The sequence below is a fragment of the Anticarsia gemmatalis genome, chromosome 19 (genome assembly GCF_050436995.1).
Source record: "Anticarsia gemmatalis isolate Benzon Research Colony breed Stoneville strain chromosome 19, ilAntGemm2 primary, whole genome shotgun sequence".
Lineage (NCBI taxonomy): Eukaryota > Metazoa > Arthropoda > Insecta > Lepidoptera > Erebidae > Anticarsia > Anticarsia gemmatalis.
The window spans coordinates 207193-338217 of NC_134763.1; the positions used below are offsets into that span (position 1 = coordinate 207193).

Sequence of the window (131025 nt, forward strand, 5' to 3'; positions counted from 1 at the left end):
ATTAAAGGCTTTTAAAATCGCCTACTGAAACCGCTGCCTCTTCTCACAGTGGTCACAGCCTCCAAATTCGAGATAGCATCAGAGTTCATCTCGTAACGCGCATTACTTGCTAATGTCACGAGTGAAGCGCACAGCACATATGTCACTTGTCAGAACTGTCAGTTACAAAACTGACATTTAGATCTGAACTGTTTTGCTAATTCTACTCCGGTTTCTGAGTACATTTAGCGGTAGTTTATCTATTCAATAGCGTTTTTATTATATTAGGTCGGAGAAAAAGTCTTTTCGTATTATAGTATGTATAAACTTGTAATAAAATATTTTCTCTACACAATAAAGCTCGATATTTGGGTACCTCACAAGCTCACTGAAAGAAATTTATTGAACCGTGTACTCATTTGTGATTCTTAAAGCCAAAGAGATTTTATTACAAGTTCATACATACTATAATGCGAAAAAACTTTTTCCCTAACTTAATATGAATCAGCCTACTCTACACACTGTTGAGTATAGGGCTTCTTAACAGATTTATAACCTAAACTTTCGCGTTGTATGTTTAACATAATAATAGGTAACAGGAAATAACGCGAACACGTATTTTACTTTGGAAGTACTTTTGATTAGAGTCAATTCTGCGACCACGGCGAGTGTAACTCGCACCGAAACGTTTTCTACAATATTAACAAAAACATAACTTGCTTCTAACTGTTATATAACACTCTGGCTAGTATTGTTAAATCAAAGAGTATGAAAAACCATTAAGTAATTTTTTTTTTTTGAGTTTAAAGCAAACATACAAATAGACGCAGATAAGGAACGTATGTTTCATCATTCCTTTCCTAAGATAGAAATTAGCAATAAACATAAATTAAGTCCTTAATTAAAAATGTATGTCATTGTATACTTCACATAAACGTCAAGAAAACACCATATTGGATTATCAGTTGCAAGTAACATTGCTGATTAACAAGTCCTTGGTTCCATCCCCAGGTTAAGCGTTACATAAAATTTGCATAACCATAAAGGGTCATTCAAATATTTTATGATATCATGTTTGATTAACCTTATGATATCCAAAAAAAAATGTCAATGCCGCATTATATAATTTCTCCACCCTATTGGTGTATCTTATAGCTGAATCAGGTCTCAAGTTTGATTACCAACAGTTAAATATGTGAGCGATATAATACGACTCTACCAAATTGGTTATAAAGCAAGCACGGTGGTACAAAAAAGCATTAACAAATTATCATTCAAACAAAATATTTTACATTCAAAATCACTCCAATATTGTACCGCTCGACAAAACTCTACGTCATCTGTCCCAAAACTCAAGTGTCTCTCACAGTGTGTTTGTTCTTGTGTCCCAATATTTGTAGAGTCCCACCATAAACACGCTGTAAACTCGGCTCTCTCGACTCTCCCGCCTCTACCTACCCTGCCTACACGTTATGTCAATAATTAATATTCAATTACTTGTGTTTGGCTCTACAGTTAAGTAGAGTTCTGTGTCATAGAGCAGTAGTAAATGTTGATCGTATTTTAAACCGGCCTTGTAGAGCAAGTTTGGAGCAATAAAATTGGGCTCTATTAAACAGTTTTAACGCAGACTAGTTACATAATTATGTGTTTATTTTGTAATACTGATTTCAATCAGTTGAGCTGTATATTTTATTATCTTAAACTAATGTAAAATAAGTAGAGTTTGTTGGTTTGTTCGTTGGGAAAATATTTTACTAATAGATTTAGTTTGGTGTTCAGTGCAACACTTGTAATTGAGTGTTGACTTAATATTATTATGAGATGGTGCTTAAACGCGATTGAAAATTAAAGTTTAGGATAAATTAATTAATTTGTTTCAAAATTACGTTGCGGATCACGTTATATAATAATATTATCTGTACAAACCGCAAGAGTTTAAATTGTGCTTGGACTGCCTGATTGCGGCCATCGATTAGCTAATTGTGTTGCACGAAGGTAAACCAATAAAATGATTGAATTGAAACTGGATCGTTTTTTATAGACATAGATATAATATGTCTAGTACTATCAAAACAGTTCAGTAAACTAGCATAAGACTTAAAGGGCATCATGTTCCTGATCACATAATAAGCAAAACTTTTACAGGGATACGATATTAGTCAAAATGAAGATTAATGAAGAATCTTCAGAGCAGGTGAAGTCGCTGAAAAGAGTTAGTGTTATAATAAAACCTTAATAGGAAAAATACATGTTGAAATAGTAAAGCTTTTAAATGTAGAGCAAAAGTCAGAGTGTTATTAAGTTAACCGAATATGGAGCCCAATATACCTTGACTTTTAAATTAACTCTATTAATTTGGTACATATTTGTCATTTACACCTTTTGTGAACTAGCGTCAAGGTCACAATACTAATTTAACAAGAGCCCATCGTCTTTCACTACTAAAAAAACTAAATATTCGATTTTGAGTATGCAAGAGTAAAGTTTCGAGTATCCTTTGAGCTCTCTACACATACAAAAAAGAACATAAATATTAACAGGATCCTTTTTTTTCCCAATCGCCTTCTAGTGTTGGCAGACTTCCAGAACTATTAAGAACATGCTTCCTTCACGAGGAAAGAGACTAAGAAATCTTAATTAAGTTACTATATTATGACGTCAATGCTTTACCAATTAGGTACATAGTAAAATTGTTAGTAAACTCAAACAGCTGCAATAATAAGTAACTAGTAACTTAACTTGAAAGTAAGATAGTAAGTTGAATTATAGTCAATAATATTGTGTGTAACAGTAAAGGATGGTTCAATTCTCGACATCGTTTAACATGTCAAAGCTTGTAAAACGATCAAGCTCACCGATCGAAGCAGGCGCAGACCACATAGGGTTGCTGAAATCATGGCCGAGATTATTCTCGTATAGATGTACATATATTATTTAACATATTACTGTCCCACTGGGTAAGGTTCACATCCCAGATTCAGGGAGGGATTAGGCCCTAATTCCACCACGCAGACCAAATATGAATTGGTAACTGATGAACCACTTAACAGAACTACTCGTATTTTGCTAAAAATATATTTGACAAACGTCTAAAATCTAAGGAAGACTTTGCTCGGGCGTGGGACACAGAAATACGCTAATGTAAGAAAATAAACATGTAGGTATAATTGTTTTGCCATTTGCATATTTTCAGAACTTTAAAAATAACTCTAAAATTGAATACGGAATGCCCCAAAGTCCAGGATTAACCCCCAAGTAAGCAAAAACACCAATAGTTAAATAGTATTCAACATTCAGCCGTTTACTCCAACATAAAGATAAACAAGCCGCCTACCACCCCTAACTCTGGCCTGTATAGAACGCCTCCATCAGTGTATCGAGTGATAAGTCTCTGGCGCCCCCCCTGGGGGAGGCTCCCTGCAGCTGCGCCGGCACAATGAGAGCCTCCATCCATCAGCGCCGGGCTGCCGACTGCATCGATACAGTTAAAGGTTAGGTTTGTGATTACTGCGATTAGTAATAGGACTTGTAGCTTGTATATGCTTTTGTTTCAAATGTGAAATGTAGCTATGAGTAGACTATGTAAACAAATAATAAATATAAACAGTATTTGGACCCCACGAGTGGTTTATATAGCCAAGTTGGCGTCACTAGCATTGTATCTAAAATTGCACGTTTGGCGCAGTGGTTAAAGTGGTCACCTCGCCGCAATAACCGTAGCGCCGCGTGTGGAGAGTTCGAATCCCACCCGGTATTTATGTCAGCTGTACAATCTTAAGGGTGAGGTTCTTAATTGTTAATCTTTAAAACCTCCGTCGCCCGCGAATCTTGTACACTAGGCTCTTTACTAAGTTGTTCGACTATAACTCTTTACAGAACTTAGACCAAAGTTGATTAGCAACAATTACACAGGATTGTAAACAAGTAGACAGGCAGTTTACTCAATAACATTGAAAGTAAAGCCAGCATCCTGATCAGCGCCGTGTGGCAACTCTAGTACAACAGTTGTGCAAGTGTCGTGGTCTTAGTAGCACGTTTGTTTGTAATCAAACGCGTTAACGTTTCCGCGCTTGTTCTGCGCTTTACACGCAGACACCAGTATCCGCACTTTGATGTAACGCGCTTACTGTGGATGTTACATGACAATTTCATTAGCTTTCACACTTTATTTCAAGTTTAGTTAACGATTCTATAAGCAATGTTTGTTAAAACTCTTACTCATAGAATTGGTTATGTTCATAACACTTCATCCCTGATTGTAACGCTGTAACAGAATCCTGTCTATAATTTCGCTCTGGATAATTATTTATTTAAAGATTTTCTAAAATTAACACTTTCTTGGTGACGCATATTTTAAGATTAATTAAACAAGGAAAAAACATGTAGAAGCAGAAATGGCTACGACAACGTAAAGTTATGTTAGCAATTGCTCTACATAAAACAACTAAAATTCAGCTTAAAATTAATGTCAAGATGTAAAAACATCTGACCGTTTACAAAAAACTGTACCCTTTCCGATCAATTTGTACAAGAGCTAATATTTACTTGGGAATATTAGTTGTATCTGCTTTGTTTGTCTTAGCCTCTTCAATATTCTCGATAGATACAGGTAGTCCTTGCATCACAAAAAATATTTTGAACACAAATTCTAATCGATTCTTATGCAACTCAAAAGCTTGAATGTGAAACTAATGGTTTGTCTTGTCTTTAAAGCTCATATGTCTTGAAAACAAAGGAGTCAAACCTCATTGTGAATATTACATAAATACATACATACAAACATGTGTACATAATATCACGCCTTTTTCCTATAGAAGTAGGTAAAGCCCAAAGAACGCCACATGGTACGAACCTTACAAACTTCCCTTGCCTCATTCTCATCCATACATCTTGTCACACAGAACCGTTAATTGCGAGTACTATGATTAAAGTTGTCAATGTTTTCATTAATATAATCCATTAAGCATACATTCGACTACAGGCTCAAGAAACAGTCTCTAATACTACAACCCACCGATTATATTTCAACAATTAATTCGAATTAATTACTTCAAAAATAGGAAGGAATCGCAAAACAATTTCGTGACTGTATCCATCCAATTAGGGGCAGTGAGTGCACAGCGCTAATAGGTGTCATTAGTTAGTGGTGCGCATGCGCGGCGCACTGCGACGCCATATTTCTTTCTTTAAAAGGACGCGCCGACGTCCGTTCGTGTATTAAACGATTAAGGCATTGTTCACCTTATTTGAGGGTATTTACATCATTATTATCTTGATCGGTTTTTATATGAAGACAGTTTTATGTGAAAGTTGGCAATTTATTTTTGTTTAACGGTTTAAGTGGTGTAAATTTTACTGTTAAAATACAATTTCACGTACCCATTGGGGTAACAATTATTAAATTGCAACATAACACCGTAAAGCTACAAATATTTTTATTGATTCTCATGACTCCTGAAAACCCTGATAACTACAAAACCTGTAGACCGCAATATTCTATCTATATCATTTTTACACATAAACTACATGACCTGCTTTTTTTCTTCCTAACATTAAAACTGGTAACAGCTATTTGCTATAGCTTCGTCTTATTTTCTAGCCACACAATCAGATACATCTGAACCGCCAAACACTTTCTCTTTAAAATAACGCCACAGCTTCTAATAGGACTACAATCACTATAAATTGTCAGACTTTCTAACATTAGCCGCAAACCTATCAGTACCGATATAAAACGTTAAACCTACACACATATCTCGATACAAAAGGCTATATACTATTTGTAAATAGCCCATAGAGCTTCCTAGCTGTCGTCAAGAGCAGCGTTGCTTAAGCTTTTTCATTCAGAGATTCCTAGAAAATCAAGCACATATTCTTTCCTTTTTTTGACTTATGAAAAAACAAAGATTAGTAGAAAATAAAGTTTAGACTTTTTTCTTTATAATAATGTACAATACATTATGCCTTATATACCCGTAGGTTTAGGCAGAGGTATATTAAAGTACACCCACATTTCCATATTAGACCCATGTAATGGGGGGGCGAGCCTATTGCCATTTACCGGGCACATTACCAAACTCCCGATAACTATTGAGAAATATTCTAATCTAAATTAGAAAAGATCAATAGTACTTTGCTTAACCCGGGACTCAAACTCTAGACCTCATATTCAGCAGTCAATTTCACTACTGACCGTGCCACGGAGAAAGAAAAACTATAATTTTCTTTACATATTTATCGCACCAAACGACTATACTTAAGACTATTCGCACCCCCTTTTACATAATTTTAGACCCCATAGATCCACAGACCCCAGATTAAGAAACACTGCTCTAAACATAACTTTAATTGTGAAGGACAATTTAAAAACATTAAATGTCGCTTAGAGAAAGAGTCACGGATACATTTAGTTTAATCTGTGGTAATGAGGCATTCCCATTCAAAACTATACGCCGGCTATCCTTTCTTTTAACTGTTAATTATATAATCTAAAGAAACTAACTGATATGGCGACTATGTAGTACTGTACAGACTGGAGACTGTAATGTAACATTCGGATGAATGCTCGGTGTTTTGTTCGTTGGTATGTTCATATATGAGATTGTAACAGCCAATGTGTGATTATATAGAATTATGTATTTGCTATGGGTTTTTAATCGAAGATCGCTTTAATAAAAAATCTTTTTTTTGTAGCAGAAGGTTATACAAACAAGAAAGAATTAAAGTATGACAAGATGATTAATGATTATTATGTTTTCGGATGTGAATGAAGCAAAGGAAGTTTGTGAGGATCGTACCAGTACCATCGTACCAGAAGTGGTGTTCTCTGGTCTCTGCTTACCCCTATGGAAAGAAGGGCATCATTTTATGTTTGTCTGTAAAATTACGAATTTCATAGATCTTGATCTTCTGTTTGTGGATAACAAATTACTTCGATCACCGATACAATTAGGTTTATACCATTCGTGTAATCAATATCGCTTTATTTTTATTGTTTTCCCCTATCAAAAGTAGGTATGTATGGAGCCAAAATAATCTTGTGAAACGGATTCAATTTTTGTTCATTCGCCAAAAGGTTTTTACGCGGAGTCATTTCTGAAAGAAGTGTCTGTTATAAGTGTGAGATCACCTTTACCTTATTTGTGAGGCTGTTATCATTCTTTATTCCCTCAATAACGGGAGTATAGCGAGTTAACTGAGTGTCGGTAACTGGCGGCTAAGTGACGGCTAAGTGGCGAAATAATCGTAAACATTCAGATAACAGCGCCGGCGCAATTAAACGGAAGTGTCCACCGGTCACAATGCGCATGCGCACGACGCAGAACCATCTTATTAAAAAGCCCCGATTTTTAATATAATTTGTAATGATCAGTCGTTAATAAAAAATGGGTAAAGCATGAATACTGCAAATTACTAATTAAGTGTGTTTGAATAAGTACTTCTGTGTCGTAAATTGAGTGTAAAATTTGTTTTAACGATGTAATGCGTTTATTGGATGATCACATTTTAATTATTGCGATGATTTTCATGTATTAATTACAGCAAACTTAATAATGTTACCTGTACGACGCTTAATTACCAGTACATATAAGTATCAGTAATACATTTATCCAAATCACAAAGTTTGTATGTTATGTGATATTTTTGTGTTATTCTGAATGTTTGTATCCCATTTAAGTAATATTACTGCAATTAATTTAAAGAAAATAAACCCACCCCACTTAGTTCCAGACAATATCAGAAATAAATCACACCCTTTTAATGAGTGTCATAAAAATGAGATTATTTATCAACCAAATAAATTACATCCATTATCCAAAACATTTTAATTAGCTGCTCTTAAGCGAGGTAGAGCGATATCGTTGCATTATCAGAGCATGCGCTGTGACGGGCCCGCTCGCCAATTCGCGCTATCGACCGCTCGTGACACACTCATTAAGATACAGCCTCCAATCTCCGGACGCAAGTAATGGACCAATCTCTACCGGCCACACAGCCCTTGGGTACGTCGTCAGCGGAGCACGAGCGGAGCGGGGAGCGATAAGCGATGTTTCAGTTCTTTTGTTCTCAAATGTTGTTTCTATAATTATTATTATGGTTCTTCTTTATACGGCTTTTTTTCATGGGTAGTTTATGTTACATGTTCAATTTGTTTTAATAGATGGATGTGGCAAAATCGCACATTTTCTATTTTCGTCTCGCTAATATCGGGCATGCCGTAGGGAGATTGACACAGGACTGGGCAGCGTGGCATGGACCAAGAGAGCCTTATACTTAGCCGTCAGTAAGGAGATAAATGGCGATGAGATAAATTACAAAATAGAATATTACATTGCGAAAGGAAAAAGAATAGTATTGAATATAACTTGTGTCCTTTCACGTTAATTAAGTCACACAATTAAAAATGTTTATGAAAATGCCTTAAATAATTTTCTTCGTTCCTCCGCCCGCTATCACTTACACTCTACAAAATAAATCGTATCTCAATAACAAAGAATCTTTTGTATATATTAAAGGTTGAAGTCGTAACATTAAGCGTAACGATTATGAGCACAATTTATTGTGTCCATTTACTTAATACACTGGATAATGGAATCTTTGTGTTGTTTTCCAACTAGATTGTGTTGACACACTACGCCTGTAGCGTCTTCTAATAACTGGATTGTTCAGTGTCATCCGAGTTTAAATAGTTTTTCTCTAGTTTTGTTTGAAAGAAAGTTTTATTTTATTAAGTGACAGTAATCTTTTTGTCAAATTATTTCTATTGAGGTAAACGAATGTGATGAAAATGTGAAAAAAGTTGACTGTTAAAACGCAAAAACTTGGTGTAGAATTCCGAATTCGTATCTTCATTTCATATCATTTTGGGTAGGTAGTGGGACTATAAATATACAGTGTGGAAAAAAATACATATGAACAACGGTGGAAAACTACTTTAAATATACATAGAAGATATATTATCTTAATTCACCGAAAAGAAACACAGACTTACAACACAACCCTGTATTTGAAGGTAAGTTAAAAACGCTGTTATGATGTCATCGTTAATAATACGTGAAGGAAATTATTTGATTTTCAAAACAGTACATATCTCGAATTCAGTACACGTATCTATGCAACCTAAATACAAAAACCATGTTTATATTAAACAGTGAGTTCTAAAACAAACAGTTATATACCTCTCTACTTCCCTAAGTAGAGATCAGATAACATTTCCGCCCACAACGACGAGAACTCTACAAAAATGACGAATTACCATAAAATATGATTAGTTCGTGTCGCGCGACGTCGTGCAACATCAAGCGACGTCGCGCAACGTTGCATACTAAGTGACTCTATCTAACTCTATCGTGCATTGCATCTCTCCAAACTTTAGACTTTTCTAAAGTAGGATTTATGTGAGGGAGCAGCCATATAGTACGTCACGATTTTCCTTGTTTCAATTTGACTCATTGTGTTTGGTCTGTTGATGTTTAGGGATTCAATGTGCTTTGTATTATGAGAATATCTAAAATAAAATGCCCAATATTTTTGATCAATTAAAGAGAAAACATTGTGACGCTCATGTTTACAATATCTAATAGTTGTTGTGGGCCATTTTAAGTACCTTAGAAATAACATTCTATAAAATATTATTGTCAAACCAAAATCTATTTTAACTCATAAGTATTTTCGCAATAAACTAGCAGAAAGTACCATCTATTTAACGATTCTTTGACACGTAAGATATGGCCGTGGCGTGTACACACGAGCGCATTACCGCGCGTTAGTATGCGCACTAGCGCCGGCGCATCTCGCGCCAGATCAGCGCATTTCGCTCACGTCCCTAATTGCGCTCTAACTGTTCTCTACATTTGAAATACTACCACTCTCTACCCAGACCCGCTTGACTTTTATTTATCACTGCCATTAGGATATTCAAGGGCTTAGTACTCTACTTTATTTATTAGATAAATAAAAATGTAGAGTTATGTGTGATGTTTCATTCATTGATCGTTCATATTTCTTGGTGGTAGAGCTATTAAGTGACTTTAATCACGTCCTGTTTTTATGCGACTCTTCTTCTGTATATTTGATGAGAACGCACATATTTGAGTTTATTTTCAGACAATCTCTACCTAGAGCTTGCACAATTAGAAAGATTTAAAATGAAAAACGTTTAACTGAAATTAACTTTGTGGTTATATATTTTTTAAAATATATTGAATAACTTTCGATTAAGTTACAGTAGTCATAGGTCCACTGTTTTTTATTCGGCAATGAATAAATAAATATTAAATATCTTAAAGTTCTAACCACAGACGACAGATTTTATGATATAACACGTAATTTGTTCATAAAAATACAGCCTCTACAAATATTGTGACTCTACCAAGTCATTTGCATGTTCAATCAATAAATAATTAAATATGCAATATTCATAGAGTCACAAATGCAAACACTATAACTTGTAATGTTTACGGTCCACGAGTAGTCTCTACCAGCTAGAGTGGTAGAGTCGTAGAGCCGGTATTAATCCGTTGATTGGTTCTCACGCCATTACACGCTCTAGCTTTTATTAAGTGAATAAAGTGCAGTTGCAATCTATTGCAGTAGCTCTAGCGCAATCGTTTCGTCAGAGTTATTGGAAGGAAAAATGTTTAAGTTAATTCTATGTTTAATATTACTAGATATATATGTATATTTATGGATAAGATTGATTAAAAATAAAATAAAAATTTCCATATTAACTTGAAAATTCATACAGAAAAATTTTATTCTTTATAATATTGGTTCCTAGATATTATGATAATAATTATTGATTTTCACTTAAAACGGATTGTTTTTCAGCAATAAACACTGAAGTATCACATAAAGGAATACTAGTCAGTGAGGTAAATTGACTTCAAAGTTAAACATCAAACAAAAGACATCAACGAGCTACAGCTTTAAAAGTTTTTATATGGGTTTCTTGAAAAACTATACTGTGTGATACAATAAACAGAGCTATCATAATAAGGTGTTCCCATGAGAATGAAACAAAGGACCTAAGTAAAGACAGTCATTGCCCAACTCCTCAGCAACAAAGAAGGATTTAGCCGGATCGCAAGTCAAGTAAATTGTAAGTCTCAAAGGTAACTTAAACGAATAGGTACATACAACAAAGAATGTAAAGCTCAGTCTCATTGTACAAGTGTTGTGTGTGTGCGTTAATTTGCAACACGTAGAGTCGATTAGCTCACAAAGTAAGAGTCGCTCGCTGCAGTTCACTCACGCCGAGCATTTCCTTCAGAAATAACAACACGCATTCATACGATACTTATAACAATAAAAACTCTACCACTCTACCGCTCAGCTATTTTAATCGAAGCCTACAAGAAGCCAGACGTAACATCCTCTCATCTTACGCAACAAAAACTGAACGAGTTTGTAGTTTTAATTCAGCGCTCGCGCATGTCGTGAACGGGAATAGAGCGGCCGACCCCGCGGTCACGTTTCAAACCATTGTTTACGTACACGACCATTGTTTAAGGGGCGAGCTGACCATCACAGCGCTAATAAACTGCGAGCACCTTTCTAACTGTAGCGGCCAATGAGAGCGCGGTGGAGCCACGCCCGCCGCCCCCCGCGCCCGCCCCTCACCGCCCCTCGCCGCTCTAGTGCTCCTAGACCTCCTCCGTGACCTCTGCGAGTGCCTCGTTCCTCACTTATCGCTGCTTTATTATACGATCGCAGGTCATAGATCCGGCTCTACGTACACTCTACCAAATTGGATGTTAACACCTTTTGTTGGCTTTCTAGGAATATATAACACTGAGGTTACGATAGAGCGCGTGTTAGACCTGATAATATCACAATGTAGAGATAATCGCGGTATTACTCTACACAAGATATAGGCTGTGAAAGCTCTTACATAGCGAAGGAACCGTTAGCAAGGCTCGGTAAGTGATTGCTTCCATACAGTCACGTATTTAGAAAATACTGAGCAGACTCTACTGTAAACAACTAGAAACTGTGTTAAAATTATCGTAATTTTGTTGAGGAACTCTAACTTAACATAATATTGTATCATTTCAAACTGTGAGAACAAACAAATGAAGGAAACAAGCAAGTAACACTTAAATTACAACCGAAGCAAGAGTCACACAAAGAACTCCGACTGCGCCTCAAACGTGAGACATTACGTACGAACAATGAACATTTACTCAAACTACACCACTTAGTAGATATAATAGACATTTGCAATGTTCACGATAATTTCCACGTATTTCTAGCCCAACCTCATTAGAATAAAACACGCATCCTTATTTAGAACTCTACATAAACACATCTCATTTAAAATACTAGTGAGGTGTTAACTCTACATTACACCAGAAAGTAATCTCATTTGTTTTAGACATGTTTATGTATACAACTCTACCTAGAGACGGATGGCTCGCTCGTCGTACAGTCACGAGCCTGTAATGAAGAGGCTCTGCTTTATAAACCTATAAGTAGTCGACTCTACCATGACTGTGAATCATGAAACGGTATTTCCGCTCTACGCGTTAAGTGAAACGAATTTAAAAGACGTTCAGCGCTGGTAGAGATTATTGTAGAGTTTCTACTTTTTCTTTTTATGTTTGTAAACTTCATTAACTGAGTTGTTTTATTGTTTAGCAAATTCTGTGTTTATATTACCAGAACCATTATTCAGCAACGCCGCCTCGTAGTCCGAATCATTCCGACATTTTTCGATATAAAGCTCTACGATAAAGTATCTAGCTACTGTACACAAAGGCTTGCTATATTTTCAAACGATAACCAACATTTTCTTCGATAAAGCTAAAAAATGGCGACAAATTAAGAGTAATTCCGTGCGATCGTGGCGTCGCATCGATTTGGTGCAGTTTGTACGTGGCGTGAGGTAGAGTCGTTTGTCCGAGCGACTTACAGCCGATACCAGCGCCCTGATTGTACACGAGACCTTCCGATCGACCGATAAAGCCTCACTTCACACGTCGGTAGAGTCGACTCTACCAGCTCTACCTGATGCCAGATAGCGCTACACGGACGGAGGCTGTATCTCGTTATTTCGGGCAGATACAATAGATTTATTGGTTTCGCGGTTCATAAATTACTGGCGTAATTGTTTTAAATAAGGTTTTTGTGCAACTGTCTGGTTTTTCTCACGGAAGTAGAGTTCGATGTGTTTGGCACGATTGTCTGCCTACACGATGTTGTGATCAGTAATGAGCGTAATGGTCATACATTATAGATTATAAAATGAGATCAATATAATGGATCAAACGCGTGAGCATGCAATTTGTTTAACAGCCGTCGAGTGCTTTAAACACAATAAAAACAGACTATCAGATAAACCTACTCTTTAAAATAATTACAATTTAATTCAGGCTACATGGTAAAGATTTGATCTTTACAGCCAGCGCTTATTTTCCTACAAAACAAATTCTCAGAAAATGAAGAAACACCTCAGTATAATAATAAATTGTCGAACAGAAACAATGTGAGCTCTACCTCCGCCCTACAAGTCTACAGTGAATCATTGCAATCTAAAATTAAACCCAATACCCACAATCCATCCATCGATTTATCTATATTAATCAGTTGTTGCATCCGGTACATCGGTACGACGCGGTACGACGTGGTACGGCGCGGGACGGTACGGAAGAGGTCGGCAGTGTGCGGTGGTGCACGGATCGTGCGCGCGCGCAGCCCCGCGTCACGCGCGCCGCTGATAATTTATGAACGACGCCAGTTTTTCATTTTGCCTCGCCAGTCGCTGCCAGTTGCCGGCCCGACCGTGAGTCGCCCGTCGTGTGTCTAGATTTGACGGAATACTGGGATAGTCTGGAGTCTTTACCATCTTTGATAATCGATCTTTTTGATTACAGCTTAATCAAGCGCAATTAGCATTCACCACTAAACAGCTTCTTGTCAAGAGTGCAAAACCTGATCAAGATTCAAGACATTATGAATATTTAAAAAAAATTGTTATCACTAGCTTCAGTGCTCAACGATTTGCATGTTCTTTATGCTTTTAAACACACTCGTTCGGTTTAAAAGAATGGAAAGCGTCCAACGTACATATATTGGAAACTTGATAAATGCAATGAGTAACCCTAACCTTATTCAACGATATGATCCAAGTAATGCAACAATAACAACAATGAACAATTGTTCAAAATGTCTCCCTATGTGCTAACAGATGGTGCTCTGCGGCGTATAGCGTGCAGGGCGCAGGCAGAGGTCGCTGCAATCTATCTGTCACGGTGGCGAGCCCGCGCGCCCGCCGCTGACGGACGACGGCCCCGCGCCTGCGCCTGCGCAAGTACTGCAACACAACACACTCACCGGGCCGAGATGCTATTGTGTTATTGTTGGGGAAATATTTTGATTGTTATGATAGTTATGGAAACAATTATAAATATTGTAAACTCTATTTATGTAGAACAAGATTAAATTAAAACCGTGAATCTTAACCTGATTTTAACATTTTCCTTATAAGGAACTCGTTTAAGTTGCGAGTTCATTTGTGTTCGTTAGAAATAAAACTGAAATAATTTTAAGTCAAATATTAAAATAAGGTATTTTCCAAATATTTGGGTAGATTATAAGTGTTATCGGTGTCAAAATAGTACACATTACAAACACATATTTAAATGATAAGTTTATAGAATTTTAGTTAATTTAAGATAGTATCATGACTACTTTATTTCGCATTAATCTACCATTAAATACGTGCCTGCAAACTACAGGTTAAAACTTAATCAAGCGTATAATGAAGTAAGGAACAAAACTAAAAAACTATGATTAATGATATTTTGTATAAAACCATCTAGTCCAGTGTTGCCAATCTGTTATAATGAACCTGCTATAATTATAATTTTTAACCTTTTTGAATTAAAATACTGTCTTGAACTTGTGCTTTAAATTACATGCATATTATAAAGTCTAAGATAAAAAAAAAGAAATTAGATTGCGCAGTGCACACGAGTACTATTTCAAAATAAAATGAGGTTTATAATAAAACTACATAGGTACCTATGTAGTTACCAGGTGCTTATACTAATAATTACGAGAGTACAAATTTTAATATGGCCAAAAGCTAAAATTCTAACACATTTTTTTTTGTTTTTTAATCTTTCCAGGTTTATGACGAGGTTCGATCTCCATTACCAGAAAATTAAGTGCTACTTGTAGCTAAAATGACCGGATACAACACTTCTTATAAGCATCGATTAGCTTAAGGAATGAAAAATATAGTCTTATTCACTTTATCTATCAGAAACTGGTCCTCATTCTATTTGACTTCTATTCACTGGTCAAAAACCGTGATAACTTAACTAACAAATAACTTTAAAACTCTTCATCCACCCACACACCCCTCTCAGATAACTCTATCACTATAACAAAACGAATTTGAAGTCTCTCATAACTTGTACAACGAACTATTGAACGTAAACCTATCATCTGCCCTACAAGTTATACTGTTATAGAGACGATTGAACAAGTGGTGTCAGCTTCCAACATAACAATAGACTAAGGGGTCTACTTTAATTTCACGAATAGTCGATCTTTTCGATCCGAAATTTATTTTCGTTCGAACTTTTGTCACATTTATAAACGCATGAAATCCACATTGCTACGTTATTTTTGCAGATACACAGTGATAATAAGATTTATTAATTGATACAAAAGCATGAATTTTGCATGCAATGACCAATTTTTTTAAATTAAGTTAAATTAGGATGCGAGGCGTATAAACAACAGTTTATAGTATGGTATACTGTATAAAAATCCTTGAATAAAATAGAGTAAGGTGATAAATTTGAAATGTTAATAAAGAAAACAGAAATGCACAATACTCCGAAGCTTTGGCAGATAAAAAGAGCATAAACATTTTCGAATTCTTTTTCGATATTTACTTTCGAGAAAAAATAGTAGACCTCTCGATGTTTTGTCAAAGTTGTTAGAATATAACTATTATAGTGAAGGCGCGGTGTCGACTTCCAAACCTACAGGGTGTGACAATGGGTGAGCCACATGCATAGCCGGCGAGGTGTGGGCGGCCAGCGGCTATCAACGACCCTCGCGGCTATTATATCTACGTTTATGATGTGAATCAGTTCGAGGATAACTATCCTGATGGGAAATAGGGTATTGGAGAAGTTTGTGAAAGTTGGTTGAAGTTTCATATATTTTAAAAGATATCCACTTTAGACAGTTCAATGTCTCTATAACGGATTATAACGGATATATTTTTTGTCTAGACAAGTCAAGTCTAGACTCCAAATCATAACTGCTAATTCTTTGATTCAAACATACCTGAGAAGAACCCGAACTAAATCAAAATCACTTATTTCTGTTAATGTGAAGAACATTTTAATCCTTCAAGGGTTCCCATCAGTACAGTGCGTCAAAGATAAAAGCAGCAGCATATCTTTCAGCATATTAACTGAATCTGAATTTTGTAGTTCATTTACAATACCACATTGATAAGTTATAAATTGATCATAAATTTATGAAAAACATCGACAGAAATAGGTGTAACAAATCTCAAAATCACATTCACACACCCCCGCAATCAAGAATCTATTCATTACACGTAACAGTTAAGTGCAATCATCATCATAATAACGCGACGTTTTATAAACGACGGAGACCTCCCACTTCAGCGTCACCACACTACACACCACGATGGACCACGAGCGACCACGGCGGACGAGAGACCATCAACATGCGCTCATTGCTCATTAATATGTTAATGAACGCGTCTCCCTCAGGCAGCGCGCTGTCGGCCAGCGCTTGTCGATGGTAATTCAATGACCCGACCACATTACCACCTCATACTGCCTCTTAATTTATCACTAACCAAGAATTAATATGTCCCTGATTCGATTCGGCTGTTTCATAAAACATTCATTACGTTCTAACATTCAGTCTCGTCCGCTGCACTGTCGCGAGTCCTCTCCGTTTAATTGATAATAAAACTGATACCTTCTGATATACACTTTTGATGGAGTTCAACTAAATGTATTTGAAATTATTTAGATTATCGGGACTTTGATATTGAAAGAATTACGGATTATCTGAGCTTTTGTTGTTATTTAATACGGCCACCTACGGGCCCGCTCGTGGAGGTTTATGAGCTATACAAGTAATAAGCTTTGCTGTACGATGTTCTAAACGTCGAAGTATTTGTAAGAACAGTATGTTTCGTTTTAGAAAGGTTTTAATGGGACAAGTCTGGACAAGAGAGTCAATAATGTTAATTGTTTAACATTTAAATAACAGGCTCGTTGTATTAACAGTCGCACAAGTGATCATAAATCCTCCACTAGGCTGTACTGCGGCAACACTGTGGAGAAATCTGAGGCACGCACGATTTTCTCCATGTTTTGACATCAAAGTGAATTATAAATACAATTAATTCGCAGATAATTTCAAGGAGTCAAAGATCAACGACGACTTGTTGCGCAGGATGAGAGCCTCTTTATGTGCAATTTAGTTTCACTTCAGCCTTAAGTACTCCACCTATTCAATTCAAGTAAACAACTTTTACATTATTATATACCTACAGAAGAAGAAAAACGTTATAAATTGACGTTGCCCAGTTGGTGGTTAGTAATGTACGCGACTTTATACTCTGCACGGTTCGATTTTTTATCGATTATTTAATCGGCCAAAAAAAAAACAGTAAGTCGACGATTGCCTTTAAAGACGAATATGAGTCAGATAATCGCAGAAAACCGATGTGTCACCCACTAATTAATGATATATTGTTGCTAAATACTCCTACTTACGGTTACAGACCAATGACTAAGTTAAAAGAGAAGTTTCAGCCATTAACCACAATAACCACATAAAAAGAAGGCAAAACAAACAAAGACTAACTATTTCTACATTAAAGTAAATAGCTTGTCGCCTATCAGTCTGTGTCGCGCGTCGTCGCCGCAACTCGCACGACACTGCACGACACTGCACGGTCCAGCGCTGCGCAGACGCACCCTCTAATTAGAGACAGTCGTGCGCCCGCGCCGCGTCGCACCTGCCATCTATTTACATGCACACACCCGGTTACCGCACTGATTATGCAGATAATTACAATATAGCCGTGCTGTGACAATATTGTAACGGGAGTTTGTACAAATAAGGGATTATTGGGATTTCGAAAATATAGTAGATTTAATGCTTTTGTCTGTCTTGAAAACTGAGATAACATAACGCCTATTACACCTGCAGGAGCTAGTAGAGGTGTATAAAATTACTAGTATTGTTGCTCCGTTGGTCACGCCAACTTAGAACCAACCATAGAAAACCTTGCCGTACCGGGGAATCGAAGCTGAGACCATGCGTTCAGCAATCGAAAACATTACTGATCGACTGATGATGAAAACTGCCCATTTAAAAATTCCAACCCGATTCTCTAGGTAATCATTAGGTGTAGGTAGGTAATGAATAGCAAGACTTCTGATCTGCAGGTAAATAACAGTAAACTATACGGGTCATTCTCAGTTAAGAGGTAATATGATGTTAGAAGAGGCGGCATGACAAAAATGATAAAAAATTTATGTAGGATCAGTATTTTCTTACCAAAACACTTATTATCTTCATATCCAGACAACAGCCAGACAAAATCTTAATTTTTTACCATTTTATAACTGACCAGGGGAGATACTGAGGACAGGGGAGGGACATTTATGTTGTGTTATGAAATAAATAACAGTGGTAGTTTGAGAATCAACTTCATTTTTATTTAATATTAGTCAGACTTAATTTCAACAGCCATCAGACTTCACTATAAAATAATCTTTCATTCCTACAAAGCAACAAAAACATGACATTATACGAAAATCAATTTGTTTGTTCTCTAGGTGTCATTTCATTCACAGTTTTAATTAGTCCTTCTTTTTTCTTATCATATTTCTTTTGCTCTTTAATCTTTTGCTGTTCATATTTCACAGGGTCATGTTTATTTTTTGGTATCTCAGCCTTTCCGCTACACGTTTTTTTTCAAAGCGTTCTTCACGCGTCATTTTTTTTCGTGCCGCCATAATCTGTAACCAAAATATGGTAACTTGGCATCGACGTTTTTCTATAAGGTAACCGGGTTAAAAAGGACTGCTCCTTTACTTATTACAAAAACAATAAGAGTTTCGAGGAACACTACCTGGTATGACATACCTGGGATGAAAGCGACAATAAACACTCGTACAATCGACATTTAAAATAACAAGATTTATGTTTAAACTAAAACCAGACTAGGTAAATACACTCGGATACTAAATAATGGATAACTGCATCATAAGCAGGAAGCAGTTATCTCCCCTGAGCAGTAAGTATCTCCCCTGGTACCTTAAGCGGCAGGGTAAAGAAGACAGGGGAGATACTATTTCGACAAAATATCTATTGTGTAATGTAACAAGTTATTAGACGGGAAGATTACGATTCTTTGCATACATTACAGTAATTCTAGGAAGAAAGTAAAATATTTATGCTTATAATAAAGAATAAAATCTTACCAGGGGAAAGAACACACTCACTGAACCACGACAGTTTTCACCAAGTGGCGTCTGTGTAATAGAGAACAATATGGCGGGCGCATTCGCGCCGACGGCTTGCTGTCATCTTCACGTTAGTAACTTTGTGCTCAAGGTCAGAATTTACGCGGCAAAATTAAATGTCGTGAGTTTTTAATGAAAACAAAACGCCAGGGGAAGAGATGCTATATACGAGGGACAAATTTCAATATTAAACATTTTATGAATATCTAAATGTTACCTTTTTTATTTTTTTCATTGCTTTAATTTACTTTGTCTAGTTTTTAAATAATACACAGTTTAATTTATTTAATAATTTAAAGATAATTAAAAATACTAATTTATTAACATGATCGGTTAAAGGACAGACCAGGGGAGATACATTTTTCATGTTTAAGGCGCTTTTGTGACTAAATTAAAAACATTTCAGCGGTGAATTTTAGTGACCTTACGGAAGATACTGACTTTGATAATCTCACAGCTTTATTTTAAATAAATTATCAATTAAAAATATAAAAAAATTCATTGACATTGAAATTACCTCATGACTTAGAACGACCCATACACAACACAACAATATAGAATCAGCCTGAAACATTTAACTATCAACTAATATTTGTATCTATTAGGTCTGGAACTACATAGTCATCAGAAAGCTACGTGTGTTACCGCTAGACCTCCGTGTTGTTATTTATCATTATTAAAACTGTAACGGTGCTACAAATTAGACGTGTTTGTAAAAAACATCGAGATCGATTACTGCGAGGTCTTTCAACTTAAAACAATTTATCTATTTATAGAGTGACTGTTTGTGTTGTGTTGATAGACTTTGATTGCGAAAACACAGCGCAAAGGATTTGACTGAACATGGTAACAGTAAGAACAATGATGGCCTGATGGACTATTTTTGCCATTTTTCGAGCAAACTAAGCAAATCTGAAGTCAAAATATACGGATATTTTTTTTTCTGAGTATTTTCGTACAGAAATGTTTTCCGCGAACTGCATTCTGCAAAATGCACTTCAGCAGTAGGCAAATCAAGTTAGTAGTTGCAGTAATATTTCAGGACAAATATCCTCTACAGACTCTGCTACAAGTTTTTATTCACGGACCGAAATAAAACATAACCAACACTTACAATATATTTTACCCATCCCATCTTCATCGCTCCATAAAAGTCCCGCTAATAAGCAATAAAAGCCATTAGCTATCGTGTACACCGACTGCACCGGCTACACAGGCTGTACTGACTACATAGTACCGAGGGTACACGAGACACTTAACCCTGCGACCGCTCGGCGCAGGCGCATGCGCACGCCGCAGTACTGCTCTAATTAGTACCAGACGGAACGTGTTAAGACGCGGAAGTGAGGACATACGCAAGGGTTAACTGTAGTTACTTACAAACTTAAACTTAGGGTTAAAAGGCCATTTGGATTAGTCTGATTACTAATGAACGTCACGAGCTTTTTTACTGGCCAAAAATTTGACCAGAGATAAAGCATTTGTCGTCACAATCATACAAATATTAATCTTACTTGTGCATCTTTGATGCAAAGTTAGTGGAAAGGCGACATTCTTAACCAATTTATTCGAGTCTCTTATAAACGATAATGTATAACAATCCTCCGAGAATCTGAAATATCTATGCCGCCTAAGAATGGAATGGTAATGGCGTGGCTTACCATTGCGCCACACTCGCTGTAGAATTTCATAAAACATTAACTGAAACACGAGTGTTGCACGGCGCTTATTTCAGTACATTATGCCTCTAATACATTATTGATCGGCTGCCTAATAAACCAGGGCCTAACGAGGCGGGTAACGGCGCGGCTAATGAGCGGCACAGCGCGGCACGACGCCGCATGCCGCATGCCGCATGCCGCGTGCGTGCCGCCGACGTGTTGCGCCGCGATCACGATGTCGTTATGAAGCCGCTACGATATTCATGGCAACACTGGATTATATTGATAGTGTTGCTAGTGCTAAATAACGGTAATACTGTTCGAAGGGAAGTAATGCTGAAAGTTTTGCAATTTCTGCACTTTAGAAGGCTCTACGCAACTAAAAGCTTGGGGAAAGGATGAAAAAGTTGTTAACAATTTAATTTTTAGGATCTACTTTCATGGCTACTGGACGCAAATTTTACAGGTTCTACTAGAAACAGAAAACATTAAATGGTCCTAAAGTTGCTACTGAGGTATTTGCAACTAGCATCTTCATTATCTATCGCTCTATCACTCCTATTTCAAGTTAAGAAAGCAGTTACCAAATAAATACTTAAACAAAATTGGATGTAGATTTTCTTCGTCTAGAGAGGGCATTATTTCACGGCATCCCCGTGTAGCGAGTGTAGCAACGTGACGAACAACCGTGATAGCAGGCCAGTGCTCTTTGATCCGCGTCCGCCGTGACACGGAATAATGACTCCGCGTGACGATCACCGATCTCAACACACCTACCGAAGTTACTGAACTGTCGCATGTCACACGCGAGAAAACATATGTTTACTAATGTTATAGGTATCTATTTTGTACGCTACTAACGTATAAATCTATGACGTAGTAGGTTTTGATAGCAACTTCGTCCGCTTGAAAAGACTAACCGGGCGAAAAGCATCTGAATCTGACTAGCAAATTGCATTAAAATTAGTACAATGGTTAAGTCGTAGAAGATTAACAAAGATGCATAATACATACAGGTACAACTATCTTCACAAACTTTTACATTTATAGTATTAGTAGGACTTACTTAAGGAGGCCTTTTTTGGTCGGTTTTCAAAAGTCTTTATGCGCGTCGCAGATCTCACTCATATTGTATTGAAAGTGGAGATTATCGATGTGCAACGTTTAAGCTTAGCGATTAGTGTCGAGATGATGTGGGTAAATAACAGTTGTCTTTTGTTTGAAGGATTATGTCCAAATAGATCATACTTAGTCACATTCATAGATGTTTTGTGCAGTGCTTAGCTGTAGCATATTGTTTTGATCTAGCTCTGTTTATGTCATAGATCAATGGCCGAGTATTTCCTCACCTCTAGGTGCCAAAAAACCATTAAATAATGTACATTTTTATTATATTTATCACACATAAATCTTCAAAATCCAATTACAATACGGTAGCCGCCTCCCGAGCGCTCGATTCGATACGATTGTTCATAAAATATTCTAACGGTAGTAATCGTTTACTATAATTGATAATCGATGGACTACTCGATGCGTATGTAGCGATAATCAAGCCGATTTCACGCCGCGACGCACCGTTAAATACTTTAATCGTCGTAATGAATAAAAAAACTATTTCGCGAGGGGAGCTCAATTACACCCGAGGGGAACATTTTACGCAAATTAAAATACAATCAAACTAAAGTGAGCTTTATGCACTATACATAAAGATAATTTTCAATTGAGTTGTTTGAGTATTTGTATCAGAAAACAGACAATAAATAATTTAGTGCGATAGTTTAATCCTATTTGTGTGATACCACAGACAATATCTCCACTTGTGCAGCTGACGTTATAAAAAGCTGCCCTCTTTACATTGTGTTGCCCCCCGGCTTGGCCCGGGGTTGAACAATACCCTCGTTTTTTTGTGGTCGGAATAATGTTGTTAGAACAAGTGTGTGTTTGCAGTCTGTGCACGTTTGCACATGTTATGAGCTTATCCCTGATGATGTCGCGATGTCGCCGCAACAGTACGGAACCTGAATAACTAATGAGAATATTTTAACGATGGTTAATCGCGGTAGGTATTCAGGTTTTACAGTAGCGAGCTTGTTTTATGACTAATTAGATGCAAGCTCCTTATTACTAAGTTGCTTGCTGATTGGTGAGCACACGGCGAGATTAGTTAATCTCCTCTTAATCTAGAAGTAGGTGGAGCTTTTTAGAGTCTCTGATGAAAGATAAGAACTGGTCTGTTACCGTCTTTAGGTTGTTTCTTAATACCTAATGTGAAAGCTTCGTGGGATTATATGCATGAAGTTTATAGTGGCTAAGTGGCTTCTGTTGAGAATAATTTTATTATATTTTAATGTAATTCTTTTTGATTTCAAAATTGATGAAATTCCTTCATTCCAAAAATAAGTTTAACCTATTATAAAAAACGAATCGCGTAGGAGTCGATCATAACAAAATAATGAACCAAAAATTTTAATCAAAAATTAAAATCGTATCATTATTACTATTCATTTAAATAATTCTAAATGAACTGCCTAAGCTTCTGTTAAATTAAATTTAAATATAAAGCAGGTTGCAGACAAATTAAATGGTCAATTTAGTATGCATTATGATATTAGATATTAATTCATGTGTCGGGTTGAGTGAACTTTTGATGGGACGATGTAAATCCATCATAATTTTACGACATATAATTAAGCGAGTGCAGTCATTAATTAACTGATCCATTAATTTTACGATGCAATTAAAGGGCATGAATACTGCGACATCTTCGTAGATCTATGCCCTTTTCTTTGACGGCTTGTTAATCTGATAATAATGTTTTATAATCAGCGGCTGCAACCACATCAATCCTTCGACGCGTAGGTAGAACTAGAGGTTATGTCACGTGACAAACAAAAAGTATAAATAAATAATAAGTGTAAATATATAAGTACTTAGATATTATATTGGTATACCTAGTTGGTTGATTGAAAAGGTTAAAATGTTACACGGTACACATATTGAATTATCTAAACATAATGTACCTAATCAAAACAGTATCAGTCTGCACAAACATTCATTAATACGTATAATCCCATCATGACTAAAAATGATTAAGTAGGTACTTACCTGTACGCTGGAGCAACAGCCACAACGTAGCAACTCGCGAGCTCGGCGCCGGCGGGTCTCGATCCTGTGACAACACTGACACTTAATGCGGGTAGTCCACTATAAAACCATCCTTCTTACGAGTTATTATCACTTAGCTGTTGTTATTTATTAATCATCACTAATCACTTCGAGCACTTAGGTATCGCGAAAAGAACACAAACACTCATTACTTCTTAATAAAACGACTTACTATGTAGGTAGGTACTTTTATTACTCTTCGCGTGTTTAACCTAAATTCAAAACAACACTATGACGTCCTAATGCCAGTAGGTCTTTATCACACAGTAGCAACTATTACTTAATAATTACACAAAAAAAACAAAAACAGTAGATAACCGTCTTTTTGCGAAAGATTAGGTAAATTAAAATGACACTTTTATCGCGCGGTATGTTTTGATCAATGTGTCAACTGTCAAAGTGCGCAGACCAGTGTTGACAACTGTAGGTACGTCTTTTTATCTGGATTAACCTATTTACAGCCTCTATTATATTAAAAAATTCAGTAAACAGATAAGCAACAAAAAATAATATCTAATGAAGCTTAGTTTAGCACGAAATTGTGAAAAAAGCTTTTTTATATAACAATGTGCAATCGCCACCATGATAATAAAGGCACGCAAAGCAAGTACATTCCCGCAGTTTTATTTACCTAAAGCTATTCAACACCTCCCACGCAAGTGGTCGCAGGGTCGAATCCGAGGCAACACACCAATGACTTTTCGAAGTTATGTGTGTAGGTAATTATTAGAAATAATTATCACATGCTCCAACGGTGAAGGAAAACATCGTGAGGAAACCTTGCATGCCTAAAATTTGTTTAAAACATTTATTGAGGGCATGCAAAGCCCCCAACCCGCACTTGGCCAGCGTGGTGGACTCAAGGCCTAACCCCTCCCTCATTACGGGATGAGACCCTTGCCTAGCAGTGGGACATCAATGGCTTAAATTTATTATTTTATTAATTATTATTCTCTACCATTGGGGACTATCAAATGAAATCATTTACATATCTACCTACTTCATTCATTATCATAAACTTCATGTATTTGCATTCAGGTTAGTATTGAAACCCGCTGATTTGTTAAAATACTTATGTCTCATAGAGTTTCAAGTGCAATAAATACGGCATTGCATTTATTTACACTAGCTTACTAAAGATAATAGTTTCTTCTTCCGATAGATTAGTTTATTTAGAACAAAAGCAAATTACAATACTTCCGCGGCGCGTGGAGTGGTGCCGTACAAGGGTGCAGACTGCGGAGAGGTCCCGCGATGGACGATAACCTGCGCCCCGCGGCCGTGTACCGCAGACACTACCGCTTCATTACCCCGCGCCTAATGGGATTGTGTTGCTAATGATCCTGCTACAACTAAGGCTTTACACGGTTACGGTTAAAAACCTATTTAAACTTGAGTCACAGCTTGAGTGTTATTCATTAATACTGTCGACAGCGGAACTTTTCTGACTGTAAATTCTGGAACTAAAGCGAAATTGTCACCTTTTATGGCGTGGTACCACCTACCTACAAAATACTATTTAGGTGTCAACAGTAGAAATACCGCGTAACCATTGTGTCCGTCAAAATGGCGGGTGGAAAGTCATGAAATCGAATGAAACGTGCTTTATTATTTTGTAGTGTTTTGGTAGTATTTAGTAGCTAAGCAAAAATATTTAGTAGTATTACCAATACGATATGAAACGAAAAACAAAATCCGCCGCCAAGCTGATGTCTGGTTGGCGGGTGGTAATTGAACGGCGTGAAATGCTTTACATTTTTATATGTCAGATTTTAGTAGTCTATTGATAGGTAAATAAAATAACATTAATCTTATCTACGTGCTAATAGTTTACAAATTAAAGGCATCACACACACTACATCGAGTACGCCTACGCATATTATCACAGCAATGTTACTTACGAGTGTCATTGTTATTAGTCTGGAGGAGTATTTTTTATAATTTATGTTACCGTTGTTTTACACTAATAAAAAACGAATATATTAAATTATATAATAATGTTAAATAAAAAAAATAGTACCTACATTGAATGAACGAGCTTTAAATTTGAAATCTCTTATAAACCTGTTAAGTAAACTATTATTGACTGTTTCTTAAAATTTGCGACGGTAAAAAAATGTTACTACTCTCATAATTATTGAACTTTTTGATACCTGATACGTTTCGGTTTTTCGTCTCATTAATATTTCAATAAAATTAAATCCATTTAATTAGTTAACATCCTTATGTTACATTGTGTTTGTGTGCACTTAGTAAATGTAAACTATGCAGAGAGGAAGGAAAAGTGCAGTTGCATTTTACTTGCATTGTACAGTTTACTTGCATGCTGCATGCTGTATGAATATCATTATGCGTTAATAAATTTATGCTTTAGGATATTATGCTTAAAAAAGTTGTGCTTTAGGATATTATGCTTAAAAATGTTATGGTTTAGAACTTTATGCTTAACTAGCTGACCCGCGCAACTTCGCTTGCGTCACCTAAGAGAATGGGTCAAAATTTTCCCCGTTTTTGTAACATTTTTCGTTGCTACTCCGCTCCTAATGACCGTAGCGTGATGTTATATAGCCTATAGCCTTCCTCGATAAATGGACTATCTAACACTGACAGAATTTTTCAAATCGGACCAGTAGTTCCTGAGATTAGCGCGTTCAAACAAACAAATAAACAAACAAACAATCAAACAAACAAACAAACAAACTCTTCAGCTTTATTATATTAGTATAGATAAACTTATGCTTTAGAATATTATGCTTAATCATTATTATGGTTAGAGAAATTATGCCTTAAAAATTATGCGTAAACTGTTATGCGTAATTCTATTATGCGAAAATATAATTATGCTAAAGTACATTATGCTAAGTAATATTAGGTCTTAAAATTTTATGCAAATGGATAGGGAACATATTTTTTATTATGATTATTGCTTAACAACAGTAACATACAAATTAAAAACTCCTCCAGACTAATAACAATGACACTCGTAAGTAACATTGCTGTGATAATATGCGTAGGCGTACTCGATGTAGTGTGTGTGATGCCTTTAATTTGTAAACTATTAGCACGTAGATAAGATTAATGTTATTTTATTTACCTACCAATAGACTACTAAAATCTGACATATAAAAATGTAAAGCATTTCACGCCGTTCAATTACCACCCGCCAACCAGACATCAGCTTGGCGGCGGATTTTGTTTTTCGTTTCATATCGTATTGGTAATACTACTAAATATTTTTGCTTAGCTACTAAATACTACCAAAACACTACAAAATAATAAAGCACGTTTCATTCGATTTCATGACTTTCCACCCGCCATTTTGACGGACACGGCTCTTTTCTACTTGTCTGAATAGGCGTTTATCCCCTGACTTTGTACCTATAACTAATATCTAGGTGAACCTAGATCTAGAAATAAAAATTACATAAAAATAGTTTTTATGGTCTAGGACATGTTGTGCTCGTGGCTCGAGTCTTCTATTTGCGGGCTGAACAATATTCCGGATTTAATGAGATCCCAATAACAAGCTATTCACATTTCACTCAAACACCACTTGTTGGCAACTGCTCATTCCAACACCATACGGTGTAACTATCACATTATTATTACACTGTCATACTCCCTATTGAAAATAATCGCATATGCAGTTAATACGAGTTGAACAGATTTGAACAACGGCCCGCCCTCCCTCGTTAGAGGGTTCGTTTGAATGTTATTGTAAATATGAGATATTGTCACACATATGGCGGAATTCTAATGTTTGGTTTAGGGTTTAAAAAATGGCACACTTATTAGATTTTTGGTTATTGTTATTCTTTTGCTTTATGGTTAGTTTAATCCATACCCGTATTGAAATGCAAGTCCGTCTGTTTGTTATATTGCATTAAGAAGTTGTGCCTAATTGTACACTTACATTAGTTAGACATTTTAATCCCTAACGGAGTTTATTTATGATTAAATGTTTAATACACGCATAAAACATTTAACCAGAAAATTAGTGCCAGAAAATTAGTGTATAAAATAAAACATCACATTATAATCTATTTTCATTGATTTAATAGACATGTAGGATTACATATACATATTTTATCTCATCATAAAACTATATTATATGCATTAATTTAATCAGCTAACGTGTTGCTAATAGTGATCAGTGAAGAGACAACGAATAAAGTAACCACCCTGTATCATTACACTTGTGCTTTTGGGACGAAAATACTTTATAAAACCTGCTTTATTTATGTATATTATTTTAGTAATGTTTTTCCGTATGTTTAACTGTTTTTTGTATATGTTTGTGGGTCCCAAAAGCCAGGTGTGTGTTGTACAAGAGGCTCAACAGTTCTCATAATCTCCGTGTTAGCTACATATATCAACACAAACTATAACGACGGCTGTGGCGATGTGATGTACACTTTATACGCAATACATATTAAAATCAGATCGACAACACACCAAAATTTCCACAAAACAATTTAGTTTTTCCCTTACAATTGCAGGGATTAAAGTTGATAAATAAACCAATAATAAAGCTTGAAAAATCCTTTTTTAAATGAATATAAATACGCGTAAATGTTAGCCAAAGATCTTACAATTAAGTGGGATTATAAAGCACCCGTCAGGACGACTGATTATTCGTTCAAGACCCGCCGCGGTCCTCGCGTCTATATACTTAAACATCTAAATATAAACTGCGTATTTCAAATACAAAGATCAACATACTGAGATACGGGTAAGGACACCATTTGTATTCCACCCTCCCTCCCGCGTTTAAATAGTGTCGTTACCCTTAAATAATAATATATGTGTAGAGATTCAATTCAAGTGTATCATCACATCACAACAACGCGCATACAATAAGTTCTCTGCTCACCTACATGTTGTACAAACTGGCAAGACAATAAATATGTATCCAACTAATAGACAACGAAATGAGGCTTACAGCCGTTTTGTACATATAATATACCATTCTTTGGCTATATAACATCTCTGGGAAGCGTAAAATATATTTCTTCATCTTTATAAGCATTCAAAAATTAGTTTTTAAAGTATAATTGTAGTTGTATTTGCGATATCTACTCGAATACACCGACGGTAAAGTAAATACTTAAATATATGGTGCACAAACTGTAATATTGAAAAAACTGTTAAGTTTAAAACGTGAACGAAATGTGTGAATCTTGTTTTGTAATAATACTGAGACGTCGGTGTACTTTTACATAGAGATATTAAGTACATAGTGATGTAGTAGATATTGCAAATACACGTATGAATAAAAACAATGCGCTATGTTTGACACAGTACATTATGTACTACTTACAATCACTGACTTGATGCTCGGAGCGTTCCTGTGGACTATGACCACAGACCATAGAGTCATGTATAGTCTACAGGAACGCCCCGACGTTATAAATAAATGTAAATAGACAATAAAAATAGTAAAAATAAAGAGAATACCGCGTGATATGTCAAGTTACAGCTAGCTTTAATGGCTTATGTTTACAAAATGGCATCGAACTTTGTTACCTATATCTTCGTTTCAGTGTTACTGGACAAAAGAGCGACTTTGCAGCTACCGCGCGCGCACACACAGACAATACTCACTCCACCGCTAGTCAAAACAGTTAATTTAAATACAATCTATATTAAGATATACTAATAAATATATAAAAAACTGGACGCAAATTAAAGTTACAGCTAAATGACGGCAACCATGAATTTGTTTTTGGACTTCATTCACAGCTACACGTTAAAAACATTAATTTTAATACATAAGTACATATTCAATTCGACAAATTTATAAATCAAAATTTTCAGCACAGTTACTAAACGTAATAAGCGACGTGATTTTAGTACGAATTATGAATTTCTCATCACACGTTCGCATTATAAAAAACATTTTATAAAATAAGTTTATGTAGCATGTTTCAGTAAACAAAACGCTACAAAAATTGTTTTAAAAAGGTTATAGTCGGGCCATTTTAAACGTGCGAAATAAGTCATGTCATTGTATCATAGTCTCTCGCACTTACACATTGTCACATTCCTATGATTCTTTTGATTATGACATAGTTCGCACGTTTGGAATAGCCTGACTATAATAGCTATGTTATATTACATAGTTAAGTTGCTACACACATATTCAGTTCGGCATTAATCGGTATTGCCGGACGGCCAACCGAATATGTGTGAAAGAATGTTCGGGAAAAATGTCGCTCGACATCGCCACGCCTGAATGTAGCAATGTTGAGCGGCATTTTTCCTGAAAATTCATATACACATATTCCGTTTTACCGCCCCAGTTGAGCCTATTAATGTCGAACCAAATATTTGCGTAGCAAACTTTATATGACAATGTAACATTATGAACGTGTTTCAACACAAGTTTCCCTTCACACTTTTAAATACATATAAATAATTTAAGTATTCAGTATTGTCTGTATGTACGACTATAAAACGCACCGTCCGACACGTCAAATCTAGCAATCTTGGACATTGAACAAGTGTAGTGCGTTTGTGCGATTGCGACAAGTCGTATGTAAAAGTCGTGCGATTGTGTCGGACGTCGCGTCAACGCGCGGCTCGCACTAAGCTGTAACAATAAGCTATTTATAACAGATGTTTTATTTGGTTCATTACAATCACTGGGTAATGCGCGAAACACCCATTATTTCGGTCAAAGCTGCTAACTGTTCTTTCGAATTATTACTGTGCGTACAATATGTTATACAACATGATATAAAACATTGTTCAACAACACAGCAATGTCAAGTTAAGTACCAGTTCCACGGCTTATGAATAAGTAATAGATAACTTATCAGCTTGATAGCTTGACAGCAAATTTATGAAAGTAACTGTCGAAGTTTCATTTGATAAACTATCTGATAGTTATCCAGAAGAGTTCTAACCCCCGGTTTCTGAGGTACATTTAGCGGTAGTTTATCTATTCAATAGCGTTTTTATTATACGAGTTTAAACGCTATTGAATTGATAAACTACAGATAAATGTACCTTAGAAACCGGGAGTAAATGTTATATAACATGTACGCAAATTTACAGTAGTATTCATTTATTATTTGTCTTTTTTGGTATTTTTGCGACATGTCTGGTAATTTCGCGCATTGTCCGGTGATTGTGAACTGTCACCTGTATAACACGAGGGTACTTTGGCACAGTCGGTGACAGACAGACAAATCAAGTAAGCGTTACGTCGAGGTATTCGAGTTCACCAAGATCAAACACAATGGAAGGCAAAATGTACTAGGATTTGTTAACAGAAATACCTGTACTTTAAATATACGATTACTAAGTAGCGCATATTTTTGTATAGATTTTGGTTATTTGCATGTTCTTATTAGACTATTCAGTTTCAACACAAAGTTGGGAAAATTGTTCGCATATGGATATCAATGAAAAGATTGAAAATGTGATTGTTGAAGAACAATGTAAAAAAAATTGTGAGGACATTATTGAAAATATAAATTTTTGTTTATCCTTCTTTCAAGTTAAACGGCTGAACCTATTTGGATTGAATTTTGCAAATGGAGAGTTTACAAACTGAAGGACGTAGATAAAAATCGGCAAGTGAAATAGGGGATGAAAACTATTCAGCTAGTGTTTTATAAGTATTTCTGTTAACAATCATCACAAGACGTACAAGGAAGAAATGTAAGAAATTTGAGGTTTGCTGTCACCATTGTTAAGTAAATTATTATTATGTATACTAGGATAAACAAACAATAATCTCATTTTTATTTAAATTATATCGCGTCTGACTTGATAACCACTGTCTCAAACATATTGTCATCTCTTTTAAATCGTTTGAATATGAACGAGATGGAGTTTTTTTATATGTATAAGACAGTGGTTGTGAAGACAGGCTCATATATCATATATGTATGTATAATGTAGGTATCGTGTGCGGGACTCTATATAAATAGCTTTTTAGTGCTTGTATGTATTTGTACATAACAAGTAACGACTGCGGACGCTCCACTACTATATTGTACTACTTTAATTAACAACTATTCATAATTTCTTTATATCTTTCAAAAAAACAATCGCATCGATAAAATAACGTGATCAACGTACGTGTATAAATTTTCAAAAAATTGAAAAATAATAAACTTTCAAAAAATGTATTCTTTTTTTTTTGTTTCACTTAATACATATATTATATTTTTTAATATTTTTATTTATTTATTTATTATATATTTTGTTAATTATGCTGTATTTTTCTGCGTAAGGTCGGAAATGAGAACACACGTGCGTTCAGAAATGAAACACTATATAACATAGCAACGTAATCACAGCTAAAGTTGATAAGGCGGGGTTCAGACAGTGAGACATACAAACATACATCACCACTAGACTGAACTCTGCCTAGAGCTTGGAGAAACTCATATGACTGCGATAACACTACACATTCACTTACATACATAAAAAAAATTAAACTCATGTCAAAATATAAAATCAAATTACAGCCACTATCAAGTAGCCAAGTCACAAGTAAAAAAATCATCAAAAAGAACAATATTTAGTAACAAAAGTAGGGATACTATCAAAGTACCATATAAACAAAAATACACAAGTACTAGAATGGTCTAAAGGCCCAACTCTTTCATTCCGGTAGGAGACTCTTTGCCTCTTTGAAGACTTCTTGCGACTTGTGAGACATAAGTGTTAGTGAGACATAAATCGGTTTATTTTTACTATAATGTATTAAATAGTATAGTAAGACAGTGTATGTATGTGTATCGCATGTCACATGATTATCTGTCAGCTGTTATGAATGGTAAGTACAAATACCGAGGCTGACGTCGCTACACAATGTCGCCTTGTCGCGCGTCTAACGACACTTACGTTATTAACAACGAATTTCTTCATTTGTAATTATTATTGAATCAGAGAGTGCAGTTGGTGCAAAATATCTACTTGTCTCTAACAAATAGATATTTTTTTATGTAATTCTGGCATTTTGTTTATTCGTGTCTGTCTCGAATTAAGTAAAGTTAAAATTAATTGCAACTTCTATTAATATTTTTATATGTTTTGTAACATACTGATATAGATAAAGTGTGTCATATATATTTTCAAATGACGTCAGATATTGCCACGAAATATATCTCTACATAATATAATGCCAATTACAAACACTATTTTTACATGTTATTGTATTTATATGTCAATGATCCAGATTTAGTAGTTTAAAATGTCTTTGTACCACAAACGACCATCAGTTTACAAACTGCACCTTGTATCATAAACAAACTAATAAACATATGTCATTTATAGAAGTTGCATTACATATAACATTACGTAAAATTAAAGTGTTGTTAAATGTCGTAGACACGCGACACGACGTACACACACACGCACACACACACGTACACGCACACACAGCGTACGAATAAAACCCCACGTAGTGAACAACACACAAGTATGAAATACGTAATAAATAAAGAAACGCCACGCACTGCGGCGCCGGCGCGATACCTCTAATCTATTACTATATTATATTAGTACGACTCACATCAAAAATTAATTCTTCCACATACATTTAACTTACTCGCTAGTAACAGAGAAACGTACATAATTATTACATATACATATATATTTATATTTATCACCGCGTCGATGACTGTGCACAGTTGAATGATACTCTGCAAGACGCGTCGGGGCCTCGTCTCATGTCGTCGATATCTGTCTGATTAGTTCCAGATAGTTTAGTGGTGTGACGTCATCAAACAGGCCCCCAACGTCCGCTCCGGTAACAGTTAAGGTCCCGACGACTGTCCGCGAGGAGGTCGTCACTTAACTTTTATTAGGCGATAAGCAGTTGCAGAGTTTCACACATTCAACTTTTACATCCAACGGTTACTATAGATTCGTGAGAATTTATCTAGTGCACGTTTAAACTTAACCTCTATTTAGAACACAACAATTATTATAATGGACTTTTAAATAAATAAATATCGTCCGAATATATTATATCGGTAACACTAGATTGCACAAAATAAGTGACAACACTCTGTAAATTCTCACTAACCACTAAATAAAATGGCCACGTAAATAATAACGTCAACAAGATCAACTAAGCGTTACACAGTATATAATATATATTATGTATATAAGTGCGGTCTAACTCCGCTACACACTTAGCACTCGCGCACCCAACAACTAAACCACTGAAAATATATAACATGTCAATAAAAAAACGAACAATATTATGCCAATAATAACGTTTTTCAATACGGGAACACGTACAGAGATTTATAATTTAATATATTTATATTATTTTTTTCATTATAATATTATACACTAACAACTACATAAAGCATTACATTTTGTGCATTGATCTCTGCGCTTGCCCCCCCTCGCCCCCCACTCCTCCCGCCGTCATACACAAAACAACTATAATAATATATGTAATAACATTATAACTTAAAGTTATTATTAATTTAGACTATTAAACTTAAACCTTTGGTATTACATCGATAATTAAACTAATTAAATAATACTTAAAATCAGAATACTGTCGCGATGCGAGACAGACAAAACCACGCGCACCTAGCTCACGTCACTGCGATGACGTAATAACAACCTCACTCCAACATACCTTTTTATATATTTCTTCTATGACCGCAGGTGACGTAAGCTATGTGTGTTTGAGGTTAAAAAAATACGTGATGTATAAAAATTGTTTTTGTGTCTGTGAATCTGTATGGTATATCATTATAATGTGTAGTCGCGCGTGCGAATAGATCGTGACTATAAACACAGACAACAAATAACACGGTACTCATAGTACGAGACAATATATAACATTACTTCATATAAAATAATAAAAGATCTAACAAAATATTATTACGTAAAGAATCTCAACTAAATGGTAAAAGCGCGCGTCACACTCGCACGTAAACTTAACTCACAATATATAAAATGTACGTATATGAGGACTGTGATGTATAAAATACACGTTTATTCTTCAAAACACATTATTTCTTTCTAAACTAATAGCCAAATGATTCAATCTTATGTTTGACTAGAGTCTCATTGAACTAACTACGCGTTAAGTTTACGCAGGAAGGTGACGCTCGCGTAAATACTGCATGATCTCATCGTCTGAGTATTGGAAATGGTTCGCTTTACATCGCGGGACTAGAAGCGACTCTGTATAGGAACGCTATCTTAATATAGCACTGGCGTGTAAATAATTATTTATACGTGTATAAGGAAATCTGATATATCATCCGTCACATCGGGCGCGATTCGTCCGCTAAAAAAATATTTTTACCGACCAACATATAGACACCAAATCGTTTAGAAAAACATCGAGTCGAATAAATTCAAAAGCACCGTTTGCTAGGTACGTCGTCACGCTCCCCACAGTCGCACGGCGCACACACACACGCGCACACACACGTACACACACGCACGCACACACGCACGCTACTAACGAATGGGGTTTACTGAGTGGCGGCGGCGCGGCGTGCTGGCGCCCGCGCTACCTCATGTATGCAATGTTCCATATTTACAACAATACAATCATTGCTTTCGACTTTCAAAAACATGGAAAATATCTTCATTCGTCAACGAGCTGAGTCTGTCGACTACGGACAGCCACGTTCAATGTTCATCTCTCCGTGGCCGACAGACTGTAATATTTTATATATGTATATATCTTTTGTCGTGTTATTTAAATAAACGGGTGAGCGATCGTAGAAAATAACTTGAAAACTCTCGATCTCGAATACCCACAGCATTATTCTCAATCTCTCAGAACTGAATCTATTCAGATGCATACAACGACTGTATAGATACGAACGTCGTCGAGGTCTGAGTGAACCCTATGAAGTCATCTGTCTGCAGTGAGCCCGGATACAACACACATTTAACTCTATAGAGCGACCACGCGACAGGGCTGATGGGCTCACTAATTACTTACAATATTTTATACTATATATAGTAGTTTCTTTTACATATTACCGGGGGTGTAGGGTCGTGTATACGCGTCTGAAACCCGTAGCGATTGATGCCCAACATTAATAATGTTCAACATCAATCGCTCGTAGACCTCCTATGATACAAAATATACTTCTATCAGTATTTTATTGTATTTTAATTATAGCTATCGTACCATTATCTTGTAAAATTTACCGGTAGTTTGTAGATTTATGTTATAGATTTCAAGGTCCACACTAAAATGGTCCTTGAAATTAATAATTTGTTATTAAAAGTTATTTTGTATCATAGAAGGTCGTGACACCGCTACGATCGCTCCGAACTTCATAAGTTTTTTTTTAGTTTTTGGCAACGTGTGCACGTCCACAAGCCACTATATTGAAAATAAATTAAATTAGTGGACTCGCGGCGCACGGCGATACTTAGATACATTATATAATATAAGTCCCGGGACCCGAGGTAGGCGACGGGGCGCGCGGCCCCACCGCCTACCACCAACAGGTAGTTGATACGTCCCGCATGTCTAGTGACTATAAAGTTATACGCATCTTAATGTTTGAAAGATGATAGTTTTACAACTAGCTATACTAATCGGCCGCTGTATAGATAGATAGAGTAAATAAATGTACAGTGTCGCTCATAAATGCGTGGAGGCGGTGCACCCGTGAACGATTGTACGCAATACATGAAAGTGTCGCGGAGTTCGCTCAGCGTCGGTCCAAGTGTGAGTGTGTGTGTCTGTTTGTGTGTGTGTCTGTGTGTGTGACTGTGTGTGTATGAGTGTGTGTGGGTGTGTGTGTGTTCAGGCCTGCGGCGGCTTGTCGTGCGGCGGCAGCGGGTTGAAGTCCTTGTTCACGAATGAGAACCCGCGGAATTCCTCCTGCAATATCAAAATAGAGTATAAGTATTATAGTGTATAAGTGGCAAATAAATATTTCTCCAAAACTCGTAATCAACTAGCTTAGGAAAAACAATATTAAAATAATGTTTGCGGACAAACTGTTTGCTGTTGAATAAATAAAATTTGTCAATAGGGTGAACAGAAACGTCAATAGTTGTGTAATGTAGTGTTTGGTTGCACGTACCTGGTTGATGGCTCGCACGACGTCGTTGGGAACGGGGGTGAGTACTGGCTCCTCTTTGGTGAATTCTGCGTCGAAGTTCGCCGCTTCGCGCTTACTCTTCTGTAATACACATGATAAACATACTGTGTTAGTTTACAGTTTTTTTTTTGTAATTTTAACCTGGGTTAAATTTAATTGTAATTTACAAGTACGAAATTATTTTCAAAGAAACGTATATTAATTTTTTGGCACATATTTTTTTGTGCGCATGTTACGAAAATACATAATTACATACCACGACTTGCGTAAAGGGAAACAGGAGAGGGAATAGAGGAGGGGAATAGAGGAGAGGCTCGCAGTGGACATTAAAGAAAGTAAAGAAAAATGTATATGGTACCACTTTAGGTCGGAAGGGCGGGCGCAGGCGGCGCGCCGTGAGCGCGTCCCAGTCCACGTCGCGGAAGAACACGTGCGCGCGGATGCCGCCCGCGCCGCCCAGCACGCCCAGCCGCCGGGACGGGTTCTTCGTCATGAAGCCTGCACACAACATGTTACTTAACACTTACTATATCTACCCATACAATGTATACGGCTTTTCATCCAAAGGTAGATGTAGGTAGAGGTATGAATTACACCCACCTTTCACCATTGACAATGATAAACTCATGAAATTGGGAGCAAGGCTATTGCCTTATACCGGGTTTGTTATCGAACACCGGACTACTAGTAAGAAATATTCCGATGTAAATCAGCAAACACCAATAGCACTTTGCGTGATTCGAGATTAAAACTCAAAACACGTACGTATTTGCTCAGACCACTGAGGCAAATTATCATAACGAATTGAAAAGTAAAATGCGGTCGCACCCTTGAGTATGGAGACGGCCTCCTTGCTGAGCCACACGGGGTACAGCACGTCGTCGTGCAGGATGCTCTCGAACAGGTCGTCCTCGTTGTCGGCCTCGAAGGGCGGCTGCCCCGCCAGCATCTCGTACAGCAGCACGCCCAGCGCCCACCAGTCCACCGACGGCCCGTACTCCAGCTCTTGCAGGATCTAACACACACGTTATATACAACTACTGAACAATCTGAGGTCGGAATTACAAAATCTGTCTTCTGCATTCAAACAATGTCTATCGCAGATTATAAACAGTAAGCTAATCAGTGTGACAGGTATTAATAGTTTAATAAATGATGACTTATTTGAAACGCATTAACATTTGGTAAAGGTAATTAGACTGCCTCCGTGGCGCAGTGGTTTAGGTCACCACGCCGATACCACTGCATCGGGAGGTCGTGGGTTCGATTCCCACACGGAGCAATTATTTGTGCGATCCACAAATAATTGTTTCGGGTCTGGTTGTGCTTTGTGTCCGTTGTTTGTATGTTTGTAAAAGTCCCCGCGACACAAGAGCAATTCTTAGTGCGGGAGTTGTATTTAAAAAAAAACAAAAAATTGCACCCGAACTCGGTGTAAACTATAAATAGCTGGGACATTACGTAACTTTTCATCAGATATTTTCTTTGTAATTTATGTTTTAGTAAAAGAAAATAAAATACATAATCCCGAATACCTATCAGTTATTAATAAGTACATACCTCAGGTGCGATATAGTCCGGCGTCCCGCAGAACGTGGTGGTAGTCGCTCCGTCTGAAACAATAACAACTCATGTCAAATACAACACCATGTCAAAAGCATTTTGTATGCTTATCTACGTATCCACTTATTAACATATGCACCCACATACATATACGTGGTCGTAATTAAGTTCATACTAGTGGAGTACTTGAGTGGGTTAAAAATGTTTCTTTTATTTTTTTCACTGATACCCTCAAAGACCACACAATAGCCTTATTGATTGTGACGTCATATACCAATATTTTTATACTATAAACTGTTTTTGAAGAGTAAAAAGTAGCTTATTGAACTAGTCAATCAAGTACTCAATTTTTACGAATTTGTGTGTGCACAATGTATGTGTTATAATTTGCTGACAACAATTTCGCGAAACGAGAGAATATTATTTCCATTCACTTTAGCCCACCACCGAACACAACAAAAATGTCAATAAACAAGAATGACCGTCGTAAACACGTGCGTTCATTAGGGTCCGAATATGTGTGAATAAAAAAGTGTATGTATGTGTGTGTGTGTTGCCCTCAGATAGCTTCATATCATTCTTAGGGCACCTCTGCCCGGCACGTTCACCGACGAGCATCGCGCCGGGCAGTCCCCCTCGAGAGGCTAGCCGTTCATCACTGGACAGTGCACGTGTGTAGTGTGACACAACTAGTGTAAGGGAACCGGTTGTATTGTTCCTTAACACAAAGGCAATGTGATCGTGCCGCGGCCGAGGCCTTGCTGTGAACTTCCGAACTTTGTACTTGTCGTAATCGCCGTGCAAACTCTGATTGCGCGATTCAGGATTCTTGATTTTGTGATGGTAGATGGCGTTACTTTCGTCTCTTGGGTTGAAGCTTTACGGTTGTCTGTTTAAATTTTGGGCGATAGATGGCGCTGTTGTTACAGCGTTAACGTAAAGGACGCTATTTATCGTATGTTTTATGAAAATATACGATTTTTATGAAATTATATTAACAGTGATAGCCGAGTGGTATAAGTTGACACCTCCCACGCAAGTGGTTGCAGGTTCGAACCCAAGGCAACACACCAATGACTTTTCGAAGTTATGTGTGTATTAGAAATAATTGTCACATGCTCCAACGGTGAAGGAAAACATCGTGAGGAAACCTTGCATGCCTAAAATTTGTTTAATACATTTATTGAGGGCATGCAAAGTCCCCAACCCGCACTTGGCCAGCGTGGTGGACTCAAGGCCTAACCCCTCCCTCATTACGGGAGGAGACCCTTGCCCAGCAGTGGGACAGTAACGGGTTAAATTTATATTTATATATTTATATATTAACAGTATTTTTTTTCTTTACCAGATAATATTATTTGAGTAATAACTAACACGTTTTTGAACCGATTCTTCGTAAATTATGTATTGAGTTAAAATTATTAGCTGAAAAAAAATGAGCGAGCGTGACAAAAACAATCAGTGTCAAAGAAATTTACTAGCTAACCGTTGATTAACATGATTAGAGAAACAATCTTGACATTTGGAAAAATACCTTCTAAAACCGCTTAAAAAATTAAAATAGAAGGTGTAACATACCGAGTATCCCTTCCTTGCACATGCCGAAGTCAGCGAGCTTGCAGTGTCCGTCGCTGTCGAGCAGGATGTTGTCCAGCTTCAGGTCGCGGTAGATGACGCCGTGCGAGTGCAGGAACTGCAGCGCCAGGGTCACCTCCGCCGCGTAGAACCTATACACATTATATGAAGAGTTTAGTATAGAATTATGTGAAGGGTTGTGTGATCAAAACTTTTAAACTTTCGCGTTGCATGTTTAGTACCTATCCATGTAGTAGGATAGGGATAATAACACGCATTTGCTTTTGGAGTGTCACCTGCGTCGAAACGTCAGTCTTTCTAAGATGAAATGTGTCGTCACGTTAAAAGGTTTATTGTGAGTTAAAATATTCTCACAATGGTACTCATACGAATCGATGAGTAACCAAATGAAATTTATGTGATCCGAAATTGTCGTATCAGTTTTGTTTTAACAATACTTTCCAATTGATGACCATCTAAGGACATAGCTAAAGGTTTTTTAGGGAAAATCGAGACAAGCATTTAGCATTAAAGAAGGCATGTTAGTAGGGGTACTGACCGTGCCCGTGGCTCGTCGAACTTGCGCGCGCGCTGTATCTGGAACATGAGGTCGCCGCCGTCCACGTACTCCATGACGAAGAACAGGCGGTCGCGCGTCTGGAAGGCGGAGTGCAGCGCCGTGAGGAAGGGGTGGCGCGCCGCCAGCGCCAGCACGCGCCGCTCCGTCAGCGTGCACTCCACGTCGTCGTCCTGGATGATGGCGTCCTTCTTCAGCACCTTCACCGCGTACACCTGCACAACACGCGGTCACGTGTTACATCAGCAAGCGGCATAAAACGCGGAGCAGAGAAAATATTACATCAATTCTGGAAAATTCTAGTGCTGCAAGGCTTTTATCAAGATATTCTTTTAACCTATAATGAACTACAATATATAAAACTTTGACAAATAATTAATAAAGTCCTATTACCAACAAAAGATCCTCAATGTTATACACTACAATCACGTCTAAGGTATCGTGATTAAACGCCACTTACCTCATCGGTGCCCTTCTTCTCAGCCAGCATGACCTTCCCGAAGGAGCCCTTGCCCAGCACCTTGATGAAGTGGAAGTCGTCCAGCGACACCTTGTCCTGGCCGCCCGCGCCCACCTCGCCGCCTGCACACACACACACACACTCACGTCAGTGTCCACACGACACCGTGCGACCACAACCAGAACCACGGAAGCCGAGAAAAAGTTGTGAAACTGTTTGGCAATAGTGTATTAATATAGGCAACCACCAGATTTGAATGCATGCGTGCATTGCTCAGCTTATAGAGTGATATTAAGTGAATAGTCTTCACCAAGTAGTTAAGGATTGCCATAACCTAGAAGACCGGACGTAAGTTTGGATCTTCCAACAATAGTTGAATCTTTTTACTACATTTGATTGTTGTTGTAATACCTTTATGCTGAAGATAAATAAGATATTTAAAAATGAAAAAATATTTATTACTTCTTAAAGGATTCTATATAATGATTGTGGTTGGAGCCTCCCTCTCCCTCTCTTCATTGGATATTCTTACATAATTTGTTTTGTTACATAGGACCACATTGGTCCTATATTTTAATTTCTGCTCTAGGGAATTCCCACAATCGATTATCCTCGTATTTCGCAATTAAACGTGTAATTATCGAGATATAATTCAAACATATGAAGTAGACTTGGACGTCAAGGTGTAAATGGAAGCAGAAATCACATTTAGACATCCATTTTTCAATTGGTTTATTTTCAACTACCTAACTTTTGAAAGATTAAGAAAAGGTGTAACAAGACATAGGTAGTGTAAGTTTAGTGCTCATAGCCATCACCATAGAAATTGATAATACCATACATAATATGCAATAGCCACACATTATATTAGTTTCAGCAATTAGCCACTTAGAAAAAAGCTTATTTTAAACTGTTTAGGTGCCATTAACAATAGCAAGTAGAAGTAAAAGTAATGAACCGTTTTAGAATTTAAAGAGTCTACTTTTGCTGTATTCCTGAATCATATCTATTAATTACTTATCGGCTATCGATAAACTGATGATAACTTGTAAACTTCATAGCTATTTAAGTTTTACTCCAAACTATGCATAAGATGTTATAAGACGCAAAAAAATACCTATTTGATATTTCTAATCATAATATTTTGCTATTTTTAATGCTTAGCTTAGCATCAGAATCCTATTATCACATTCTTAAATAGAGATAGCTTCAAACATTCTGTAAGATTTTAGTAAAGCTAAAGATTTTTCTTATAGCATGAGCACAACATCTAATACTCTTTAGTCCACCATACTTACCACATCGTGTAAACAAGTCGATAACACGGTAACTACACAAAGCACATAGAACAACATAACACCACCAAGCTAAGCGTCCCAATATTATAACCACAGTATGTCGGTAAACGCTGAGGTAACTTTATACGGACGATTTTAAAGCGATGTTTATACGCAAACACGATGTGTAAAGAATAATGTAACAATAATTATAGATTGACAATGGTCTGTTTTATTTGAATTCGGGTGTAGTTTGTCAGCGCAGCCGTGAATTACAAAGTTGACTGATGCTGTGTAATGTATCAGTGTATGCCTTATACCAACAACACAAGAACATTCAAATAAGATCCTGTGTAACCACTTTGTCTGTAAACTAAACTGTATGTTGGCATAAAACTTTCTCATAGATAATGCTAATTCATTTTCTTTATCTTAAAAATAAGATTATGAAAAAAATTGTAATCAGTTGCGTATAAACATCTCATGTGCAACGTGCACGTGTACGTATAAAGCCACCTCACACTGTAGTAGCGAAGCGTACAAAATGAAGCCACCTTCGTAGCACGTGAATATGTCCTGCAGCTCGTCCCAATCCGAGCGCCACGGCGTCTGCTGGACACCTAGCGAGGCGCGACAGAACAAACAAAACATAACTAAATGTTACAAAATGGAGGGGTTGTGTGGACGTGCTCTTATATCAAAGTACATCGTAAAATTTAATATTTGAAATAAGTAGTTTTGAAAAAGGTTCATGTCTCGCAAGACGTATGTAATTGTCCCCACTTTGAAATTGTTTATTTAATTAATTTAAGTTAATGAACAGATTAAACAGATTGTTATAGTTGAATAACATTATAACTTCGATATGAGAGCACTTGTGTATAGAAAAAAAAATGTTGTGTCTTTATTTATGTTGATTCTAAAAATGAAGACTAGTACACTTTTTTACTACTTCAAAATTTTAATCATTCATTTTTTACATTTGACTTGAATAAATTATGTATTTCAAATAGATCTTTATAATGAAACATTCGGTTTCCTAATCAAAATATTACAAGTCTTTTCAAAAATGCCCCCGGCATCGGAATTACTCCTAGACCTGGCTTGTGTTTGCGTTGAAAGTTAAAGTGGCTATTAACATTTTTTTCTGCTTTTATCATCATTTGCAGTTCAATTGAATTTTATCATTTCTCTATATGGTAGTGTATGTGTAAAAAACCAAAACAAAAAACTAATGTATGAATGATCTCTACGGCATCGTTGTTTCATATTGTCCACAAACATAATTGAAACAACTAAAAAATAAACAAAACGTTTATTGAAAACAAAAAGATAATAAAATATAAAATTATAATAACATATAAAAGTATAAATGTAAGCAAATACTCTATGGTAATAGTGACTACACACAAAGCGATATACGACATAGCAGATAACACTCCGGACATATCCATAGACTAGAGCTAGTCTTTGAACTAACTAGCACAAACAGTAAGTCTGTAAATATGTACGGAGAATAATACGCACGCACGTATACGTATACGTACGTTACTACAGCGTGTATACAATATTTATTTCTAAAATCACTCAGTAATTATAAATTAACTGTTTGACAGACTTAAAAAAACGGGTAAAGTTACCCTTATCTGGAAATATATAAGATTTTTGGCACTTTTAACACTGAATGGGTATCAAATACCGAATTTTGACTAGCTTGCAGTATCTAGTTAAATAGCATAGCTTAGAATTCCCACATAAAAACTATTTTTTTTATAAAAAATATTGCACATTTCGTATAAAATACTGTACTATTTTATAATACTTTTATTAAAATTTCTATTCTATAGTAAATATCACAATACTGACTATGTTATATGCCACAATAAATCTATACTAATATTATAAAGCTGAAGAGTTTGTTTGTTTGTTTGTTTGTTTGTTTGTTTGAACGCGCTAATCTCAGGAACTACTGGTCCGATTTGAAAAATTCTTTCACTGTTAGATAGTCCATTTATCGAGGAAGGTTATAGGCTATACATCATCACGCTACTACCAATAGGAGCAGAGTACCAGTGAAAAATTTTACAAAAACGGGGAAAATTTTGACCCATTCTCTCTCATGTGACGCAAGCGAAGTTGCGCGGGTCAGCTAGTTGTTTATATATTGTATACACACTGCTAGGTAACGATCACAAAAGCCTATGGCACACAGCTACAAACATCAATATACTTAGACTAACATATTGCACTTAATATTGTACTATATAGCAACCAGTTAATATTATTGTCATATATTCTTATTTAACTATATTATTATACTCGTTAATAATCAATTCGGTAAACAAAGAACTATTCTAAAATCAACCCCAAAACTTGAGTCATAAAATATCTACAGTCTTACTAATAAACATCTTGTAAACTCTGATTATTTTAACGGTGTTTTTTTTCAAATAGCATATGAGTAGAAATATAACTATACTATATTTTTACGACTTTAAATTACCACTTGCTCTAACAGTGAAGAAAAACATCTTGATGAAACCTTGCATGCATAAAATTTGTTTAATACATTTATTGAGGGCATGCAAAGTCCCCAACCCACACTTGGCCAGCGTGGTGGACTATTCGCTCCCACGTTCGGAGGAGACCCTTGCCTAGAAGTGGGACAGTTAGGGGCTAAAAAGGAGACAACTCCAAGAAGACACCGTATAACTAATTAGAGCTTACACGGCGTTTATTAGTAAGTTAAGTGTTAGATATTTTTGACACGAACTTTAATATTTCACTGGTAGTTAAACTTTACTAATTAGCTTTAGTATCGTCTGACTTATATTTATAAGTCGCACGTACACTTACGTGTATCGTACAAACGAACACAATCCCCCCCCCCCCCCCTAAAAATCACCTGACAACAAATGTTCTCTGTACTAACTTGTCATGAATAACTCGAATCAAAAGGTTAAAATAAATAGAAGAAACAACAGAGCCCCCTTACTGATGTAATACCGTTAATAAGGCACTATTCGTCAATGTAGAGCCAGGGCTCGGGACAGAGGGAGCAGTTACCTTTGTCGTCGTGCTTGTCGTCCTTGGCGTCCGCGTCGCCGCCGCCCGCCAGCTCCGCCGCGCCCTCCAGCAGCGGCGCGTTCAGGTACTGCCAATATACACAAACACTTAGATAAAACATTAAAAGTACATACACAAATACTTAGTAGATTTGCTTAAAAAAATAGTAGATTTCCCCTTTATGATTCACAACGGTACAATTTTACTGTATGTGTACTGTGTTAATCGTTGAATTTTACTAATGTTTTCATACACAAAAATATGTTTAATATATGTATCATTGTAAAGACATCATTGCTCAAGGTTGTATAATTATTTAATGGCGACTTCTCAATATATTCTCCAAACCACTAATATATACAAGAACGTAGGAAAAGTGCTGGATCCGTATAAGAAACAAGTAGCAATCAGCACCGGAATAGGAAGACTGGAATGGAACAAATTTCAAGTACTCTGAATAAGCGAATTCGATAGATTCAAGAGTCTGCCTATCCAACAGTTGTTTAAGTTGGCATCATTGTTGTAAAACCGTTAACCAAGGGGTAGTGTGTGACGTAGGGGTATATGTTTGAATGTACCTTGGATGCTCTGGGTCGTGGGTTCTTGTCGGGCGAGATGCCCATCTCGTTGAGTATCTCCGCCATCGCCTTGGTGTTGATGCCGCAGTTGTTCGCCACGTTCTTGTGACACCGCTTGTGCACGTTCATCGAACATACTGCAATATTATAACACCCATATGTTAGTTTTATGTTCTTCTACTTTTGTACATTCAACGATTTTAAACTCTCACGACTTTTTATGATACTTGTTAGCCACATCAGTCAGCTCGTAACTACGGTCGATGCATTCGATTAAACTTTCGGGTAAACAAACAAGGTATCCTAACCTTTAATTTTCAATCGCGTTTAAGACTTTGCATTATAATATTACTGTATAAATAAGAAGTTTTTAAACTTTTTTATCTCTAAGCGTAATTCGAGAGTTTACTTAAGATCGAGACGTTTATTTAATGAAGAAACACTTTTAACTATTATTTGAAGGTGAAGGTATCATTACAAAAATTTTGTGACAGCGCCATTCCCACGATTCTGAAATTCTTCCAAAGCCATTCTGAAAAATTCATTCAATAAAGCAGTTCCTTTTCGTTTCACGTTTATGCATGGTATTTCGCATTAGTATGTGTATGTATGGTGTAATGTAGTACTGTACCTTCGCACTGCAAGCCCTGCTTGATGAGTCCGTAGAGCAGCGAGCCGCAGTGGTCGCAGAAGGTGAAGCGCTTGTAGGAGTGCACCACGAAGCGGTGCGGCACGTTCACGTTGAAGCGCTGCCCGCCCGACACGCCCACCCCGCTCTGTTGCTGCACCGACACAAACAAACATGCATGTTAGTATAACTATAGAAATATCTGCTCATTTTAACATTTTAACATTTTAATACCACCCACATTTTTTATGCTAAAACATCATGGGTGTTATACTAAAGTGTAGGCATGAAATACACAGGTTTAGCTATATACCGAGCTCGTTACCAAACTCCGGGCTACTCAGAGCCCAATACCGGGGAATCGAATCCCTGTTTGGTGCACAGTAGCAAAAACACTAAGTATAGGTAAGTCCTTTCGCACACAACGCAACATAAAATTGCGATGTCCCACGACTTATTTGAAGCGACATATGACTTTCCGACAAAACCGTGGGTTATCGGCGACGTTGAAAAGGAAACCCGTACCACAAAAAATTGCATCACGGAATTTGCCGATTTCCTTGTCGCGAGTTTGCATTACGACGATTTTTGTGTAGAACCTTTCTGTACGACTCGGAAATCGAACCTGAGATCTTATGATAGCGTAAATCATAATTACGTAACCGCCACAAATAGTGATCTGTAGTGTTTAACGTGTCTTTGTCTCACCTAGTTGAGAGCACAAGTAATGAATAACCGTGACGGTATGACAATTGACGTGGATTGCGTGTAACTAGTGTAACTGGTAGTAACGACGTCGCCTACTTGTGTCCTCTGAGTTAAACTATATTATGTCATCGGCTAACTACGCTCTTGAATACTCGTTTAAATGTTATTTGACATTGATTGATTTGAAGCATTTTTTTCAGTTAGTAGTATTTAATGTGTTTACAAAGTGAAACTTTCGAGTTATGAATCGATTTTTTTTTCAAGATAGTGAATTCATAAAAGACCCTGATGGCGCGTTATCGTTCCGCCATTGTTGCGAATTGTATAAGTGTTTCACGTTTCGTGGAAAACTCTAAACTAAGTAATAAATAGATTTTCACCAACGAATAAAGTAACTCACGTAAAGGAATTAATGTACACAATCAAATAAGATTTTGTAAAAATTGCTGAAATATGATGATAAACGCACTACGAATTAGGCCCAACGACGTCAGTCTCTTTACTTAGTATCTAGATAATAAGTAAATATTATTAATATGATGTGTTACCTTGCTGGCCTCCTCCTTCATGCCGGGACACTTGGTGACCACGGACGAGTGACAACGTTTGTGTACCACGCACGTGCACACTGCAACACACAACAGTATGTTATTGCTATGTCTGGCTATTCAATACGAAATGATGCTTGCTAGTGATAAAATGTATGGTGCTTACCTTGGCATTGGTAACCTTGTTTACCCAAACCCCTGAAACAGACAAAACATATTACAATTTTTACTAATTTAGAGAAAATCAGGTGGATTAATTTGCAACGTTCTCGAAGTTACTACATTTATACTGGGCTAGGACAGTACGCCAATTTCCTTACGCTTTAGTCTACGGCTGTAATATAGAAGAGGACGAGGTAACGAAACGATGTCCAAAGGAAAATCTCTCAATGGGAATGCTTTAGAATATAGCAGAGGTAAATACGACTAGACGCTAAGTCTACTGCTGGAGTCTTACTGCGCGCGCACCTTGCAATCTGGCAAATGTTTGGTGGTACCATTAATATTTTCTGGGACGTTTTAATGGTCACTATTGGCCAATAACGTCATGTCAGTCAGGTGCCGCGTAGGTAGTTCCACTGCCTTAGGACTGCGCCGTGACGTTTGACGGTTTTCCAAACCTACTGTTGCATAGTTTAAAGGTTTCCCCCAAACCTTTTCCATTGCTCTCGTTCAACTATTTGTTTTTTAAAGTAAACTAAGTGAAGTGTATTAGGTACCAGATGAACTCGCGGCAGTGGCTGCAGAAGGTGGGCTGGCGCAGGAAGGTGGCCATGAACTTGTGTCCGTTGACCTGGTGCACGCGGCGCCGCATGGCCCCGCGGCGCCGCGCGAAGCCCGCGCCCTCCTTGAACTCGCGCCCCGCGCCCGCCGCCCCGCCGCCGCCGCCGCGCGGCGCCTCCACGCCCGCTGCACCACATCGACAACACCGTTACACCCTTCAGTGGTACGTCCTATTCACAGCACTCAAACTTACTTCCAATTCAGTAATTGCAACTTACTTTGAGTGCCGCAGTTTCTGGTTATTTTGAAACTATGGATCAGTATCAACTTTAAAGTAACATTCTACAGAAGTTGTTTTTTCTACCAACAATGAGAAAGTAACTGAAAAGTCAAACTGTCGCGATTAACGACTTTTCTGGGCTTTTAGGCTAGTGTAAGAACTTTGTTATAAACCATCACCCTGCATCTAAAAATTCGCAATTTCTATGTGAGAATTGAACCCCAAAACTCCCGATGCAAAGAGAAACAAATCACGATATCACAGCTATATTTTCGTATAAGAAAATCTTGATAAATAAAAAACACAAAATGGATGAAAATAAAATAAACAACACCCCATTACTTTCACATACATATAAACAAACAAACAAAACAAGAATGTAGTAAATAACCAGTGAATAGACAGTAGATACTAACCTTGAGAATTCCATTTCAGATCAATTTTGAGATGCAGTTTCCCCTGAGGTTCTAAGTCCACCTGAAAATAACAGCACTATTAGTTTATAGCCCTAACCTCCTGCCTACATCTGTACTACAAATAGGACATAAGACCGGATAAATTTCAAAAAAATATGTTGCCGTTTTTTAAACTGGTAGTCCCAAAAGATTTAGATGGTGACATCTATCGAATATCTAGGTTACTAAATATAGGTAAATGCCAATTGCTGTGTGGTTCCCTTTTTGCGTAATGGCGACAGAAGATGGACCTGTGTCGGTGCGTGCACGCAGCGGTACGTTAATCGATTTGAATCTAATTGAAATGTTGGTTCTTATTGGATTTTATGCGATAATTTATTAATTGAGACTATAAAATGATGATGTGCACTGGTAGTTTGATATAATTTTACAAAATATTCAATACACCATGATTTTTTGTTTTATGTCCTTTGCAGAGGACAAATGTAGACTATAAAAGTTTTAGTACTTAGACTTCTGATGTACTTTATAAAGCACATAAGTACATATTTCAACATATTTGTGGCTATATCAGACAATGCCATAGCTTTTTGACCTTGCCGTGGTAAATGCATGGCTGCATTACCGCATTGTTCAGGTTGAAAGGGGTGCCCATAAGAGAAATGTCATGCAGCTGAGCAAATATAAGTTGAATTTAGCTTATTTCGGATAATGAAGGAAGAGATGACGACTATGAGGATGACGATGAGCACGAGGAAATGGAGTCTAAACAGAAGAGGGAGAGAGAAAGCCGTACAAAAGCTGCTGTATATTTTTTTCATGGAGAAAAACAGTCGGGATGTAGAAAGAAGTGGATGTCATAAAAAAAACACTTTATTTTGCAAAAAAATGTGCGGGTATTTTTGCTTAACGCCAAACAAGAATAGTTTTTTCGATTTCCACCAAAACGTAGAGTAGTATATAGGTAAAGGTATTAATGAAACTTTATTGATCCCTTAATTATGTCCCTAATTTAACGACTAATTAGTTATTAAGAATTGTTGAAGATGAGAAAAGTTTAAATCCGATAGTTTTGTTTGAAATAAGTTTTCCTTTTGTTTTATTTTTAACTTTGTGAGACGGACATACAATTCTGACTATTAAAAACATGTTTAATCTGTGTTATATTCCTTTCCAAAACCCATTGTTTACCTTAAAACTAGTCTATGTCCTACATAAATCACATAGTAATATAGTCACTTTGTCCTACATAAAGGACATAGGGAAAAGCCGATTTTCCCCATGAAGGATTTTTTTTACTATTTTTCCTGTATATCATATCCTATTGCCAACGTTATACTAAAATTTCAACAGCATACTCCAAAAAAAGGGACCCTGGTAGGCAGGAGGCTAAATATTACTTTAATGTTAAGAAAAAGTAATTCTCGCTTTAACACCTATCACGGAGACTTGCGTAACCAATAGATTCAATGTTAGAGATTCACACAAATGTTCTCTATTGAGAATCGAGCCTACAACCCTCTCGTAAATCGCGCAATGGTGGGTATTACCAACGAGCAACATATCACATTCAACGTAACTTCAGATCACTGCGAATGCAAGTAAAATAACTACTGCATCAGGAAAATGCTATAATTATAACAATTAACGAAACTTTCAATTTTAACCAAATATCTCGCCTTAAACGCAAAATCTAAATATTTCATAGATATATAAAAAAATTGCAGTCAAACGATTACGCACCGAGCCGTTAGCGTTTCTCTTAACGCGATCACACTCCATCACACACAGTAGCTCGACTAACACTGAACCTGACCTAATACATACTGTTATTATATGATTACTATATTGTTAAGCCGGCTTTTGACTGTGGAATGTGCATCTTGATTCACAATAGGAACAGTTTAAAAAGTCTTGAACAAAATATGCCATGACGAGTATGATTTGCCATGCAAACTGAAGCAAAGTTTATAAGGATCGTAGTAAGTGGCGTTTTCTGATCTCTACCTACCCCTATGGGAAGGCGTAACTTTCCATGTGTTCCAGTATGTATGAATTTAATACCATATCTCAAAATGCAATATACATAATATTATTCAGTTACTATTAAAAATCAAATCACCTATTCATTTAGGTCAGATATTGACACATTATGATAGTCGTTACATTTACTGAATCTACCACTAGCTCGGAAAAATAGAGCTTTACGAGAAGGGCTAGCAAGAAATAGTCAAAAGCCGCTTAAAAAACACGAAGTAATCGGTCAGCGTATGGCCGCCCTAAGTCTGTCAATAAAATTGCACTAATTCTATTGCACAATAAAATTTTACACCATAAACAAAATATTGCACTATGTGAACCCTAAAAGGTGAATATTGTGCAATATCATCGAGTAGCAAGATTTAGATCATTATGTCATATAGTTCACGGCCACCGAGCGTATTCCTGTCTGACTGTACTAGTAATAATCAGGACAAAAATAACTGCTACATATTTAAAGTTTTTAGTCCTTGAGTCCATCACGCTGGCCAAGTATTTATTGGGGACTATGGATGACCACAATAAATGTATTAAACTAATTTCGGGCATCCATTTCTCGTTTAGGAGGAGATCCTTGACCAGCAGTGGGACAGTTGAGTTAAAAAAAAATGTCCTTGCAATTGTTTAAGCAAGGACACTCCAATGACGCTTCAAAGCTATTTGTGCATCTTAGTAACATTATAAAGGTGACAGTTTATGAAGATAGATGGCTGTTATCACACTTCATACATCACGCAACTAATTAAGATGAAATTTACAGACACAGCTAGTTTTTAAACTAAAATACTTTGTAACCCAAGGAAACAGGACAAAGTTGCGGGCAGTAGCTTGTTCGAATTAACGCTAACTTGATTGTTTAAAGGTAGGTACTTTAAACATCCATATGCAAATACAATCACGCTATTTTCCATAATATGGGTAGGCAGAGACCGCCACTAGTTACGATTCTTGCAAACAACCCTTTCTTCATTCACACCACACATTTTTGCAACTGTACTTGAACAGTTTAAAACAAATAGCCAAACTAAACTCTCTCATTGTCGGAGGAGACTTATACCGAATAGTGAGACAGGCTTAGGTTTTTTGGTTACCATGAAAACTTTTATTATATTTGCTCCTGTATGCGTTTTTAATTTTTAAAAATTAAAAACGATTAATTTTTCAAAACTGATCTCAGATCTCGCAAATAGCATTTAGTTTAAACTTCGAAAGGAGATATAAGACGCGATATACATTGTGTAAAATGTGCGAGATCTAATAATTAGAGCAACGAGCTGCTAAGTACGTGATGAGTCGACGTGGTTTACTTCTTCCTACATGTGAAGGTTAAGGTTTGAAGGGCTTATGTACCAAGAGAAACAATTTTTTCTATCCCTCTATAGAGTTTGTGGCGAAATAAGTGAAATTATTTGGGTGCGATTCGACTAAAGCGGTGCTTGGCAGAGCAGAGTGGAGCTGACCGGGAATCAAATCGGAACCAATCACAATGCTAAACATCACCGATCCGCGTCTGGAGAAACAATATCATTGGTCAACTCGCGATCTGTTACACTCCGTCCTGACGAGGTCCGCTCTTGTGGAAACGCACCTTTAAACATTGACTTATTTCTGTGGCATTCAAATTAAATGATGGTTTATTCAATTGAAACTGTCAGCTTTAAAAAATAAGCCAAAGATTTAAACCATATGTGTGAAGCATAGAGCCTATATTATTTCATTTGCCTTACAAAATCTTCAAAAAATAATTGGTTTCCCCAACAAAGATAAGGCAGGAGGCTGTTTCTGTCATTATGTTTGACAATGAGTTACAGCTAGTCTAGATTCGAAACAAACATCGTAAACCTGCGTGTCAAATGTGTACTCAATATAATCAGTTAACAAAGAAAGCACTGATTTTACACAACATTACCCAATGATTGTAGCATGATGAAGGAAAACTATGAAAATGTCCTCTTCAAAATATAATTATAGATATAATGCAGACTAATTAATGCATTCAAAATTAATTGATTAAGGATATGATTCACGATAATTAGTTATTAATACACATACCTATCCATAGTAATTAAATTATCATAACTTACAATTACTGAAAATAATTAAAATAATTATCAGTCTAGTTACCAAAGCACTCCTTACTTTGGGAACCAAAAGACAGTGAGTTGTCAAATCTCAAAAATATTTCTTTAACTCCTAAATAGAAGCATAAACAATTTAACTTCGAGTAGCAAGATAAGATCCTCATCTTCTCACCCACATCCATACATCAATAAAACAATCACTGAGTCACATCACACCACAGAAATAGCCCACAGGGACACAATCATTTAATACCAACACATCACGCAAATATGTACCACACAAAACAAGGAAAAAACCCTCCACAAATTTATCCTTAAAACCGTTATGCATAAAGGTAAAAATACACCTCTTCCTCTAAATGTTCATATCTAGGGTCCGGGCATGAGAACCGCCGGCGAAAATTATTCATCACGTGTAACTTAACAATATACCGTACATACTAAATGTCTGCAGTACGACTGCTAACGGTTTATCAAGGAAAACAAATATTATGTCAATGGTTGATAACATTCTTGTAAGACAAATATAGAACGCTTGTATCTTATCACTGGATTAAAAAAGATAAACACTCACTGATCTAGGGATCTTGATAATCAGTTGCTTGGTGATTTTTTACCGCACAAGTTGCTTTATGAGTCTCTCTTTAGTCCACAATTAAACTAAATTTTAAAGTTATGTGAAAACAATATTAAGAAATAAGGACCATATTAGAATTTTTAAATATTTATCCTGTTTTAATCAGGTCACAACCAAAGGTGAGTATTCAAATTATTATTAACCGCAATACATCCGCTTTAAGTTTGATAACAGCCTATTAGGAGAACCTTTGGGTGTTATAAGTTTAAAATATGACTGTTAGGATGATAGACATTGATATTAAACAGTAGAAAGCTCACATTATGAGATTAGCCCCCATAGTACAAGTGACTAAGTGTGTCAAGGCCACAAGGCAGTTGACACACATACATAACACACATTTTGAAGCTACTGGTGAGGATACTTACCCAAAAGTCTGTGGCCTCCTTATCACGGTGCATCAGATCTTCAAAAGGAATGGTGCAGTTGGCGACAAAGTCATCTGGAGGTATTGCAGCATCATGGAACACTGTGATCCCCAAGCTGTAGCCAAAATAATCAGTTACATATTGGTCTATGTATATCATATATACTGGTTATGTATGTTGATTTTTATCAAGGATACTGGGTTTGGTTCCCACGTGAGTCATATTATGATGTCATTGTTAACAAACTTCAAATGGCATTTCCAATAAGAAATATTTTAGTGAATTCTCATAAACACAGCTGACATTTTTTTGTGATAAGAGATAAAAACAGATTTTTTACTTTTTTTAATGTCATTATTTACATTAAATAAGTGTGTTATTGTGTTTATATTGATAAAAAATTATGACATAATATTTAGATAGTAGTTATTGGTCAGGTGTAGCGATTAATCATCGTTAACAAATAAAAATAACAAGTGGAACAAATAATCAATGTGTCGATAACGTACCTAGTGACATTGTGTACTTCGTGAATGAAGGTTTCGTTCCACACGGGGTCGAATGTCTTGGGTTTGGTGCTTGAACGGTCTAGGTGGTTCTCGTCCGCGTCGATCGACACGTACGGGTCTATCGGCTGGTCGTCTGCAACCATACCCCGTATTTACATATTAATACCAACACCCATCTCGGTAAACACGATACATCTACTTCGCACATCAAAAATAAATATAAATCTCGTTCCTGTAAAGAAAATCTTTGCGCGATCATCCGCAGCGACTTATAGGGGAGGCATCCGAGTCACTAGACGAGGCTCACCTGGCTTCCCGAAGGTCATGTTATGCCGTTTCTGAAAGTCGGTCGGCCTGAGACCCGTCGCCTCGCAAACCCGCACTCGCACCGTGCCACTAAACATGGTGCTGCCGACCAACGAGCCGTATCACCGAGACCGCGCCGCCACACGATCACTTCCACACTATAAACCCACTTAAAATCATTGAAGGTGCTTCATAATAGAAACAGAAATTAAATAAAAGACTTGACAGCGACGAAATCGGCCATGGATGGATGTGTACTCTATGGTCACTAATGGATTCCAATTTCGATTTCCTGAAGAATGTTATGGGGTTTGGCTATGGTTTATACAGACAAAACAAAGGATTTCATGAAAAATTGTTCAAACATTTTTACTTCATTATAAACATTCTTTATTAAAGGATTAATATAGTATTTGTGCAGTTATTTTAAATCCATACTTTTGATATTTAATAGCTAAGAGATGAATTACATTACTTGTTAAATACAATAATCGTGTTTTGGTTTCAGAACAAAGCAGAAATGAAACAGAATAAAACGTCAGAAATCATCAGTGATTTGTTGTGAAGTAAATAATGCAATAAATAAACATTTGCTGATAATCGTAAACATAAACAATGGGTTTCCTTACAATATTGAAGAAGCTGCGGCAAAAGGAGAAGGAAATGAGAATACTCATGTTGTATCCTTTTACAAAAATTTCGAAAAATATAACCTTTATTTTACACGAAAAGTTTTATAATTTCCTTAGCATTCTCTCAGAGGTTTAGATAATGCTGGTAAGACGACGATCTTGAAGCGGTTTAATGGTGAACCGATCGACACAATATCTCCTACGCTGGGTTTCAATATAAAGACTTTGGAACATCGAGGTTACAAGTTAAACATTTGGGATGTTGGAGGGCAAAAATCTTTGAGGTAAGTTATTGTGTGTTATGTTATAGACAAGTTTCGGTCTGTAGGAAGATATAACATCAATTTGATCCTATGTAAAAGTTCACAAGTTCAAGACAATTCATGTAGTAGGGACACTGATGTTCCATGTAATATTTTTAAGCTTATCACCACTCTCCACAGAAGTAAAACCTGTTTATATGTTATTTATGGCTATAACTTTATAATCATACTCAGCATACCTCTTTATTGTCATGATTCATAACTTACTAAAGAGATGTTATAACAGCTGTTGAACAACAAAGTAAAATAGTTCATTCTCATAATTTCTTACTGTTAAGGATTTTATGTACATTATAGGTATAAAAGGTAGCATTTTAAATTATTCCATAGCCACTTTAAACTTTCAGACTTACAAAAATTAATGGAGATTTGTAAGAATTTATTAATCCTTTTAGCAATGCGCCTCTCTTTCTAATCTTGATAATGGATTAAGCATAACATTATGCCTGAAGCTGTGGGAAGTTGTAAACAAGATCTATTATAATGAACTGCATCAATGTACAAATGTATATTATAATTTGCAGATCATACTGGAAGAACTACTTCGAGAGCACAGATGGCATGGTGTGGGTGGTGGACAGCGCAGACGCGCGGCGGCTGTGGGACTGTGCTCGCGAGCTGCACGCGCTGCTGCGCGAGGAAAGGCTTGCTGGCGCTACGCTGCTTGTGCTTGCCAACAAGGCAGACTTGCCTGGCGCACTAAGTCTACAGGAGATCAAAGAGGTTGGTACAACAAACTCCAACCTTTTCAGGTCTCTCCAAAGGCAAAAGTCGAAATCCCATCCCCACTATCAAACTGCCTATTTGGCTAATAAAGGTACATTCTTTTTCAAAATACTCCTCCATACACCAAACAACAATTTCGATACAAAACACTTCTCACTTAACTAAACTTTACTAACTTCCATCTTCAGGCTTTAGATCTGGACAGCATCAAGACGCATCACTGGCGCATCGTTCGCTGTTCCGCGGTGACCGGCGAGAACTTACTCGACGGTATGGACTGGATGCTCGACGACATCGCCTCCAGGATATTCACACTGGATTAACTGCTTCTTCTAGCAGATGACTAGATGAGACTGGTGCAATGGCGTGACTAATAAGTAAATACTCATTTCATAAAATGATATTAATTCTAAGTGGAAAGCTTAGTACGTAAGATCAGTGGTCGACTGGTTGTCAAACACAGCGCGCCGCGACTTACTCTTCTGGACAAAAAAGGGAGGTCTTTCAGGGCGTTCATATACCATTATCAAAATGTTTGTACAGACCACAGTGACTTCAGTTATAAGTTTGTCTATATGGCACTTTACCAGACGATTATGAAGACCACTGGGATAGACATAGAATAAGCCAGTTATTCAATAACCCCCTTTTACTGAAATATTGATAGATTACTCCTATCTACATACAATAGTTCACATCACATAGATGAAGTCTGTAGCTGTTATGCTTAAGTCACGCCATTGCCTTAACACAAGAAGTAATAATGCACTGATCTTTTAATTTTTAATATCTCTTTGAAAGTTAGCTCTCAAGTTTTTAACGTTACGAAGTTATGTATTAAGCCTTTTTTGCTAAGCATACATTTATTTAGAAGATGTCATTTAAATGATTTTGTGAATGAAAGATACCATAATGTATTGTATGAGAATATGTATAGGTTACCAAGCTTACTATGTAATTACTAATTCTTAAACAACAGTTAACTGAGGAATAATATTTTCTTTATCAGTGAGTCTACGTAATATTGGCCAAAACATCAAGTTAACCATCTCAAGTAAATAACTAAAGATGGATGAATTAGGCATAAAACATAATAACATGGAACACTTCTCAATAATTAATTGTTCATTTATCTTAACTTTTTATACTTTATGGGCAAGAGGAACAAAATACAACTATGTATGAGGGTGCAACAAAATGTTTCTAAAATAAAATAAATAAATAATTTCAAAACTGACGCTTTTTACATTATTTATTTAAAAAATATTTAAAATTACTTGTATAGTTATCTCATTCCACAGCTTGTGAACTAACGCTAAAATAAAACTGTGATCATTTTGTAAATTATTATGGTTATAAATATAAAACATTTTTAACAAAACCTTGTTGTTTTTTATTGGAACTAAAGAGTCATTATAATAAGTTGTCTGTACATAGTTCATGGTTGTATTAGTATCAAAATAAGGCTTATTTTATGTATGCGGGGGCCGGCGCAAACCTGAGACCAAACTGTTTCAGAGGTATTTACTATCAAAACACAGTATCTTCATTGATAAATAGCAGTTTTTCATGAATACATTTCAACACACATTTTTTTCATTTAATAACATTAACCTTTCAACACTTAAAAAATTTACTATGATGTGTTAATCCATTCAATGCCAACATATCAGACAGACCAGGGCTGGGATAAGACATTGCAGGATTAGGAATACATATTTGTTCTCCAGATTTGCGCCGCCTAAACAACTCCTACAGTTTTTAGTAACTCATGCTCGAATATTGCATGGACGGGTTGACTAATTTGGAACTCTAATTTTGGTTCTAAATCACTGGCGGATCCAGGAGGTTCAAGACAGCATAAGATTTCAAGACTTAAAACCATCTCAGCCAAAATCCAGGATCCACCACTGTTCTAAGCGATATATCATTAAAATATTTCTACCTACCTTAATTAGTTTCCATTCACTCCATGCAATAATACATTAACTTCACAACTTATTCTACAGTTCGTAGTTCATATCACACAATTTGATGTGCCCCTGTACTCCTAAGATTTAAGAGAGAAGGGATATAGTAGCTTAAAACTAAAACAGCCAGGATTTTCAGAAGGATAATGTAAGTTAACAATATTTAAGAGTTTGGCAAAGTGTACTATAGAAGTAGAACCACAAGACACAAAGAAAATACTAGCATATGCTAGCTACAAGCTAGATTCTTGAAAATGTTTCAGTTTGTGTGTTATTTACTGTCCAAACCTGCTTCCATACATTATTTAGAACACCTAGAAGCCTTACTGTAAGCATTTAACATATACTTCAATCTGGTGTATAAATATTGACATGGTTTATGTATGTATGGCCAGTATTAGAAATTTAGAATTCCACCAAATGTTGTTTGAGGTAATATTACACATTTCTAGTGAATCTTGTACCTTTCAAATGGACAACTGTAGCAAACAAAAGCAAGACCCACAACAAACTTGCGTCAAACACAGATTTAGAAAGATATAGAGCAAACACCACACACCTCACATATTAAGTAAATACAAAGTTTACTCCACACAAGTATATTGTATGAAACAAAAAGTCATTTGCACTTCTTCACTATGATTTATTATCGCTTGGGTCACGTGGCGTTAGGAATGGTTTGTGTCGGCTTGCGTTGTAGACTGCTCGTGTTCAGTGCCCGGGTCAGACACGTCTAGTGCGCTGGCTTCCATGGAGATTTGTGTTGTCTCTGCTGCTGTGGTGTCCATGGTTTCTATTGTGTTGTCTATGGTTGTGTCTGCTGGGCTGTTGTCTGATTCTGTGGAGTGTAAAAAAGTTATTTAACATCGAAAATTAAGATAAAGATAACTTGATAATTAGTAGTTAGTAACTTACAGGCTAATCATTTTTCTAACTTTAAGTGATTGGAGAGGTACTAAGCAAACTATAAATAACCAAAAAATTTATGAGAAGTTCTGTTCTTTTGCTATCTTTTACACTTTTACGACTAAATTACTAATTTGGCGAAACATTAGACTTTTACTCAGATAAAGACATAGGGATCTTCTATTCTATACAATAAATTCTACACATAAAGCTAGTTGCTTCACATTTGTACAGTTTTATAACTCTTTTACCTTTATCATCTTTCTTGTCAGGCTCATCATCATGTCTGTCATCATTATCACTGTCTTCCTTATCCACGTCCATTGCGAACTTGTCCCGCTTCTTGACGCCCGGCTCCTGCGCCTCGGGCTGCTCCTCCTCGGGCTCAGGGTCGTTCTCCTTGGCGCCAGGACCTCGTGGTCGAAGGCAGCGGGACTCTATTCGTACTAGCTCTTCTTGCAGCTCCTGGCGTTTCTTTGTCATGCATTCTGAGAACATAATTTAAGAGTTAGAGTAGAATTTACTACTACTACTACTGTTCCACAATTGGGAAAAGGTATGAACCCGATATGAAGGAAAAGTTAAGTAAATATAGATTTCGAGAATTGTGAGTACAATACTAGCACGGCGGACAGACGCGGCAAAGAAATTTTCGGTCAGCAGTGCAATGAAACTAAGCCTCATGTACTCATAGAGGTGAAAACCGTATTTAAAAGTATAGTAATGCATGATTTTGTCGTTCAAGAGAAAACACATAGTTTTGTTGACAAACCTCTTGCTGCAATAAAATTATAACAACATTCAAAATATTGTATTGAACTACTCACTGCGGTATAGGGGACCATATCTAGCTGTAAATCGTAAATGTTTGTTAGTTTCAAACTGGCTGTACAAGACTGATGGAGAAGAAAATAATAAGAAACCTTATAAAGAAGAACAATATAACTGGAAGTTTCATCCAATGGATCCCAGATAAATTGCAGTCAAATAGTTTTAGTGTCGCTTAGCATCAAGACAACTTGTGCATACATTACATTACATGCTGATACTTATCAGCAAAGATCTGTTTGTCTATTTTAGAACATAATTATGGAAGATACTTCTTTGAGTAAACTTCCATGGGACAGCTAAACACTGGACCTCGCGGGCTATCGTCTTTAACCGTTATATCTAAATACACATTGTATCAAGAATCTTCTACAGTAACTCTCTATTACAAAAGGTAGGTAAGTGTGTGGTACTTACTTTCATGGAATTTCCTACTAGACTCCAACCTCTCCGTGGCTTTCTCAGTCATCTTCTTTGGCAGCCAGTACACATGTGGCTTGGCTTTAGTCAGTATAAAGTTGCCCAGGCTCTTCTGTGACGCCTCCCACTTCTCGAACTCCTGGACTCGCGCCATCTTGGCCTCCAGAGCCTTGATGGTGGCCTTCTTGTGGTCCCTCTCAGCAAACAAAGTCTTTCTTTCCTTCTGTTCCCTTTCTTTTTCTAATCTAGCTTGCTCCTCTATTTTGCGTTCTACTTGTGCTCTTTTTTCTTCCTGTAAATTAAATATAGAAGTTAAGTTAAAAGACATTTAAGTAAATAAAATTTTGCTACTCATAAACTTAAGTAGGCATTCTCTAAGGGCAAATAGTTTTAATAATTTAAAGTGCCCGTCCATGCAAAGGTGTTAGAAAGTAAATAAATTTTAGCTAGTCGTGATCCTAAAACTATTGTTCTACTAATAAGCCAATCATCTTAATAGTGAAGTCAAGGGTGCCCTGGTTAGTACTATATTTTACAACTAAGGGTGTTCTAACATATAAGTTTACAATTTGTTTATGTTAGCCTCAGTATTTATTTACCTTAGTTTGTAATACAATTTCTTCTTGCTTAAACTTCTGTAGTGTGCCTAGCAGTGATCCGAATATACGTCTGTTCCTAGTGCGAGCCTGTTCATCGTCCCCCTGTGCCCGCAGTACTGCAGCTCTGGTGGGCAGTTCTCTGCACACTGCTGAAGGGACGCGAGCTCTTTTGGTGCCAGGGCCATCGTCCTCATTGTCACTGTCGTGTACGCGGGCTGATAATCTGGAAGGTGGAGATGATATTTAATATATCAGCCAGCAAGTTTTTTCGACATTTACTTATGGAATATTCTGTGCCTCGGAGAGCACGTAAAGCCGTCGGTCCTGCGCCTGACCTCTCACTGGTCGTGTCGGTTATCCGTCCCACCAAACTATGAGAGTGATGGAATAGAGAGTGTACCTGTGTATTGTGCACACACTTGGACACTATAAACAAAGTCCTGCACAGATAGCCAGGTTCAATGAAACTGACCGCCGTAGCCGTATATCGGCTAGGAGGACATTATTATCATTATCATTATTCTGTAGGGTATAGTATAGGTGTAATCTACCAATGTAAACAAAAATTTACATAATAAGAAGCAAACAACAATGCAGGTTAGAGAGTACTTGGTTAACTGATATTCTAAATGGATGATCAAATTGCAAAAGACGTCGTTTTTCAAATGGACTTAACATTTAATTTGTTTGACTGGACCTATGTATTTTAACTTTCTGGTGTGCAAATAATAAGACAGAAGTAGATGTTCTTGTCAATCAACCTGATGTTATGGAAACAATACAGTAATGTGTAATATTAGATAATCAGTGGTGTTGAAACAATGAACAATACTTGTAACTTTGACTCATTTTCCAAGGCATGTAAATGATTAATTAGAGTAGGTATATATTGATTTAAGGAATTTGTTTTGAATTTGGGTCCATTGCAGCCGCTGCAATGCAAGTCCTAAAGTTTTGTATGGCAATAGTTCAATAGACAGCAGAACCTATACTATACTGTTTTTAAGTTACTACTAAGAGGTACTGCTTTTGTTTGATAGTGTCCCAAAAAACCTGATTTCCTGAAATCTAGTTATCCAACCTAGAGTCAGTCCAAATATTTCATGATAATTGCGGTTCTACTGTGACTGCTATTTATATTTAATGTAAAGATGGCATCTTAGAATGTTTGTGCATTAGATACAAAGTATTTAAAAACCAATTAACTGTTACCTATTAATTATACAACACTTGAATGAAATGTTATCTTATCAAATCACAATGTTACTAAACTAAAAATACATTGTATTAATATTATTAATAAATTAAATTTCTGTTATGATTGTGAACATCAAATACATACTTGAGCATCTCAGACTAATACTGTGCAGGTACAATGCTAACAGGAGTTAGTTATCTACATAATACGATTTTTTGGAGGACATATCAATAGTAAAAAGGTCAGAATATGTTAATTCGTACATTCGTGATACAGAGTAAACCAATAACTGACCATTACTGTGCAACGATCTGTTATCGTGTTTGAGAGCTAATATTTATTACATAACGTAAACGATATGCTACGACATAATGTCAATCTACCGAAACAATCACAATTAGTCGCACAAAATATCTACGTACCTGCTAAACACTGTTTTGGTTTCATGTTTTCGCTTCGCAAACTGTTCATCATTTTTGAAATTATTTCCTCCATCAGGGAAGGGGTTTCGGCCCCCGGCACGATTATTCACTCTTGGATATTCTCCAGTTGAGTTAAATCTGTAATAAAAGACGCCATAATGTCAATAACATGAGCACAAAATCGAAAAATACACATTCAAGGTGATCACTAACCTATCATTGAATCTTCCGGTTGTTTGAACTATTTTTTTTATATTTTCATCTATTTTGAACAAACTACTTTTTTCAGTTTCTAGTTGAGCACGTAAAGAACTAAACGATATAGCTACTTCTGTCCCCATAATTGTAAAAATAATGGAAAATTACAATATTCATTAAAACTCTAGCCTGTTTAATTTTTTTTGATCGTCTAGCAATGCACAGATAATATAAAATTTTTCGTTTAGTAATTCAAGGACGAAATTAGATTTTGACTGAATTTACAATAACTTATGATATAAAATCAGTAGCAAAATAATAAAATATACATATTAATAAACCAAAATCAACAACTGATAATATTATGAAATTGGTTTTATATTTTCGTTTTTTAAAACACGAGATGATTGGTACAAGAGATGTCGCTAGAAATATTACTTTTAAATGCTACTCGACAATAGATGTCGCTATATGTTACAAAATGCTCATTAGCTAAAAATGGTGTTGATAGTTCGAACATGTTTGTTGATGTTATGGGATTCCTTGTTTTAGGAAATATACCACGAGAAGCGATGGGTATAATTTTAGTTAATCTAGATAAGTTAAAATTATATTTTAACTCAAAACTGTTTTCTTGAAATCTCAAATACCTACTTAATAAGTTTACAAAATACCATTTTCGTCCCTTGATTATTAAATTCGTTACAAATTAGAATTAGTAAACCGAATTTAAAATTTCAAAAGCAAAACAAACATTTCACATAAATTGCCATAAATCATCAAGTCCAAACATTCTTTATCATTTTTCCGCTGTAAAATCATCATCATTTTTCTTAGCAATATATTTTGTTGACATAAAACTCCAAATTAAATGTACCTGTTAATAAATCAGTGTTTCCTCCGCAGGTGGCGAGAACCGGGAGACAGATTTAATTTCACGCTTCTACCGCCGCTACACTAGCGCCCTCTCATCATTAACTGTCAGCGAGATGGACATTTTCCAATTTAGATTTTTCTAGTAAAATGTTTTATTTACTTACAGACTTTAATTCTTGTTATATCTCAATCTGTAAGATCTAGACTATGTTTACATGACGATGTAAACTTAGTGATATGATACATAAACTGAGTTTGGGCCTGACATTCATATGAATATAATTACCCTAAAAATGGAATGCGCGTCCTAATTTTAAAATTAATTTCAATTATGATCTGTGAATATGTGTTAAGAAATATAATTAGAAAATGCGGGAAGCCTTTGCCCAGCAGAGAGTCAACATGGTCTAAAAAAAAGTAAATTTTTAATCTAAAATATTAAACAAATCTACTCAGCAGGGAAAACAGGCTTAACAGTAAAAAATGGAGAAAGAAAAACAGACATAGAGACATTTATCTATTTATTAGCCTAGCCATCACAGATAGTATCTCGTTGAGTACATTTCGTGCTATTTTCACCAGCAGTTCCGCGCCATGAACGCCTCATGTGATGACCTCACGATACATTGGAGCTGAAGCTAACGATCGTTTCAAACGACAATTGTTTACGAGTTTTTAGAATCTAATGGCCCGTTCTAGATAATATACAGATAGAACGGAATAGAGATTATTTGATACAGTTAATTAGTGTTTTAGTAAACAGTGGTAGACGCGACGGACTTTGGAAAAATTTCAAGAATCTGTTTGTCTCTGTGATTTTTTCAGTGACCGATAACAAAGTTTTATCTACGAGTATTATCTTCATGTTTTTTTTTTTTTAGACAACTCCCGCACTAAGAATTGCTCTTGTGTCGCGGGGACTTTTACAAACATACAAACAACGGACACAAAGCACAACCAGACCCGAAACAATTATTTGTGGATCGCACAAATAATTGTCCCGTGTGGGAATCGAACCCACGACCTCCCGTTGCAGTGGTATCGGCGTGGCGACCTAAACCACTGCGCCACGGAGGCAGTCATAATGTGAAGACAGTATAATTGTTAAATAATGTAGCTATACTTATAAAAAAATAATTGCCTATCACGTTGGTGATCGGGATTTTTAGAAACTTTAGAGTGCGTTTGTCTAAAAAAGAAAGTCCGAGACTTCAAAATGCAAGGTGGCAAATCAAAATGTTAAGTTTAGAACAATGAGTAAAGTTAATTGTTTTTGTATTTTTAGAAACATAGACCAAACTATCCTAGATTTAGGTAATCCAGTTAAAGCTAGAAGCTTATTTTCGCCTAGATACTACTAATTACCTAGACACTATTCCACTCTTACGATATTTTATTCAATTGAAACTAAACAGACTAAGAACACAAAACAACTTATCATTATGATAATAGAATTCTTGACAAATATAGAAGAACGGTATCCAAAACAGATAGACGATTAGTTCCGTGGTTTTTCGTCAGAGGTCGCCACACTGAACGGGAGTACATCACGCTCAATGGTGCGTGCATCCTCGTAGCGCGGGCGCAGCGACGTCAGAGGGGGTAGGAGGATGGGAGGGGAGGGCGAACCTCTTATGAAAAAAGCAATTAGCTGAAATGCGGCGCGGGGCGGCGCTATGATGTGATAGGGGTGGCTCTCTTAGTTGTAGTAGATTCTTATTAGAATCAATTAGATTTATGTCTAGCTATCTTTTAACGTTCATAATCATTATAGAAATGTATAACTTCATATCGTACATCTCGCCAACTGTCTTCCGCTGGAGCACCTGTCTTTTGACAAGTAAAAGAAAACTCATATGATCTGCAACGAATATTAACTTAAAAATTACTCTTTTCCTTAACAATACCTATGTGCCTGCCTAATGCCTATCCAATATATGTACAGTTACTCTAAATTTCTGCTGGTTCCTCAAATGACAATATTAAAATGAATTCCGCTGTCTTAAATTTTCAAACAACGTAATGACGCAAGTCTGAATCTAATTGGATTGGTTTTGTAGCACACACCAACACCAAACTAATTGAAACCAGATTCCTGAAATGCTAAACTCTATAAATACTAGCCCGCAGCCCTATTGTCTCCCCGCGATCTTCACTTTCGTCTAAATCCGTCATTCTCGGCCGAGCGTTCACGCGTGATATGAAAAATGATCGCGCACTTAGTTCGACACCGGCGCACGCGCACACACACACAATATCTACAAGAGACAGTTACTTTGATCCTATGAATTAGGTTTTTAGTGATTGGTAACTTTGACACTTTGTACAAAGGTCAATAGTTTATTTAGGTTTCCTGTTGCCATGATTCTGATATGAATTTGAACTGAAACAGATGAATGATGCTCATTTGTTGAATGAGGTGGCCATTTTATAGTTTTTGATGCAAGCACCTGGTTATACTCTTCCTATTTGTCTCATTTGACAATTTCAAGGCGGCGGCGTATAGGTACCTCGTTCTATCTAGTATCTACGGCATCATTTTCACTGCAAAGTTAAAGTGCAATAGCTAAGTTTGGTTTCGGACCAGAGAAAAGAATATAAAACTGTTTATGATACGCATTTGGTGTCGATATAGGATATTTGTTCATTATTTTTACATTCAAAAACAATATTTTCCAGAACTAAAGTAACTTAAAACTTGAACTGCTCATCACTGTACTTTCATTACTTCACTTATTTCAGTTGTTTGTATATTGTGGTTGGTGTGGCATGGTGTCGCGTCGCTCCGTCACGCTCGCCGGCGGTAATTGATGAGCAGACACGTTCAGTGTCGCACGGCACCGCCGCCAGGGGGCGACACATCCGACTAATTATAACTCACATTGTTCGAGACTTTTTACTCAAATATTTACACGGCTATTAAAATTCTGTGATTTTCAGATGGGAAAATCTAGAGTCAACATTTTTCATTTTTGGTGGCTTGCCATAATTTACGAATTCGTGATCAGATAGGTACTGTAACAGGTGTCAGGTTCCTTTCAGGTAAGCGAAACTTGGTGATTCAATTTGGTGACATCATAAAAACTGTTCTTGCTTCGCTCTTAGATTCTTCAATAGGAATACCTAGTGACCAAAACGTTCAGTGAAGGTGTCAATGATCCTAACAGCATCAGTCAATATTCCTTCCAAATAATTAGCATCGCTGCAGCGCAGGCAATGAATCAGTCAGCCTGCTGTCGGCCGGCGATCAACGCAGACAACGGGCCACGCCACCGCCATTTACAATCATCTTCCCGCCAAAACAACCGGCCGCCATCTTGTCGCTCGTCGGCTGTCAACCGCCACGACGGATTTGGCGGAACAACGCTCTCGCTCGATGCCCACCCAATAAAACACTTATACTGATTAATTGCGATGCCCATTACACATATTCTCTTCAAATAACTCCGTCTGTCCGTCACGCTCTGTCTACTAATAAGTTAAGAAAGGAAAAATGCGCGGAAAAGCCAGAACTAAAATGTTTTAGTGTGACAAGCTGCGGCGGAACGGAACGTATTTTTAATTTAAGTCTCGCGGAACGAATTGTATAAATCTTTGATGTGTAAAACAGAAATTAAATAGTTAAACATAGAGATGTAATGTAATGAGTAATTGTAGTGATATTTCAGCAGGATTTTTTAAAGAATGTAGGATTAAATGAGCATGGATTTTCTCATTTTCTTAGTCCCAGATCTGCCACATAATTTTTGAACAGTTTTAACCTTTCGATAAAATCATAATTTCACTGTCACAATTTATTAAGTTGTGCTACAACATGTGGTGGTACTTTTATTGCGCTATGTTTTTGGTAACCACTACAATAATATATCATGCCTTGTTTTAGTTACGAAAATAAATAAAAAACCATTCGAAGACGATACTACTGAATAGGTCAATGCTCTAAACGTTCTTAAACAACACTCGTCCACGAAATCTGGCAATAAGTTGAGTTTGCAATGAGCCGGCAGCTCTCAGGTACGGTACATATGAGCGCAACAAGGTGTGTCACCCGCGCGGCTAATCGGCCGCAACGACGCGCGGCTCGCGGCTCGCCGGCCCGCGCCCGCGACATCTACCGGCCGATGCAGTCACTTGCCGCGCTAATTGCTCGCGCACATTGTACTTGGCTCATGTGCAGCTCAATTGGGGATGGAAATATTAATTTTTGTTTAACTAGATGCTCATTGATAAGGTGCCAAAGAATTCTCTAGCTGTTTTAAGGTCTTGGTAATGATTGGATGTTTTGATCTGTTTGAAAGATACAAGTCTATTACGTGACGTCGATTAAAATAAACCCATTCTTTAGGACTGAAGTACGTAGTTCAGTAAAATCCTTTAAAAATACTGCCAGATCCCTTTAAGAAAGTAACTGCCAACGTATTATTATGTTTGTTAGCTTGTCATTCTACGGGACTTGAAGCAAACGGCAGAAGAATACTGGAGATGGAGACCAGTAGAAGAGCTTGTAAGATACTTTTAAGAATAAGTAGGACAACATAGGCCAAAAATATGTTCTAAACATATTTAAAATATTTTTCGAAATTGCAAGAAAATACCCTCACAAAATCTCGATGTTTTGTTGTTTTTCCACAGCGTTTACCTGGAAAATCTCAGTTATAATTAACGTAACATTTTGGCAGACGTTTGACGTCAACATAAATCAGCTGGTATGAGTAGTGAGAGGGACGTGAATGAGTGTATGTTGGTCGCGGACACTCGGGGAGATGAAAGCGCGGTTCCGTGAAGTGACGCTCGAGCGACGCGGCGTCGCGCGCCGCCGCAACCGCCGGTGCGGTGGACGACCGCCTTTATTTATAAATGTTCGCGATTATTTGCGTAATGTACAGTTAAATATAAATGGCATTTGATTTATCTGTTTAGTTCGATTGCTGCAGTAAAAATATCGGCTAGATATTCTAACACTGAATCAATAGAATGTTAGGAAATTTAATGTTGGTAGGTAGTTACCGAGACGTTTAATGTAGAGGTCTATCTTAAAATATATTGGTATATTTTCAATATAATTTAGAATATGTTGTCGCAACGTTTGAAATCGTGATATTATCATAACGGTCAGAAATGATTAAAAAATAATTAGTTTGAAATTAATGCATATCTATTCAACAATTGTTAACAAAAACAAGTAAATATGTGGTTCAACAAAGAGAACAAGCCAAACTGACCAATGTTATGTACTTAGCAAGAGCGCTTGCATGTTTAAAGAATTTATAGTTCGAGGAAAATAGTCAGATTACGAGAAAATTCGGAGGAAAATGAAAAACTAGAACTCTAGGAAAATTGGGTAACGTCAACATCTAGCTACATCTATACTAATATTATAAAGCTGAAGAGTTTGTTTGTTTGAACGAGCTAATCTTAGGAACTACTGGTCCGATTTAAAAATTCTTTCAGTGCTTGTTAGCCCATTTATCGAGGAAGGTTATAGGCTATATATCATCACGCTACGACTAATAGGAGCAGAGTACCAGTAAAAAATGTTATAAGAACGGGCAAAATGTTGACCGATTCTCTCTTATGTGACGCAAGCGAAGTTGCGCGAGTCGGCTAGTACTTACATAATATTACAATAAGATGTTAGATGCTCCATTAAAGGGGAAGAACTGACAAAAAGCCTTATACAGATCAACATTTACATTTACGTAATATGTTATCTACATATTTGAGTAATTCTAAAGTTCTATCAGTTCTTGCGCTGAAAACATAATGCCTTTTACCAACAAACCAAATCAGACATGAAAATCTATTATATATTTAAAACACCAAAACAGTTAGATGTATGTACATACATGTGTTGTCTGGCGGAGTCGTTTGATGTGGCGGCTCGTAAATCTGCCGCCCAGCGACGCGCAACACCCGCCACTAAACTATACCGCACCCTGTATACCACACTGTTATGTACTAAGTATGTTTTAGGATGTACAGGGTGGTTGAAACTATATTTACTTAATAACTCTCTCGTTCTGTAGGTGTAGAGACAATGCTTGAAGTTATTCTTTATTTATGTTATTTTTTTGCGGTCAAATGTTGACAGTTGACACATAAGATAGTTAGTTGCTGCTCTACCACTAGCACGGAATAGGGGGTGTACTAATGTGATGATAGTTCATGACATTAGTCTAGTACTGCAATAATCTCTGCAATAAAATACGTTCCATGAAATTCATGATCAAAGCTTTTTCCAAGCCCTCTCTTTCCACCAATATCATATCTTACGAAAGTATCATCAACAAACTTCTTAGGTTTAAACATGGAAGTCAAGACGTCATCGGATGTTTAATGCACCAAAGCCTGCTTGGGCTTGCTCATCTTTAATCACAAATACTGCAAAGCAACAGCACACCTATTTATAGAATATTGAATTCTAATATTAATACATCCATTAAAATACAGTTATACTCCTTGAAATGCAAATAGCGCGACTTAATAAACAAATGTTGATCAGCAGTATTTACCGAGCAGGCACCGAGTCGCCGCACTCGGGCGCACCCGGGCGCACTCGGCCGCGTTCGGGTACGTTCGGCCGCCCTCGGCTGCGGTCGGGCGCGCGTCGCCTCGCCTCTGCGCCCAGCATGTCCGCAAACCGTTTGTTTCAATAGTATATTTGCTAATTAGATGGATATTTTAGTAATTTTCTTTTTCTTTATTAAGATGTCTTACTGTTTTATGTGTAGGTGGAGAATTTTCAGGAAAAGCTATATTAAAATCAGGCCGGAAACCGAGCGAAGACTGCATTTTGCGTTTGCAATGTTTTGTAAGCCCCACTAAGGTTGATTAAACATTCATATTACTAGCTTTTATACCTCTATTTAGGACTACAAAAAATGTAAAACCTCTTTTTTATGTAGGTATGTTTGTAGCTCCTTAATATCTGGGTATAATCAAGTGAATAACGCTATGAACAGTTATATAACTCTATTTCTAGGAAAGAGGGTTTATTGAACGTTTTGCCTTTTTCGCTAGATTCAGGTCTTTATTACGTGTGTAGCTAATTTACACAGGATCAAAACGTGATCCAAACCCTAGAATTATTAAGGACTTAAACTTTCAAATTTTCCTCGTCTTTCAAAATGTTTCAGTTTCAGTGGTAAATAAAAGTATAAGTAAATAAGTGCCGGCAGTGTGTCGCGTTGTAATATAATCTGAATGTCAGAGGAACTAATGAGTATCATGTGAGGAGTTGCCACCGACACTCTGAGCTAGGGCTGTCGGAGGGAGGCTGGGGACAGACAAGGGTATTTCTTCCTTAGATTTTTATGAAAAAAAAAAACAGTTTTATTATTTGTTTTGCGATAAGTTGGCATTGAAGGATTCAATATTACACAATGTACACAGTGAGGACGAGACTGTATCACATTTCGTTTGTGAAAGCTTTGTACTATTTTTATTAGTAACATATCTATACTAATCTATACTTAATATTATAAAGCTGAAGAGTTTGTTTGTTTGTTTGTTAGTTTGAACGCGCTAATCTCAGGAACTACAGGTCCGATTTGAAAAATTCTTTCAGTGTTAGATAGTCCATTTATCGAGGAAGGCTATAGGCTATATAACATCACGCTACGGCCATAAGGAGCGGAGTAACCAAGAAAAATGTTACAAAAACGGGGAAAATTATGACCCATTCTCTCTTTGGTGACGCAAGCGAAGTTGCGCGGGTCAGCTAGTAGAAAATACAGGGGGTCATTTTTGTATGTATAATGCTACTCTAAATCTATAGGTTCTTCGTACGCCTTGTTAGTAACGACCAACAACGTAGATATTTCAGTAGAAAATAGAAAACACTTGATGAAAATCTATATTCTAAAAGAGATTTAAGTAATGTATCAGCCCTACGTCAGCTACACCCACAACACGTCACTGTGGGAAGGGCGGCGCCTTTGATACGGACACCGCTCGAGGGCTGCGACAAACTGTCACTACATCTCTACATATATGACATGTATGTGTGTTTTTATGTACGACAAATGTCACTGTGACATGTGACTGACGGGAGAATCCACATGGAATTAGAATTAGGCTCGAGTTTGTAAGGAAGGATCAAATTCGGGTTTAAAATGTGTAAAAGGTATACTTTTGTTGTTTGAAAACTTAACTTAAGAGTAAAATTCTCATACTCAAGTCATACAGTTTGTAGAGGTTTTCGTGATGAAACTTTTGTCATTTGACATTTGAAATACTCGATACCAAAGACACGTCTAGAATAACACTGAAATTCAGTTATTCTAGTCGTTCAGTTATTCTAGTGAGTAAAAAGTTGCTATATGATACTTCTTAGATCTTAAACAAGTGATAAAATTAGTTGAATGAAAGAACTATTATGTATTATTTTTGGAAACGGATTTTGTAGAGTCGCAGTAACACTTTAAAATAAAATAAATATCAGTATTTTATAAATAAATGTTAATAGTATTCTCTCTGACTACAACTTCAGAAAAATAAAGGAAACACAAGTAATTTTCCGTCGGTCTGAAACAAAGCGCGGCTGAACCGTAATTGATGATCTAATTATCGCTTTACAACTCTCGCTTTAATTAAAGTGTCTAATTAAAGGCACAGATACAATCCAACACACAGCTTCCGTTGTCTTACGCCCTTCACACAACGATATACGAAACCCAACCTTAAAACAACACAAACTAGACTCAAATCCGCACAACATTTTAAAATGAACTACAACTTTAATTCCATAGGAAAGTGAACTCTACCCTCATAAGAATAAGAGCATTACAAACCTCACTTTTGTGTTATACCAAAATAAACTCTATTAGACAAGTGATAAGGTTGTTTTATATGTTCAAAGTGATAGTTATAGGGGTAAGGTAGGCGGCCCGATTACCGTTGGCAGTGTAGTGTGACGCCCGCCGCAGAGATCTGACGGTGGATGCGCATGCGCATGCGCGGCGAGCCCTGCGCCCGCGCACTATTTATAGTCGATGTCTCAGGATATTCCCTCGTATGTCGTGAAGGGTAGCCCTTTGTCTTATGATGGTGAAGGCGGGATGTGTGTGGTAGGTAGTGATCGTAAAGGGTTTTATTTGTTGTACTTCTATTGAATAATGAGTTCATACATAGATAGTCACTTGTGTCAGTTTACGCTATTGAATAGATAAACTACCGCTAAATGTACTCTGAAACCGTATAAGTCAGTATCTTTTGTGTGGTAGCCAACCTTTTCCTTGCGCATAAGCTTAAAAGTTTAAGGTCAGACTAAGCCCCTTTGGCTTTGCCCTCTTTTGGCTATAAACAGGATTAACCATATGAAAAAGAATATTACTAAGTACAAACCGCTTGTAAGTTTTGAAATAATCCATACTAATATTATAAATGCGAAAGTAACTCTGTCTGTCTGTCTGTCTGTCCGTCTGTCTGTCTGTCTGTCTGCTACTCAAGCACGTCTAAACTACTGAACCAATTTGCATGAAAGGTCATGGCCCATTTAGTGTGAAAAATATACCTACGGCGTACAGAAAAGAAAAATGGCGGGTATCAAAGACAAATGATTGTACTTTTCAATAGTAACTGGCGCATTATTGTGGCTGGTGGGGTTCATGAAATAATAATAATTAAAAATGTGATCTACTGTAATTTAAAACTTAACTTATAACTTGTAGTTTTAGGGAAGAGAAAATAAAAAATATTTATTTTTTTTAATGTTTAATCAGCTTCATCAATATCTATTACATTGTCCAAGAAAGCAGCAGGTGTATCAATATTTTCTTGATGAAAAAGTAAAGCCCAGGATAAAACTACGCTTGCAATATTTTGATTAAATTGCAGTGTAGAGATATACATATTAGATTTGGAGACGGACATAGTACCTATACTTTTTTCCTAATGACATGTTTCCATGGGATAAAATAATTTACAGACGGGCGAAACCGCTTGTGCAGCTAATTATTATCCAATTTTTAGAGGTCTTCTGAACAATCTCTCCATTAAATATTTTTTTTATTTTTACATGTAATGAAAAGTGGGTTATATCTGCATTATTTACCACCATTTTCGTTTTTGTACAAAAACTTTTTTGAACCGGGTCGGATTATGGGCCACGACCTTTGGTATGGAGATATTTTGATATCCGAGAAAGGACATAGGCTACTTTTTACCCCGGGAAAATGACGCATTTCCCGGGAAAATTCAGAAAATTCAACGAAGTCGCGAAATATCAATATTATAATGGCATTGAATTAACAAAATTACGTTGCCATGGCAACTGTTTTAATGGCGGATATGTCTTAGCGCGACTTCGTTAAACTAAGAGATATAAATAATTTTGAGAATATTTTTCGTGAAAAAAAGCATATTTTATATCATCACGCTACGATCAATAGGAGCAGAGTAGGTAACAGTAAAAAGTGTTACAAAAACATGGCGTAATATGTGACGCAAGCGAAGTTGCGCGGGTCAGCTAGTATGTCATATTGTAGCTCACACGTCTGTTTTAAAACCAGCAACTCCTTCAGATTACTGGTAATTTCTAAACGAACACAATCGGGTATGATTAAGGCGCTATACGAGCACTATTTGACCACAATACGAGCACAAATGTGACCACAATACATGGTACAAATAGCCATGGTCGTGGTCCATGGCGCGAGACCGCCTGATTAACAACACCTATGTTTGTGTCTCACTGGCTGTACGTTGAGTGCTGCAAGGAAATCTAAGATCCATACATGAGGTAACATACAAATATTTCGAAAGAGCCTATTTACAATTTATAAAAGGTATTAAACTAATCTAAACCATATTAATACATACAAATTATAAAAAGAAATACACAAAAATGTATGAATAAAAAAGGGAAAGTGCGCTATGCGTCGAAGTTTAAGAATGAATATATTACGATTGTTATACGTTCTAATGGTGTAGGATGACCTCATATCCGACAGTTAGGTACTTAAACAGTTCTTGAACGGATTCTAAATCCCCAGCCCACACCCAGGGACTAAGGGTTTAATTACTACATGATCGCAATTTCGGGAACAGGGCCTGTACTCGCTATAGAGAGTGCAAGAATTAAGACAGAATTAGGCCCATGTTTTTAAAGTTACTTGGAGTTTAGGTTTGATTATAAAATATTTCATTCTTATAGTTGCTAAATAAATATAAAAATTGTATTTCTAGAAACCTAAAATAGCGATTGGTTGTCTTTCTTACTTCTTTATATGTTCGTAAACTTAAATGTAGTAAAAGTACGAAGTAAGTCTTGTGTCACAAGACTGCAATTTAAAGAGTTTATAAGATTTAGCTCTTAAAATTGCATTCCATACTTTGTGCAACATGATACAGGATCGTTTTGCTCATTCTTTGGCGCCACCACAATACCTTCGATTGAAGAAAGGCTTAAGATGTAGCCAATTTACAGGTCGTTTATACTTTCTACTTTTGAATGAAGTTATAATGTGTGCATTCTTAAAGTTCCGATTCGGGGTTATGGTTTAAACAATGCGCAATGCTTTATCAAACGCTTGGACAGAAGGTAAATGTATTTTTGAGGATAATAGAAAAGTGGAAATGTTTTTGTTCGCTCTGACTTCTACCGAATTTGTATTTTGAGCAGTTAATGGTTTTTAAAAGACAAACAAAATTACACTTTTTTATCTAGTTTGCGGTTATTAAATAACACACGGTGGAATAAGACAGATTACCCGATTTTAGGTAATATTTCTTTTTGAATGACAAATAAAAACTGTATTCAATCTAGAATTGAAAACATTACTATCAATACTTTTATAATCAAACGAAGTAATTCAGTGAGCTGGCAGTGGGCAATAGGCATGCAATAAAACCTAAAACCTATCAAATGTTTAATATTCATTGTAAAACACCTACCGCTTTATCTTCACGCCACGATATCGAAATCTGTTCTGCTATTGCGCAATACCCCTTGCTAATCTGAAGAAAACATTTAAAAATAAGCGTTAAGATGCTCGTAAACTACAAGTTCTATAGAAAAGATAAAAGGGAGGGAAACAATGGTCTTAGGGGGGGAGTCGGGGGCCTAATCCCCCCCTAGTGGGGCGAGTGGCGAGACAATTGGGCATAATCCACGGTGGGTGCTTGAGAACAATGGGTTATAGGTTATTTATTAAAGGTGGGTGGGTGCTGTGCGCATGCGGCGCGGACATAATTCCACACAAACTAGCCTGTTATTGATATTTTATTTCCGCAGCGTTTTGAATGCGTTTTGCATGCGGTTTGAACGCGGTTTCGGGTGGAATTTGGCTGGTCATTAGTGAAGGGTACTGTTACTCACATGCTCGCTTGTTAAGACTTGCTTCACTTGGCTTTATGGCCGAATAAGTTTTACTTTATATTAATGTAATACTAATAAAATATTGCGAAATTGTTATGCATCCTGAATTAATCTATTTGGAAGAAATAATTAGAATACTGGCTAATGCCATCGACCTTTTGCAGTCATTTTCCAATTCCTCTAGGAAAATTCGACATTAAAGTCTCAGAACTGTATCTATATCGATATCAAAGTTCTAACAAAGTAAAAGTAAAAGTAATTTCAAAAGTTTTACGAATGAAAATCCTAACAATTACGAAACATAGGATTTACACAAAAGGTTTTCAATATTCAGTTCACCACTGCCCGTTAAACATGACAAAACCTCCAGGGCCCTCTTTACGTGATAGTAATACCAATTTTCTTGGCTGTTCATCATTTGTCCTTCGACCCACTGGGTTTTTGGGGTTCGGGTTAAACGCTAGCTCTCTTATTAGAAAAAAAAAACCTCGAAAGCTATAAGACGATGCTTTACTTGCACTACAATGTAGACAAACACTCATCAATGTAGCCGCAATATTAATCAAATCATCAGCAAAGTTGAGCAGACTGTCTTCTGCCGCCCGCCGCGCCGCGTCATTGCACCCCGGCAATTTGCTCCCGCGGCATGCGACAAAGCGACTTTTTACGTAAATAAGCGACATATTTGTGGTAATTAACAGACAACGCCCGGCGGCAGCGCCTGTGTTGTTTTTGCTGTGATATGAAGACACAAGACACTTTTATTCCGACATGTGTTTCCGTCCTTGCGGTGTTTTACGAGTATGTCAGGAATTTTTCAGATTTAATTAGCTTTTGAAAAGTTTTTCGGTGTAGGTTTTCCTTTTTTCTTTTGCCGACATGTATGACAGCAAATAATTTTTGCTATTTGAAACCGTTATTTTGTTTTTTCGTTTTTATTTTAGGAAAGTATTTCAATGTAATTGTACTTACATCATGACTCGCGTTGTGTGCTCTAACAAAGAGTTTAAAATACATAATATATTTTAAAGAAGTAGCGTGATAATGATTTCAACTGTTCTTTAATTGAAACTCCTGCTTATAAACGGCAGCAAACTGCTATCTAAAACAGATGAGATCGATTGGTTTACCTTATGAAGTGGCTTTTTCACGGGAAGATATTTACTCAACAGTAGGTAAAAGTAAATAGAAAAGTAGTAGGCACTCTTCATATTTAAATGGCACTCTATTTAAATATAATAGTTTGTACGTAATATATATAAATAATCTTATCTTACAACATAATTCATAGTATTCGGTCCTGTATGACAAGATGTATGGACATGAATAAAGCAAGGAAACTTTGTGAGGATCGTACCAAGCGGCGATCTCTGATCTCTGCCTACGCCTATGGGGAGAAGGCTTGATTTCGTGTAAGTACTCATATATGTATGTTTGTTTGTATGAATGTATAGTTTACACGTGTCTCCTCTGTATAAAGACTACATATTAATTGAATTATTTAGAGGTTGAAACGTTAAATCATTGAAACATAACAAATTGTCTTCGATTACTATGATGTATCGAGCGTGCAGTTGGCGTGCAGTTGGCGAGCTCTAACTATGCACTCACATTTGTAATCACAATATATTATTATCTTTATCTGATTATGAGGAATAATTTAGTATAGTAAAAGTGGAGATAGTCCAATTCTTACAATTAAGATATGGGTTCGAATCCCAGCTATTGCACTATAAAGATTCCTAAGTCCACTTTGAGCTCCATCGGAGAGTATCCCGGAAGTGAAAGGGATGGTCCTACTCGTGACTATGATTGTCACGAGTATCTTGAAGGGTATCTACCCTTCAACAGTCTAAGGTCTAGAGTAAATCGTAAATCGCCCAACAACCATCTACTCTACTAACTTAAATTTTACTGAACCTTCTTTGTTCATTTGGTCAGCCTCATTTAGGTTTTCCGCCGCAGACTTCATTCACACGTTTTCTTTACTGCGTCCTCTCAATAATTATCGCAAGGATCTTTATAGTTAGTAAGAGGGCAAAAAAATTGTTGGCCGTTGCCAGTTTCTGTAACCGACTCTACCTACTAAACTGGTTGTAAATAAACTTTATCTTTAACTTAAGTATATTTTCATTTAACTACATTTCTACTTTTCAAGACATATTTGAATCCATCAGGTATTGGTTGTGAATTAAATCACGGATTTGGTAAACTACTAAAGCATTATTACAGATTGAAAAATCTATACGAATTATGACAAAAAAAAACATCCGTTTATAATACAGTGATTGAGTGATAGCAGCAAAAAACAACTATTTAATGTACTCAAAAGAAACATTGTTTTCTAGCAGGTAAAATGCGAATAATAAAAAGTAAAAAGTGTTCGTACATAAGTAATTATGTACTAGTAATGTAAACAGTGTGTCTAATTAAACAGCAATCAGCGTACAGCAACTGTAGGCACCTCGTAACGTGTCCCAGACATTCAGCGGCGACGCAAATTAACGCACATAAAAATATCAATTACAACCTTACATACACCGACTACATACACTACATAGTGCTACATACACTTCATAGTGCTACGTACTTGCTACATAGTGCTACATACTAGTGCTACATACTTGCTACATAGAAGAGCGACTCCCAGTACCTACTCGGTGGTGGTAGTGGAGCGGCGCGGCATTTTCCTCGGCTCTCGTCGCGCTCCTGCTCGAGCGCATCCGACCGAACGGGAAAACAGACATATTTCTACACACACCTACAAACAAAACCCAACTCTATCGCAACCAAGTAGAGTTTAATTTGTGTTATGAAGTAGAACGATGCATCAACACGCTTCAAATAGAACGCGACATGGAAAAAGGAAAGCGCTCGAAATGAAGCGCGGCGATTGGTGGGTGGTGACCAATGGCGCTGGCGGGCGGCGGCGGGCGGGGCACGCGGCGCCGGGCGCGGCCGGGCTGCGCGCGCGCATATGTCGCGGCGGCGCGGCGCGCACTGCACGCGACACCGGCGCGCTGACACAGTGAGGAGCGAGGGCCCCGGGTCCATGTGTAGTGAAGTGATACCATGATGCTGGGCGGCATGGACGGCAAGGAGTACGGCGCGCTGCACGCGGCCGCCGCAGCTGCTGGATACGCGATGGATGCTGGTGAGTACACATTTACACAACCACTATCAACTACCAGTTATTGACCAAAATTTTGTTTAAAAAGACATCTGATCAGCGCCCCTAGCGGGTACGACAGGAAACTATTTTTCAAATTTCAAATGTCGAACATCGCGATACTCGATAGTACCGACTGAAGAAAATCATGCTACTGTTAAACATGCCTGTTTAATCAGATTTCCATCTTTGAAATAGAGGCTAGTTATCATTGCCTTCAATAGTTTTCCTTCGCTTCAGATTATTAGCACTACTCTGAAAAAGAGGGCCTTATTCATTTTACACCATATTCAACAAATAAATTATTCTGATTCACTGATTATCAAAATATTGTTGCCATCTTCTCCAGATCGAAGGTGTGCCTTGTGACCTTCTTTCTTCCAAAATATAATTTTTGATATATTAACTACCTATTGAACAAATAACTGAATCAGTACCAAACAGATTAACAATAGCAAGTGTTAAACAGTTTTTCAGAACACTGTGACGTCAGAAGGTGCCTATACCTAACTATGACTCAAGATTTGAAATCTGTACACATATCACGATAATAGGTACAACGGGCCTTGAATGCTATTGAAAATAACAGGTTATGATACCTTATTTGTTGTGGACTGTGATTTCAGGCCTGTAACAACGGTCGATGCAACTCTATCCAAACATATACTATAAGGTCACTGAAAGTTCCCGCCTATGATTTCCTTCACTTTCAGAACCATTTTTATGCATGCATGCTTTTCCTTCCACATTGATAGAAGAAGGAAAGCCAGCTTATATGAAAAAGCTAAAGAAATACTACCGAGAAATTTTACATGAAAAAAGGATTATATGCAACAAATTTTCTCTACCTTTAACTAGCTTTTCCCCGCGACTTCGTTCGTGTGTTTTGAGACTTAATGAGGATGAATGTTTGAATGAAAACTCTGTCCCAGAATTTCCATTCAAACTTTCATTCCCTATTTCACCCCTTGGGGGTAGAATTGATCAAAATCCTTTCTTAGCGGATGCCTACGTTATAACACCTGCATGCCAAATTTCAGCCCGATCTGTCCAGTGGTTTGGGCTGCGCGTTGATAGATCACTATGTTAGTCAGTCAGTCACCTTTGAGTTACATATACATATTTAGATACTCGGCACAAAGGGGATACGACAGTATCAAGTATAATAGCGCGATTCACTATAATTTTCGTAAAATAAAAGTGAAGAAAAACAAACAGCATTTGGCATTATGTTTGCTGTTATACAACTTTGTATAAGAAGTAATAAATAAATAAATACATATATTTGACCTAGGGCCTTATAAGCCTTAAGCCTATGTAATCCCACTGTAACCGGTCTCCGGCGGTACCTATCCATTGTGGGTTGTGGGTGTCAAGCCAGTATTGCAACTACTTATTAAAAATGTACCTAATCAAAATCGGTTTAGCAATTTAGCCGAGAAAGCGTAACAAATAGACATATGTACATTTCAGTACCAACGGGGATTTTTAGAAATATAGTTTTCCCTATGTATGTTTAAATTACAACCACCGGAAATGACTATGTAAAAAATAAGTACGTGAATTTTACTTTGATCTATAAAATTTAAATCATATTGTACAGGTATCAATGAAAAAAGATGCATATTTTTCCTGCTTTGCAAAATAGGTTTGAGGCCGATTTTTCCATTGTTGAACTTGGATGACTTTAGCCATGATAACTTTATATATTCACATAGTTTTTGGATGTTTTGACAACTTCTCTACCTGCAATACAATAACAAAATTTTTATCAAATCCGATGAATATGGATAAAAAAGGCTTTTTTTTGTTAAAAAGGGGTATAATAATGGTTTTGTATATGGGACTAAAAGACCGTGTAAACATTATTCCGCTCAGTTTGTCTGTTTTCAGACATGTCGACAATCATCTTTATACCTATTTCAGGCCAGAAACCTGTAAATCGGTCTGACTTGTTGCGAAAATCGCGTTATTAATAATCTATTAAGAATCGGGTATACTTTCAGTAAAACTTTATTTAGTCAGGTCAAGTTGATGCAATCTGTACAAACACGTCGGACTAATCAAATTTCAGTATCACACTATCTTAGGTTATATTAAACCAAGCTGCTATGCTCGTAAAAAGATTTCCTGGAATCAAATTGTCTTATGGATAATCCTGATTATAAACAAACTATTAGCCTAAAAAACTACATCAAAATCACTTCAATAGTTTTTACGTGAAAGAGTACCAAACATCTACAAAACGAACTCTCGTATTTAAAATATTTGAAGTCGAATTTCCTCTACTTTTAAACGAAACTCCAGTCAAACTGTTCTTAAGTACGTATAAAGTATGTGAAATCGAGATCAAATCTGAAGTAAGTAAGTAAAAGGAGCAAAATGATTAAAGCAGCGTATTTGTTCGGAACGGATCAGATTCGGGCCGCTTCGTTTGTTCACACCAAAACGTTTATTACGCACGTATTTCATATATAATACTGTTTTTTAAACGAGTATAACCTTATGGTTTTGCTGCTAAATAATACAGTTACATTGAAGAAGTTATATTTAAGTAGGTAAGCTAGCTTCTACTCCGTCTGCGTAAGAATAATTCCCACGGTAAAAATATCCTAGATATATGTTGTTCTAGATTACAAACCACCGGTTTGGTTTCAGTACCTAGCGAGATGGAGTCATCTTCACAAACTGTACGATAAATATGGCCTATTTACAAATAAATATTTGTATATATCCATTCAAATATGGCCTACACGGCCATGGCAGAGGCTAATACAACCCTTTCGCTACAAACCTTCCGTCGCCGTTGGATAAGTATGCGCATTTATCAGGTACATTTTCTATTCGTTCACTCTCATAGCCCAGAGGGATAGTGATCTATTTTTTCTGCAGGTAATCACTGTAATTTTAATTTTAGTAATCTTGATATCGTTGACATTTTCATTGCATTTTTCCAACAACGCATTTAGCAATTTGTGTTTGCCATAAAAGAGCTGGTTATATTCTTAAGCACGGAAATATTCGTCTTTAGGCACCAGTTTATTCAGAACCTATTGCTGTTAAAGCACAAATATATAAATATAAAGATTCATTAGAATAGGTAAGTTTGAAGATAACGCTGTTAATATAATGTACACGTATGCAGTTACTCGGTTAAATAAATTATCAAAGCGTTAATTAAATGAAAAAATCATCACGAAAGTACTATTACATGCGATAGCAGATCTATTTTCCTGTTCAAGAGAAAATACTATGGAATTAATAATATTGTTACTAAATGTTGCAAATTTAATGAAACTTTTAATGTATATGAATGACGTTTAAAAAATATATAGTGAAAGAAGAGTTATGTGTGCTAATCAAGATTATAAACTAAGGGTGTGAGAAACATCAACAATATTGTCAATACGATGATGATTGATGATTCATCAAATTGAGTAGTTTTGGTGTGATTGAGCAGAAAACATTCATTCATATATACAAACTATCGTATTTCTAATACATTATATATTTGATATTAGTATTTATAGTTGAGCAGTTAAATAAACTTAGCTGAAACATATTCTCTCTTTGTGGTTGAATTACCCACGAACGATAGATCAATAAATAATCAATATTATCTATCCCCGCGTCACAACTGCATTATGTACATTATATATCGCGCTTATCTACTTCATACGAGTATTCAGCATTATTTAATAGCATTTAGATTATAGCTTAGCGCAGTAATCTGTCGTATTACGAAAAAATTAAATTAATCTATACAGATTAGTGCGAATGTTAGATTTTTGGCAACGCGTCGGACGTTTGACTTATGCAACGCCGCTATCAACAAAAGTTTTAGTTTCTAATCCATTTGTCTGAAAATTTTATGCATGTATACCAAGCTTAAGTAGTTACCTAGACTAACAGAATGTCGAACAATCCCATTTTCAATTTGAATTTGGTAAGTATTATACCGAAATCATTTTTGTCCCGCTTTAAAACCAATGACATACTTTGGCTTTCTTTTACCTTCGAAGAGTCTTGATTTTATAAAATAACAGTTTGTTAAATCTAGCTTTGTTTATAAAAATTGCAGGGTATGATTTTTTTTTGGTTATAACCATCCCCAATGATTATATTAGCGTTTACATCGTACCCGTAAGGTAGCCGGCACATTCGGACTAGTCCTATATTATGAGCATCCCTACATTGCGAGTGCTAATAGATTATTATAATAGGTATTCCTATTAACAGGCCCGGTAAAATTTACAAATTCGAAGTCATATCTCAGTGCTGTAATTTTTGACTTCACATCACATGACGTCAGCGAAGCTGTTAATCATGGTTTTCTTATAACTATCAATTTGCAGATACTGTTTTTCCATTACAAGGGCAGGATAAGACTACGCATGTAGCCAATTCTTTGACGTTATACCTCAATGCAAGTCATGCATTTCCATCAGATTGGAGCAACAACAACAAACAACAACGTCAAATTGTTCGACGTCACTCATTAATTGTGCAACGCGTGTAAAAATCGCGTTGACGTCGCGCGTCGTTCGATGTGACGTCAGAGCGGTGTGTCTGTGTCAGGGGTTAAACTGATCAGATGATAGCAGATATTTATGGATCATCTCGCATTATTGATCACACGCGATGTTTTACATACATATTAGAAGTTATAGTTATACGAAGTAAATATATCAATTCTTTACACTGAGTGCATATAATGCATATCAAGCTTGGATTTGAAAAATTACGATATTAAATCTACTTTAATTCTTCATAACTTTAAAACTTTCGCGTTGCATGTTTATTGTATAATAGAATTCGGGAATTAACGCGCACAGTCTTTTTACCTATTATATAATACATCATTAACTATTTGAAAAGTGATATGCAACATGGATTAAGGCTTCAAATTTAAACATGTATACATATATGTACAAGTCAGTTAAACTCGAGTGAAGCCAGGGGTGGTCCCCATGTACATAAATACGAGTATGTAGTTTGTTTCCCCCTTGATACTTCGTGGTAGGTGGCGCAAGGGTGTACTTCCGTTCTAGAGGGGCTTGCATGGTGAAAATAACGAGATTTTCAGTTGTGAAGGGTGTGACCAAAAATCTATTGGTAAATAATATTTTTGGATTCGTGTGGATATCGAACCTCATATCCTTTTACCACAACAAAGCGGCAAACCCACATCGACTACTGTACTACAAAATAAAATAATTCTTTATAGTATTTTTGGTTTAGCTCTTTAGACCGCATTATTCATTAGTTAATTAAATACGTCATATGTACGCTGTACCTCCCATGGTGTCACGGTCGGTCAGAGGTGGTCAAAGGTGGCAGATAGCGCCACCTACCGGCGGTAAACTAACTGAACGCGCAAACAGTACGCTATGTACGCCGCTCATTGTACGCATTGTCGTTATTGTAACACGATGATAGATATTATAGTATTAATATTTGTCTGTCTATCCAATACTAAATAATATCCAGTGACGATTTAATAAAAAGCGCAATGTAGGTTCTTATCTCGCTACTAACTATACTCGGTGGTCGTGGCTTCGATTCTCAGACAAAACATATGGTCCATAAATAGTTTTTTAAGGAATGCTGATTTATAATTTCGAACATTAAGTACCCTGCAGGTTTATTCTATAATAGGGTACTATATTTTTGAAAACACAAATCTGGCCAAATTTGTTTGAAAATTCAAAAAAGATAATGTAATTAGATATTGCGCCATAATTTCATAAGTTATGTAAATGATAGAACTGTCTTTAGTATCTTGGTGGTTTTTCCATTTGACTCTGCAAAGACAAAACACATTGTAAGTTAACATTTAGAATCTATACTAATATTATAAAGCTGAAGAGTTTGTTTGTTTGTTTGTTTGAACGCGCTAATCTCAGGAACTACTGGTCCGATTTGAAAAATTCTATCAGTGTTAGATAGCCCATTTATCGAGGAAGGCTATAGGCTATATATCATCACGCTACGACCAATAGGAGCAGAATACCAGTAAAAAATGTTACAAAAACGGGGAAAATTTTGACCCGTCTTTTGTGACGCAAGCGAAGTTGCGCGGGTCAGCTAATTCATAAAATACCACCAGCGCGCAAGTGAGATATTAAGTGAATGCAGAATTAACTTTGCTACTGAAATATTTATTCACGTAACCCGTTAAGCTGTTTTTATATGACCTTAACGAGACCCTGAATGACCCTTAAACGGCTAATCCCCGTCAAAAGGGATTTATTTATATGAATTGAAACACTATTGAATAGATAAACTACCGCTAAATTTACCTCAGAAACCAAGCGGATCTGGCTTTTAGCATAACAGTTTCTAGTTACAAAATTTTGCTATAGTAATTACCTAATACGTTACAAAAAAAAAAAAGTTTAGGTTATCCGTGTGGAACATTCTTTATTCTTCCTCAGCATTCGTGTAAATTCCCGATTAACATTTAAAAATAATCAAGCAACTCGAAACTAAAACTTCTAAAAGATACAACAATGTTTATTACATGATACGGCCGCTTTTTATTTTATCATAAAACATTGTTTTTATTAACAAATAATAAATACACGCCATTTTTTGCTGCAGAAACTCGATTAAACCAATTCATTACAACTTTTTACTGAAACAACGTTATCTGACATAAAAAAGTGAGTTAATTACCTGCTTTAGTTATTTTAGTTTTTAATATAATATTAATTAAGCGTAGGGCGGCGTCGCGGCGCGCGCTAGGCGCAGTTTATCGATAAGTCAGGGGCCGTCTAGGGTTATCGATATGTAAGATAAAACAGCTTCGTTGCGCGTCACTACACCCGTTGTATAACTCTTAAGTTATTTGGTTTACGAAAAAAATATGGTTCAAAATGTATTATACAAAATGTATGAATTTCAGTATGACAGGTTAGAAATTGTCACTGTTAGAAACTAAAGTGATAGACTTTTAAAAAAGTCCATCAGGCGGACATCTAAACAGGCTCTGACAAATACAAATAGTGGACTAAACCACTTTTAAAGATTTCGTCGGTGTTAATCCGATTCTCAATAAGTCAATATGAATCAGTCGGTACTAATTATCGCTTGTTACGATTTGTCTTACTAGCAACCCTAATTGACAATACGCCTGAAAAATCTGTAGGAACACTTAGCTTTAGTTTCGAGTTAACTGTGACTTTGTTAGTGTAAAATACGAGATCCCAGGGTATAATTTCCGCGTTTTAAAATAGAATCTATTTAGTTCATACATACATTGAAAAATAAGATCACGCCTATAATACCCGAAGGTGCGGACAGAGGTGTATGAAATATATGCGCGCTTCGACATTAACTATGTTTGTCTCATGTGCTAACAACTTTAATTTAAAACGTAACAAGAAATTTTATACCAAAATTAGTACCATATTTTACAAAAAAATTATATGATTTTGATATAATTTTTCCTGTACCTTCATGTAAAAGTAGTTATGTTAACGTGATATCTTCACGGTATATTAACAAACAAGTGGCAGCGATATTTACATAATTTTAATTAGTTGTCGCGAACATTCGCAGTTGGCTCGACATTCACGCGAATTTCGTTATCAGTACACAGCTAAGCGTTACTTTTACAAATTGTAATAACATTTCTAATTATTGAGTACAATAAGTTTATAGTATAAGATTAAATTAACATATTTATACCTGTATAAAGGTTTTTACATACTTTCTACGGAGATGAAAGTAGTCATGAACATTTTTCTTGACGTTTTGGCGTAGAGTGCAAAGGCCGTTATACAAAGATAACAAAGTCTAAATTATAATAATATAGTAAGAAGTAAACAGCATAAGCTTTTAAGGTGTAAACAATAACATTATTGACCTACTAACTCCTTCAATGCTGTTATGCTGCATGGCTAAATTATTAAACCGATCCGAGAAATTACAGTAGATATGATATGAAAATTTTGAAAACAACATGACCCTTTACTTTGTAAAAAAAAAATGGACGCCGATGTTTGACCTTTTTTTCAAAAAATACGCCTTCGTAGTTAAAATAGAGGATAGATATTTGTATAGATACTGTTAACGGGCGGGTCAAATCTTAGTCAACAGCTTCTTGGACGATGATCCAAACTAAATAAATCTTTGCAAGTTTTCTGTCAGTCATTTTAATCTTTACTTTAATACGTTTTTGCGATTCCCAAAGGTCGATAATATGACGCAATAATTATCTGGTAATTGTGATTACACTCAGTTTAATTGTCAGTCATGCTCTCACAAGACGTAGTGGCACTCCCTGCGTCAATGTGGCTTATCTTTATCTTTAGTACTATACTAATGTTGTTATGATGGAGATTATCTTACTTTTCAAGTTAATTAAGATATTGTACATTATATCAAGCCCTCTATCCTAGCGTTCTTTAGTCTCCGTCTATCCCTATGGGGGAACCCATAGGGATAGACAGAGACTAAAGAACGCCCTTAAACAGTGGTTTATGCTAAACATAAATTATTAAATGTAGTAAAAAAATCCCTTCCAGACAGAAATTAATAAATTAGATATATTAGTACCATTCGAACTATGCATTTTTGCATATCTTTTTACAATTTCCGCACTAAGAATTACTCTCGTCACGTGGATTTTTACAAACATACAAACAACGGACACAAAGTACAACCAACCAAATCAACTATCTGTGTATCTCACTAATAATTATTGTTCCGACCGGAAATCGAAGTCACGACCTCCCGACGCAGTGGTATCGTCGTGGCTACCTTAACCACTGCGCCACGCAGGCAGTCTGCTCGAAGGCTTTCAGATAGCCTGAAAATAAAAAAAAAATACTTTCTTAAGATTTGTGCTCGCTAGTAATCATCAAATTATTTTTCCATTGTCCCACTGCTTCTGCTTATCGTATGGTTAGTGGTCAACCTAGTGTCAAAGTTGTTCAAGCCCAGCCATTGACGTGACTACTATAAATAGTGATGATGATGAGGTAAGCGCCAGCCCTAAGAAACGTGTGAGTGTTGTGAACTCGCGCGACGCCATCGCTATCGAGTTTATCGCGATAGTCCGGTCATCGCGGGTTATCGACAGCACGAGCCAATAACTGCCGCACTATAACTGCTCTTAATTATATTTGTTTACTCACTTTTTGTTTACTTGTTTACATCATATTTTTTGTTGATTTATTGCCTATGCATGTATACTATTGTATACGACTGATCCCTACGATGTTTCGAGTTTGATTCCCAGGGTGACTGCTGATGCGATTAGCTAATTTCTTTATTTATAATTCTTGCCCGGTATATGGTAATACCCTCGCCCGTTACATACAAGAGGCGAATTGTGGTTGCATTTCATACATACACATACGAAGGCAGGGCTTCGAGTATAACAGGCGTGATATCATATCTGTCTACACTCTACACTCTACAGGTATGTAAGTGTGTATGTATACGACTATAGGTCATTGAGTCTCATGTTCGATTCTCGGGTCGCACAAAGTATTATTGAGCCTTTCTAATTTCTGTTATAATATCCTGAATCTGAATATTTTTAATTAGCCAGTGTCAAGGTTTCGGTAGGTATATGGCAATAGGCTCATCTCATATTACATGGAACTATGATTGTAAACAGTAAAACATGGATAATTTATACATTATCTATCTACACTTTTGGGTATAACAGGCGTTGTTGTAAAAATAAAATTATTTTTTGTTTGTTTGCGGTTAAGTTAATTACGTACCCTATTTACTTATAGGGCAATTTACAGAATACTTTACTATTTTTTCAACATCCTGTACCTACAACGACTGTCGGAAGTTGTGGTTATAATAGGAAACTACGTTTAATGATAAATAATTTAATTTAAATATTAAAAACGTTTCATCTCTGTATAAAAAATATGAAAAATACTACCTCTATCCCAATTTATTTATTCACTTAATGATTGGATTGCAGAATTATTCTTCAGTTTAGAAATTTTAATATGCTTGTGAATGTAAAGCGATATCAATCTTACTATTAACTAAGATTGTCAATGCGCTCAATCACACCAAAACGCCTGAACGGATTTTGATGAAAATTGGTCCACAGATAGTTCATAACACAGGATCCTCCTAAACCGGGTTTTTTTTTATTCTAGCAAAGGTACTGGCGGAAGCATGTAAAAAAATTCTATATTTTTATCTTTTTAAAAGCAACAGATTAAAAATAATTATATTTGCATCTTTATATCACCATTTTCTCTAGACCACAGGAGTTTTATAGTTCTCAATATATTATATTCGCTACAAATTGCTAGTCAGTATGTTGTCTGTTCGTCGTAAATTATATTTTTACATCCAAATCCGTCGGTAAAGAAATCGTAAATAAAAACTGCGTTTCCGTTGATTTTACTGTCGATAAATTAACGTTTAACTTTAAGATATATTTTGTCATAATTTTTCTTCAAAGGAGTTAGGCAGGGAAGTATAAAACACAGATAAGTACCTGAAATAAAGTCCAGCTAGACTTTATTTTCAGGCAAAAATAATGTAGAGGTACTATGCGCAGCGTTTGGTTTTTTACCAATGCAAAAATACACGCAAATTAAGTATATGGCTAGAGAAAGGTCTAAAAAGGAATATAAAAACCCTATTCGACGTTTTGTACAAAGAAAATGGGAAGTAACCTAAACGAACTAAAAGACTATCGTTTGCCGCTAATATCTACTTACATCTTTGCTCCTTCATTGTTAACTTTACTTATAAAAAAATAGGCCATAAGTCTGTACATATTAGGTGGGGGAAAAAGTCTTTTTGCATTATAGTATGAATGAACTTGTAATAAAATCTCTTTGGCTTCAAGAATCACAAATGAGTACACGGTTCATTAGGTTTCTTTCAGTGAGCTCGTGAGGTACCCAAATATCGAGCTTTTTTGTGTAGAGAAAAGATTTTATTACAAGTTCATTCATACATACTATAATGCGAAAAGACTTTTTCCCCGACCTAATACTATAAATATCGCACAAACGCTAAGTATTGACAAAACGTGTGAAACAAAAGTTTCGACAAACATTTTCCTGTTTGCGGCTACGTTCAAGTTAAACTCTTATATTTACGGTCGCTGTAATGTAATAGAAGTGTACCTCTTTAACATTGTGTTGAGAGATAAGCTAATCGTTTCCTTTAACTTAGTTTAAACTAGGGTAAAGCTGTTCTTACTCATTCGTAGCTCAAAAACAAAAATTAGGTAATATTCTAATTTTAGAGATGTAGGTGCGTGTTATGAAGAAAGATTTAGTTGTTGTTATTGTAGATAATAACAGGTAGGTATATCATTTAACATGCCGTCCAAAGCTCAAGGTAAGAATTGAGAACTCTGGATAAACGCACGAAGGTTAACCTAATTATTGTGAGTTATTTATCTTTTTTTAAAATAGGTACTTGAACTAATAAACGAACGTAGGAACTTTGTAGAGAATACGAAGTTCTTAGATATTATTCAATGACTGCTATCAGATAGACTTGACAATGCAACGCGACAACGTTATTTTTTTATCCTCGAAAATAAATCCAGCTCATTCATAGAGACCAAAGATCCCATAGTTGCTTGAATACTAATGCAGGGCGTTCAACTATGTAAAAAAAAACATTTAAAAACAAACACTGCGATTTCCATTACACCAGTAGTTTAGAGATTAAAAAAAGCAGTAGAAAAATTAAAATATTATTGATTTAAAACGGTAAAGTGCAGTGGGCTAATGGGTGCACAGTACAAACAGCACGGACATGATGTCTGGGCCGCCGTGTTTGCGCATGACGCCGACGGCGCGCTGACCGGCGCAGCTATACCGCTACCGGATCTACCTTCGCTACCTTCTTAAATATGTATAGTGTTATTTATTTTATATTATTTTCATTGATTGATAAATCTTCTAGTTTAAAGCGGGAGTTTAAAATAATAACCTAATCGGTTTGGCAGCTGAAGGTTGCAAATGTAACCTTTGAAATTCTCATTACGCTCAAGAACCGTTTAGGAATTTGTTTTAACCAATACTTGTTTGGAAGTGGTAATATCAGCTCTGACTATTAGGTACCTCTGGATAAGTTAGCCTTACACATAGAACTTTGAGGGATTCTCTAAAGATTTGCTATTAGTAGTAAAGCACGAAACAATAGTTAACTATTGAATAGTTCATCTGAAATAGTAAAACTGGCTTTAATTTGAGCAATTTGAGGTATTTGTAATTGGTGTTTGAAAATATTGACCATAGGTCTTTGTTTTGAGAAGAAGTGCATTTACATTTTAGTTGATTACCGGTTTAAAGCTATGTTGGTATGTTCATTTGTAAAATGAAAAACAGCCTCTTTAGTTAGAAAGCTCTATCGTTTCATAACATGACTGTTATAGGAAGAGAGCGAGATACAATTTTCGATATAGGTACCTGTGCCAAGCTACATGCGATTCATCATAGTCAAAGTCAAAGTCAAAGTCAAAGTCAAATATTCTTATTTCATAAACTTTAACAAGTATTTGAAATCGTCAAAATATTTTTTATCTACCACCGTTTCGGAAAAGCTGTTGCTCGTGAGAAGAAACGGCAAGAAACGCACGGCTATATTACGGCATAATTTCAAGGACCTTTTTAATTTGCATCGAGAAGTAACATTCTAATAAATAGATATAGATATTATGATAAAAACACGACCTACAAGCTTTCATACACGACTACGTCTACGTGGAAAGAAGTCCTGTTAAAAAAAAAATGGTTAGGACCCTAAAATACTCGTTTATCAAATTCCATCAAAATCCATTCAGCAATATTGAAGTAAAACAAACATCAGCATTTATAATATTAGTAAGGACTCAATCATGTAAATATTAGCACAGTGGTCCCGTAACCGGACACTTTACATATCTTCTAAGTACATTTACAAACAACGAATAATGTTACAATTTCCTGTCAATTACTCCCGTCTAGCCTTTGTTTACACTCTGATTTTATCACCAAAATGAACCTTAATCCCTTGTAATAAGAGTGTTTGTATAGGGACGGAGATTTGTTCGGTATTTAGTTACTAGACATTTGTAATTAAACAATGTTTTTGGATGCAGTGGCATTTTTGTGTTTGTAAGTCGCGACATATGTCTGAGAGGCTTTAAGTCGATTGGCGAGACAGTATAGGCCTTTTTGTGACTCATTTGGAGATCTTTGTCGGCCATAACTGCTGACGAAACTTCTTTCTAATGTTTTAAAACACGCATTTTCTCAGAGATAGGGTTCGCCCTGTCCTGAATCCCTACATTTCCTCTAGGAGGAAGAGTGTAAGGAAATCTGACCTCACCATCTTCGAAACAGATGATGTGGTTCTAAAGTATGAATATTAAATCTAGAGCGTGTATTTTTCACAGTATCAAGAGACAGACAAACAGACTAGTTAGTAGGTCGGCACACCTTTTCCGACAACCTGTGCTCATTCGGACTTCACACTGTTGAGCGGCTACTGCGTATGAGCAATACTAGTTAGGTATATTCTTACTTGATTGAAGGTATCTGAGGTTTGATATAATACTTTGTCAGATTTTTTTGAATGCTCTATCATTTCCGATTTTCTTAAATTCTTAATCAATTTACGAGTTTAACAATAAAATTATTTGCCAACAGTTTTCGGTTTCGACAATTTTCACATTTTGCTAATAGGAGTACCTACCTAATAGAGCCAAATCTGGAACCCAACAGTATATTTTGATTCTCAATTAAGTTAACATATTTAATGTCCCATTGCTGGGCAAGGGTCTCCTCCCGGAATAAGGGAGGCGTTAGGAAGGCCTAAATAAATCAAGGGATTATCAATATCAATTGTATATTAGTTAAAAATTCGTGACATTTATTTCAACTTAAAACCATTCATTTCTAAACTTTAATTCGCCTCCACATTTTCTCAATCCCATAAGTTTGTAACCTCTCGGAGCTGGTGCGAGCGAGCGTGTTTGCGCACGCATTAGCCGCGCCCGCCTCCTGTCAACATCGTAATGGCGGTAAACAGACCCCCCTCTCTCCCCCTCCCCCCCGGCCACTTGCCCGCGCCCCCCTCTGGCTACCGTGCGCTTGACAGATGCGCCGGCGCACGGTAAATAAATGTTTGATGAATTTATGTTGCTGCTGACAGGGATACGGGATTACATTGAAGGGATGGGTGATTGAATGATTATGTACTAAATACAATAATAGATCTTGTTTACTATTGTTGCACTCGTAGACAAATTACTTTTTGAACTCAAATACGGAATATTTGGGCTCGATACTGTTTCTTAGCTCATTAAGTTATTAAAGATTTACTGTTGTACTTAATTCACCATGTTATTTAAAGTCAACTTAATTACTATCATTAAAATAGACTTAAGGCCTAACCCTTCCCGTTCTAGAGAAAACCCTTGTAAAGCAATGGAAATGAGTTCTAAACTAATTAAATTAAGCCCTTACATGCGTGCATGATATTTAAATAATAAACTATTAGATTACCCCAACTATAGCAATCGAAAGCTTTTTTCCTATAGAGTACATTTCTTAGCCTTAAAACACTTATTTCTAAGCCTGAAGGAATTACAAAGTACTCTCTACTCATGAAACGTCTGAAATTGAATGAGATTTTTCCGAGTCTATAATGAGTTCTGCAAACGATAGCCTTTCAATTGAAACATATTATTTAAGTTTTCCAATTGACTGATAAGAACAAGTTATTATTGCATAAAACTGTTTTATGCGAAACGTTATTATTTCTTTGGATTAACATTTAATACACACAAAGAAATCTATTGAAAGAAAACAATTTGTAACAAAAACAAGAGTTTTACTTAATCTGACATGGCAATTTGGAAAAAGAAATTGCCATTTGCTAGTGAAAGTATGAATAAGTACAATAATAGATATCGTAAAACTTGTTGAATAGAATCTTTACGCGATCTTTCAAATTTTATCTCCATTCAATAGCATAAACAATATTGAATCATTTTATAAACGGGATTAGTATTTTTTAGGAACACTTAACAAATCTGTCACTTCTGTGTAAAAGCCACAGGATTGAAATTTTCTAAGTACTTCAATCAGAATTGTATGCTGCCTGCAAAGAAAGCAAGGCTCAATTGCCACTTAATTGGTAGTAGATATTCCATTTGACATCGATGACCTTAAATGATTCATTCGGTCAATGCAATCAAAGATCATGAGCAGTCCCGTAATTCTCTACTACTATCGACAACTGGCTAGCTATCGAAAAATGTTGTATGACAATCGTTTCAGCGCCTCTAGTGCCTCTGAAAGTATTATTACAGTACATTTTAAATGTCAAACTCTCGATACTCGAAGGTACCGACTGTACAGAATCGTGCTATAGTAGCGTGATTCTCTGCAATAGAAAAACCATCGAGTATCGAGAGTTTGACATTTAAAAATGTACTGCCAAAATAGTTTCTACGACGTCCGTTAGAGGCACTAATCAGATGTTCATCCATTTTTTTTCGATAGCTAGTCGGTTGTCGATACTCGATAGTAGTAGAGAATCGCGCTACAGCTCATGTGACAGACAGTTGCATCAAAACCAGTCATTTTGTGCATCCACGTGTCATGATTAATGGTAGTTAAAATTCACTAAATTCCATGTTCCGAAACATAGCAATTTCCCATAAATACACCACCCATTACGAGGTCCAGCTGTGGCGCGACCCGTGCGCGTGCGCGGATGTACAGAAATACTCACCTGACAAATGACGGTCACAGACTAACTAATTGTCAAGATAGAACATTGACGTACTGCGGGCCGGATACACGAACCCTTCGGTGTTTAGTTATTCTGTGGCATGTCAATAATTAGTTACAATGAGTTATGGTATTGGTTTGACAGTATTTATAGGGGTTAATAAGGGGCAGATGATGTTAAACTTAACCTCAAGTCGTTTTATATTTAGAAATAAAATTAGTTAAGAAATCGCGCAGGAAAATCGGTTTGCAAACAAACTTGGCGCCGTCAATGCTAATTAATTAGTCAAACGTAAACATGATTTGGTTTTTAAATCTTTATTTGAACGTGAAATAAGCACGACTTGTAGATAATTTATTCAAAAATGAAATAATCCGTGTAAATAGTTGTATTTGCGTGTGATTTTAATCCTAATGTAAGCGGAACTGGATTTCGTGCGGAGTTATGGAGGAAATGGAAATAAATATGATGTCATTGGTTTAATGCCCGGTTAAAATAGTATTAACTGAAGTCAAGGATCCTAGTTCATCCTGGTGTCCAACAATCTACTTGTTTAAACTTTTATAGTACTTTCTTTTGCATTATAAACTTAAACGCATGCAAGATCCAAAACTAAGTACTTGTAGAGATGCTATCAATCAAATTAGAATTATGAAAACTGCTTTGATATACTTTCCCTGTGCTCACAGCCATAGAACTTCTTAAACTATAAATTAAAAGCATTTGGCCAGTGACAATCGTGTGATCACTCCAAAAAACTAGAAAAAACTAGAATCACATGATTTTAGAGAGCCTGCATTTAAAGCGGGTTCATGAGAGTGTAATAGCCAGTAGCAATAACTACCTGTCCCCAACTAATTCCACAACCATTTTACCGTATTAAGAAATATCTAATTCAAAACAAAATGTCGCTTGTACAAACATCTCTAAGGCTACTGCATTAACTGTGCTGTGTTAGGCCTCTTCAAACGACTGGTACGTGAGCGGCGGCCGGCGGTAGCTGGTGTTTGTATAGCGGGCTCGTTTGTCGGCGGCCTGTCACCGTGTGTGGCCCATGAGGACTCGAGGACACTTCACTACGGGCTACTACGACACGGTAGAAAGTTAAACTAGGGAAAACATGCTCGACAAATATAGATGACGACTTGGGATCAACTGGTTCTTGGTTTTAGATGGATTTATTGCACTGATGTTCGAGGAGAATGAGTTAAGAAGGCAGAAAGATAAGTAAAATAAATTATCTTGCGCGTATTTTCGAAATCATACGTTATTCAAAGAATAAATGAAAAATAAGTTTGATGTAAAACAATAGGAGGCAATCTAATTATAATGTTTTACAAATATTTCTGAATTCTTGCTATTATTCATACTGCCAACTTCGTTACACGTGTATTTACTTATGAAGATTTATACACCCATATACATTTACTGTTTGATCTTAGTGTCACAATAAACGGTGTCAAAGAATCAATTCACGAAATACCGTAAAACATTTCGCACTAATAAACAAATGTGCCAAAGTTTACTTACCTCTGGGCGGGTACAAAAAACGACGCGCTCTGATTGGTCAGTTTGAATGTGTGCGTGAGACTTAACACGCTAGCCAGGGTTTCGCAACATTTGGTTGTTTGTCATTGTTAAATATACGCTTGGACGTTGTACAAGAATCTTTCAATGCTAAATGATTGGAAGTTAAATGTTTAGGCACTTAACCTACAATTTGTTACTGCGTGAGATGGTCACAGACACATTTGAAAACAGGTTTATTACCATCGATTATTCGCGTGAAGATTCTTACTGTCAGTAGTTTCGTTTTGGCTGCGAAATCATTCTAGTACTTTGACATGCCTTAAAGTCTATCTGCTGAATTTATCTATCGACGCTAGTTCTGTGTTCTAGCTTCTAGGTATAGGGCTATATGGCACAGAATCGTAGCATATACAATGGTATACGAAAACGCGGTTTCTTTGTACTTTCTACGATGAGGTTCTTTTTTAATGAGACAATTTCTATCCAAGTGCTCTTCCTAAGTCAGCACTGCTCTGTGTACTTGGTGGTATTGAAATTGCAAGAAAATATGGGAAATACTTGTGGAAAATCGCAGTCTAACACTGTAATTACAAAACATGCTACAGTACTAAATAAACTAGGCTACGCGATACCCCGATTAATTACATACTACATAGAACGACAATTACATATGAAACAACAGGAGAAACACGGAAAACAGTTTATCGTGTAGCGTAAATCAAATGTGTACGTAATTACGCAAAATACGTAATAGAAAGTTCGACTAGTGTGCGCTAACGGCGGCCTCTGATTGGTCCGCCGCTCGGGTGTTGTCGTAAAACGCTCGTAAACGCTCGGGTTTTCGTCCGCCATGCCGATAGCTAACAAGGACGAGGCTGTTTTGATTGAATTGTTCATCTATTATTTTGTAATATTGTAAATTGAAATGTAACATTATTTTCAAAAGCTATTAAAATGATATAGTAGAAATAAATTCCTGCTTGTCTGAAGTGAGTTAAAAACTATCTAAAAAAAAAAAGAAAAAAAAAAAAAAAAATATGATGCGACCGGCCGCACCCGGGAACCCAGGTTGGACAAAGTGCTATTTGGTCTTTTTATATTTATATTACCATTACCATTATACTATTTATAGCTGCTGATCAGCGCAGCTTTGTTCACAAATTTTGATTGCATTTTTCCCTTCACACAAACCTTTTTCGTGTCGACAATTTTACTAAAACAATAAGTCTTATTGGTTCAGCAGTTCCTCCAACGGCTAAACCGACACGACCAGTTAGAGATTACGCGCAGGACTGACGGCTTTACATGCTTTCCGAGGCACGGAGGTCAACTTCCTAGCTCCGGGCAATCGCTGAGATATTCTTAACAGAAAAACTCAGATAAGACTATTTGGCCATACCCAGGGTTCGAACCCGAGACCGCGTGCCAGCCGCAAACACTAATGTCCGAGCTGCAGAGGCAGTCTAGTGCATAGATAAAGCAGTATTGCCAAGAAACGTTCAATTAGACGATATATTTCATAATTAAATGGTAGATAAGTTCTCAAAATGATGTTCATGATGAAACATTTAATGTTGTGTGAAATTTCTCGGAAACTCCTGAGTCAGTCGCGATAGTTTTTGTTTTGGCAATTATTTCACACGTGTTAGATCATTCTGTTTTATTACTTTTGAGAACAGATGACTGATTGATGAGTTTATGGAAATATTATTAAATTATTTTATTCACTGGTTTCAGCGAAGAATAAGACTTCTAAATCAGCCAAAGTACTTAACGTAGAGTCTAGTCTATCACATTTCGTCAATTTGGAAGCAATTTTTCAATGAATAAGTAAAGTAGTTAATCTATGTCTTAATAACAGTAGAGTCGCTAATATGATTCCAAATATAAATAAGTATGTAAAATAGGTATAAAACTGATTATGATATCTTTATAAAACTACAAATATTACTCTCTATACAACATGACAATGTACCTTACGTTTGAACATGGCCAAGCCAAGCTTAATAGTTTGTACAACGATCAACAGTAGTCTGAAGTATTCACTTTTCAGTACTAGAAAACTTCATTCGTTCTTCAAACCCAGTAACCTACATCACACTCGGTAATAGCTCTAAACACGACGTATCTTCCCACATCGTCACATTACCAGCTAATATTAAAACAAACGCTTTTTATAATATCAAAGCTCATCCAAAGAAGTCACATAAAAAAACTAAACTTAAAAGAAACGGCAATTAATTAATCGCGACCACTGAAACATACTCACCACTTGTAATATACACACACAAAACGACACGACCACATCGCAATTTTAACGAACCATTGCCGCTTTTATTCCTAAACACATGACACGCTTTCAAACGAACGCGGCAATATATCTCTGGCGGTATAAAGTTTTGAAGTTTTTCGATTGTTTTATATTAGAGGGATACACCAGTAACTGTCAGCGAGGGAACGTCAAAGGCTGCTCGTAAATTAACCGAGAAAGAAAGATGTTTCCCGCTTTGTGATATTCTATCTCTCTCTGTCGTAAAGAGAGTCGTATGACGGCGTCTCGTTTTAGAACCAATTAGTAAAGTTTCAAAGAAAACGTTCGATTTCATATTTGTAGTGTTGTGACGATTGTTCCTCGATAGTTGCTTTATAAAATGGTTTTCAGACAAAGAAAATCTGAAAATACCTTGCACTGTAAATTCTGTAGTTATAATGTATTTCCTGTATTGTCAAGGTATGTTTTGGAATGACACTGGGCTATAGCTGAAAGTGTGTCGTCAAAACTAAATTAGTCAGGATTTTTTTCAGTATAAGTTATTTTACTAAAAATTCCTGAAATATAATATCTTAGCAGATATACATACATACAATACCATAGCAGTTAGTGCTCGTATAGAGCAGTACTCACTATGTCACTTTCATTGCCCAATTCATAGCATGTTTTTGAGTTCAGAATGATTTAATATGTTGTGTTTTTTGATCCTGAAAATAATATTTTCTCAATATCGATATACAGCAATCTCTACCTAACTATTCTTAATAACGAACATAAATACCGCTAATTTACGACGATATTAGCAGTTTCACAGCGACGACTGTATTTTGGCACGGTTACACTGCTGTTTACATACATAGCTAGTAATTCGACACACTCGGATGACCAGCGATGTATGTTATGCAATAATGTGATTAGGAAGTCTCGTGAAAATAGTTTAGAATATGATGTAATTTTTTCACACATCTTTTAATCGCTATACAAAAAAATATTGTTCAGACTTTTTATGTACAATTTATTCTTATATGATTTAAATTAAGTGTCGTCGTGTCGGTATACCTTTGGTAACCTTCTCTGTATGAATGACGATATGCGATATAGTCTCTAATCTCTGACTACTGTTTATTGTGCTAATAGGTTTAAGTTACACTTTGGTTCGTTATTTCATTTGTTACTTTGCAAACTATTTTTGAACTACAAAGTGTATTTTGTTTTTGTAGTTTTCTGACAAGAGCTTAGGCCAGCAAATTTCCAGAACTGAAAACATAAAATTTGGTATTTTGCGTTGATCCATCAAATCTTTCGTTCAGGATACTTTTAGAAATTGAACCGAAATAACTTAAAATACATGTTAATCATAAGTGTAATATTGCCCATGAATTTTCCCATGGGAATGCATCATTTTCCCGGGGTAAAAAGTAGCCTATGTCCTTTCTGGGGTATCGAAATATCTTCATACCAATTTTCATGCAAATTGGTTGAGTAGTTTAGGCGTGATTGAGTACCAGACAGAGTTACTTTCGCATTGATAATATTAGTATGGATTGTTATAAATAAAATCAATTTCAAAGTTAACACACAAGTAAAAAAAAAGAAGTCCTCATATGACATTGTCGTGTCACGATGAACCCTTTGACACTTGTGCTTGGCGCATAAGTCCGCCGCAGTCCGCAACAGTCGGCATAACTAACGCGAACAGTGGCTCTTTGATGTTGCGCCTTGTGCGCGCACAGCGTGACGGACGTTCGCGGAACGCGCAAAAACTGCGCACACGTGCGACTGCGCCACGACGCGACGCATTGTCAAGATATTTTTGGAAATTATAAAGGATGGAATTGTTATGTGCTAGCTTTAATTTGCACTAAAGTAACTTATATTAAAATATACGTACAGCATAGGTTTCGCTTGTTCCTTTTGCTCGGAAATCTGAAATATGCACACAGCAGAATTTAACTTACCAAAAGGTATTGGCAAGGCTAAACTACTGTCTCAAAATTAAGGAAAGAAATTAATTAATTTCCACAATGTTATAAAAATGCTATAATTTGGCTGCCTGCGAAACTTCTGAACCGATTTTCATTAAATTAAGGCTTTTTAAACCTGATTAGACTGAAGCAGAAATAGGTATAATATATGTTATGGTACAATAATAAGGACAAGATGTATAATTCCATGTTTTTGCACGGTAACCCATCTTAAACACCACAAAACGACCTACTAATCTCACCGACTTCCGAATCCCATCCCATAATGACCCCACAGTACAAAACAATACCACAGACCTTTTCACCCCCATTAACACATAGTCGGGGGTCTGTCGGCACTTTGTGTAAGGTCATACACACACTGCTACATTGTCGGCACATCACAGAGGTGGGCGGGGCCGTCACGCCTTGCCACATGGTCTGCACTTGGCTTACAAGATATATTACCGCTTTACGGGTCGGTTAAACTGTCATATTTTATTGTTGTATTAAAATGTAGTTGTATTTGATAATGTTATAAATAACCCGGTTTATGAGCAATAAGAAGGTTTGTAGTTTCAGTTTGTAGATAGTTCTGCTTAGTAAAAAAGACAACTCCCGCACTAAGAATTGCTCTTGTGTCGCGGGGACTTTTACAAACATACAAACAACGGACATAAAGCACAACCAGACCCGAAACAATTATTTGTGGATCTCACAAATAATTGCTCCGTGTGGGAATCGAACCCACGACCTCCCGTTGCAGTGGTATCGGCGTGGCGACCTAAACCACTGCGCCACGGAGGCAGTCCAAGTTTCATAGTTGTCTTTGAAAGGAACCAAACGATTATCGATTTAAAACTTTGCAACTTGTATACATAATATTATAATGTAACGGATCTTAAACACGAATGAAAATGAAAGGTTAGGATGCCTTTTTTGTTTACCCAACGTTTCGATCGAATTGCATCGACCGTGGTCATTGGTTAAAAAGGTATCCAAGCCTTTAATTTTCATTCGCGTTTTAGACCTGTTGCATTACGATTCCCACGTAAAAAACTGAAACAGTTTATATTCTGCCTTTCAGTTAAAAACGTGCACATTAACTGCAACAGATCTAAATATAACCAAAATTATGATACATCAATAAATATGTCATATTTTAAGATATTTCAGTTTATTTCATGTTATTTCAGACACTTATTGCAACGATCATACGCCATATTTATGAATATTGAAGATAAACAAACCAATAAATAAGAAAAACAGAGTAATGCAGTCAGGGAAACTGCATTCACATTTCAGGTTAATTTCTGCCTGAAATTTTCTTCACGACGGAAAAAATATTCACATCAAAAGTAGTCAATATAATTCAAAGTTACACGAAAAACCCTTTACATGGCTTAAAAACCGTGTCAAAGTAGAATTGAGGAATAAAATCTCTAAGAACATAATACGTTTTCAGGATCGGATCAGTTTCAGATATGACCCGCAACTTACAAACATACAGTATTACCTTCGTCATTATTTGTTGTATAAGACTTCACTCTCATTAGATAAATTATTATAATGTTGTATCTTTTTTCTGGGATTAAAAACAACGACTACAAACCAACTGACACTAGCTTCTGTCATTCGAATATAAAGTGCAATATCTCAAACAAGTCATAAATGAAAATAACCCTTTATTATACCCCAAACCCCTAAATCAGTACAGTCATATAAATAAACTTGTGACGCTGAAACACGTCGTTTTTCTCAACACGCCGAGTTTTGCAACACGAAGACAGAGACTTAAGAACATTAGTCAAACGTTTTGTACAGTGTTCAAGCAATTTGTTCACCGACGAGTAAGGAGTGGTAGCGAGTTTATTTGTCCGACTGTACCTTGTCTCGCGAGTGAGTTATGTGGGTACTTTTTAAACTTATTTGGGAAGAATTAAGTTATTAATGTGTTAATGTAATGAAATAGGAGGATTTGTGTCGAAGTATTTGTCTTTACTGTCGACAGTAGTTTTCGTTAATGATTGGACTGTTATTGAAAGAAATTGTTAAATGTTTCTTTAAGGTGATAGTTAATGTTAAAATATGGTATAGCACTAGATACCTACATATTAAATATTTCTTTTTACAGGCTACTAAACCCACATTTGCAAAGCTTTCTGTATATAGGTATATCGTAATGTGTAGAAATATTATTATGTAAGAGCAAAGACTTATGCAATCATTGAAGATTACCTACTATCAGCAAAGACAGTACTGATTTTCAGCCAATATAAACTACATTATTTAACATTATGCGTTCCATTTTATTAGCAAGTTACATAGTCCAGAAGATCCTAAACACAGCGCTGCTATAAAAATTACATATTCTACTAAATTTTAAAAACTTACACATTCGCTAGCAATTAGCCCTACAAAAAACAAACAAACACATCACCACAAAGATTACTCTTAGCAATTAATTACCAACCTTCAGCACCCATGCATCATCATTACCTTTAAATAGCTCCTTCTCGAAATTATCTCAAAACATCTCCACTTTCAAACATTTATTTCATCTGTTGTCACTTGTGTACAACTGTCAAAATGATGATCTGTCAAAGTGACAGCTCGTCAAAGATGGCCGCCGGTGGAGTGACGCGACGTGACGGGAGGTGACGCGAGGTGACGTGAGGTGATGTTTACAAGGCGGATGCAACATGATACAGATGGCAGTTCAAATCTTCATGTTTGTTATTTAAGTTAATTAGAAAAATATTAAGCGGTTTCTGAAGTATTTATTATTAGAATCGTTAGAATAAAAGAATGCTGGTTTAATGCGGCTATAAATGAAAAAGTCAAAATTCTGTAATTTGTAACTGAAACTTGGAAAATCAGCAATAATTTTTTTCTTCAGATTGCGGTATCTTTTCGTAGAGTCATAATTTATTTGGTATTGTTTTCTTGCATAGATATGTATTGATTATATTAGTTATCTATTGCCAAGTGCTAAGGATTAAGTTCAAATTTTAGAGTTCAGAGCTTAGAGAGACATCGAAGGGCATTTCTTCTCTACGGTCAATTAAGCTAATTATATATACCTCGAGATGATTGTAGCAAGTATTTAGTGTGATACGTTCTCAAACTCGTAAAACGTCTACCGCTAGAACAACAGTCTAGCCGATCTAAAAATATGAATAAAATATCAAAAATAAAGCGTTACAATTAACAAGGCGAGTTTACGACGCGGTGTCGTGTGTCGCCTGACATTCAGAGAACGACGCGACGGTGTCGGACACTTCAAACGAGTGTCGGGTGACACTCGCACAGGCACTAACGCGAGACTGTGACGTCATCGGCGCAGGCGCATGCTACAGTTTAATTGGTGATATTTGATTGTTTAGGCTTTTTTTTGTTTGTATTTCTTTGTTAGTTTTTATGCTGAAGGGACAAGGACGAAGGCATTGGAAACGACCCGAGTAACACACGTCGGGCTTAAAACTATGTGTATGTGAAATTAAGACATTGAATACAGAGGAAAGTAGCTGTCTGTTACATATTCTTCATTAAATGGCTGAATAAATTAAGATGTGGAACAATAGGTTATTATTTCCAAAGGAGCGGGAAATCATAACCTATTCACAACAGGGGTAGGTAGAGACCTGAGACCCCGCTTAGTATAATACTTACAAACTTCCCTCGCTTCATCCACATCTTGTTTTATCTTTATTCTTGCCAAAGGCAATTGTAAATGGTGTACTAGTACATACATACATTCATAAAAACACTTTTCTCATAGTAGTAGGTAGGCCAGAAGTCACCAGAGCACACCGCTTGTTTCAATCCTTCGCTTAAAACTCAAATTACCAAAAGAAATTAAATCTAAACATTCTATTTTCCTTTGTCTCCAGACCCAAGTTCAGCTGCCATGGGCAACCCTGGCGTGGGTGGTACAGGCACGCAGCAGTATGGAGAGGTGAACCAGCTCGGCGGAGTGTTCGTCAACGGCAGGCCACTGCCCAATGCAGTCAGATTGAGGATCGTGGAGCTAGCGCAGCTTGGCATCAGGTAATCATGATAGAAATATCTTAAATTTAGTATTCCCGCACTAGTGTCCGTTCTGAGCCCGGTTGTAAATTTATCCATATACGTATTATTTTAAACTATGAGTATATAGTAATAAGTATATAAAGTGCACGTTTGGCGCAGTTGTTAAAATGGTCACCTCGCCGCAATAACCGTAGCACCGCGTGTGGTGAGTTCGTATCCCACCCGGGATAAATCTTTGTGATGAACACGAGTATTTGTTCTGAGTGTGGTAGTCAATTTATCTAAATAAGTATGTATTTAGAAGTATATAAGTATATTTATCAGATATTTGGTTACCTTAGTACAAGCTCTGCTTAGTTTGGAATCAAATGCCAAATGACCGTGTGAGAGTTGTCCAATGATATTTATTTATTAAATACATAATAAAATAGTATCAAACATAATAGGTATAGTAAAATTAGTAATGGTTAGTAACAATTTGTTTTGATCACATATCTATTCAGATACTAGCATCCACGTGTAAGAAGCCCTAGATAAAGTAATCTATAATCATCGTAAAGATAATGTCTTATCTGAGGTCATCTCAACACGATGCTGACTTGTTTTATTTATATTTCAGTTTGTTGTTTGTTTATGTTGACTGAAAGTGTTTCAGCACATTAACCTAGCTTTCACCAATTCTGAATAAGTTAGGTTAGCAGTTCGCTTATCCGGTGGAACTTTGGCCGATGTTTGCGTACATTAGCTGTTTTTTTTAAATTAAATATTTAAATTGAAACTGGCCGTTATACTTAACTTACAATTTCTAAACAAAGAATTGGTCTGATTTATCTAACAACTTCGTCTCATTTAGGTACTTTATTTTATAGAATGAAACAATAATAGGCTCTAGTATAAAAGTTTGGGGAAACAGAAAATTTGACAGAATATAACTGCAGTTTTTATTCTACTTTTTTCAGTCCGTAGCCGATTAATTAATATAAATTATAATCTTAATGGCAGTCCCAATTCCGTCAAACAAGCGTTGAATAGACGCGTAGATATAATAATATAAGCGAAACAAAACTAGCTACTGGGACTACTTATTTTGTCGTATCTTAGTTAACCTAGTCCTCCTTGCAATGCCTACATTATACCGCTTAGTAACAAGTAACACAGATACAAGACCTATTTAGACACTAGCAACCGTTTACATAGACCGACGCGTTTTTGGACCTCGATTGCGAAACACATCATTTGTATATTCATACGAAAAGCTATTTTGTCTAAGTATTTTACATTGAAATAATTAATGTAATAAATATACATGAATCCATTTATTAATATTTATTTTGGATAATGTAATTATTTTGTGTGAAAACTGAAATTAACTTAGGTATATAATACAATATTATATTCGAAAAATTAATCAGTTCCATTTGCACTATTAATCTTGATTGGGGATAAAAAAATTATGTTATTGTTTAATACAAAATCAAAATTTTGTATAAAATTTGGAGGTAGCAGGCAATTGATCAAATTTTGAAAATTACGTTGCACTGATTTGGTCCCGGGTCTGTATAAACGTTCACTAACAAATAATGACTTAGATTTTGAGTGCATCTAGCACCCGCCCCACATGTTAATTATCTGTAACAGTTTCCCTACAATGTATCTACTGCGACCCGCAATAAATCACTATAACAAATGTCCTTCAGTCCGAGATAACCGGCTTTCCTTGCAGCTAGCGACTATTTGTTACTATGCGACTATTATCGTGTACTTACATATATAATGTGTAAATATACAGTTTATCTAATATATTATGCAATTATAATTGCAAGTAGGTGATTTATGTTTTTAATTGACATTATAAGGTTACTGTGCGAATGAAAATGGAAAATGCTAAGATATGACATGTATACTGGAATGAGATTTTGTTGGGCTGGGAGATTTGTAATACTTATGTTTATTAAAATATGTTTGATTAAAAAGAAACTTATTGATTTTTTTGTTGGTCAAAACACTAAATGAAATAGTACAAAATACGGATTTAAATAAAAATATACACAATTGAAAAAAAAACTACTATATTTTGCTCGGTGGCGTAGAATCCGTCTGAATAATTGTCGACCGGAGACGTGCCTAAAAGGCTGGATGCATTTCATTGCTTTGGTTTAAAAACAGGTCAGCCTTGGTCACGAATAGCTTTGAAATTACTCTTAAGAAACTCCGAGCACTCTGGTTCCAAAAACTTTAAATAAATCTAGGGAAAATTTTCTTATAGCTGCTTGTAGTGGTCAACCTGGTGTCAAAGTTCTTCAAGCCGCCCGAGAAACCAATGACATGACTTAACGACTTATCTTAATCGACAACAACCGGGACCGACATTTTACGTGCCCTCCGAAGCACGGAGACGCACAGTTCAAATAACACTGAACGATCTATGGAATAACCACACCAAATCAAACCAAAGGTAGAAAGGTAGAAATTAAAAGGATTACCGACCGGTGAGCGCAACTGGCGCCTAAAGCTGCAAATTTAAAACTATAATAGGATTAAAAGTCCGCTCATTATTTCCCGTAATACCCCAATTTTTAAGTTGTTCAATCGTTTATCGCGTTACATAACATGCGGTTATGTGACATTTACCCCTGTGCTTAGCTGTTTAACTTAAACAATGAGATCATTAAGAATTTTATCGGATACAGCTAATATTTAGCGTTTAGCGTAGCTTTGTGTTGCTAAATATAATTTTGATTGAATTTAACTTATAATAAACGGTATGAACCTTAGGTAACCCCTCACGCAGAGGTTAACTGCGATAGTGGCGTGTGGTTACGGTTTTACCCTTATTTCGATAGAGTACAATATACTGGGATTCAAAGTTATTCAATAACTTTGCAATGTCCAGTATATCGTACATGCATTTTCAGAATATGGGGATATACCAGTGCTTTAATTATTTTTCCATTTTCTGGCTATTCCTAGTGATGATGAAATGCATCAATATGCAATGATATGTTTTCATATTTTTTTCTCTTGCCGGATTAGGGAAACATTAAGGGCGATTTATTGCGTATTAAACTGTAGCAGTTACGAGTACTATACAGATAATCTATTTAATAAATAAAGTGACAGCAAAATGAAAATAACTGTCAATTATCCAGATGCTAAGCTATCTGGTAGATACGTATATTATAATGTGCCTATAACCTATCTTCTATGGTTTTAATTACGTTTAATTATTTTCCAAAGCTTTTCCACAGTTTCTAATCACGTGTTTGTCCTCAGGCCCTGCGACATCAGTCGTCAGCTGCGCGTGTCTCACGGCTGCGTGTCGAAGATCCTGGCGCGCTACCACGAGACCGGCTCCATCCTGCCAGGAGCCATCGGCGGCTCCAAGCCCAGAGTTACCACACCCAAGGTAAATGTCATCATCATTTTATTATACTATTAAGGAATTCACCAATGTAAACTATAATATTGCAAAATTATATTTTCCACATTGGTCTTTTGTTCAGGCAGAAGATCGGCCTTCGCATCAAAAACTGGAAAACAATTGCTTTTTTGAGTTAAGAATAACTGTGATTTAAACTTCCATAAATGCCATTTGTCAAAAAAATTATGATCTCATTTTGACTGGGCGATATTAGTCATGAAAAGTTGAGTAAGAAAAGTTAATTTCTATCTAGATACTAAATACATAGATACGAGTAAAGGGGCGGGAAGGGACACATATGTACAAAGATATTAGTCCGTGTATTGCAAGAGCCACCTAGGCTTAGAAAAACTCCTTGGGATTATTTTCTATAACTTCCCTTATTAAAAGAGAGATACATAAAACGGTATTTTAATCGCAGAACTCAGACGTAGTTTCTATCAAATCAGACGAACAGATACGATGATGAATCCTTCAAGTTTTCCTCATACATACGTCACAAGTTTAATACGCAACGTGTGATACACGTGGTCACTTTTATTTCAATTTGAAGTAGAGTGTCGTAATACATAGTGGTACTTTAGGCTTATCACAATTAGTGGCAAACGACATCTGACCTCACTAACTTAATGCGCACCACGCAAGGAATGTTATTTTTTACGTTTTTAGATAATTTTACTATATAATCTGAGTAATAAGACGGATATTTTGTTTTCAAAATTCGTAATGATCGTTCCGCGTAGAAAAGACGGTCTGATACATATTATCTGTTATTATATAAATTTATCATGCATTGAACCTTATTTTGCTTACCTCCATACATATGGATTTACGAAATCGTACATTATTAATTTACCCTTAGTTATTGGTTTCGGTCGCAAACTGCCTGAAATAATGTGATTTGTGCAGCACAAAACTGCAAAAGTAATGAAAAGCACATGTTTTGTTATATAGCGTTTTCTGTAACACAGACCCTTATTTTGGACCCTTTGGTATATTATACTTATGTCATACGAATATCAATTATAGTACGACCATATTGAAAAAAATTGTTGACCCGTTACTGTCACATTCCTGGGCACCACGCTGGTCAAGAGCAGATTTATTAAAAAGTGGTTAATTGACTCTATGAAAGCTTGTGAAAGGCTTTTTCGTGCTTTTTGTTAGAAGCAAATATGAATAATAATACATAATCAAGGTTGATAGGTTGATTGATGGTAGGTACATAGTAATAAAAAAAAATATGACACACCGTGCAATTTTGAAAATTCATGTGTAGAATTTATTTAACAAAATCCTTCGGTCCCGTCATTCTAACCAAAGTTCAAACCTCAATCTGACGTACTACCAGTTATCTATTAAATTACATAACACATTTAGTCATGAACGTTTTTTTACCACATTTTCCTCAATGGAGCATCATCATTCTTATCTCAGCCCCCTTCTGCTCAAAATATCTCAGTAGGTAAAGGTTGGTCGTATCAGCGACTTATTTTTAAAACGACCACTAGTTAGGTAGGTATCTAATAATGTTATTTTTGTATAATTATGTCTAATCATCGTTATTGTATCGTTTTAGTTTATCTTGTGAGTGTTGGTGCTATGTTGTCTAGTTGGGAATACGGATCAGCTGTGCGGACATTTTGTTCAAAATCAAAATCAAATCATTTATTTATTTAGGTCAAATAATAGGTGTTGACACTTATGATAATCTACCACTAGCTCGGAAAGTGTAGAGCCTTATGAGAAGAGCTAGCAAGAAATTCACGGCCATTTATTTTGTATTAATCACATAATCATTTAATTACTATGTATTTTTCGGCTTTGAATGCGATTTTTACTTTTCATTTTGTTCAGCATTGATTTGTTATACCCCGTTTAAGGCAAAAAAAAATATTATCTGCCTTAATTGTAGACTTTATTGTTATTGCTCTACCTGCACTTAGTTACGCTTTGAGAACGATTTATTCTTTGAATACGTAAAACATGTTAATAAAATAATAATTATATTATGATCAAACCGGATCATACAATCTTTGTTTCGGTTTGCTAGACGTATTGACCAGATCATACGAATAGTTGTCTCGAACTGATCATTGTCAGATGGCTTGCGGCTTGCGACCATCACTGCGGCAGTTCCGAGGACACGGCGGGAAACACTCGCCGTGTGCTCAGCGTGGTCGGGGCCGCGACCCCGAAGGGTTCAACTGACGAAAAACGAAGGATAATTCCGGGTCCTATCTACTTCAACTTATGTGTGATAAACAATACTAACTAGCCTCTCTTTCCAGGTGGTGTCCTACATAAAGCAGCTCAAAGCGAAAGACCCAGGCATCTTCGCCTGGGAGATCAGAGACAGGCTGTTAGCAGACGGGGTCTGTGACAAGTACAACGTGCCTTCCGTGTCCAGCATCAGCAGGATACTGAGGAATAAGCTGGGAGGGGGGGCCCTGTACCCTGTACCCCCCCTTTACCCAGTCCCACCACAGCGGTGCTGGCCGCTGCATCAGCCCTATGAATACTATATGTATTTACCGGTAAGACATTTTAATATCTTCGTCTTTTAACTTTCAGGATTCTTGTTCTATGTACGTATCAGGTGTATCTAACTTTTATATAGATGAACCGAATTTAATTGGACTTTTCAATAGTTTTGATGTTTGATAATACAGTTAAGGAAAAGCTCAAGTTAGTAGTAGTCTTGAATTAATGGATACTTAAAACTAAAGTAAAAGGCTGCGAAAATGATCATCATCAAGCCTGTCCTATTTTATGGCTATGCGTTCTACAATTTGGTGTTAAAACAAAACATTTAAACACAAATTCTCTTTTATAATTTTTGTTCCAAGAACTACAATTAACAACTAAAATATTAAGAACTAGCTCCGTCTGTACATGACAACGTAACATTAATACTCCTGTCTACACCTATGACTGTATTACATGCCAAGGTGGCAGGTTCGACTCCCGACCACGTCATATCCGTGGCAAGCGGCCAATCATTCAGAAAACACAATCAGTATTTTCACGCTAATTTGAGAGTAAAGAGAATTTCGTCACAGGATTATTTTTGTTATACAAGTCTGTTTTTGTTCGTCAATGTCGGTCATGTTCCATTAAGAACTTTTAATGGATAGGTGTATAAGTTTTATATATAAGCCTAGCCTTTCATCCAAACTATTTTGGAGACGGCTCCCAGTCTCAGCGGATGCAGCTGGATATCAGTGTTTTACATGGAGCGATTGCCTATCTGACCTCCACAACCCAGTTACCTGGGATATAACATGATACCCTTCTGTAAGACTTGTTGTCAGATTTCAAGCTTCTAACTACGTTTAACGACTGCCAAAGATCTTTGAAAATTACCGCCGGAACCCACAATTTAACGTGCCTTCCAAAATACGGAGGAACGCGATATTTATAAGATGATCACCCATCCACAGAACAACCTTGGCAAGCGTAGCTTAATTTCAGAGATAGATCCGCGCGGCTGTTGTTAACTAAGCCACGGGCTCCTCATGGTGTGTAAGTTTTACATACTATGATATTATATTGGCTTGTCTGTTATACAAGGCGAATAAGGTAGTGGTGTAGAGAACATATCCACGTTTTGTCATTAATTGGGTTGGTCTGAAGTAATAGGCGGGCTTGTTTCGTATTATGAACATCCCGGCTGCTATTATAAATATCCCAACTATCATAGAGAATCCAAAAATAAATAGACCGACCCAGGAGCTGAACATGAGGTGGAGGTCAGCGGACACACAACTACCTCTTAGACTACAAAAATAGTAAACTGATAAACCATTATCATTATCAATACCTTCAGTCACCGGTAACGTGTGCAAATCTGGCGCAGGGGTCGCGGGTTCAATTCTCGGGTCAGATCAATAAAATATTCATATATTTTTACATCGAGAAACTTCAACGATCCAGAACATTATGGACATAAAAGTGGAGATCTGTTTTAAAACAGTTTGTCATTAAACGACGGTCGTCACACCGCCACCATTGCGTCGGGAGGTTGTGGGTTCGATTCTCGGAATAATTATTTGTGCGATCGACACATAATTGTTTCGAGTTTGGTTGTAGTTTGTCCGTTAATTGTATATTTATTAAAGGTCCCGTGATACAAAAGCAAGTCTTAGTGCGGGAGTTGTCTTTAAAAAATGTAAACCATTCATCCTTCAACCGCTTGCCTAGATATATAGTACTGCTGAATGTGCCTCAGAAACCGGGCATCAGTCGCTTCATGTAAAATACTGGTACTCAGCTGCATCCTGTAAAACTGGAAGCCGACTCCAACTTAGTTGGAAGAAAGGCTAGGCCGATGATGATGATACTCTTGGTTTATCATACAAAACTTTCAAGTTCTGTAACAGTGTCTAATTGCATTTTTCTTCCCCAGGGTCGTCAGCACACAACGAGCAACCCCCACGCGCTCCCCCACCCCCACCAGCAGCCGCCACCCCCCCACCACGCGCACGCACATGCGCTCTGACACACGCGCCCCTCCAACCACGACCGATGATGACCGACGACGACCGATGGCGACCGACGTCGGTCCGTGATTCAGTGGTAGTGAGTGAGACGTTAACGACTGAGATTAGTAGACTAGTGTGAGGTGAAACGGGTGTGTTGATGAAGATATATGTATGTTTATAAAGGTAATATGCTGCGAATATAGCAAAGAACCATTTAAGTTTGACTGTCTGAATATAGCAACAAAACGCTGCGCAGAAGATCAAGAAAGAAGTGTACAGAAGACCGAGTAAAGGAGATGTAAAAACAACGGTGTTCTTCCGTTCAGTCAACAGAGTTGCAAAAGCGCGATTTTCTATAGTAGGAACTATTTAGTATCAAATGTTTGAAATTTAAAATTTACTGCAAAAATATATCCTGCGATACCCGCTACCCGCACGCGCGCTGATCAGACCTTCATACAATTTTTTTCGATAGCTTTAGAGAATCGCGCTTCATGGACCATCTTTTGTTTTCATGATTCTGTACAGAGGCTGTGTATGCTATATTCAGACACATAGTTAAATAGTACATAATATACCTAGCTAGCATTGTGGCTAACTGGCCTTTATGCGAGTATGCCGGAGAATTAGATGTGCATGTCTCAAGTATATTTAAAATAACCACTTTTTGTACATATTTAGTACGTGTAATAAATAAAATCTATTATTTAACACAATATTCTGCGGGATTAATAGGTCAGTGATGTTAAAGTAGGTCGATTCAAGCTCTGTTCAAATCTACAGATACGTAGCGTGTCCGGCACGAATAAAAAGGGCCTAACTACCATGTCGGTTGAAATCGGCTTTCTACAGCATAGAAAACAGAAAAAAAATCTATCTATAGTATCTATATATTACGTGTTTGCCATGCACGCTACACAGTATCTGAAACAATTTTTTGTTGCGTGTCTCATTTAGTAAGGAACCATCTTATTCTTTTATATTTTCAAGGTCTTAAAATTTGTATTTGTAACATTTGCATTTTAAAGGACAGAAAATCAAAATTGGTAAGCAATATACAAATGTCAAATGCTAAGACTAACTTCCTTCACTTACTTTCTAACTATACTTTTAACTAATTAACTACAACTGATACCTATGCATACAAAAAGTGGTTTAAAATTTGTTTCCTAAATAAGACATGTAAGGAAAAACAATTAATAGATTTGAACGCAGTGTAAGTGATGGGTGTATGCACCCGTTGTAGCCAGCGCGCAAGTGATCTTTAGTTGTAAGTGTATTAGTGATACAATTGTTGATAAAACAAGTATTATGTTGATGTATATACGATATATTTGAGTGTAATATACATAGAGTTTATTGTGAAACTTGACGTTTTTCTACTGACTATATTTAGAACTTATTGAGTCCATGACATAGCGAAGCATGGTACAGGTCAGACAGGTTTGAAAGGAAGGAGGGTAGACCTTTGCCCAGCAGTGGGACACATAAAGGGCTAATAAAAAAAAATAAAAAATGTGCCCATGAAAAAAGCACATCCTTTGGGCCTTTTCTTAAAAATATGCTTGTATTTTTTCGAAGAAATTGTAGTCAAAAGTGTATGAAAGATAGAGTCTTTATCAATACACTTCTGCCTGTTACTCCACAGCTTCAACTTACGGAATAGTCATGAACCTAACTCCCCGAAAAGTCTCACTGAAAAGTGAAGTACTACTTACTGAAAATTACCGATTTTCGGACAGAAATTCCCGAAACTCCTTTTGCATGAACCGAGAATTTAATTATAGACATAGTTTATCGATGTAACATTTTAATTTGTATCTAAAAACTAACATTTTCTACTGAAAGTTTCTGAAATCATCCTAAAAAAATTTAATCAGCATCAATTTTGTTATTTTTCCACTATATTGTGATTTCGATAGCCAAATGGTTTTCCCGCGACCAGATAAAAGATATTATCACATATCTCAATAATTATTATTTATCTGCATAGATAGAAGATTTCACAAAACATGCGGCTTTAGATAACAGATAATCGTTCAAGCGTGATTTTCTAAGTAAGATTATTATTTATCTTGGTATTATATCATGTAATTTTCACGGTAATTAGTTTAATTGGGGAGCACCCGATTTTTAATAGCTATTAAACAATAATTGCTTAATAGCAAAGGAAAGTTCATTTTAGTAATATCACGTCTACGCCTAGTAGTGTAGGTAGAGGAATAAGAAATGTACTTCACGATTTTAAGTAACATGGTAGAATTCTGAGCCCCTCTGGCCTGCTATCATGATAAAGATATCCAAGCATTTATTGACGACTAGCTGACCCGCGCAACTTCGCTTGCGTCACATAAAAGAGAATGGGTCATAATTTTCCCGTTTTTGTAACATTTTTTACTGTTACTCTGCTCCTATTGGTCGTAGCGTGATGATATATAGCCTATAGCCTTCTTCGATAAATGGGCTATCTAACACTATCTAAGATTAGCGCGTTCAAACAAACAAACAAACAAACTCTTCAGCTTTATAATATTTGTATAGATATTCCAATAGAAGTGCGAAAAATCCTAACTTTAACTCAACCAGGGAACGGAACCAGAGACATTGTAGCCAATTTGACTCTTGAGTTCTCAATAACATAGATTAATTCCCAAAAGTTCAAAGATAAGAGTCGATAACTATCTTAAAGTAAATTATCAACCGACGCCGAAACAAGTAACCAATCTACGCTATCCTTAACTCCAGATATCATATTGGAACTGGCCGTTTTAGAGACACGGTAGGTCGTAGATTATCTATTAACAGTAGTCGGTAGAAAAACGTTAAGTTTCTATGTAGATATTGTATTAGAAATATAACAGTTAAGTATTTAAGATTGGAGGATGTACATATTTTATAATTATTGTACTTATACACACTTGTTTTAGTATATTTTAATATTAAATTATAATCTGATAATAATGCCTTTAAAGTGAGGGTTTTAGAGTCAAAGTATGCACAAAGTTTGTCATTGTATAGATATATAGCATCACTACATATCTGATGCATTTGTCTGTCTGTTCGCAATAAATAAAAAATATGGATACTGATTTGGTTTTTACCGATTTACCGAGAGGTTCATGATGGAAAGTTGATCTTTAAAATTCGTAGACTTTTGAAAAAATTATATCAAATATTGTAATTTCATTATGATGTCCACAAAATTTACATTATTACGGTTACGATAAACAGTTTTATATGTTATCTAATAAGTGCATTGTAGGTCTGATGAAAAGTGTGCTAATTGAAATGTTAAATATATATTACATTTGTCTTGTATTGGTCATAGGGAAAATGTGATTTTTACAAAAAATACTTTAGTTGTTGTGTAAAATTAAATGAAATAATATTGTAACGCTGTACAATCTTTTCCAATCACAACATTAAATAACCTACAATTTATAGATTTTGATGCGAAGCACACAATAATAAGCTTAAGGTAGAGTTTCGCAGCTTATGGATAAGTGTTAGATAACCTATCAACTAGATAGAGTGACAGCAAATGTAAGAAAATAATTTAAAATATCTTCTAATAACCTGATACCTTTTCAGAAATAGTTAAACTGGGCTTTAAGGCCAGCTGCTTACTCCCAGTTTCTGAGGTACATTTAGCGCTAGTTTATCTATTCAATAGCGTTTAAACTAATATAAAAAAGACAGTTTAATAGATAAACTACCGCTAAATGTACCTCAGAAACCGGGAGTTATATAGATAACTTGGCCGACAGTTAAAGTGTAAGTTAAATTAACCGACACTTATTCAGCAGGCTAAAAACAGGCTTATCTTAAAGTACGCTACATAAAGTTTAACAAACAGTTCAATAACTACTTGTATAACTATATGGCAACTGTATTTCAAATTGTGATAAAGGTATAAAATGTACGCGATTTCGATGGATTTTGAATCTCTCTGAAAACGGGACTTTGATGCAATTATTAAAGGTTAAAATACCTTTTTTCCTTCCGAAATTTTCACCTACATTGTATCTTTCTATATTATACTTCTTGGTGAATCTAGATATCTAATAGAATACGGGAAATAATGCGAACACCCCTTGATATAAGTACTTGACGTTTCGGCTGAGGTTACACTAGATGTGGTCGCAGGCTGACTGCGTATATACCTATGCCTTTTCTCTTATTATATACATATATATAGGTACCTAATTACAATAAGTACCATTTAAAACAAGCTGAAAGTCCTTTTGACCCATTTCGCGTGCATTTTATAATCATATGTCACATTGTAAATGTATAATAGTTTTAGTTATTTATATATAAAGCTGTACAAACTAGATGTAAGTACTGATAATATTTAAACACTAGGCTTGTAGGTCCACATTAGGTCATCTAGAAAATAAATTGGTTTGTTCATACACTAAGTTTTGGTATTTTTATTTAGATAAGCAAACCCTGGAGGCGATAATCTGTGTTTTTACCCGACTGCGCGACGGAAAAGAGGGTAATTCCCTACTGAATGACTTGCACAGGTCTTTGAATAGGTATAGGTAATTTGTACGTAGCAAGATATGTAGGTACCTAGGAGGCGGTCAGATACAGTTCAAAAGTTGAATGATAATTTAGTAACACCAATTATAGTTAATCAAATATTATCTAGACTACGTAAACTTTATATCTTAAATATAAACCAAGATATTAAGTTTATGATTTATTTTACCTACATGAGAATACAATTCACGCAACATTTTTTCAAGCTAGCAACAATCGCTCTCTGAATTCAATCGCAACAGTAATAAAGTGTTCATTGATTACAACGTACATACAACATAATAAATCTTCTATTTTTAACCCGCCAGTTTAATTACACCGCCGCTCTGTGATATTTCATTAAAAATTCACTGGCTAATTGAATGGCGGCCACAATAGCCCGCGTCGCCGTCCCAAATCAACTTTACAACCGATAACAATAAACGAACGGATATTGCATACAAATATCGTCCCCGGACACGAATTACCAATTAAATCCCTGCTTTGTTTCGAATTTAATACTACCTAATCCGAAATTTTACTGTATTAATAACAAAATTTTATGATCGCGCGGGAAAAGCGCGGGAGCAAAAAATAAAATGGCGACGGCCGCTGTTAAATGACATTTGACGCCGCGCGCTGCCACGACGCGCCCACCGCCGCGCAGGGCTGCCTGGCGGGATCATATTTTAAATAGGTAATTACCTACCAAATTCTTCTTAAATAAGTACGCATTTCAGATGAGTGACAAACTGAAACATATGTACTTGGCGATTGTAATAGGCTTAGTAATCTCTACAGCTCTACAATGTTGTTCAGATGCCAGCTACAGTTTACCTATAAGTAAGTTGTTACATAGTAAGTTATCTTAGATTTTGCAAAACAAACCAAAGAAAATATACACATACCTACTTACAATATTTACTCATTTAGTAGCCTAAAAGCACAAGGAAGTAAGTAAAGCGAAAGTAGTTAATTGAATTAAAACATATGGTAGAACCCTGTCTTTCCCTTACTACCACTTACTAGTTGTAATAATAAAAAATATAGCAACTATGCTAGTAGCATAAAAGAGAATAAGCAATTATAAAACCTGTAAAATGCCTTCTAACAGCTTCAAAATCTTCGGTTTTCACACCAAATAAAGTCCCAAAATATGTCAACTTTAAAACATTTTGTTCAGCCCTGTGGCAGAATGGCGCGGAAAGCGAGACATAATTAAAAGTGGTCTCGCGGCGGCTTTGTGCGCGCGCGCATGCTCCCTCACACTCCGCACTCCAGACGTCTACACACTACACACACTAATGTGGATCAACGTGAAATACCTCCCATTAATTTTGACAAAACAAAGCCTTAAAATGCTTAGATAGAACTGCGGAAAAGTCTGTAAATAGGGGTTAACACCCTTGGAATACGACAAGTATCTCTTACTACCTTACTACTATACTACTACCTTAAAGAAGAGCGAACTTTTACCATTTTAGTTACAACAAATAGTTAGTATTTAGATTACAGTTTAGATTTAGAGTGCTACGTGCTACGATCAGCTCATAGAGAGAAAATACTTTTGTAGACTCGTTAATTCCAGGGAAGTTCTTGAAGCTTTCAGGGTTCTTTATTGAGTAAGTATTTACCGGATTCCGTTAGATTAATAAATATGAAGGGGAGGATTAATTTACAATTTATTTTGCTATGTAAGTAAAGCAGCATATTTAGAGGAAAAAAGTAAGTAAGTATTCGGGATAACATAAGGTGCAACGTTCCAAAATAATCCCAAAGTTCCATCCTTCGCAGTTAAAACAAGTGACTAATAAACAATATTAATGTTTATACCAAACATTCAGCTACTTTTCTAAGTCCAGTATATTTCGTAGATAATTATGTTTTTAATGATGTTAATTCATGCACAGATAAACTGGATAAAACCCAAAGTTTATCAGTTATTTGTATTAAGAGCCGTTGCTATTTGAATTAAATAACATTTTTCTTAAATAACAGATAAGTTTTATATAGAAACTCTAATAGTTAAGTACGTACAATGTATTTTAACGGACCGAGATGACGAAACTTCGGGGCAAAGTTTAAATTTGATTGAAACATACTTATTTCAGAAGTAATGACTCACTTTACGAAATTATATTTCTTTAGGAATGTAGTTCTTTTTGAAATTGTGTTTATTATTTACACAAGAATAATTAATTTACCATTTACATTTTTTTTATAATCCATACTAATATTATAAATGCGAAAGTAACTCTGTCTGTCTGTCTGTCTGTCTGTCTGTCTGTCTGTCTGTCTGCTACTCAATCACGCCTAAACTACTGAACCAACTTGCATGAAATTTGGTATGGAGATACTTTGATACCCGAGAAAGGACATAGGCTACTTTTTACCCCGGGAAAATGACGCATTTCCCGGGAAAAATCAGGTGGCGAACGAAGTCGCGAATAATCGTATTATAATGACATTGAATTAACACAATTCCGTTGTCATGGCAACTGTTTTAATGGCGGATATACCTTAGCGCGACTTCATTATATTAAGTGCTTGTTCACGTTGGAACTCGCGGGCGCGGTGGCGGGCGCGGTCGCGGGGACGTGGCGATTTGTGTTCACGTTGGCCGCCAGGCGGGCGTTTGGCTCAAACTGGCTCAAACTGGTTGATCTTACTTGACATCGCGCCCGCCACCGCTAGTTCGACGTGAACACACACGAACATCTTCACTTGTTTGATATTGGCGCGAGCGCGCCACGCGGGCCGCGCGCGACGCCGCTAGCTCGCCCGCGACTTAGACCGCGCGAACGGTTTGTACGTGAACACTTCGGTACATCGCCATATGTTTGATATTTCGCGACCGCGCCCGCCACCGCGCCCGCGAGTCAACGTGAATGAGCACTAAGAGATATAAATTATTTGAGAATATTTTTCGAGAAAAAAAAGCATATTTTGTTATTAAGGAATAATTAAGCTTTGTATGAGTAAAAAAAAATCTTGATGTAATTCAGTAGGTAGCGTCTCACCATACTATGAGAGCGATGGAATAGAGAGTGTACCTGTGTATTGTGCACACACTTGGACACTATAAACAAAGCCAGTTTCAATGAAACTGACCGCCGCCGTAGCCGTATATCGGCTAGGAGGACATTATTATTATTGTTAAACAACTGTCAGACATGTCATTCCTCATGATTGTTTCTTTCAAACTACCTTCACACAAGAACCATTGAAAAACTTCAATGAATTTTGGTAGACAGATCCTACTAATATTATAAATGCGAAAGTTTGTGAGTATGTACATATGTATGGATGTTTGTTGCTCTTTCACGCATATACTACTCAACAGATTAGGATGAAGTTTGGTATATAGGTAGCTCAAGACCCAGAATAACACATACGCTTTTTATGGATTTACACGGCCTCTAATGGCCTCTATCTATACTAATATTATAAAGCTGAAGAGTTTTTTGTTTTTTGTTAGAACACGCTAATCTCAAGAACTACTGGTCCGATTTGAAAAAATATTTCAGTGTTAGGTAGCCCATTTATCGAGGAAAGTTATACGCTATATTATTATTTCATCACGCTACGACCAATAAGAGCAGAGTACCAATAAAATTACAAAAACAAGGAAAATTTTAACCCGTTCTCTCTTATGTGACGCAAGTGAAGCTGCGCGGGTCAGCTAGTTGTTACAATAAAAATGCCTCTGTAGCGCAGTCGGTAGTAGGTACCCATATTGGATTGCTGATCATCAGTCTACAGGTCTTGGCTTCGTGTCTTGGGTAGGGCAAAGTAATATTCGTCTTTTATAAATTATATTTAAAACATTTCTCAATAGTAACCCGGTGTTTGTGAAATGGCAATAAGCTCGCTTCCTATTATATGGGACTGACACTGTTAATTGGGCAACGCCGGTGTATTTCATACACCTCTGCCTACAGCTTCGTACGTAAAATAAGACACTAGTTTTGTTTAACATAATTAGAATGTAATACTAAAATATTAAACTCGATGAAAGTCTAAATTATACAATTTATCAGCAGCATGGAATACCATGAAACATGATCAAGCAAGTATGACAATCTCCACTAGGACATAACGCGCCAGTGTAGATGTCAAAGTACCGACATTTTCGAACAATTTGAAAATACTGAAGAATAAAATGAGGGTAGGTGTAGAAACTCGCGCCACAAGGAGTCGACGCTTAGCAGCCACATCAGTCAGCCCGTGACCACGGTCGATGTAATTCGATCGAATCGTCGGGTAACGAATAAGGTATCGTAACCTTAAAAAACTCAGAACGTTTAGGTCTCGTTTAGTATTTTAGTATTGTTCGTGCAGATCGTGAGAGTTTGAAAACTATAATAGGAGTTTTTTATAAAAGTGTGTTTGGGGGACACTAAAAATGTGTGTTGTGTGGAACATTCGTTGTCGTGGCGGCATATGTGGGTAAGTAGTAAAATCACCTTGAAAATGATTGTTAAAAAGTAGGTTAATCAATTATGTACTAAATCGACCCTGAGTCGTAAGCAGAGTTGGCTCACTACACGTATGGAGATTCAGAAAAATTGCGTTCCCATCCGAATCACCCCACAAATCAACAATTTGTGAAAAACACAAATATTTCTGTGTCTTAATCGAATCTACGACGAACTTTAGAAAATTAAAATTACTACTAAATTACAATAAAAATTAAACAAATAAATCATCTTATTGGTGGAGAAATATTTTCTCCTAAATAACGGAAAAGTTAACTTTAATCTTTTTAAACTGTTTATAGTGATTTTATACATGTAAAAGACAGATAGAGTCATGTATTGGACACATAAAAACGTTTCAAATACACAACTTATTGCATAATACCGATCAGTTTTTCGATAGATGTCTCCAATGCCCTTAATTTCAAAACAGATGACATTGTAAGTGATCCGGCGCTAGACTAAAACAAACCACATTGGGACGTATAAAAACAGCTAAGTTTTTGTGTAGACCGTGTCGAATGGTCAAACGTTGTGTGTCGTGTGTCGGCGTGTTTGTAACGCGACACGACACGCCCCCGACACGACCCGGCGCCTGAGACAGGTCATGTGGAAAGAATCATCTTGACCCTATGATGATAAAATGATTTAAATAGTTTTTAGTATGATGCTCTTGTGGCGGTAGATGCAGTGTATCAGTCCGTTCATCATGAAGTCTCGGGTTCGATTCGCGGGCCGGCCTAAGCGCTTTAGGTCTTTTCTAATTTACTTTAGAATATAATATATCGTTAGTAACCCGAACTTTGTTAATGTGCCGGTATTTGGCAATAAGCTCGCCCTCTATTATGGTGAGTAGGTGTATTTCTTACGATCTGACACCTTCAGATATAACAGGCGTGATATTATGGATGTATGTACCCACATGTCCCACATATGTAGATTCAATATTATTATTATCTAAAAGTATCCATAATTATTTGTAGTTTTTAAATTTGTTTTCAAATAAGTATGTCTGATACAACTTCATAGTAGATGTAGGGCTTATTAAATCTTTCCGAGATTGAATTACTTACTTACATTAGTAAAAATGAAATACCTACTGTGAGTTTTGATCGATAAATGTACATTAATATTTTACGTACGACTATTGATGACTATTGACTATCATTACAAAAATATAAAGATCCGTATCGGACTGGTGTAGTAAGAAATCGAAAAATTTTCTTTAGACTAGAATATTTAGAAGAGTCACATAACTATTTATTTTATAAGATTTGATTCCAATGTTGAATGCATTATATGAATTTACTTTAGAAAGACACAGTATTCTGCAAAATTTTAGACGTAAAATACCGCTTGCAGTGGACCAACAAGTCCCACACACCTAATAGTAATCGATTCAGGAATTCAACCTGTGTTGCATCAGCAATTCCGCGTGTAAGTGTAACAACAACATTTGAACCAGACAAATGTAAAAGTGTTCAAAGTAAACATTATCTAAATCACATAAAACAGTTCGGTTTAATATGTTTTCATTAAAACAGTACAATCGTTAACGTAATCGATACGCAGATAAACACGCGCAAGTTTCATGTAGTTACTAAATAAAAAATACAGTGAAAGTAGTTTCAGAAATGAGACCATTAATTCATATTGTATGTATAATTTCTTACAGCGGGACTTTGGGGTCCATTGCAAAAGTAGTAGCGTCATTTTTGCCTAGCGTTAAAAATTTAATAATGAAACTTTTAGTAAGTTTACTGTAGTAGTTATTAACTGTTAAGTAGTTATTAACTGGTAGATATTAAGCTGGTAAACTATTTGGCAGTTATTAGCCACTTTTACATGTAGATTGTTTTAGCTCTTGATCAACTGATCGATGCTTCTATCAATTAACTTAACTGGAGTACCTACCTAATCATGTTTCGTATCTTATTTTTGCGGAAAGTCAATTTAGCAAGTCTTAGTGGAGTGACGCTTTTTCTAGAAACAATATAATCTGGAGGAAAATATACGTTTCTCCGTTTACAAAATTGAAATGTACGTCATACTCATTTTCTTTATAACCATACCAATGATAGGTTAGATCATTATTCTATTTATTTTAGTCAAACCCTTTTTATTGTTATTTTAATTAATTACTTTGGTTTAATTGGTATTACATTACTAACAAAATGTTATGATAATGATAATTAAAAAAAAAAGAAGTCATGCGAATTTGGCTACAACACGTTTAACGCCATCTAGTATCAAGTAGCGTACACTATAAAGAATGCATCCACGCTCCATTGCTTAGACGCTGAGTGACTCAGCTATTCGACGAGAGATGTCGCTATCAGTATTCTAAGATCTTTTCAAATATATATTTTTGAATAGTGTCCTTAAACATTAAACTTGGAATAATATAATAATTAAATATTTAAATTAATCGTGACTGCCTACAATGTTATCAGAGTGGTATCGGCTTTGTGAGCCGGATCGTCGGCTGTTGTTGCGTCGGGTATCGGTCGAATGAGATTGATCGGGCGTTATTATCAATGATTACAATTATTTGCGAAAGCCTCTGTGCGCACGGCACTAACATTTCTTTAGTGCCGCGTGAACTACACTTAAGGAGAAGTTATTACATATTATTTTCATAATTAGTTTGAAATATTTTGGGCTACAAACTAACCTTGTAACACGTCTCTTCAGTTGTGCTAAAGCTAGCTCAAACTAAAGACTTTCTTATAATAGGTAGGTACTAAAGATGTCCCAAGTGCAGAATGAAAAATCTAATATTTTGGATCTAGATTACAAAGGTTGCTAGGAATTCAATAACCGAGTTAAGCATTTATTTAATGTGTATGAAAGGTTCAAAATTTCTTAGTAACCTTCTTTATAAAGCAGATAGAAACGGTATACAGTGCATTAATCAGTAGGTACCTTATCTGTCATTATCGAATTCTTTCATACAAGCTCAGTGTCAAATATCTTATAACAATAGTTCATCTCCTTAAGCAGTTTGCACGCGGCACTGTTCAAATTCCTTATCAGTAGCTTTAATATCAATTATCATTGATATAGACAAGTGGCACTTCGACCACGTTCGGCAATCTTCGGCCATCATCGGCTGCTGTCGCCACGGCAACTTGCGCAAGAGTTATGTCGCACTATAATCGCACAAATCCTAATAATCTTAATACAATTTTGATAATTTGAATAGGAAGTACGTATTAATTGCGAAATTTTAAGAGATTATTACGAAAATCTGGCAAGTTTGTTCGGCAAAATTGTTTAAATGCAAAGATTTGTCTCTTTACTAACAATGATTTCCAGTCAACAAGTTTTGTGCATACCACCGTCGTTATTTCGGCTTCCTTTTATAGTGTACTTAAATAAATATCATTTTTATTATTAAATATTAATAAATCATGAACTTAAGCCCCACAAAATTTTACAGTTTGTCTGAAAATAAGTAAAATAAGTAGGTATCTATTGTCCTTATCAGTTGCCCTATGTGTTTGGAATTTAAAGGATTTTAGAAACAAGATTAGATTATTATCTCCGGTTTGTCTTCAAGAGATAACTGTCAATAAAAAATATACAGAAACGTTATTACTAATTATGAAACGTTTGAGTGACGATTTGGACACCTATCTGAATGGGCAGGAAATTGCTGAGGATAGATAGAAGCATATTAAATTATCATTATAATCTAATATTCGTAGAGTAATTTCATTGCAATGAATTCTACAAAGGCCAAACACTATCTTTATTGCTATGTACTTAGAAAACCGCCAAATTCACTTTATTGTTTTCAGAAATATTGTCAAATTGCAGTTGTTAACATACTGACCCAAATAACATTGGACTACGCGTGGTGCATTCGTAAATATGACCACTATTAAAACCGCAGAATATGATTGTAGGCAAAATATGCTTGTAGATAACTAGATATCTCAGCCAGTGAGTCTCTACCTATCCATAGACAAACAATGCATACCTACATATTATCACGCCTGTTATACTTAAACGTGTAGGCAGAGGTGTATTAAATTCACCTACGTTTCGATATTCACTATGTAAGTCCCATGTAGAAGGGGGCAAACCTATTACCGTATACCCCGCAAAACATACTCTAAATAATTTTATATAAATTAGAAAAAGACCAATAGAACTTTGTCCGACCTGGGAATCGAACTCGGGACTTTCTGGTCATATTACGAAACATTACCGACCACAGAAAAAACGTATCACAGAAAAAAAAATCGATTTAGCGTTAAATATTGCTTAAACCTATATTTTGTTAATTTACCAAGGGACACACATTACAACCAACCCGTAACAACTTTTTGTGGGTCCAACAAACATTTGTTCCGTGTAGGAATCGAACCCACGACCTCTCGATGCACTGGCAGTGGCGAGGTGACCACCTTAACCACTGCGCCACGGAGGCCGTCGAATCATAAAAAGAGCTTGCAAACATTTAGGCACCGGTATAATAGATTTTAGGTATAGAATATTATTTGTATCTAGTAAGTAGTTAAATAGCAACAAAGTATTGTTGCAACTGTAGACAATGTTGCAATCAGCGCGTGTTATCTTCACGACAGTTTTGTTAGCTTGTGGTCAGTAGCGCTCCAGTACCTACGATAATGCATGGGAAAAATAAATTACAATGTCATTATTTGATATTACTAGAGGCCGCCCGCGACTTCGTCCGCATGGAAACCCTTCCCGTGTAAATCCCGATCACTCGGCAACTTCGGGATAAAAAAGTAGCCTATGTGTTATTCTGGGCCTTCAGCTACCTACTAGTATATACCAAATTTCATTGTAATCGGTGCAGTTGTATTTGCGTGAAGAGTAACAAACATCCATACATACAAACTTTCTAACAAACTTTCGCATTTATAATATAATTATCAGTAGGATTTACATCTCTCGTGTACGTTACATAGTCTGGCTTAAGTTTCTTGCCATTCATCCATTTTAAAGAGTGGCCGTGAGTTTCTTGCTAGCTCTTCTCATAAGGCTCTACCCCCTTTCCGAGCTAGTGGTAGATTCAGAATCGAACTCAGGACTTCGCGACCAGCTAACTATAATTTATATGTATCAAGCGTTATATGTTCACAATAACACATACATGTCATATTAAATAAGTTGGCGATGACATAACAGCTTGCCCCGTTAGCGCGCGCGTGATGATATGTTAGCCTGTTGCAGGACCAGTCTTATCTAACTAACGGTTGTATGAACTAGGTGAGCACTTGTACTAAGTCTAGAATACTAGATTGTACTCAAATGTGGAAGAGCAATGTCCTTTGTCGTGAGATAAACATGATTTATTTTGGTAGTTTTTCGACAGATTTTCATTAACAGTCTTAACTATCGAAATTATTCCTTTTAATGACAGACACTTCGTCTTCTACAAAACCTTCTGCATCCTTGAATTGATGCTAAGTCCTTGCACTTGCCGGCTTGGTGGACTCAAGGCCTGACCCTGATTCCATGAACTGATGACATGAAGAGACCAAGACCCAGCAGAAGGGCAGTAATGTATAAGTTTATTTTATATTAATAGGGGAATATTGTTATCACAATAATGGTAATAGTAATTGTCAAAAAAAAGTATCCTAAGCTTTAATTTTCAATGGCGTTTCGCGTTTTTATCGCGTTAAGACCTGTTACATTATAATATTACTAGCTGACCCGCGCAACTTCGCTTGCGTCGCATAAGAGAGAATGGGTCATAATTTTCCCCGTTTTTGTAACATTTTTCACTGCTACTCTGCTCCTATTAGTCGTAGCGTGATGATATATAGCCTATAACCTTCCTCGATAAATGGGCTATCTAACACTGAAAGAATTTTTCAAATTGGACCAGTAGTTCCTGAGATTAGCGCGTTCAAACAAACAAACAAACAAACTCTTCAGCTTTAAAATATTAGTATAGATGTGTAAAAGTCGCGAGAGTTTAAAATCGTTAAAAGAAAAGTATTTGTAATAATGGCATGCACTAATTGCATTGATTAAGATCTCTCAAGATTTTCAAAACCTCTACGATAACGTTTTTTATAAATACCCAAAATCAGCGGATTTCCTTTACTTTCATCAGAGCAAGCGCCATCAAATTATCAGGGCTAAGTCTGTTATTATAATTTAAAATCGTGCCAAAATGGTCTAACAGTGTCTTTATAATTATTAATTTTAACAAGTTTGGTAATCTACTAATAGAATGGCATCATTATGACTTTCCAATGATCAGATGACACGTGTACAATCATTACTTAGATAGATATAAGCTAACTATATAAATATTCTAATAGTATTCTTCAGTAAGCCATAAACATGACAGCCATTTAACGACGTTCACAACACACACCACTGTTCACAAGTTTATTGAGAAATAAAATAATAATTTATGTCTCTTATCACTGGTATAGAACAGGGAGACTGGTTCACAATCTGTGCATTGATAACTAATCAATCAAGTTTATAGTGAATAGTGAAGCTTCATCTTTAATTAAAGATTGTTGGAATTTCTACGCAGAAGAGGGAAGTTCTAATTGGTTGTAAGGTTATAATTTAAATTAGATGTCTAGCTGCTAACATTGCTTTGAGTAACAAAACCTGGCTTTATCCAACTTGAACCAATTGGTCAATCCTTTGTCACGTTTCGAGAGTGTATTAAACGATCATCAAGGCATATTTCAGGTTTTTTTTGTGGTGAAATCTTACTTCGTTTTAACATAACCCGGTCGTGACCCTTTGCGTGGCCGGAAATGCGTAGATGGACAAAAGAAAAGAAGAAGCCGTAAGAAAAGATGGGATCTTTTGCTTACGGCATGATGACGGCCTCCGTGGCGCAGTGGTTAAAGTGGTCACCACGTCACTACCAGTGCACCAAGAGGTCGTGGGTTCAACCTCCACAAGAAACATTTACTTTGTGGCCTTTGTTTGTATTTTTCAAAAGTTTCCAAATCAAGAGCAATTCTAAGTGCGGGAGTTGTCCTTTTTAATAACGAAAGAAAAGTAAACGAAACCTTAAAAATGTATTCAATTAATTTTTTAACAGCATCGTACATATGTACTTTTACATCATCAGATTCAACATTGCACTAATATTTAAAACACCTTAGACCCTAAAAAGAAAACAGAAAATAATTTCGTCAACAATAAATCTAGATTACACATTATTTTAAGAATAAACTAGTACTTATTGTAAGGTGAAGCATGTTTCAATATACAGTAGGTATTTCACAAGTGGCATGCTGATCCGGTCCAATGTCCACTCGCGTCGTATTTCAGTGACAGAGCGAAATAAAAAATACCTTTATATTTTAATGGCCTACATATACAACCTGTGTGGTTGCTATAAAACATGTCGTTGAGGTTTTGCCATTTAAAATAAAATTATTTATATAGGTACTTTGTTATTTCTGAAGGTGTAGCATAGGTATATTAGGTGTAACCACGTTAAATGTTAGTCCCATGTTATAGCGAGCCGCGTTACCAAACTCACGGTTACTATTGAGAATATGGTTACATAAATTAGGAAAGACCGATTGCACTTTGTTCGACATGGGAATATAACCCAAGACCTCCTGATCGGCATTACTCTATTCCTCCTAAGAGGAGCTAATATAAAATTAGTAGTATGTTTTTTCCATTTTAACGGTATTTGAATAGTTATCTGTAGACGAGTGTTTTTTTATCAGTTCTCGAAATCTATTTCAGGGTCGAACCGCACCAAGTGATTTAAGACCCTATCTCACGATTAATAAAAAAATAAGTACCAAAGTCTTAAGGCCGAACCCTCGTTTGGGAGGAGACCCTTGCCCTGCAGTGGGACAGTAATGGGTTAAATGGTTTAATAATAATAAATGTAGGTAATAATATAATCGCAGTTTGTACACAAAACTGCGCGGTAGATATTTTTAGTCGTCCTTAAATCTTCGCTTGTTAAGTCAGCGCACGCGTGTGGCCGACAATACGCGGAATATTTTAGCCTAGATTGATTTGAGCTGTTCCTTCGACACACATACACTTTACATTATATGCTATTGGGGTTTTTTTCATATATATGTTTTATTCATATACTATGACAACTTACTAGAGACGGTATAGAAATAGAGAGAGATTATAACAATTCCACGGATATCCTTCAAAAAGATCCTAGGTACCTACTATTCGTAACTACGATCTTAAACGACAAAATGTGTGGATGTGAATGAAGAAATAACAAG

At 36.3% G+C, this 131025-nt stretch overlaps 4 protein-coding genes across 6 annotated transcripts; 2 read left to right on the forward strand and 2 right to left on the reverse strand.

Moving 5' to 3' along the window:
• Positions 1-28388: 28388 nt before the first annotated feature.
• On the reverse strand, positions 28389-56020 carry Pkc98E (Protein kinase C). Of its 3 annotated transcripts, XM_076126658.1 has the most exons (19): positions 55764-56020; positions 55457-55589; positions 54948-55062; positions 49822-49882; positions 49122-49311; positions 48569-48600; positions 48403-48482; positions 47150-47300; positions 46519-46655; positions 45941-46028; positions 43429-43494; positions 41598-41719; positions 41120-41352; positions 40564-40712; positions 38983-39035; positions 38251-38437; positions 37781-37920; positions 37405-37503; positions 28389-37199 (listed from the first exon to the last, which is right to left on the reverse strand). In XM_076126658.1, exons 1-19 carry the CDS (start codon positions 55858-55860, stop codon positions 37122-37124), a joined length of 2211 nt encoding a protein of 736 aa, XP_075982773.1. In that variant the 5' UTR covers positions 55861-56020; the 3' UTR covers positions 28389-37121. The 3 variants fall into 3 exon arrangements, with proteins under 3 accessions (XP_075982773.1, XP_075982774.1, XP_075982775.1); XM_076126659.1 differs by lacking the exon at positions 43429-43494; XM_076126660.1 differs by lacking the exons at positions 54948-55062; positions 55457-55589; positions 55764-56020 and adding an exon at positions 51565-51662.
• Positions 54562-58611, forward strand: Arl2 (ADP ribosylation factor-like 2). The gene is made up of 5 exons (XM_076126662.1): positions 54562-54698; positions 56271-56442; positions 56523-56678; positions 57242-57440; positions 57632-58611. The coding sequence occupies exons 2-5, from the start codon at positions 56378-56380 to the stop codon at positions 57764-57766; spliced, it is 555 nt and encodes a 184-aa protein (XP_075982777.1). The 5' UTR covers positions 54562-54698; positions 56271-56377; the 3' UTR covers positions 57767-58611.
• A 1385-nt stretch (positions 58612-59996) lies between these two features.
• On the reverse strand, positions 59997-64197 carry Pnn (desmosome associated protein-like protein pinnin). Its single transcript, XM_076126661.1, has 6 exons — positions 64000-64197; positions 63787-63924; positions 62167-62389; positions 61565-61859; positions 60571-60807; positions 59997-60251 (listed from the first exon to the last, which is right to left on the reverse strand). Exons 1-6 carry the CDS (start codon positions 64125-64127, stop codon positions 60082-60084), a joined length of 1191 nt encoding a protein of 396 aa, XP_075982776.1. The 5' UTR covers positions 64128-64197; the 3' UTR covers positions 59997-60081.
• Positions 64198-80169: 15972 nt separating this feature from the next.
• On the forward strand, positions 80170-118199 carry LOC142981166 (paired box protein Pax-1-like). Its single transcript, XM_076126873.1, has 5 exons — positions 80170-80333; positions 105746-105902; positions 109158-109290; positions 111597-111842; positions 113714-118199. Exons 1-5 carry the CDS (start codon positions 80252-80254, stop codon positions 113804-113806), a joined length of 711 nt encoding a protein of 236 aa, XP_075982988.1. The 5' UTR covers positions 80170-80251; the 3' UTR covers positions 113807-118199.
• Positions 118200-131025: the final 12826 nt, after the last annotated feature.

Coding starts and splice junctions, on each gene's coding strand:
- Pkc98E (XM_076126658.1), bottom strand. CDS start 55,860: ATGTTTAGTGGCACGGTGCGAGTGCGGGTTTGCGAGGCGACGGGTCTC. Junction 47,301..48,402: donor TGAAGGAGGAGGCCAGCAAG/GTAACACATCAT, acceptor GTGTCGGTGCAG/CAACAGAGCGGGGTGGGCGT. Junction 40,713..41,119: donor TTCGACGAGCCACGGGCACG/GTCAGTACCCCT, acceptor TAATGTGTATAG/GTTCTACGCGGCGGAGGTGA.
- Arl2 (XM_076126662.1), top strand. CDS start 56,378: ATGGGTTTCCTTACAATATTGAAGAAGCTGCGGCAAAAGGAGAAGGAA. Junction 56,443..56,522: donor GAAATGAGAATACTCATGTT/GTATCCTTTTAC, acceptor GCATTCTCTCAG/AGGTTTAGATAATGCTGGTA. Junction 56,679..57,241: donor GGAGGGCAAAAATCTTTGAG/GTAAGTTATTGT, acceptor TATAATTTGCAG/ATCATACTGGAAGAACTACT.
- Pnn (XM_076126661.1), bottom strand. CDS start 64,127: ATGGGGACAGAAGTAGCTATATCGTTTAGTTCTTTACGTGCTCAACTA. Junction 63,925..63,999: donor ACCGGAAGATTCAATGATAG/GTTAGTGATCAC, acceptor CTTTTATTACAG/ATTTAACTCAACTGGAGAAT. Junction 60,252..60,570: donor TGACAAGAAAGATGATAAAG/GTAAAAGAGTTA, acceptor TACACTCCACAG/AATCAGACAACAGCCCAGCA.
- LOC142981166 (XM_076126873.1), top strand. CDS start 80,252: ATGATGCTGGGCGGCATGGACGGCAAGGAGTACGGCGCGCTGCACGCG. Junction 80,334..105,745: donor TGGATACGCGATGGATGCTG/GTGAGTACACAT, acceptor CTTTGTCTCCAG/ACCCAAGTTCAGCTGCCATG. Junction 105,903..109,157: donor CTAGCGCAGCTTGGCATCAG/GTAATCATGATA, acceptor GTTTGTCCTCAG/GCCCTGCGACATCAGTCGTC.